We start from the raw sequence: 144179 nt of genomic DNA, 5'->3' as shown, positions 1-144179 counted from the left end.
GAGCCACGATCGCCCCATTAGCATTAGCACCGTGCAGCCCCTTGCACGGGGTGATCAGTGTTAACTTGCTAACGAAGATTTACCGCGTTAATGCAGTTATGCCGTTAATGTCATTTTGACGAGATTAACGCTGACAGCACTCATTTTTATGCAAATCAGAAACTGTCAAGCAGAAAACATTCAAAAAAAATTGCTGATTTAGCAGTAATGTCCTATAATGTTTAGAATATTTATGTTTTATTTTCTGTCTTTTTTGTGAAGCACTTTGGTATACCGTTGCTTTTTAAATGTGCTCTCTAAATAAAGTTGTATTGTACTGTAATGACCCAGAATCTTCTGAAATGCTCATGGTCACGGTTATGTTCTCTCTTTTAACTTAACTGGTAAGGTAACAACTCCTTTTTGTTGAAAGTAACTTACCTTATTAAACATTTTGTGGAAGGGCACAGGCATATCAATGCGCATATACACCACACTTGGTGTTCTCTTGCTTATTAGTGAAAGTAGTCCCACTAAACAATATATTGCTTTGGCTAAATACATAACAGTCACTATCTGTGTTCAGTTATACAAAGGAAGTTACATGTTGGTGACGTTGGCTCGTTTTTTTGGAACTTTGTTTTCAGCAAAACTGCTCACACTCTTCCACAGGGGCTCCTCTGGCCTGAAGTAGTAATAGCTGTCATAGAGGCACATAAACATTCAGTTTCGGTCTATGGAAACTTGTAAACACAACACATATGTCTTGGCTTCTTGTCCACAAAACTGTCACATCTGTCCTTTTGTTTTTTCACTTGCACAAAATGATGGCGATGAGTTTTCCCCCTGCGATTTCCAAACCATGCCCTCAAACATCAGCGGTGCATTTTTATTCCTTTCAAGTACAAGATGTAAGAATCTAATCTAAGCCACAAACGTATCACTCTGTCTGGCAGTCTGCATCAAAGTCCATCCTATTTCCCCTGCCAAGAGTGTCTAGTGGCTCCCATGAGCATTTATTCCCGAAACTGCCTCGGCTGTTATTAAAGCAAACGTAGCAGAGTATGCCGACTCGTTTTTTGGGAGGATTGGGTCATTGAATTTTAAATGTGAGTTTGAGAGGAGCTTTTATTGCAGGTCACAGTTCAAAAACTCTAAAATCTCAAATAACGTATCCAGTTGGATTCTTGCAGGTCAGTTGTTTTTATCCTACAGGCTGAAGTACAGTAGAAGCACACTGACATTTGAAGGCTAAACTGAGGCGAGGTGATGACTCACTTCATATTTATTAGCCTTTTCAGTCAATTCCCATTAAGAATTGTGTTCTCGATATGTCAGAGCAGATAGTTTGTTGCATATGTTACACAGCAAGCCTGTTTGAGAGCTTGGAGAATAAGGAACATGTTTTTCTGACAAAAAGGATGAAATATTTCTATTGAGCTTTGACACGATTATTCATCTAAAGCAGTTACCTCATAAGGTACCTCACTACTTCTTAGTGATTGTTAGTGATCTGTTCTGTTGTTACTACAGAGCTTTTTCTCACAAGTTCTCTGTGATTATTAATTTCTTGATCAGCAGAACCAACCAGTAAAACGACCGTGCACAAGTGAAATGAGCAAAAACTGATTACAAGACAGTAAATTATGACAAGAAAAGTCATTTGAGTATTTAGAACTAAATAAAACACATACTTTAAGACTAAAAGCACATTGGTTTAAAGACAAACGTGGGCAGTTTGTTAATTAAAACAAAAGCTGTCTACATGTTTATTACAATAAGACAAGCCAGGCAAGATATATGTAAATGAATGAAAGGTGGCGGGTCAAAGGTTTACATCCATAAAGATGCAACTTTTAGATAAAATATTAATAATGCCAAGAGCAGAAAGATAATGTGTAAAACTGCATTGATTTTAGCCTCTAACCAAGTAAATCAATGCGAGCAGTTTACTGTAGCCTTTCTAAATTCACAGATCATTTTTATTTATTGTAATGTTCTTTATCCATTTAGATTAATGAAAATTAAATTACCTACACCCACCCGACACTTTATTTGCTAAACCTTGCTTGTGCTGTGTTATCCTTGCAGAAATGGAGACTCATCAGACCAGCCAACATTTTTACAATCTTCTCTTGTCCAGTTTTGGTGAGCCCGTGGAATTGTAGCCTCAGTTTCCTGTTCTTAGCTAATAGAGTGATGCTTCATGCTGAAGATGCTCTTCTGGCTGTTTAGATGTTTGCATTGATGAACAAGTGAACAGGTGTGCCTAACAAAGTGTCCAATGAGTATACGTGCACAGTGTGAACAACACTGTAAAGCAGCTGGTACAGAAATATTTTTTTAATACAAAGTAAAACTGGATTTTTTTTTTGTATTTTACATTATGTTCACATATAAAGAATAACAATTAAAAGCTCATTTAAGCATTTGTTGCCTTCCCAGTAAACAATAACTGATAACAAATAAATCTTGAACTTTTACATTTTGAAAACTTTAAATGAGGAATAAGTAAACCTGCTGTAAACGTGTTTGAGTGAACAGTGATTCTCAAGAATTAGCTCGATTATTTGCCAGGAAGCCAAGTAAGGGAAGTTGAAATGAACATTTTTAATGAATAGTGCACAGTGCCATTATTGTTGTTTATTTTGTTTGTTTTTTAATATCTCTTTTTTTCACTTATCTTGACAGCCCTTCACCCAAGTCTTTTCAAATTTGCATATGCTTGATTTCTGGCTTAAATAATGTTTTCGTTATCTGGTTTAGAAAGTCACCCTATAATAACCACGACACTGGACACATGCAGTAGTATTATGGCCACTATGAGAGCTGACTCTCTTTGTGTGTGGTGCAGATCTGGCTCATTAGTGGTGTTGCGGTTCCTCCAACCTAAGGCCGCGGCAGGCTAAACATGAGGACACAGATGACGCGCAACAATAAACGCATAAAATACACTTCTGTACCATTTGCTCCTTTTATTCCACATGCAACTGTCCAATATATAAATCAGCACATGGGATTAACTATTAAACACATGCACAGATTGCACAAACAAATAACTGCAACTCACCAATAACTGCACTAATTACAATGCCAACTTACAATTTGGCCTATGGCATCAGTTAGTGCACAAATATACAAAAACCATCAAGTTACAGTCAAAATACATCAAAATCATTCAAGCTGCGGTCAACAGAAAGTTTTGCCTCATGCTCACCCTACCTTTCTGCTCATCAACATCAGGTGCCGTGAACAGGTGAGTGCAACCACATTTATCATCTACCACACCCATGAGACACGCCCCACACCCGTGCACCAATACAGTGAGTCCATTTAAACCAACCCACTTAGTCAAAAAAGGAACAACTCATATGGCTCCTACAAGTGGAGTTTCATTATAAGTCCCAGCACCAAGAGCTGTTTCTCTGGGTTAGATGCACGTTATGAGTTGATGATTTGGTTTTTTTTAAAAGGTGAATCTTCTTTTCTGCTTTTTAAAATAAAGAACTACAAGTTTTTCCTACCAAATTAGGCTTTGTAGTTGTTGTCTGATCCTGCAGCTTAAGGATTTTGTTTTGGCTCCAGAAGAAACATTTCTTCACATTTTTGTCTCTTCCTCTTTGCTCTTTTTCATTTCTTTACGTTTCTTCTTTAACTTTATGAGCAAACTGACATTTATAAAAAAGTGATTTTTCAGAAGGACAGAACAGGACCATGTTTTACATGTTTGCTTGGATATTAGATCAGAGACATTAATCTTTGGTTTCATCAACTCCTTTCACTACATAATAAGTGCATGAAAAGTGCATAAATATTCACCAGAAGTCAGGAAAATCAAACAAAACTTAAGCACATGTAAAGTAGAATTTAAAGGAGTGTGTGACAGAGAGGTTGGGCTTTGTCTTCTTCAGCTGTGGGATGTAGATTCAGATTCATGTGGCTAATTTAAATTTCTCAGCTGCGTTGTGACTTCTCTAGTTAATGAACAGTGTAACTGAACCATGCATCACACGGGTGCTTCCTGCTGCATTTCTGTCATGCAGAGTTTTTTTTCATTCAGCTGGAGGCCCCAGCTGATAAATGAGAATAATTACAAGAAAATAATCTTGCATTTGCACTACTGTAACTTACATTTAAATAATCATCGATGCTCAGTAAATGTATTAAAATGCAGAAAAAAAGCTGAAGACTTTCTTGAAGCTCCACAGGAAGGAAGTCTGAACTTCTGTCTGAGTGACAGTTGAGGCAATGATGCAAAGAATCTTACAGTATCATGAAAGGTGCAGCCATACACAGCCTACAAGAGCAAAGCACCTTTCTGTTGTTGTGCATTGTAGATCCTTCTTACACTTTCCGATATTTCTTGGAGAAATATCGGAGATTTCTTGGAGGTTCCAATTCATCATTGTTTGGCAGAAGTTGCACAGTTTCAGTTAATGTAATGATTAAGTGAGCATCTTAATTTCCTTTTCATTCAGCGAGCAGGTGCAGCGCCGTGATAAGAGAGAAAAAACACATCTTATCAAAATGTTATTGCATCACACAGTTTTTAGCAGCAATACACTTTGTGTGTCTCTTTGGGATACAAAAGAGTTTGAAAAAATAATAAATCAAGGAGAGGAAAAACTTTACAGGGCTGCCTTTGCAAGACAAAAGAGGCTCTTGCAGTAACTGTTCATGCTGTTTTTTCCTCTAATTCACCAGTGATTTACCTTCCTGCTTCTGTTTAGAGGGGAGTAAGTGAAACATGGATTCAAGTACAGTAAGATCCACCTTTGGCCCTTTTAAAGGGATATACTGTAAATAATTTCCAGTCCTTATCCATTTTATTGTTATTTATTTAGTCAGGGGCATGCACACTATATATATCCAGGACATCTAGCTCAAGGTTATAAAAGGCAGGCATCTGCTGCTTAGTATAGAGGGCATTTTGGTGTTGCTGCTGAGTGGAGTTTTAACCTGCTCTGTGTTTTCTGTGGCTTCTCTGACGCGGAATGTAAGCTCATTTGTGTTTAGTATGTCTCATCAACCTAATATGTTTACTTCTGATGCACCAGATTCAGTTCAGTTTCACTTTCACTGATGCAACTCAAACACACAACAGCTTAAAAGTATTTGTCCTGAATGATGAACAAGAATCAGTTTCCCCTTATTTGGTCCAAGTTCAATAATCAAAAAGAAAAGTCCTTCCACAGCCAATCAGCACCTGCTGTAATGTCTGTGGGTTATTATTAGAATAGAAGACTCACACCTCCAACGTCTTTAAATCTGAATGTTGTAAAACCATTATTGAATGTGTGTGTGAGTGTGTGGCTGCTCTGGTCCTTTCCTGGGTAATCATGAGTCTTCGGATCCATTAGCAAGATGTTGCAGTGAAATAGATGAGAAAGCATTTTCAGTCTGCAATAACTCTGAGGATGATGGACCCAAATGGCACAGAGCCATGGCCACTGCCACAGTCTCCTCGGAGCCCTCCTGTTCCTCAAAACCATCTGGATCTGCCATAATTATCTCTGTGGAAAGTACTAATTTGTCAGAGTGGGATGGAGATAATAGTGAAATATTGGTTAGTTGCAGTCTAGTACAATTCAAGCCATGATGCTTCTGATTCCTGTGAAACATCAAGAGTTCGGTTCTTTGAAGCTTCGAGCGTAGTTTGTGACTCTTACCCTTTTTTCGGTGTTATTCCTCTATGCATGTATCCACCATTTCCATCTGCTAATGTAATTGGTTTCTTAATTGTATCATATTCTGTTTCGTGTCTGGGACTACTATAGCTGAACTGAATAGTTATTATGAGCCATAACTTTAGAAGTGATAAATCATGCAGCTATTTTAGGGGCTGTGGCTTCTAAAGCTTAAAAATTGCTTAGGGCTGGAAAAAGTTTGTGCTCTACCAAGAGCATTTTTTTAATGCTCCACTTTTTCATGTCTGATAGACTATAAAAGGAAATCTCCTTTGCTTCAATGTGCAGCAGGGACTCCTTTAATCCCTCCAGGAATGTCTCACTCCGGAGCAGGTGAGACACTGACGGAGAAACGAGGTAGAAAAGCCTCTGTTGCTGTCCGCCCGTGTTATGAGGTCAATGGCCCTTTGTGAAATTCAGGCAGCAGAAGTGACCTGCAGCTTATTATCCCTTCATGTGTGTGCCGGTTGTCACGGAGTGAAGTAAAAGAGCCAAGAAGCCGTCAGCAAGGGTTAGCAGTGACACAAACCAGACCCATATGTCATCTCTGTGGTTCAATTTAGTGGCAGCTTTATAAGCCAAAACGGGATACCAGCGTGACGCAGCGTGTAGACATGTGCTGCTTTATATAAGCAAAAAAAAGAAACTGAAGAAAAACCTACATACTTAAGTTTGGGTCGTTGTTCAAGATAAAATTATGGGGGACATAATGTGCTGAGTGCATGTGTAAATCAACCGTGAAGTCCTTGTGGAAGCTCCTACTATAGCCACTAATATCAGTGCAATCAATTTAGTAATTTTGTTTCATAGACTGTGTGTGTGAGTGTGTGTGTGTGTGTGTGTGTGTGTGTGTGTGTATGTGTATGTGTGCGTGTCTTAAGTGAACATCTTAACTAAATTTCTGTCCTGTCCTTATTATGATCTGTGAAGATTATCTGTATCTAATGTGTCTAATCTGTCTCTCTTCCACAGCATGTCTTTATCCTGTCTTCCTTCTCTCACCCCAACCAATCACAGCAGATGGTCCCGCCCCTCCCTGAGCCTGGTTGTGCCGGAGGTTTCTTCCTGTTAGTTTTTCCTTCCCACTGTCACCAAAGTGTTTGCTCATAGGGGGTCATATGATTGTTGGGTTTTTCTCTGTATCTATTATTGTACGATCTGCTGTCCAATATAAAGCACCCTGAGGCGACTGCTGTTGTGATTTGGTGCTATATAAATAAAATTCAATTGAATTGAATTAATGACATTTAGTAATGTACATACAAACATATACATATTACATTCACAGACAGCCAGTCTACGCATACACTGACCATTATTTGATTAAACATTTCCACCTGCTGTTGCTGTTACTGAGTAATTGAACCAGGGTCAGTACCTTGGACAGCTCCATGGTAGATAGCAATAAAACGAGAGTTAACACAATGACACAGCACAAGCAAATACAAAACAGCGTTGTATATATTTTGTATTTCCTACACAGCTTTATAATATGAAACCTTTATACATGAAATGTCTCCAGTTGTAATAATGATCCTCTGAAAGCTTTTACAGTTTTTCAGAAACCTGCTCTTGCTCCTAGAGCCTTTTCATTTTCATTGTTTCACTATGTTATTTCTTATTTTCTACCGTTCACACTACACCCTGCTTCATAGCAAATGCAGTCAACGTATATGTCGTCAGATTTATAACTGAAAAATACCAACATTTACTCATAAAATTAAAATATCTAATAAATGGAGGAATTTTGGTTGGGGGTTGTTTTGTTTTTTCTAAGAAACCATTAATAAGACACACAGAAGCTTGAAAATGTGAACATAACTAACTTTTCAAAATATTTAACTATAGTTGTTACAATTGTCGTCATCTGGCAGAAAATGTAAGTGAAAAGTATGTTTGGACAGCTCAGTATGACTCTGAGTGAATTCTTTCTCAGGGAGCTCACCTGAAAAGGGCAGAATTTGCCAGCATGGGTCTCAAACTCTGCAGGGTGTGGTGGTTCTATAGTAGCTGTGTCCATTGTGTTCTCCAGCTCCACTGTGACCCTGAACTGGATCAGATGCAAGAAGAAAATGAGATGGATGCTCATCTAGCTGAAGCAGTGCTAAACTGCTTTCCTGCCTCTGAGCTGTCATGGAAGAATGCTGGCAATTGTTCAAACAATGGGTTATTACTGTGCACAGTGTGTCCTCTCCTGACAACCCTGTGAAGCTTGAAATGTGGAAAAAAGAAGAAAAAACGTAAATGCAATGTTCTCTGAACCAGCAGCTGAGAACAACGGCACTCAGGAAGAAGAACACGGAGAAACACTGACTGAAATGTTGCATGGTAACCACGATGTTCATGACAAACAACCGGTTATTTAAAAACATTAGGGCTTCCTTCCTGGATTACACTGTTCACTATTCAAATAGCCCCCATCATGCATAACAAAATTTGTAATTTCAAGTCTTTCCTGAATTACTAATGATTTAGTAAATTAGGTACCATCATTAAATTGATACATTAAATGTGTGGTGTGTAATGAGGACTGACACATTCAGACAGGGCACAGAAGTTGGGCTGAGTTATTTGTCAGGCAGTTTTTTCATATAAGTCACAGTCTTTGGTTTTTCACTCCTCTGTTGTGAGTAACAACCAGTGATATTAATCGACATAGTATATATAATAATGTGCTGCCCATATGTTATAACCTGAGGCTCCTCACTATTAAGCTGTTAAATTACTTATTCCAAGCATCCTCTTAAAGCAGCCACCAGCTGCTTCGTCACAGTGTAGCTTTGCTTTGCTAAGTCTCATTCTTGGCAAGCTGGCATGCTAGAATTTATTTTAACATGGTGCTCTTGAATGATCGCCTTAGGAAAATGCATTTTCTGCATTTAAACCATCCCCTTGGAGCACGGAGGGACCCGCTCCAGCCACAGGCCAGTCCCTTGATAAAAGGCACAGTGACAGGAGAATTAATCTGGCAGTGTCTGCTTTTGATGATGGGAGAAACTAGAGTTCCCAGACATGCAAACTCCAGACAGAAAGTCCCTGCTCTTTCTGTGAGGTGACAGTGCTAACCACTTAGTAACCATGCTTCAAAAGCTCTGCTGAAAAAGGGCCAGAATTTTTGCAGATGAATCCTTTTTAGCTCTTTACTCCATAAAGATTACATTTCATGACCTCCCCTCTACCTGTAATGATGAGCTTTGACACCTCAGTACGTATCAATAAAGACCTTCTTTGACAACCATTATAATAGTTTCCAGGTTTTTCCGTGAGTAGCTGCATAGGTAACTTGTGGAGCAGAGGGTCATTTTGTCCCATAAGCAGGCCTGAAATATGACAGAAACCATTCAGTTTAGAAAAGAGCTTAAAAAGTTAGTTGTAGCAGGCGTTCCAGGGGTAACGTCTACTCTCATGAGCAGCAGCTTAGAGGGAATGAAGATATTTTACATGTTGATATTTTCAGCATTTTCTAATAACAGGAAGTCAGTTGAACTCATATTTCTTTGTCAGTGTGCATGATTGTATCCTTACACATGTATGAATGTGTCATGGCTGCGGCAACACACGTGTGGAATTATGAGAGAAGGACCCAAAATGCAGGCACGGCTGTGATGCGAGTGAGCTTTAATAACAAGGCAAGGATACAAACAGAAACGGAGAAGGCATGGACGGAAACTAAGGAAAACCTACACTGGGAAAACTAAGAAACAAGGAACCAGAAGTAACAAACCTAAAGAGCGAGGGGACTTAGAGCAGAGGGTAACACGGGGAACAACAAGGAGGGAGAAACACACCGAGGAAACTCAGACGGACCCGTGACGAGCACAAGAGGACACACACTATAAATACACACAGGGAACCGAGGATACTGCACATAGAAGGGAGACATGGCTGAACCTAATTAACATGACGAGACAGGGAAGACGCAAACTGAATACACCGACACCAGCCGCGGACCTTCAAAGTAAAACAGGAAATATACACTAACAGAACTCAGAGACATGATACTGACAGAGAACAGAGGGAACACACGGGCAGGGATGACTAGATACTAAACCGAGGAAGCACAGAAACCAAAACCAAAGAACTAGAAAGTCTTAACCAGAATACAAAATAATAATAAACGCAAAAGCGTCAAATGACCCAGGACAATGACATCGATACTGCAACTGTGAATGATCTGATTGGCCAACCTAATAGCGTCCATTTTGACGTAAATTTTTGTTGCATAACCTTGTGTTTTTGAGATGTGTGTTGTACGGTGTACATTTTAGGACAGCCTCAGGTCTCAGGAGAAAAAGTCATCAGGGCTGATATTTTTTCAAAAAAATATCAGGTCTCAGGACCTGATGTGTCAGGTCTCAAGTCTGAGTTTGAGACCTGACAGCTTTTTGTCTGAGATCTGAGGATATCCTAAAATGTACACCTGCTGTTATTTTTTAAGCATTTGTTTGACTGAGTGTGATGTCAGGTACATTATATTATATATATTACAATATTTTTTACCCACTCCAATTAGATATGATATTGCCAAGCAAACATTAGCTTTATTGGCCTGTCCCATTACACAGTGTGTAATGTGTGTAATTTAACTGGTGAAAGTGTCAGTCGGTACAGGCTAATAACTGCTCCCTGAATGTTTAGTACTTGCTCTTATTACAGTGACTGGCTCTGATTAGAGTGTCATTGCCAATGTCTGAATATTCACATGTTCACTTTAAAGCTAGCACACTGTGTTAAAACAAAAGAGTAAAACAGACGGATGGGAATAATAGCAATCCATTACAATGTACCCCGTCCAACCTCAACACCTCTTGTTATCCCTGGTTTCTGTGGTATAGACGAATTTCCATTTAAGAGTTAATCTGCGTGACACAAATTGTGTTACTGGATTAGATTGCAAACACGCATTAGCCTCAACCTGGATCTAAGACTTGAGAAAATAAGATTCACTGTCATGGCTCATCTGATAAATGGGAGAACACCTGGAAACCTTTTGTGTTACATATTGAAAACAAGCTTTAATAACTATTTCCCACCATTCGTGCATACACACAAGCACTCATAATTTCTAATGTTCAAATTGATTAAATAACACCTATTGATTTTGATCTTTTTCCATGTTTTAGAAACTACAATATTTTCATTTCAGTCTGATAAAATGGTTCATTTTTCTTTTTGTCTTGTGTGTTTTCTTTTCTACATTAAAAGAAAAAAACACAACACAGAAATCCTGAAACTATCATGACTGTCCGAGCAGGGAAACCACAAGATTTTCTGGTCTAGCATCAAGAAAAGATCATATAATCCTTATTTTTCCATGAGACCCAGTGTGCTGGCCTTTAGTTTCTCAGAAAAGCAGCATTTAATATTTAAACAGCAACACACCAGCCAGAGCTGCTCAGAACAAGCAGCCTGACTCGGGGAAATTCAGCCTCAGTTGTTTTGCAGCAAGGAAGTGTAACTCATTCACTTTCATAGCAAGCATGAGTGACATCATGAGGGGTCTTGTAGCTAGAAGAAGCTAATATCATTAGGCATACAAGTGGAAAGAGAACAGTCAAATCTGCACATTTCGTACTCAGACACTGGAATCTGTGAAGTCTCTGTGCAGGTGGTTCAATAAAGTAATCAAATAGTTTTATAGAGCATGAGCTTCTGGTTGGACGTGTGTCAGTAATGCACTCATGTCACAATGTGATTGGCTGATGTCTATTTGCTCCACATGAAGGAAAGTCATGGCCCATTGTCAGCAGGATCCTGACTCAAGCTCAGTTCTTGTACTTGTTGTGCTCTTGTTTCTATGGAAATCAGAGGATGACTTTCTTGAACGCCATGGGTGTTTCTGATAGATCAGCTGTGGCTTTGGATTATATGTTTTGAGCCTCACTGTGGTGTGAAAGAGCCACTGTGAGAAGGGCTCACTAATGTCCGAATTAAAACCACAGGCCCTTTTTCTCTTTCAGCTGTTATGACGGGAGAAAAAATCAGAATATGTAATCAGTAAAATTTAATCCATTCACTGCAGGAAAAACAAGCACTATCGCTGTATCATCCAAAGCGTTTCAGAACGTGGCCTGAATACAAGGAGGTATATGCACTTTCCTGGACGGAAGCCCTGCATAGCAACTCTGTTTGCCCTGGTAACAATTGTTATGAGGACACAGTTCAGCCTTTGAGACACTCAGCATGTTACATCTTACCCAAGCACATGGACATGTGAGCCGGCTTTAAGGTGGAATTGGAATTTAATGGAGCGGCTACAGCGATAAATCAGTAAAGGTCAGATTAGAAACTGTGCTCACAGTTTCTAATAAAAAAGGCACAACGGTCAGTGCTGGAGACCATTGTGCTAAACAGAGGGCAGGGCTTTCGATTACAGAGTGTTAGGCATATGAGTCTTAGTGACGTACCTTTCAATAAATTATGAACCTATTACCTTGAAATGGATGGCTGACTTCGTGCATGGAGGCCATTGACTTTGGTTATTGTGTTACCATTAGTGGTAGACCACTGCTGCTCAAGCAATCTCATTAGAGCCTGTCACTGTAGTTGTATGAAAGCTAAAAATCAATACCAAGCAAGTCCACATTTCATAAATAAATAAACAAAACAGAAAATGAGTGAGTGACACAACAATAATCACACTTGGTATGATATATTTTATATAACTGGGATTTAGTGGCACTTAGGAATAAAGATTTCAGTTTAGTTTTGATTCACAGAGCACATTCTTTCCATAAACCTTGATATTTCATTTCACTTGTTTCTGTCTGTGTTTACGGTTTTTCAGTAAAGGGTCCCTTCCTAAATGAATTACACTGGGCCTACACAGGACCAAATGGATGCTAATTGCTTCAGCTTGCACATGTCAGATGCTCTGGTGTGTGATAAAAGCACGTTTTGATTAGTGAATCTGATTTTCTAGTCTGTGAGCGGATGGTCATGCTGAAAGCTGCAAGTTACAATCAATATATTTTTGTAGTTCTGCAGAGTTTGTGAGAACCAGGACAATATAACACATTTTCTGCTAAAGATAAATAAATAAATAAATAAATAACAGTTTTGAGGTACCATTGTGTCTTGCTTACTTAAATACATTTGACTTTAGTATTTCTTGGACACAAAACAACTTGTCTCTTCAACTGCTATTTCTATATTTGGTTAGAAAATATTCTTTCATGCCCAGTTTTTTGTATATAAAAACTGAGAGTTGAGAGTTTTTCCACATGTGGTCTGAATACAAAAAACAAAACAAAACAAAACAAAAAAAACAAGCATTTTTCCATATTTTCCTTATTGAAACATGTACAAGCATTTGTGGAAATCAAGTATATGAGGAAAAACATACAATATTTGGTATGACGATCATTATTCTTCAACACAGCCTGAACTCTCTTATATCAGGTTCCTTCTGTTTTCTTTAAGCAGTCTTAGGAATAGTTCTCCAGGCTTCTTGAACAGCAATCAAAGATCTTCTTTGGATGTTGACTTCCTTTTGCAGATTGCTCTGTAAAGATGATAAGGTATGTTGGGAAGCCGATCCATGGCTGATAGTTCTCCACTGTCTGCTATTTGGTCTAGGTATGGTTTTTTTACTGCACTAGGTGTGAGTTTGGGATCAGTTTCATGCTGAAAAATGAATCTTTTACCATTCAAATGCTTTCCAGATGGTATTGCACATTGAATACATTTTGTTTTTGGCACTTTTCTGACAATTTTTCATCTAATAGCTCTTTTTGAATCATTGCATTGGTGCCAAAATACAATTTTATGCCTGTCAAACTATATTATCTTTGGCATTTTTTAAAAGTTAAAATAAAGAAACAGGAACAAATTATGTGTTTTATGACAGGCTGTTAGCAGCAAAGTGCCAAAAGATACAATTTAAAATTAAATCGATTCCTTGCTAAGTTCTGTGAGTCACAACAGTGGTTCATCCCTTGAGTTAAGTCAACTATAAAAACCTGAAAAATGAGTGAAAGGCAGCCAATATCCTGGGAAAAACTGTAAATAAACAAAAAAAAATAAACCTGTTCAAACAGAGAGTGTATCTGTGGTTCAACTGTCAGAAATCCAGACAATAAAAAAACAGATATCCTGAATTTGTCACATATTTTGTGTAACTGAACCAAAATAAAAATAAAAAACTAAATCAGCATGTCTCCCACTATATGCTGTACATACACCCACCCCCATGTTGTGTAGTAACTGCTCAGTTAAAGTCACGCTGCACAGGGACACGTGCTCCAGACCTATAATCAGTTTTGACTCTAACAACAGTGAATGGTGTGGTGATTAGTGCCTTTGCCCCTAGACAAAACCTGCCTCGACAACAGATGGTGATAGTTCCTAAGGGAGCCCGAGCTCCTGTTTAAACAAATTAGCCAAAAGGAAAACCTTGAATATTTGACTGTTGGCTGCAGAGACGTGTTCATAAAATCATCCATATCAATGTTCCTGTGCCTGACCTGGTCTGTATTTTCTACCATATGGCTGCAGTCAGGTAGGGCAGGACCTGATGAATGGGATCTATTAGCTTAACTAATGGCTGTTGTTGCTTACTGAAAGGGCCATGTTTATATTGTACTTATTAAAGCTATAAAACAAAGATTTCTATAAACTTTAAAATTGTAAGCAAACCGATTACATGTGCATGGATATATACACTGCCACTTCACAACAACAGTTACGTCTCTGTGCTTTATATTTCACATATAAGTATCAAAATGACATGCGATAGTCTACAAACTCTCAGCTCCCACCATTCCTGAAGAATCTTTGCAGTTTGTTTGTCAGGTCACTGTTATTGAAAGGAAACATCATTTCCATGAAAGTGCATATGTGCAGTGTGTTAGGGTGGTATGTCCCAAAGGTCCCAAGACTTCTTAGCTGAACATTGCCCAGAGCAGCACACAGTCCATTTGCCTTCTTCCCACTGTGCATGCTGATGCCCACTTCTCCCCAACTAAACAATAAACAAACATGAAATAAAAGAAACCACAGTTCATCACATCAGACCATTTTCTTCCATTGCTTAAGTTTTGATGTGGATTGTAGGTTATGGTTGGTGGTGAATGGATGTTTGCAAAGGCTGCTTCAGCAATTTGGGCTTTAGTAGGTGACCTGTGGGGACAGACCACAATAGCTAGTTCATCAAGCTTTTAGGACTGATGACAATATTGCCACTTTTTGTACAACTTTTGGTAAATACTAACCACTTCATACAAGGAACAAACAACAAGACTTTTAGACCCCGTCACAGTCCCTCCTCACATTTGCCCAAATTTAGGCTATCATGACAGTTTAATGGTCTAAACACCTGCTAACCACCACTATGTGTGAATAATTGAGTAAATAAGAAGTAAATCTAAGAGAGTAATTATTAAATATCTGTATAACAAATAGGCCTTTTAAATAAAAACACACATTAATATAAAAAATGATAGATTAAAAACAAACAAATAGCCAGATGATAACAGCTGATGAGTTCAAATTTTGAAAGAGGATATATATATATATATATGGTTACTCCATTATCTTCACATCTGTTGTTAAAGTGCACCAAGCCGTTTAAAACTTCAGGCTTTCACCGAGAGCCTTAGATAATAGGTTATAATTAACATTAAAGGTCATGAGATGCTGCTGTGTTTCTCTTTTATAGTGGATATCATGATACCGTTACCATGGACGAGCTGGGAAAATTATGTAAATCGTACAGAATACACAGCAATAAAGCCCATGTAACAACAATAAAGTAAAGACCAAGATGATAAGCTTGGGATGCAGCTTTTTTTTTTTTTTTTTTTTCATCATGGCCTTGCCATATTGGTCCATTTGATTGACCTTTATTATAATTATGAATTTATTTTATTTTCGGTTGCTACAAACGGGACAGACATGACTGGGGGATAGGACAGGGAGAAAGAATGAAAGAAAGAGAGGGAGAGAAAGAAAACCAAAGGGGAGAAGAGACGGTGAGAAGGGGGGGAAGAAAGGAAAAAACAAACAAACAAACAAACAAAACACCTGGATCACCTGTATGGAGAAAAAAAACAGAAGAGAAAGCAAACAACAAAGAGCAACATAATAAAAACAGCACCATCACAATAAACTAGCTATCAGTAGATAACAGTAGATACTAAATAATAAACGATATTGTGCAGCATGCAAGATAGACAGCGCACAATGTGCTTTGAGGCAGCAGCCAAGAAAGGTGTAGTCCGCGTCTGTGAACACCCGTGTGTACACCTGTGTGCACACCTGTGTGGATCAGCATGCTTGTATTCCAAAGGTTTCTCCATGTAACGATCTGCTAGGGAGTGTGGGGAGCCATAGCCCCGTCCACCAGGGTATGAAGCAGGTATGGAGGAGATCCAGGCCCCAGACATCCAGAGGCCCCAGAGTACAAGGACCCGAGGAGGACCACCAAAGGGGGGGGAACCGTGCCACCCTCCTGGGAAGAGCTGGGATGCAGCTTTGAAGCAGGTTGAGAGCAGGTGTTCAGGAAATAGACGGGATGTGATCTAGCTGCTGTTGTTTTATATTTTAAATCCAAAGAATATTTGCTTTGCATACGACATCTGCAGCCGGATGACTTTATGACTCAATACATAACGTAGTGTTGACACTAGCATGTATCAATATAGTGACTGATGGTGGTGGTGCCTACAATGGCCTCTTGTGGCGTCTGAGTTATTGTTTTGATAGTGACGGCTGACTGGGTCCGTGTTACTTGCAAGAAGAGAAATTATGGAAAAGGTCAAAGCTGATGGAGAGGCATCGCAGGTAATTGAATGCCTTCATCCATCGCAGCAAATGGATTTCTGCACCTTTGCTTGCTTTCAGCAGACTGTCTCAGAATAGGGGATTTTTTGCATGTTTGTTTTTTCAAGGGAAACTTTACAAGCAACAAAGAATGTGAAAAGTATGTATAGTTAAAATAGCACGAAGGATACATTTAAACAAGGTATTTAAACTCCAAACAATACAGGAATTTAAGTACACCCCTGGACAGTATAAGTGTACCAAAAAAATAAGCATTGTAAGTTCAAGGTACTGAACATGTGTGTCTCAACATTACACACATCCTCTTTTCTATGATTCTATTGTTGGCTTGTAGAAGACTTTGTATTAGTCAGTAATTAATTATTAGGAATAAAGGTGCTATATGAGTCTGCTCTGGAAGTGGAAACATTCTTTATCTGATGGGGTGGGATGCAGTTTTTCTTTCAGAAATGCTCACTGATTGATCTAAATGAGTCTCTGCAGTAGCATAAACCAGCGTCCCTCACCTACTCACTACAGCTCGTTGCAGGTTGATGCAGTCACTGCACAGGCTGCACAGGCACTGTTAAAACGTATTCTACATAAAGAGTTTCATCTTCTCAGAAACCTGTGTCAGCAGGAGTCAGACGATGGTCGCTATTTACGACGCCCGAGTCAGATTAAAACTTCTGCGAAGTCATAAACTAAATTCTCCTGAATCACTGAACACAAAGAACAGTGGTCTATAAAATTCTGTTTATTTTCAGCTCAGCTTGAATCAAATGAAGCTGGCATGGAAAATAAGGACACGGTGAGAGCCTGTGTGCGATATACAGCTGTTTGTGCATCATATTTTCATTTTTGTTAATGAGTAACACTGATTTGGCATTACTCATTAACATCACTTTTATTATCATTTTCATTCAAAAGTTAAATAAACTTTAGTAAAGTAGAATAGAGTCACATCCATATAATGAATAAAAACAAACCTATTTTTCTTCGTCCTCAACAGAATCCTTTTTTTTTCATATGATCATGGGAACCTCACACATGTGGATGGATGCATCTGGATGCTGGTAGCATATTCATCATCCTCAGGAGGAGAAACTGTGCTGCAGTTTCTGGGAGCTGAAAGAGCATGCTGATTAGTCAGTGACACCTGGGGGAGGACGACTGAGGAGTGATCCTTGAGCTACTTCAGATGGTGGTGGAGGTTCTACCTGCTGTCAAGAGGCTGCAGGAGGGACTTGTCTTTTCAAGTGACTTACAACAGAAGGAAACAGAAAAATATGAAAGGAGTGTCCTAATGAGGTGAAAGATAATGGAGGAGAGTTAAACACGTTTTAATCTGATATCAAGAGCAGTTGTGTTTAATAATAAAAGCTCCCCTCTCTTATCTTCACCTGAGTTTCAGTTTGGTATCAGTCAAGATTAATGTCAAGAATCACTTAAGCAATTAATTTCTAATTCAAATAGTGCCTGTGAGTCTCTATGTTGGTTCGTGCTGTTAAAAAATACATAATAATATTTATTTGTTTAATTTGATTAACTTTTAATGGAATAAAGTTTCTCATGTCTTCATCAGCTGCACTTAAAGATCTTAGTTGAATGTTAATATCTATGTGCGAACGTATTTGAGGGAATTTTCTCAGATGTTTTATCATCAGCAGTTACAGCGCTGTGAAAAACTATTTGCCCTCTATCTGATTTTATTTTTGCATACTTTTGTGTTTGTGCCAACTGACAATAGATAGTGACTTAATATATTTAAATGAACATCTTTGAATTTTCCATAATGCTAATTTTTATTTATGTTGTGACAAAGTATTTTACAAAATTTATTACAGTTCACCCTAAGGGAAAGATCCAGCGCAAATTCACGTGACAGTAATTGTGAAGCTGGCATTGAAACAGCTGATCGTTTTCTGTGAATTAATTACTCACAAACTAATTTTTTTAATTAGTCATGAGATCTAGTGTTCATAAAAAAATATTGTCATAAACAACATGAAAGCATGGATCCACCCTGCCTCGTTCACACTGTGGGATATTTTCTTGGCACACGTTGGGCCCTTTAGTAGCAACTGAGCATTTAAGCACTGCATCCTCCCTGAGCATTGCTGCTGTCCATCCCTTTATGACTCTAATGTACCCATCTTCTGATGGCTGCTTCCAGCATAATAACACACTATGTGAAAAAGTCATCTCTAACTGATTTCTTGAGCATGACGGTGAGTTCCCTGTTCTGAAATGGACTCCAGAGTCACCAGATATTAAAGCCGCAACTTTGTGATGTGCTTCACATCTTGTATCTATTTTGTATCATTTTGTATCTTCACATTTTGTATCTGCAACCAACAAATCTGCAGCAACTACGTGACGCAGTACCAAGTCAGTACTAACACAGCGTGCCTAATAAAGTGACCATGAGTGTATAGCTGTGGTATTGTGGGAAAACTCAACAGGTCATTAAAACCCTGTGGCTTAGCAGACATCCACATTTAACAGACAGTTTAAAGATTCATTTGTTTATCTGTAAATATGAGAATTATTTAGCAGCACAAAAAACATTAATGTGCATAAAAGCTTAACAACATGTTAGGCCCCAGGATAAAGTCAGACTTTATTCAAATACCCACACAGGAAATCCTTTAAACAGAAGTTGTAAACTCAAAGAGGTCTGGTGTGTTTACAACACTCTAGAAGCTGCACATCATAGTGATTTTATTCAGGATTCGTAAGGTATAAATGTGACTGGAAGTCCAAACCAAACACTGCAGCTCTTAAACCAGACTCATGACATCTTTTAAGTGTCATTACGTTGCCACTCTTCAAATGATGAAGGAGCCTGACAGGAGTAATGCTCATCTGTGAAACGCAATGTAAAAAGAGCCGTTGAATGGGACATAGCAGGTCATTTTGTTCTTCTCAGATGTTTGCAGCAGTAATTGGAGACCATGAATTTCTCACATGTTCAGAATGACCGCAGGCCAGGGATGAAAATTGGAAAAACAGTAACCATGAAGTTACAAGATTAGAGGCAGAAATATTACTCTGAACAAGAATATTTTCTGATATCCTGTTTTTTGCGAGAGGTTTTACTGTTTGTTTAAGTTTAAGCTTTTTGTCCTGGTTGAACTGTTGTAGTAGTTACTGCTGGTATAATAAAGTTTAACACGACTGGTCACAGAATTAATGTTCATTCCCTGCAATGTTCATTAAGGCCCATATGTTTTCGGACAGTGACACACTTTTGTAGTTTATCACGCTGGATTTTAACTCAATTGTTCAAGATTTGACTGAAGTTCATTAAAAGTATGTATAAAGTATCAAGTAAAAGTCGTGGACATCATGTTTGTTCGCTTGGATGCTCTGTCAGGGCTTCACTGCAGTCAGCTTCAGCTGCTGCATGTTTGTGGGTCTCTCTATTTGATAACTAAAAAGCTTGCTGTATTAGACTGTGATCAGGTGATTGAGGTGGCCATTGAAGAATATTGCAGTTCTTTCTCTTAAGAAAGAACTGCAATATTCTGCAAGCTTACTCGTTTTGCAGTAAGCTCTGGGCCATTAGCGATTCCCGCTGTGACAGGCTGAGCAGAGAGCATATTGCTTCATAATTGATCCTGCTATTTCTATCAGCAGTCACATCATCAATAAACAGTAGTAGCCCAGTTCCACTGAGCCATACATGCCCATGTCATAAGGTAGCCTGCTTCATGTTTAAAATATGTTGTAATACACTTGAGTTCATGAGGTGTGCCTTTCATTTTGGATCACTCTCATCGTTCTTTCAAGTTAATCTTGTTTTAATCTGTCTGAAAATATTATTTGATACATTCTTTTCTTTTTCAGACGACTCTTTCAGATGTTTTTATGTCAAAATCTAATCTGGCCTTCTTGTTCTTGAGGGTAACCAGTGGTCTGAACTTTGCTTTTAAACCCTCTGCATTTACACTCAGGAAGACGTCTCTTGCAATCCATAAATCCTCGAGAGTGTTCTTGACTTGGTTAGAAGTTGTTTTTCCTAACCATGGAAATAATACCGTCGTCATCCACTTCCACCATAATAAAAAGTGAAAGTCTGCTCTTAAATCATATCATGATTGTTTGACTTGAAATCCACTACAGGTGGTATCCAAGTGTCATTGTACAATAACTTACGGACCTAACTGTTTACTTTGAGTGTTACATTCACTGACAACATTATTGTCTGTGACTTCTTAAACCCTTTTAATGTAAAGCTGTAGCAGCAGAAAATGCTTGGTTTGCATTGACAAGTGCATCATTTTTATTACTACTTTCATCACTGGGTTAGAGTCTCAGTCTATGTTATGCTGTCTGACAGCAGATTGTGTCTTTATTTATTTATATAAATATCTTTGAATTTTCCACTATAATGCATATTTGTGTTTCATGGATGTGAAATATCTGCAGCTTACAGCAAAGCCCCTGTCAGTCTGAGATGCAGCAGGCATTTGCTTTGTTTTTGCGTCAAACATCCATCTGTCCTTTTCCCAGCTACATGTTTTAGATCATCAAATAAAATTTATTATTAGACAAAAAAACAGAGTAAATACAAAATTCACTTTCTAAATGATGCTTTTGTTATCTTTGTCTACATCTCAGCTTTATCACACCATTTATCATGTCATCACTGGTCTGGTCCAATCACCTTCTCCCGGCCTTCTCCAGGCCAATCAGCATTCATGACACATACTTTTAATCTCACTGTGCATCTGTCATTCTCTATGCAGACGCCTGCGTGCAACCCACCTCCTCCCCATCACTGCTTCTCTTCACTAAGGCTCCATTCAAACCACCTTCGTCTCTGGGGGGGTCCTGCTATAATGCCTTTCACAGCTGGGGTTCTGTTCCACTGAGACGGTCCTAACAGCCAAAAACCTATATCAAAATTCTGTTCATCAATAAATCATGTTCATTCTTTCCAATGATCTCTGCTTTTGTCTAATGGTCTAAAACATCTATGACCTCAGTATTCATTTTCCTAATGACTTTATGATTTTATTTGCTAATTGCAAGTCTCATTTAATACAAAATAGTGTTCATTTTGTTAATGATGGTCCTAATTTATGTAAATAGGTAATTAAACAAAGTATGATGAGTCTTTTCTTCTCCTCACGTCAGGTTTTGCAAACCAAAATGGTGATGAGTGTCCCCAGCCCTCTCATGACTTCCAATACAATTTCAAGTTCTGTCATATTCGCAGAAATATTCACATTAATCAGCCGTAGTTGTATGCATCGTGGTAAATGAGGAATACAGGGTAGCGGTGAGTAACTTTGTGCAGTGGTGTGGGAGGAACCATCTGCAGCTGAATATATTAAAAACCAAAGAGATGGTGCTAGATTTCCCACGAAAGGCCTCTTTCTCAGCCAGTCTTCTCGAGGGGGTTGGGACTCACGTCCTCTAAGTACCTATGGCTCCTACTCGACCACAAACTGAACACCAATCTTCACTACTGGAAGTGGCCAGGCTTTGCCTGCTATGGAGACTAGCATTTTTCTGTCTGCACAAAGCTGCTACAGAGTTCGGTTGGTGGTTGCTAGCAGGATTCTCTCTGCAGTGGTACCAGCAAGAAGAACATATACTGGCTGAATAGAATAATCAGGTTGTTGGGCTGAAGATGGACCCGGTGGAGGTCAGAGCGAGAGCAGAGAGCACGGTTCAGGTTTAAGTCAGTCATAGGGGTTACTTTCCACCCCCGGCACTCTGACTTCACAGAGAGAGAGTATATACAGCAACAGCCTGCTGTCTCAGAGCTGCTGCACAGATAGACTAAGAAAGTCTTTTGCCCCCAGGTGATTAGACTGCATGGAAACTCTGGAGGAGAGGATGGAAGGAGGGGGCGGAGGAAGTGAATGACCCGATGGACTTTAAGGATGGGATGGACAGTAATGAGTTTGTGAGCAGCTGACCACCACTGATAAATTTTCACTGATGGATATTATAAAGTTTTATTAAATGAGTTGCTCTGTCCGTCTTTTACACACTATGTAATGTGCACCTGTAATTTTTTGTCAATTTTAACGTGGCCAAACACATTAAAATTATTTTATCTACAAAAGTGAAAACAAAAAGGGAGACCAAGTGGCTTAAGAGACAAATATAAATCTTAGTGGTCCATATTTGGACTCTGAAGCGTTAGAATGCTTTAATGCAATGAGAAGTCTGGCTTAATGCACCCTGTGTTTTATGATCTACGGCACAAAAATGTTTATTTTGTCCCCTAACAAAGTAAATCGAAAAGCAGAACATGGTGGTAATTTATCTTACCCATATAGTGTAATGGAAAAAGCTGTGGTAAGCTCTCCTCTCTGCTCCACTTCTGTATGGTCTAGGAGTCTAAGCGGCACTGTCACAGGCAGTAAATTGGTGCTGTCAAAGACTATGAAGAATGCAAATTCAGCATTAATGGTCTGTGTCTTCCATCTTTGTAAAACAGCCCTTTTTCAACATTATGCCCTCAGAGCAAAGAGGTCCTTGCAGTACAGAAATTAATCAAGATCTTAAGCGTCACGAGGTTAATGTGGAAAAGACATCACATAAAACATTTGTCACGCAAGTCTTCATCCTCTAAACTGCGTTGCTTTGTATGTAGACACCGACGATGTGACAACATATCGGCTTTCATACTCACTTAGCAATTTTTGATCCTATTTCGAGCAAGTTTATCAAACCATGATGTGGAGCTTTTACTAAATAACAACCTGAAACTACATCAGTCCAGCCATTAAAGTCATTATCAGCCACAACAGCAGTGTGTCTGTGTGTCTGTGTGTGAATATGTGTGTCATGGAAATCACCTCTAATGTCTGTATCAGGACCAGTCGACCAACATAGCCACAAAACTGTACAGTTGTGTAATAACAGTCAAAATGAAGATCAAGATGCAGGCTGTAGAAGAGTTTCGTTTCTACTGATTTCAAGCTGGGCCGGGGCCAGTACGTGGGAGTGGACCCAAATGCAGACACAAGTCGGACAGTTTTTAACAAACAGTTATGCAAGATAACAAGACCTGGGAACGTAGCAGGAGCTCTGACATGAAGGCATGAAGGCACTGAAACAGAGTGAGATTAGATGCTGAGTGGGCAGAGCAATTACTGTGGAAAAGGTGAATACTGAGGAGAGTGTGGGGCTGTCGAGAGGGTAGGAGGGTGAGCATCCGAGAGGAGTGTGATCGAGTGAGGTTGCAACCTTATGTTTCCAGGAATCCAAGAGTGACAGGCAGGTGAGAGCAGTGAGAAGCTTAGTTTCCGAGAGGCAGGTTGTGGAGCAACGCAGTGAATTTTGCTCAAGTGACCAGTGTTCAGAGTCTTGAGCTGCAGGTGAGTAAACGGCGTCGTGACTAAAACTGGAAGCACAAGGAAATCAAGGCAAGTACAGAGCATAGACATAAGGCCTGGTTAGCACCAGAGGTAGCTGACGAACTGACGGAGAGTGATTTACTGCGTCGGCCTTGAGTACTGCCTCACTCATTGCTGTCAATGGATGGTAGGTGAGCAGAAAAGGTGAGGAACTAAGGCTCCGCCCACAAGGTGGACATACAGGATGACAGTGGAAAAACACCAGACTCCAGATGATGCCAGTTGATGGCTTCTGTGACCTTTGTGACTAAAACATGTCATGGTTTCTCTTTCCCTCATAATGACGACCTCTACCTTTAATAATGAGTTTTGACACCTTAGTATATATCAATAAAGATGTGGTTTGATGACCATTGGAATACTTTCCAGGCTTTTCAAGGGTAGATGTATAGGCAGAGACCACTCTCACTAACTTCTGATTCAAACCCATTCACTTTGTTCCATAAGCAGGGCTGAAATGTGACAGAAACCACTCAGTTCAGAAAAGAGCATCAAGGGTCATTTCTAGTACGCTTTCATGGGGTAAAGAGTTCTCAGGCATCAAACTGAACAGCACTGCAGCTCTGTCTGTTTGGTAAAGCACCCTATAACTGAAATTTGCCCTGTAGGTCCAAGTGCTCGACATTATGTTCCTGACTCTTCACACCTGCTTCCTTTCTCCAACTCTCTGCTTGAAGTTGGGATTTAAGATTTGGGTTGCAAGCTGTGAAAAGGAAGGTTTCATAGTAGAACAACCAGGTACAGCACAACATCAGCACACCTTTCATTGCTTTTTTTGCACTATTTATTAGTGACAACTAATGGCAAAAACTTTATTGCTATATTTTATGTTCATATTTTATGCAAATCATTGTGTAGATTATTGGAAACGTGTTTTCTGCATGAAAGTCAGGAACTCTCATTTGTGTTCATTAAACTTCAAAATTACCATAAATTACGACGTCACCAGAGGCTGCAGTTTAATTTGTTCTTATTTTGCTAAAACTCTATGAGTTTGGCAGTATTTGCTTTAGTATCAACACCCACAGTGACACCATACCCACCTCCACCTGTTCCACTGCAAAACGCAGTTGGTGAATTAATAATTTCTCCTCCATTATTGGTTTTTCATTCAGGCTATTAACTCTTTTTTTTTTTTTGCACTTGTACAGTTTAATCAAATGTTTGAGGCTGGAAGATGCTCCACATTTTGTCAAAGCCTTTTTTTTCTTGTTTTTATTTTTTCTAGCATTTGATTCAGTTTTATTCTCTTTGATGTTTTTGGTTTTTGACCCTTGCCCACTCCAACATCAAGCGTTTCAGCTCTCTTGAACATAAATCGTGTTGATGTCTTTCGTTTATGCACGCACATTTTTATGGACCAATAACCCATCAAAGGAGAGTTTGGAGGACATGAGGCCACAATAAATCTGCATCAGCCAGTGGAAGTGTGACAGGCCTGAGTGTGCGACAGCTGCTTTGTGTCTGGTCTTATCTTGTACTGCACTCATCTGCAAACACATGTTTAATTTCAGTACCAAAGCAGATTGCATCTTTTAATGCAAATGTTACTCAGATCCATTTTGTGTTAAAGTGCGACTAATTTTGAAAATCACCAGTGAAGAAAATCAACTCACTCGACTAAACGTCGGGTTTCAGACTAAAATGTGTTGGGTGTTTAGCAGAGCAACAAGTAATGCCATTCAAAAGGTGCATCTTACTGCTGTGTTGCATCACACCTTCTAAAAACAGGAGGAGACTCTTGTTTTGAAAGCCAATCATTCCTTTCATGATTTAGGATTTTGGATGCTCAGAATAAGCGCTTCTCAAAAAGGGGGATTATATATATAATAATAGCAGTAATTCCTAAACAGCTGGTGCATAAATACTCAAATTAAAGCTGTTCTTTCAAAAAAAAAAAAAAGTGTCATTGTCCAAAATGACCCATCCATCAATCCCAGCTACCACACGGCATGAGGGAGGGTACACCCTGGACAGGTTGTAGCATCCAAAATGACGCATATATGCAAAAATAAACAGGGTTTATCTTTTGGACTATGTTGCTTGTTGATGAAATTGTGATCTGTAGTGAAAACAGGAAGCAGGTGGGAAAAAAAAACTGGAAAAGTGAAAGAAGTGCTGCAGGGGGAGAAGAATGAAGTCAGTAAAAAGCAACAGGGAATACATGTGTGAATGAGAGAGTTACAGGTGTAACAGTGAAGCTGTAAGGAGAAGGTGTGTTGAAGCTAGATAAGTTTAAATACCTGGGGTCAACCAAAGCAACAGACAAAGCACAAGAAGAGTGTGCAGACAGGGTCGAGTCTCAGGGATGATCTGTGACAACATCCCTCTCAAGTCAGTTCTTTTATAAATGATCAGCACACTGTTCCTGAAATATGACTGGTTATTTTAGATTGCATTTATATTGACTTTTTGTGTTTATTTACAGAATGATTTATTTGATGTTTGTGTTTGTTTGGTGTTCTGTGTCTCATGTGACGCTCTCCAATCTCTTTTAATTGCCCTCTTGGAGATAAATACAGTGTTGTTGTTTTTTATTTAAATATTCATTGTCTTGTCTCTAGGTTTTCAAATCATTAAATTTCATGTGGGGTCCCAGCTGTTTTGGAAACAGTTTTGTATCTGTTTGTAAATGTGTAACATTTACTGTAATCTTCAATATTCAGTCTACTGTCTACTGCATCAGATGTTTCAAAGCAGTCATCTTGACTTGTCACAGCAGAAGAATCACAGTTGTTCCTTTAAACATTAACAACTACAGCAATTAAAGTCATTTTTGTCATAGTGCTTCATCTACTGTGACAAGACAACGTGTCTGCTGTGAGAAAGGTCTGTGGCTGCTGCTAAATTTTAAAAATGTCTGTTCTGTGTTTGCAGAAAAGTCCACATCAGCGAAATGTCACGAAAGAACGATGCTATTAGACCTGCCCTTTTCATCCTGAAGGCTTGAATGTCAATGTGGGCTTTGGCCTAGCCTAAAATTTTAATACACATATATTTTTAAAATCACGAAGCAGAAAAAAATCAATCTTCAACTTTCCTGTGAGCTGACAGTCTGCCTCAGTAGTGCACACTGACACGAGTGCAAGTTTGTATTTGCAGATTTAAATGTGGTATGGTACACGGGGGTTAAGAATGGGTACCAAGATACAATAAAAATCTGCATAAATATGTATATTTCTCTTTGGTGCACTCCACTGCAGAGAAGAAAGCTATTATTTCAAACAATATTCCTCCATTAAGTGCTTTGAATTTCCCACTTGTTCACTTGTAGAGTGACTGAAGGACATAGTCTATGATTAACATATTTTTCCTACTCAAAAAGCCATCCCCTGGCCTTTAGAACTCTTTATAGACCCACTTTACTGCATTTACCATATTTATCCAAGATTTTTCCAGGAACACTGAACTGCAGTAATAACATGTTTATTGATGGATTTTCCAAAGGTCATGGCAAATGTGAGGCTGCTGTTTATAAATAATAATATCATACAGAAACAACTGGATTAGCATATGCGTTCCTATGATAATGAGTGTATTATTATCCAACTGTTAACATCTGGAGGTTTGACAGGTTTTTAAATTTTACCATCCTTTATGACATTTTTCATATAATAATGAAAGTCTTCAGCATCAAGATACTGACCACCAAACCGCTGTTAATACGGTTGGTGGAAAAGAAGACCAGAGAACCTACAGGTAGTGCTGGAAATGGTGCTGAGGTTTGGATAATCTGACAATGCTGCACATACTGTGTAAGTGAAAACATGGATCTAATGCACTGACCTACACTTCCTTGCTGGCTGACCAGAACATTATGTCATGACGCAAAAACAGAAAATCTACAATAAAGTGTACAAAAAAGTAATGTGCAAAAGTCTTGAACCCTCTCTTATATCTTTTATAATTTGTTTCCACGGAGCCCAATGCCAGGAAACATTTTTAAAGTGCTTTTGAGCAATAGCTCTTCAGGCTTTCTGGAGTTGTTTGTTCCTTTGTTTGTTTGTTAAGCCACTTAACCCTGACCTATGAATAATTCAAGCATAAAAAAGACCAGGAACTCAAGCAATAAACTAATGTTCCTTCTACACATAAGTACTTTGTTGTTAGCAGCCTGTCACAAAAACATATAATGTGGTTCACATTTTTTTAAAAAACTAAATCTATGAAAAATGCCAAATATGACACATTTTGACAGGCATAAAACAATATTTTTACTCCAAGTGCCATCAGCCAAGAACATTGGCATAGAAAGCTGACAAATTGCTTATAAAATTGGAGGAAACTGGATAAGTGGATAGAAGAAGTTGCAGGCCTAAGAAAACAAAACTACCTACAGCAAGTGAACAATATCTGAGAAACAGGAAGAAAAAAACAGTGAAGAGCTGACACAGGACCTGATCAATGCACCTGGTGCAAGTGTAAGTAAAGCAAAGCAAATAAGTAACTTTTTTTAAGTGCTTCTCACAGACAAACAGTCACAAAGTGCTGCACACACACACACACACACACGCACACACACATGCACACATGCACACACACACACACACACACACATACACATACACAGAAAGAGTGAAATAAATAAGAACATTAAGGGCCACAACAGCCTATTAAAAAGACACAGTAAGACATATAAAAACTAAAATACGTTTAGTTTAAAAAATAAATAAATAATACAGTTGTGCTGTATATGTCTGTACCCCCCCCCCCCCCCCCCCAACCCCGTTTTAAATCAATAAAATGTTGATCACAAAAAAATAAATAAATAAATAATTCAATAAAAATTCTCATCAGAAACCCAGTTGGGACCAAAATGTTTTAACTGCTTTTTAAAGAATCCACAGAGTCAACTAAACACAGTGGACTATCCCACAGTCTCGGTGACTCATACTGAAGTTCAGTATACTTCAGTATGAGTCACAGCTCATATGTATCACTTTTATTTTATAATGTGCTTCATAATTTGGTCATATACCTAATTATACCTAATTTGTCATTTTTAGAAAAGTCTCAAGAGCATTTTCATAATTTGGTTAGACTTGGACTCACAAATCATTCTGACGGTATTATCAATCAATATTGGCACAGCCACCGATAAATCAGTATTTCTAAACCCTGGTATTGCCATCGACTCCCAGACTCCCTCATAGGTCAGGCTTGAGATTTCGGTGCGTATGCTGTATGAGCTAGTGACAAACAAACCTCTGAATCTGTTTTGTGTCCTTAACTTATCGACGCTTCACCAAAAGAGTGGAACAGTTCCTTAAGTTCAGACTGAAAAGAGAGTCTGCCACTGTTTGGCATCATCAGTGTTGATTGCTTCGGGTCACTGGGAGAATTTATTTTGTGCGCACTCTGTGACTTAAACTGCCTGAGGTTACATCTTCAGGTGCTCCATTATTAAAACACTGTCACAAAAGGTCGATGATAACAAACAGACTGAGATAAATGACAAAATCTTAGGTAACCAGCAGGTAACAACACACATGCAGAGATCGCATCCCCTGCAAGCCTTTCATCTGCAGCTCCAGATGCTATAATGGGCTCCCTCAGGAAGATATCCACCACTTTGCTTGTGGCAAAAAGTGGTACAAATCACGTCTTTAGGGATTTCATTATTTGTACATTAAAGCTCAGCATCAGGAACCTTTTCCTCTTCACAACACCATCACCCAAGGACTGAATGTTCCCCTTGAGTGCCTGAGTGTACAAGAGAAAAATCCTTTCATGATCGGGAACATCGTGTGTACAAGCCTCATCCCAAGACAAGTGGAAATGAAGCCACACGTGGCTCTGATGGCTCTGACAGGCATCTGACAGCTGCTCTTTGGTAACATTAGTAGTAATAAGTAAATCAGGAAGTCTTGTGTACAGTGAATAATTAAACAACACAATGGTTTATTTTGTTCTGTTCCATTCAATTCAATCCAGTTTTATTTATGTAGTAGCAGTTCACACTTACTGTGATTTAATTTTTTTTGTAAGGTAAAGAAAACGCCAACAATCAGAAGATCCCCAACTGGGACGCAGTGAGAGTAGAAAGAAAGAACTCCTTTTAAACTGGAAGAAGGCAAAGAAAGCTAAGGTTCATGCCACAACTGCCTGCAATCCAGTGACCACATGAAGAGGAAAAATCACCACAGCCCCAGAAACTAAAAAACTTGGTACAACTTAGAAAAGTAGTAAAAAAGATGTCTTATTTTTTGCCTGTCCCGTTTGGTTCTTTAGCCATCAGAACTGTCTGAAGGTGGATCATCACGTCCTTGCCGTATTCGTCCATTTGATTGACCTTTGTTATTATTATTTATTTATTATATTTTATTTTCAGTTGTTACAGACAGGAAAAAAAAATCTCCTGGATCACCTGTTGAGAGAAGAAAAAATAAAAAAAGAGACAACGAGCAAAAGAGAGAGCAACATAATAAACACAGCACCATTGCAATAATCTGTAACTAACAGTAAATACTAAATATTGAATGATATTGTGTAGCACGCAAGAATGACAGCACACAATGTGCTTTGAGGTAACAGCCAAGAAAGGTGTAGTTTGTGTCTGTGTGCACACCTGTGTGGATGAGCTCACTTGTATTAAAAAGGTTTCTCCACGTAACAATCTGCTAGAGGGAGTAAAAATTCTTAAGCCTATACTAAGACTATGTAATTTATGAGGTATTGGACAAAGTACATTGGAAATAAAGTCATGACTGTCCAACAATATACGGAAAAACATTAAAGAGAGATGGGAGACTGATAAGAGGAAGAAGGACTGTTTTCTTGGCAAGCTTTGGAGAAAGCAGCAAACTCCCTTTGTATTGATCTTGTAGATGAATCCATGTGGGCAGCCAAGCAGAGAGCGATGATGAGTGAGTGATTCTGCATTTCAGGGTGACTGTCACCCAAAACACCTGAACTGGTGGACATGAAGGTAACTGTCTCTGAGGCCTACAGCATAATGAGAGCAAACGTCTGTGTCAACTAATCCTATTTGACCTTTGTTGTTTTAAGGGATTTTGCATTTACTGTCATGTAAATGTGTTTTTTTAAAGGCATCCATCTACAAATCAGATGTGTTAGAGGCAGAAATGTCCTGGCTAAATCTGATTTTAAGGAAATATACAGTCGGTGTTATTTGTTATGTAAGTTTTGCTGTCGGTGCCCATTTCTGTATGTCTGAGCCAAGCAAACCTTGAATAACATATGTTTTTATGGAAGGTATCGAGATGAGCAACGCTTTGCTGTCCCCATGAACTGTGGTAAACACAAAGGTGCTGGCTGGAACCAAAAATAGTTGTTGGGAGTGATTCTGTCGAAAGATTTTCTTTCAACAAAGAAACTTTTGGCTAAAGTTCAAGGTAGAAAGAACGAATTAAATAAAAAAAATATTAAAAGAAATTTTTCAGCATCTTACAATATAAAGCGCCTTGGGGCAACTGTTGTTGTGATTTGGTGCTATATAAATGAAACTGAATCAAATTGTTTAAGCTGTCCATGAGTTACTTTGCTGAATCTGCTTCACTAAATAAAGGATATTTGGTGCTTCTAATCCAGCTTTATCTGCTTTGCCTCTTTTTTTTTTAAAGCTGTCTAATATCTAATATTAAAATTTGTTTAATGATCTAAAAAATGTAAGCGTGACAGCAAAACAACAAAATAAGAAATTAGGAAGGGGATGAATACTTTTTCGTGGCTCATTTAAAGCTGTAGTGAAGTGAGAATAAATCTGACAGGCAGGAGAAATAAGTGAGGTAAGACTCGTCTTTGAGGAGAGAGACGGGTGCACTTTACTCAAACTACTTTTTCTTTTTTACAAGATGATGAATTTCTAGCAGCACAGGCAAGGACTTCTGGGAAACAAATATAACATCACATTGAACCAGATCCAGAGAAATAAGCTGTTCTGTTCACTCAAAAACAGAACACAACACACCGCTGAGCGTGAATAATTGATAGGATACCTCCCCATGACAAGGTCAGGAGAGGGGAGAACAACTCCCTCCATCTCAGCCCACCAATGCAACCGTCTCCTCCATGTTAACACTGACAACTTATTTCCTTGCTCGGGAATGACTCTATAGGAGTAACTATTCCGTGACGTGATGTGCTCCTGCTGAACCAGGTTCTCTTTGGAGAGACAACACAAACATCAATAAATTGACGGCTCCTTATGAAAACATATAAAGTCTCAATAACCAGCAGATGGAGGGTAATTATAAAAAACGAGGCAATTTTCTGCTTGATCTATTGCCGTGTAGATGACAAGTAGTCATGCTATGCTGGTATAGATTTTAGCCTCAAGTGATGTAACCCCACTCACTGACCTTGCAAGGGTAACGCATCAGTACCAAACCACAATGTAGTAGTTTATACAAACACCTTTAGTAGCAATAACTTTAAGTAGTTATTTTCAGCATAACTTGTCATCTCTCAAGTTAATGTGGAGAAAGTTTGGCCCAGGCTCCTTTATAGCTTTGCTTCAGTTCATTGAAATTTATGGATATTCATTTATGCATCAGTCTCACTCTCAAGGTCCAGAGGGCCTTAAGAGGGCCAGCTCTGCTCTAGGATGCCCTCTGGATGCAGTGGATGTGGTGAGTGACAGGAGAATGGTAGCTAAGCTGTCATCCCTGTTGGACAACATCTCCACCCCATGCGGGAGACTCTGACAGCACTGAGCAGTCAGACTCCACAACAAAGACTTCACAACTGACCAAACACACACATCCACACATGTGCAATAGCAATAACACTAAGTGCAATACTCTTTTTCTGACAACGTTGTATTTTACTCAGTTGTATATAGTATTTGTATTCTATTTTATTCTATTGTATATAGTATTTTATTCTATTCTATTCTATTGTGTACAGTTGTGTACAGTATCTTATTCTTATCCTATTCCAGTGTTTTTCTAATTTTTGCTATGTAACTTTGCACTGTCCACTTTCTGCTGTAACAAAACAAATTTCCCATGTGTGGGACTAATAAAAGTTATCTTATCTTATCTACCAGAGCATTTGAGTCAGACTGAGGTTTGTAACATTTTGAGTCTTCTCTTTTTCAGCCATTCTCTTGCAGATTTGCTCCTGCTTGTTATCCTGCTGCATGACCCAGTTTGACTTCAGCAGAGGCCTTCACAGTCAGCTGCAAGAAGCCCAGGTCCTGTGATTGTAAAACAAGCCCAAATCATCAGCCCTCCACCACCATGCTTACAGTTGGTATGAGGTGTTTACACCGGTCTGCTCTTTCAGGTTTTCACCAAACATGGAGCTGTGCATTGTAGCCAAATGTCTCCACTTTGGTCCTGTCTGTTCAAAGAACATTGCAAAGCTGTTTATGACATGGACTTCTAAAATTCACAGTCCCCCGACTGTTGGGCAGTAGAATAATTTCTTCCCCTACATCCTTCTAACCTTTAGCTGAAGAGGTTATCCTCCTACCTTTTGCAAACTGATAAGCTGACATTTGCATTCTATTTACACAGAAAGTGGGCAGTTGTTGCAAAGGGGAAGAAACCACAGTGTGAACTTGTAGCTTAACTATGATATATTTCTATTTCTGCAATTTGAGCAACTGAATGCAGTGCTATTAATACCTTCCAGAAATGACTGTATTTACTGATAAAGGTCATCACATCTCGCTGCTCAATGATGGCTCAATTTTTACTCCGGTTTTATGTCTGGCCTTTCAGCTGTGACATAAATGGAAGAGTCTTGTTCAGACGAAAAATGAAATTGCTTTCATGTTTTATTAATAAAATGGCTACTTGAGATTGCCTCTCAAAGTGAAACATTTCCTACAAACCAAAATGTTGTATAAAAAATTTATAAAATGTATTTTATACAACTTCACAGAGAAAATAAATATGTTCATAGACTTGAGACCCAGCAGGGCAATGATCCCATAAACAATTTAAGCTTGGTTTTTCAAATGAAGCAAGCTAATATTAAGCATCAAGAATGACCTTCACCCCAACCTCAACCTATTGAAAATTTCTGCACTGTGCTTAAATCCAGGTCTATGCCAGGAAATTAACCAATTTAGATATAACTCTACCTATTCTGACAAGAGTGGTCAAATATCCAGACAGACAGAAGCTTGGCTACCAAAAAGGTCTCGCTGAGTGGCAGTTTGCTAAGGGACATTATATTAGGGATATATTTATACATTTAACTAAAATGCCAAATAAATACAAACTTATGCTCTCAGTTCTTCTTTTTTAAAGATGCATGTTTCCCAATTATTCCACGTGGAGTTCAAAGAAATCAAAAAATCCCAAACTCACTATGACATCCATGCCTATGATTGAGTGCATGTAAACTTCTGACCACAACTGCAAAATCCATTCACTGATAAAATGAATTAGACTATGCATGCAATCTCAGCACATGCAAACAAAACTGCTCCTGATGAAAGAACAGTTCTTGTGTTTTTCTGCACTGCATCCCTACATGTTCATGTTGAGCAGCTATCTGTATTTAGATAAAGGTTTGGGCTTTTGTGTAACAGCTATGCTTACATGTTTGTTAGTTTGTGTCTGTGTATTTTTAAAAAAGAAACAAAATGTATTTACTTTTTAATAAAACGATCAATAATATTGAAGTTGGTTGTTCCTATTTAGCTTTTACAATCCGCATGAGTGAGAAATGAAGAAAATCAGTTTCTTTTAAAAAAAGAAGGCAATATACTTTAATCTGTCTGCTGCCGGCTTCTGAAATTGTCTGAGCATAACTTTATGAAGTCTGTGAACAACAACAGACAGAAGTTTCAGCCAAATGACGCATGCATCAGCACTATTCTGTTGACTTCCTGCCAGAATAATTTCTGCCTGTTTTTACTCAGACTGACCCGACTGTACTGCTGGTTGATTGATCCACATTGTTTTTTTATTGTCTTTTTATTTATTCTTCCTTAGATCTTGGCTGCAGTTCCGTTGTTGGCATAACACACAACAACAACAACAGCAGTTGCTGCAGCTTCTGGTTTTGCCACAACAGCAACGTCATTGACATTATTTAAAATCAATACAGGAGTAATTATATTCTTTGTCTGCCAAACATAGAGGCTGAGAAATAAATGGCGACAACAAACCCTTCAGACATGTAATTATTCCTTTTCAAAGACACTGTCAATATCGCTTCAGTTTATTCTTTTAGTTGCGTTAGAACTAAAAATAAATGTAACTAAAGTCATTGTTTGTGCTATTTAAAAATGGGGATATTTAAGCTTTCCCAGAATCTATGCAAAGTCACTGCAAACAATCATTCTTGTTTTCAGTACTGAAGACTGTGTGGAAATTATTCCAATGTCCTACCCAGCTTTACTTGCCTAGAATTTGTCTTGTGTGAGACTGTTTACAGTTTCTCAGTGTGAAAAATGCCAGAGCTGACTGCAGTTGTTCTCCACTAGAGCTCTTGGCTGACATTGGAAACAGATGGAGCTTTAATCAACCACAAAGCAGTTTTTACCAGCAAGCTCATTTACGCAGAGTAATTCAAATGGGCAGCACGGCAGCACGGCAGCACGGTACATGCATCATACAAACAAACTGGTTCAGTTCAGATTTACAGTATATCTTAATGTTAGACCAGACAGAGACCAAACAGACTGGATTCTGGTTGGCCATGTGGTCTAGAAAGTTTTTAAAGTGCATGCCAAGTGAGCCTCATCATCATTATGCACACATTAATAGGGCGATAGGCAGGTCAAAAGGCATCTGGACGTCTGGCTTAAAGCTACTACTGTGTTTTGTCTCAGCAGCAGCCTGAGCAGAACAGTGACTTGGTTGCTTTAAACCCTTCTCTAACAGCATTTTAATGACCGTGCTAACGTGTAATTAAATTCTGCTTTTCAGTCAAATAAAGTCAAATTTGAAACCAGATGCTTTTTGACTAAACACATCAGACTTATTTTGGGCATGCTAGACATAAAATTTGTTAATGTGAAATTTGAACAAAGGGTCTTTCTGTAAGGCTGGAGAGGTGGCAGGTTATATTTATGTTTCGTGCAGAGTTAGACGAGCTACAGTAAGAAGAATCTAACAACAGTTGGACTCTAAATGAGACATAGCCAAGATTTCTACAAAAGATGCTATGTTTTTTGTAATGTTTGCGTGCATGCATGTCATTCTTTCTGTCTGTAAACACGATAGCTTGAAGGTTTTGAACAAATTCTGATAAAATCTTGTATGAGTGTAAAACGGGATCATTTTAACAGTCCATTAAAATTTGGCTTTCAATGAAGAAAACAAATTGAATATATACAAAATATGACAATATTCCCTTACCGCTCAGAGAGTGAGCTGCCCTGGCGAAGGTTTGTGCTCTTGGAGTGCTTCTTCTTCTATCATAAGTTTGATGTTCCAGCGCCTCTAAAGCTCATGACAGCACATCTTGTTTGTAACAATTCCAAAGTGTAAGACTAACCGTTTCCATTTATATGAAGGGTTTGTGTTGGTTTGTTTCCTGGCTAACAGTAGCATGTTCCTGACATCACTTTTGACTGACAAGACACTGAAGATCACTAATCTCCATGCTGCTGTTCATTTAATGGGACATGCCAGGTTAAACGAGTTCTGTGAGGCTTCTGTGTGAGGATGATGGTTAAGTTAAAGATTTCAGCAAATTTTAAATACTTTGGCAAATGGTTGCTGCAGAATATTCTCATACTCAAAACAAACCCTTACAGTGTGTAAAGCTTCACCACTAGATGTCTGTAGATTAGTCAACTAAGTTCCGTTTTCTTGTCCCTCTCAATTCAAGTTCATAATCATAGTTAAAGCTGCTATGGCACTAACGTGTTTTTGTTAGCCGAAAGAGATCAAAAACAGTAAATATACACATTGTTCCCCATAATGGCCGAGGCTGCTCAGCATGTTTCTGCTACTTTAGACTGAAGCTAGACAGACCCCACAGTTTATCCCTGTCTGTGGGCTGTTAGTCCACCGCTTACCTCAGCTGTCAATGATAGTGAGAAGCATCCACATTTATTTAGTCTGGTATAAAACTAAGGTAAACGACTTCTCCTCTGAACAATGACAGCAATACTGCAGTGAGTTGTTGAGGATATGCTGAACTTTGCCTGTCAGTAAGGCCGCTGTTTGTGTTGCTGTTAGTGAAACAGTTACTCTGACAGTGAATCAACTCTCATATGATGTGAGAACAATCAACTGTTAATCAGAGGGAAAGTGTTAGCTGGCAACATTAGCTAGAATAATGTTCGTTTAGACCAGCGGCCATGGACCGTTTGGTACCGGGCCGCGAGAGTTGAGGCTCGGGTGTGAAATTCATGGTTTTCAGGCTTTTTATCGATTTTTAGTGTTATTTATTTATTTTTATCGTTAACTCTGTTTCCCTGGGTTTTCTCCTGTGTGTTATGAATAATTCTTCTTCTTTTTTTGGTACCGGTACTGATTTATTATGTTGTATTTATCCACGACACCTTAAAGGCAGGCCTGTAAAAATATTGTCGCACATAAACACGGTCCGTGGCGCAAAAAAGGTTGGGGACCGCAGGTTTAGACAGCTCTTGTGAGCTACCCAAAGACGGAAGAGTCGTGTGTCTTACCTGCTGATAATAATTAGCTGTGACTATATTGACAAGAAATAAGCATGTTTATTTTATGCAAACTCTTTTTCACGCGTTAGAGCCCTGACTTCAGTTCAGGAGATGACTCTTGAGGTGAGGAGGAAGAGCGTGGCATTTTATTAAGAGGCAGCATTACTTTCTTCACATTTTTGTTTCTGTGGTGAGGGGGACTTAATCGCTGACGATAAAACACAGGTACGATGCTTCATATCTCAAGTCTGAAGGTGCAGGCATGAAGTGAAATGTCCCTCCACCGCAGGCGGCTGCCTACGTATGTGGCCAGTCTGTAGCCACATACGTAAAACACAGTTGGAGAGGAGAGGTGCTTCCACCCACTGCTTTCAAATATGGTGGTTTCCACGAACTACTTCCCTATTCCTGTGTATTTTTAATGGATACATTATAGGTTCATCAGAAAGCAACGGTTTGTTGGAAGATATAATCACACACACTAATCTTTGTATCCTGATGAACACGATACATTTTTCTCCATTTAATAATTACATAAAATTAGTGACTGCACGTGTGGGTACTGATCAGTCTTCTGCAGAAGATCTGACACCTTAAGTTGGGAATTGCATTAATAGTTTGTTTTTTTAAGATACCAACTACCTCACCCACCCCATGCCCCACCGTGCACCCCCACCCCACTGCTGATGCTGAACTCACAACAAGACTTGTGCTTGTACAGCAGGATGGTTGAGAGGAAGTGAGACGGGCACAGATTTGCACTTGGACTGATTTTAATGGATTTTTTCGATTACAGTAAATGATGAGCTGTGATGTGGGAGTACAGTGGGTTGCACAAATGGCGTGTGTGTTGTCACACAGATAAAACCCAAAGGAGTTCTGACATGTCTCAACCTCTTGTTTAAAAACATACAAAGCTCTTTATCAAGCATAATTCTCAGAGATGTTCCTGTAAAAACATTCAGCCGTTTCTACACAGACCTCAACTGGAGTCACTGCTGGGAACGTCTTCACTTGTGCATTCCAAACCCTCCCACGTTTACTAGCAAATATCTGGAGCTCCTCCTATCTTAGTGACAGTTCATTTATATCAAAGTTTTGGCCAAACAAAAAGGACATGCGGAATTTTTGTTCACCTTTTAGTTTGAGTAAAACAATTGTTCTGCATGGGAAAAAGAAATCTCTGTCCAAAACTGTCAGAGCCACTATCACTTCTAACATTTGGTCAATAGGTGGCAGCTGAGCCTCAGATTGCAGATGATCGTGTGGAGTCTTTACCTTGCCACCTAAAGCGCCCTGAGGTAGATGACTTACGTTGTGAATTGGAAGTGCATATAAAGTAATCTAAAAATCTGCACATTGATACCATGAATCAACCTGAAGACACAGTTTCATATACAGGTTATTCAGAAAAATGTCTGTTTGACATTGTTCCAGCAGTAACTCGTGCTTCATCAATTTTAACTGAGCAGGACTTTGCCTGAAGCCTTCGAAAAATCCTAATTATAACAAAGCACAGAACAAACATGAAAACAAAGTAAAACCAGCCTAAAAGTCAGCCTCCCCAAGAACAAGCTTCCCTGACAGGCGAATGTCACTGAGCTGAGGTCCCAAGTGTTGGAAACTCAGGTCTTTCATCCCAAATTTGACTCCTCCACCCTCAAGGATGCCATCTGAAGACATTTCACTTCTTTGGATGCTATTAAAGAGAACAGAAGATAGAGGGGGGAATTAAAATAATTTAATAAATAAAATGTACAATCCACATCCAGCTTCTCTTTTTTTTCCCTAAGAATAAAAAGGTCACTCTCTGATGAGCTTAGACGGGATGACAAAATGACTGCAATAAAGACAAGCCCAAATTAGATTAATATAGGCCAAAGACAAAACCAGTCACTAATCCACACCCAGGATCTTACAGAAATATCATCATAAACTACATCACTAATTGACCAACTGATGTCCACAGCCAACTTTTTCCTGATAAAACTCAACTGGAAATGTACCCGTCTGCCCCCATCTGACCTGCCATCCTATCCAATTAAATGTTTCACAAATCAGAGGTGCCTTTTCCTGGGACCACAGACAGTCATTAGAGAGATTTGTCTCCATTTAATATCCATTTTCTTCAGATGGGCAGCAGAAGGACGCAGCAGCATTATCTGAATGCTGAGGACAGGAGGTACAGATTGCCATGTAGGGTACAGCTAAACGAGGTTGTAACAAGATTTTAGGAAATTCAAATGCACTGCTGATGACAGCGTAGTTAGAGGATGGGAAGTAGCGGTGAATCATCCCGAACCAGCGCGCTAGAGCTCGGAGTTTTAACGCAGCAGAATCATGGCCAATTTGGGTGAACGTAAATCAGAACGAGTTGTTGGTGTTTAGTTTTGCATCGATTCATGAAATACACCAGAACTCACATCCTTAAACTATCCACGCCAACCAGAACAACGATGAATCAGAGAAAAGCACATTTAATAAACTCTCAGCCACCGTGCCAGGCCAGAGACAGTCAGAGAGGTGGACGAAAACGTCAGACGTCGACACCAGCCGCCAGAGGACGAGATGCGATAAAGATGCAGATGTCTGGACACAGCCTGCCAAGTCTGAGAGCGATGCACTACAGTGCTGCACTGCAGTGAGACAGCTTAAAACTGAGTAATGAACTTGAAAATGAATTCTGGGAACACGGCAATGTTTCTGCTGAACCAACGAAGAAGTTAAAAATAACATTTGCACTGTATATACTGAGAAACGGCAAATATCCATTTGAGGAGAGGGTATCCAAAAGAGGTTTTTGGTAGAAAAAAGTGAATATTTTATTCATTAAAGCACTAGCTTGACTACCCACATATTCTGAGACAGGAAAAACCCTGATAAGTAAACCCATAGTTATGCTTCTGAATGTCCACCCTCAAATAATCTACATAAAAGGTACAAGTGCAGCCACAAAACAGAGGATGGAAACTTGACATTTTCAGTTGGTTTATATTTCCACTGGATTTGTTTCGGAAAAAGAAACAAAGAAAAAGGGCAGAAGACATATCTAAATAAACTTACATGTTGTTGTGCTCTAGTTTATTCTGTCCAAGCCATAATTTAATAAACTCCCTGAAAATGTTTAAACTGGTTAGTGCCCAACAGGTAAAGTTAACCTTCTCAGGAAGTCAACTCAAGTCTCCCGTAAACTTGATGCCACCACAACACAGAAAGAAAACAAAAACTTAATGTCTGATACTTACAGCAGCAGCCAGTGCCTGATCCAGGTCTTCGATGATGTTGGCTTCGTCTTCCAGGCCAACAGAGAGCCGGATCAGGGTGTCGCTGATGCCCAGCACATTCCTCTCATTTTCTGGCACTGATGCATGGGTCATAATCGCCCTGAACAGCATGATAGAGAAGGATTACATATGAGCTGTGTGCAGAAAAACATGCTGAGATTCTAATGGAGAGCATAGACAGTGACTTTATAATGGACATAAAGTGTTGCAATTAGTTTGAGGGAGTCTGATAGGGCTCATCTATTGGTCTCTGCTGCCCCCTTGTGGTGGTCTGTGTTAAACTGCAGCATAGCTTACAGTAAACCATTTACAGAAGAGTGTACTTTTAACACTACCAAGAATAAAAACACTACAGTGACACTTACGGGTGTTCTGCCAAACTTTCGTATCCACCGAGGCTTTCTGCAATCGCAAACATCTGAAATAAGACCACAAAGGACATGAAGATGAAGTGAAGCACGGCGCGTAATGTGTACAGGTGAGCACAAAAGTTTCAAGGGAATTACAAAAAATGAAAAAGACCATTAGTAACCCACAACGGAAACAAGCCAAAGCAGCACTCTTCGCTGTTATTTGTGGTCTGGATCATTTTCAGACATTAACAGCGAGCTTACATAGGCCTTTCATACACACAGTGAAATCCACAATCTGTTCTTCTTGGATCATGCTGCTTCACAATGGTCCACTTGTAACAAATACTATAATAAAACTGGTCAAATTAACATGAAACCAATGTTTTTCCAGTGTGAAAAAAAGGTGATGAATTTGGCAGCAAGTATAAACTAATGTCACATGTTAATTATGGCTATTATAATGTAGTGAAATATTATCAACTTGGAAAGTTTGTAATGTGTCTTGTAGAAAAACAACGTTTGAAAATGTCACTGTGTCTGTGTGCGTGTGTGTCCGGTCAGTGAAGGCATCTGATCCTGATACAGACTCTATGCAGTCCTATGAAAAACTAAGTCCACCCCATGACTCAGTAGTTATAGAACCTCTAGAAGCAACAACTTGAAGTAATCGTTTTCCAAATGGCTTCTTTACATTGAGGTCTGCAGGCATTCATTCATGCACCACAGTATTTCAGTCGGGTTGAGGTCTGGACTTTGGACCACTGCGACACCTTGTTTCTTCTCTTTGGTCTGTTGTAGATCTGCTGCTGTGCTTGGGATCATTGACCTGTTGCATGACCCAGTTTGGCCGTGTGACAGATAGCCTCACATTAGACTCCATAATACTTTGGTATACATAGGAGTTCATGGTCGACCTGGTGCGTGCAAGATGCTCAGACCAAATCATCAGCCATGCACCACCGTGCCCGACAGTTGTTGTGATAAACATTTTCATCTTGTGCAAAATAATAGTTTGCACACAAAATTGCAGTTGGATTTATGAAACAGTCGCACTGGCCTATTTTGTTCTTACCACAGTGCGTATGTTCATCGTTCATGACCAACAGTCTTGTTTAATCTTCATACAATTTGCAACCTATCTGCACACTACCCCGTCCACATTTCTCTATATAAGGAAGTAGGTTTACCTCTAGGTCAGGGCTCTAGACTAACTTTTTGCCATGGGCGTACCGGTACGCCTAACTTTAAAAAGTTAGGCGTACCGGCACAAAAGTTAGGCGCACACAAATTTTATAATAATTTATATAATATAATGTGTTTTTCTGGATACACTGTGCTTTTTCAACATTCAAAGATTGATGACACCGTGTCAGAGCACTGGCTATGAATTTCAGAAGGATCAGGCCTTAACTTAACAGAAAAGTTAGCAATAGTTCTTTTCCTATTACAGCTACATCCACTTCTGTCGTGCCTAGGCTGCTCACTAGGGCTGGGTATCATCACTGATTTCTATAATCCATTCGATTCCGGTTTTCAAAGTCCCAATTCGATTCAACTTAGCCTCAGACAGTCAGAAATATTATAATTCTGATCATTTATCAGTACTGACTTCATCAGAATTGTGAACATCACAGCAGATGCCTTTGTGTGAAAGTAACTGAGAATAAAACACAGAAAAACATGAAGGAGATTTTCCTGGTCTGGCTTTTTATAGCAGATAACCTTAAAAATATTCTACAATGTTCTGCATATAAAGTTTAAATTTCTTCAGTATTGAACAACAGAAAAAAATAGGCTTTCTTGTCCGAGGTCATTTAAGTGAAAAAAAGAAAAGAAAAAGACAGCAGCCGACAGCGCTGTAAACAACGGTAGACTGGTGGGTAATAAGCGAATAGATAATACAGAAAACAGGGATTGGAGACGGGAAACTGTTCTTGAAGTACAGAGAGCGATAGAGAGAGCTAGCTGTGCATGGAGTGTGATTTTAATAGTCGTGGAAGCAAAACAGCAAAATTCATGACGACATTGATCAAATGTGAAGCGCAGTTTGCTGCTTCTTTTGCTGCTGGCTCGGTGAATTTTGGTTGGAGAGAGACAAAACCTGCAGCTCAGAATCAGCGCAAAAAGACGTAATCACAGAGCGGACCCGACGCAGAATCGCCGAGCTCCGACAGCGTGTCCGTCTGCGGGCCGTCGGGTGAGAAAGCCGAGAAAGACAAAGCTGATTCTGATGCGTCGGGTCCGCTCTGTGTTTACGTCTTTGTGTGGAATCCGTTAATGAATTGATATCGCTTTATTCAAGCTACTCACCTCTCTCTTCCACCTGCACTTTCAACTGGACCACGGCCAATCAGAGAGGTCCCGCCCCTTACTATCTCTGATTGGTTTAGTCCACGATAGGGGCAAAATGTGTGTCTGTTGTTGACCACAGGGAAGGTTGCAGATTTTTTTTTTTTTTTTTTTGCTACCTGAACAGTTGGTCGCACAGGTGCAACCAAATATTTTTTTTTAGTCGCACCACTGAAAAATTTGGTCCATTTGCGACCAAATTGGTCGCACTCTAGAGCCCTGCTCTAGGTGCAGCTGAGAAAGCTGTGAAAGGCAAGAAATAAGAAGAAAGTGAAATTATAGTGTCTGAGGTCCAAACAGGAAGCCAGAAGAGATAGTAGCTCGACTAAACCATTTCTTTGTAATCCCTACAAACACAGTAAGGGTGCATTTAGTTTTTCACAGCACTACATCTCACATAGTTTTCCTAAAGCCCAGCAACCTGCTTATTAAATGCAAAATCAAACAGGCCAGAATAAATAAAAACTTTGAGCCAAATTACTTTGAGGGTATTGAGGAAGGTAGTAGCATGCTCAAGTTTCCCTTTAATGTTGAAGGCAATCATCCCTGGACACCCAGTACACTGTCTCTTCATCACTTCGTACTGGGGGTGAGACGGCAGGCCTGTGTCAAAAGAGGGAAGACATATTTCAAAATTTCAAATTTAATTTTAAAGAAAAAGTTGGTAACGTACGGCTTAATTTAAATAAGAAAACTGGCTAAATTATATTTTATAGGCAAAAGCTGTAAATAATTGGCAAAAACAGCACAACAAGATGAAAGTTAGTTATTTACCCATGAACACCAAAGTAAGTTGGAGGGAAAATGCTGATTAATCAGTTTGCATAGTTAAAAATTAGCACAGAGGAGGGACAAAAAATTTATGGATGAGACACATTCAGTTGGCTACTTTCAATAGAAAATTATGTATTTATTAGAGATGGCACGATACCACTTTTTTATGTCCGATACCGATATCATAAATTTGGATATCTGCCGATACCGATATGAATCCGATATAGTGTGTTTTTTAATCAATAAAACAGTTTTTTTTAATATCTTGCTGCTTTTTGTATAAGTTCATACTCAAGTTTAAATAAACAACAACACTAAAGCTATTCTGTTATACCTGTATGCAAAAAATACACTGCATCCAAAATATTTCATATTTCAGCAATACTGATCAATCTAATGAACTTAAACCTACTCCATCCTCCCTATTCTGGTATTTTAAAGAGTACTTAGCAGAAATATTAAGCAACCTAACTAACAGGGCTCTAAAACTCCCAGCAAAAAAAATAAATAAATAAAAAAATAGGGAACCAACCACCCTCCACCTCATGATGCTTAATTGACGTAATCAACTTTAATTTGATGCAGTGTGAAAAAAAAATGCACAGAAATAAATTATTTTTCAAGAATAATTAAATAGATTCAACATCTTTCTTCAACAGAACTGCAGACTGCACAGATGGTATCTTCCCAAAGGAAAAAGTAGTATAGCTTACTAGGGTATATTAGACTTAATAGTTACTATATACAGTAATAGACTTCTATACATTTTACATCAGATTAAAACTTTGGGTGTAAGATTCGGATAATTATTTATTAAAAGCTCGACATTTTAAATGAGAATAAGAAAGAAAAGTATGTCTTTGTGCCCCCTTTTCCCTGTTCATGCCCTATCGGCCCCCCTGGCTAAACTTTGCTAGATCCGCCCCTGCACAGTTACCAGCCGTCAGCTGCGTAGAAAAAGATCCTGGTGTAGAAAGTAATATTAAATAAATTCTAACAACAGATTATCAAGGTTAAACGTGCTGCTGTTGTTCAGCCGCTGGTTTCCTCTTTCTGGCGCGAAGCGGGCCAAAGACAAAGAAGAGAGAAAAGCCGATCAGCTGATCATTGATCAGTTTCATGATTGAAGTAGCAGCAGGAGAGGGAGAGAGAGAGGCAGTCGCTCCATATATCGGTTGTTAAGCTTAACGCTGGAATGCTTTACAAACATTCAGAGATGAACTTACACACTTGCTTTACCTCTCTCTGGGATCACTTCCTCGGAGATGAAATGCTGGGAGGCTACAAATACACACAGCCGCTCTATCACCTGACCACACTGCTGCGACGTGCTACGGTTATGAGCCGAGTTACGCCATGTCGCAAGTTTTGTGAGGTGCTTTTTTGATATTTAATGGATCGGATGACATTTTTTATTTCTCTCCGATATCCGATCCAGTAATTTACGTCAGTATCGGACCGATACCGATACGTAATATCAGATCGGTCCATCTCTAGTATTTATTTATTTACTTATTATGTAGAAATAGAGGGCAACACATTACCAAGGCAGGGACTGCGTTTTGCTAGAAAACCAAAAAAAAAAGCGTGCGACGGGTCACCGCTCAGCAACGTGAACTCAAGTGACCGACAGTGACAATGGTTTAAAGAACAATGGTTCTTTGGATCAATGTTGTTGTGTCAGTGAAAACAACAATAAAGGAAACCTCCCACAAATGGAGGTTTTTAAAAATATATAAATAAAAAATAGATTGATCTACTAAATAACTGGCAAACAAAGCATAAAGAGATGAAACCAGGAAAGGTCAGACTTTTACAGTTTAACTGTATGACCACCAGAGTTGTGAAAAAAAGACAGTGTTTCAATGGGGAAGGTCACCATTGGTCAGTGTGAACTCAAATGACCTAAAAAGACAATGTACAACAAACTGTGCAACTTGGGTTTTGCAGGCTCCTCCCAAAAAGCTTAAAGCTAAATCAGCAAGAGTTTCCTTGTAAAGATTGAGATTGGAGATAATGACGGGCATGTTTTGACAAGTCTGTGGTATGTGTGATTTTAAAATGTTTACAGCAAATCACCTGGGTAGAGGACGCGCTCCACCCTCGGATCAGCCTCCAGAAACTTGGCAACAGCCAGGGTGTTCTTAAAGTGCCGCTCCATCCTCAGGTGAAGGGTCTTCAATCCACGGTTACACAGGAAACAGTCAAAAGGAGACGGCACACTACCCAGTGCTGACGCAGAGGCGGGATCACATGAAGAAAAGGAAAATCCAAAGAGGTTACAAACAAAGCCTCCCAAAATCCAGATCAACAAATACTTTCCTACTGAAGAGAATTTAAACTGGTCAGAACTTGAGCCTCCAAATACAGTGTGTGGCATGGAGGCATATAAAGAGGTTTATTGTATATTTCCATTAAAAAAAACAACAACAACAACAACAAAAAAAAAAAAAAACACTTGATGCACTCTTTGTATTTAATCACCATTTTGCAGGAACTTCAGTCGCTCGTACAGATCCTCCCTGTTCATGGAGACGAGTCCCATCACCACATCGCTGTGGCCTGCCAAACAGATTATACAACAATAAAGAGAAGTCCAAAACACAGAGAGTTTATACTGGAGTTGACTTTGTTGCTCTTTTGTGTTTGAGCTTGTGCGTCTTTGCTATGTGATGATGGTGGGGCAAAACTAACTGGGTGAGCATCAAATTCAAACACCTTGACAAAAGTTCTAATTTCACTGGTGATCCCTGCATGTGTTGCTCTGTTTTAATCGTAGAGATAGGCAACGTGAGCATTTTAGCAATGCTTTACAATTATTATTCATTTAAGCTTAAGATCTTATTTCACCCATTTCAGACTTACTTTGGTACATTTTGGAGACATTTTAGGACTAAAGTAATTAATCCCTTCTAGCATGCAACAGATCACGTGACTAAGATCACAAAATGTTTGCATCGACTTCTAATGCAAATGTTAGGTTAGTAAAATCGAACCTACCATTCATGTATTTGGTGGCTGAGTACATGCAGATATCAGCTCCCAAAGCCAAGGGGCGCTAAAGGTGCACAAGAGAAACAAGAGTAAATCATTTCCTGAATTATTCCAGGATGAACTGGAATTTGATTGCAGGAGGTTATCGAACTGTTATTACACAATCAACAGCGCACAAAATGCACCGTGGGTCAAGTTTCACCTGGAAATAGGCCGACATGAAGGTGTTGTCCACGACCACCACTATGTCTTTGTTGTGCTCGTGGACCAAGTCGGAGCAGGCCTTGATGTCCACCACCTTCATCATGGGATTGGTGGGTGTTTCAATCCACACCAGCTACATGAGCAAAGAGATGATGTATAAGTCAAACCAAACATGGGGGCGGAGGGAGGGGTGGGGGTAACTTCCAGAAGAAAAAGAGAAATCATCCAATCACTCGAACTGCTGATTCACAATGACGGTTTCAGTTAGCTTAAAGACACGCCCTATTATGCAACATACTAGTTAAACCAGACACTGGTACAACAGCATGTGTTTATTTTGCAGATAAAGTGGAAACGTCTATTAAAAGGTGCACCCAAACAAAAACAAACAAACAACATGTTCTGAAATCTTCTGAAATGTAATTTTTGCTTTGACATACCTTAGTATTTGGCTTCAAGGCAGCCTTGAGCAATTGTGGTTTTGTGCAGTCAGCAAAAGACACATCCAGGCCGACTTCAGCTGCGATTCTTTGAAAGTAGCGGTTTGTGCCTTGTGATTAAAAAAAAAAGAAAATCTCTGTTAGTATCACTAAACCACATCACGCATACATAAACTCTGTGAGCTATGAGAAGTTATCTTGTTTCCTAGATTGTTTTACACATTTGGCCAAGTTGCAAAGTGGTTTCTCACCTCCGTACACGTCATCCATGCTGACGATTCCATCGCCTGCCTTGAGCATGTGAGTGATCGTCACTGTGGCCGCCAGTCCTGAAGCAAGAGCAAGGCCTGCAGAGGAAAAGGTGTGAGAAGTTGTCCAGAGCAGGAATTATTTTCATCATCGTGTCAGAGAAGCCTAAAATTGGAAGGCTCTGTCATTTTTGAAACGTTAAACATTTAGTAAAATGATGACATGCTGTTTAAATTCACCGCTGTGAAATACGGTTGGCTGACGTACAGTACTTTGCTCCATCCAGTGCAGCTACGGCTTTTTCAAGGCAGTTCCTGGTAGGGTTTCCACTCCGGCTGTACTCGAACCCCTACATCAACACAAGATTTTTACATTTCATCACCACGGTCAGCATTTATAATACTTGCTTGCACCTGTTCAGACAGTAAGGGGATGCAGTTATTTAGTGATCAGTGATGACTTGGTATGTGGCACTTTTGTTAAGTTTAAGTATTAAAAAAAAAAACCCACAGAAGCAGATATTTATTATTATTAATGTTTTTATAAAATACTTTGTGTTGGATTATATATATGGTGCAGGTACATACAAGCTGTTGCTTCTGCCTACACCCTTTTTGTCTAAAACATAGTCGGGTTTTTCCTTCTTTTTCCTTGATTTTGAAAAATACTGCTTGCTTTGAAAAGATCAGAAAGCTGTAAATGAAATGAAAAAATACGTTTTTAATTTTTGGAGAAAAAAAAAATTACCACTTCTAATGGAGGTGATGTGGGGCTAATTAAGAAAACCAAAGTCTTGTAATGATGATTATGATGATTTTAAAATCATAGAAGCTGTGTCTTTGTGCTTTGTGATTTCCAAAACACATAATTAAAAGGACGTGATCGGATAATTAATTCCCTGTGAAATCAAACGAATGCTTTAAACAAAGTGTTTAAGTGGTTTGTGTGAAGAAAGCTGACCTGAGTGCAAAAACTCTATAAAAAAAAATTAACAAAAATTAAAAAAAAAGTTTAACTGGTAATGCATTACATATGAGGAGTCTTACAACTGTGAAACATTAAGCAATGAAAACTGAAACTAGTGAACTCTGCCCTCAAGAATTTATTTCCTGTGTAATGTCCTGCCTCTTTTTGTCAGTGTAGTGCTAGAAATCTGTCATCTGTAAGCCAATCAATGCCAGAAGCAATGAGAAGGGAAAAAAACGACTTTAACAATCTGAAACAAGGAGAAATAATGATGTTAAAGCGGAAACAAAACAATATTTATCTAACACAGGCGGATTCTAGTCTAGACTCCCAGTAATGGATGGCCATGAGCTGGTTATCACATGCAGAAAGGAATTACAATACAAGTCAAGCTTCATCTTTCGACTGAGGGTACTTTCTTATTTAACAGAGTGCGCAGTCAGTCACATGCAGTGGGTTAAAAACACTTGAATTCACAGATTTTACGTTAACTTTACTTACCTAAAGAGACATTCTTATACATGCTAAAATAATACAAGACACGCCTCCATACAGAGCTAAAACGTAATAATAGTATAAGAATAAGAATAACCTAAAAATATACAAACACTTAGAAACCATCGGGCTTCATATCGTCCATAACACTGGAACGAGTCTGATCCTAACCTGGCCTAAAGTAACGGGGTACTTACAGCGTGCTTTCCTGGAGAGTACTGCTTGAACGTGGTAGAAAGGGAAATCGGCGGCACTACAGCCATAGATTTCCATTGCTCCGGCTCCTGACCGACGTGTATGGCATCTGTTGCAAAGGATTTATAAGCCGTGCGGAAACCGGCGAATAAATCGCTTTGTTCTTCTTTTTTGTCCGTGTTACTCATGTCGGTGCGCTCCAAAAATGACCGCAGCGGGCTGAAGATGAGTAGGCTTTACCCGTGCCCGTTAATGGTAAAAGACATTTAATGGAGCCGTGCGCTGCGCTTGTCGCTCGGAGCCAATCAGCGCTCGACACAAACCGCGATGTGGCGCTGATTTGCTGGGGGTTAGTGGGCGTCCAGCCCACGTGGCCATGCACGTTGTTTACGCTGTTCGTCGTGATGCAATGTTTCCTGCTTTTTAAGTTAGGGTTCGCGTCTCTTTTTTCCAACACGGTGCCTACTTTTTAACACGAATGTGCTACTGCACGTTGTTTCCTTCTGGGTTTATGATTCGGATATTTACCCGAAGACAGTGATTTATGTTGTTTTGTAAAGCAACAGAGTCAGTTTACAATAACACTGATTTGGGGGGAATACTCGATTTTTCAGCAACCGCAATAAAAGTTCTTGTGTTGGTGGCACAATTCACAGAATCTGGTGCATTTTTTTTATCCAATCATATTATTATTATCGCTATTTTGTTTTCTTCTTTAAAAACATTTTTGTATCTGAAGTTGTGTTTCCAGGGGTGAACCACAGGGGGAGGAAGTGCTCTGTAATGACTTCTGAACGAGAACAGTCCGCTTTGCTTTATTGTGTGCAGTTTTCTTTAGTTTGTTGAGCAAATTCACACAAGCGCGTGGAGTTAGTGTGGTCTCAAAGTGAAAACAACATCAAATAAATATAGGAACATTTCTGGCTATTTGTTTTTTCTGTCATGAAAACAACAAATTTAATCTTTCTATCAGAACTACATTATCTTTTTTGGTGTAGTCACAACATTTTGGTGTCAGTGAGACAGTGGTAACACGATAGAGGTGTTTTTGATGCAGATTTAAGTATTTGTTGTTGTTTTTCATGAATACTTTTATGTATAGTAATGATTTAGCACTTAGACAGTGGGTGTGCTCTGGTATGGAACGATCTGTGGAAAAACAGGACTCTGTGCAGTCCTGTGATTTAGTAGCTTAAAGGAGAACCTTTTGCAGCAGTAACTTGAAGTAATCGTTTTCCGTGTGACTTTATCAGTCGTCTCTCACATTGTTGTGGAGGAATTTTGTTCCACTCCTCTTTACAGCGTTGCTTCACTTCATTGAGTTCTGTGTGCACTTGTTTGTGTACAGTTTTCTTAAGTTTGTTATACAGTATTTAGTCAGCTGAGGTCTGGACTTTGGGCCCTTGAACCACCTTGATTCTTTTTTTTCCCTGCTATTCGGCTGTAGATTTTCTGCTGTGCTTGGGATCGTGAGGGACTCATATTTGACTCTAGAATACTTTGGTTTACAGAGAAGTTCATGGTCGATGCAATGAATGCAAAGTACCCATGAAGGTGATGTCCAGGTGAAAATAAGTCAAATTCATCAGCCCTCTGCCACTGTTGATATGAGGTGTTTGTCCTGATATGCTTGTGTGTGCATTATTAAATTATAACATCTCCACTTTGGTGTGGTGTGTCAAAAGGACATTGTTCAAAAAGTTTTGTGGTTTCTTTAAATGCCTAAGCTGTGCTGCCCTGACCTTTTTACAGAGAAGAGGTTTTCTCCTGGCAGCCCTTGCAAATAAGAACACCAACAGGCTCAACTGCAACAACCCCCCCCCCCCCCCCCCCCCCAAAAAAAAATAAAAATAAAAAATTAATGGGAGCTGTGTGATTCAGACAGTGTTAATGGAGCGTGTTGTTTTGTACATGTTTCAATGATTTAGGTCTGTGGGTGGAGTGCACAGCCAGTGTTGCATGCTCACAAACTATTAATTGTTACCACCTGTGCCTATTAGGGATTAGGGGATTAGGTAGGGTTTTGTGGATGGCTGCGCCCACATGTGCATTAGAACTGCTGAGGAAAGCCTTGTGCTAAAATGCATTTGTATTTTTCTTATTATCTAGTAATATTAAAGATTTTATACATGAAATTGTGAGCGCTGAATTTCTTATTCATAAGTTAATACTTCCAAACAACTTATATTTGTTCAGTCTTCTTCTAACTGTACTGTCATGAACTTAAACGTTGAATTTGTTAACCGAAGTCTGCAGAATCTGAAGAGTAGATCTTGGGCTTTTGGCAGTTTCTCTGAGCATTGCACTGTCTGAACTGGAAATCCACTCTTGGAAAGACTGTTGCATTGTTTTAACACAAACTGTGAAAACTTCTGCTTTTACACTTCCAGATAATCAGTAAATCAAGTCCATTTGATTAGTATCTGGCTGCTACTTACTCGCATAATTCCTGTGGAAGCAGAAAGGGTGTATTTAGTTTGAATGCACAGTCACATGAAACCTTCACATGATTGTGACTACTGTAAACAAGATCTCACCTTTGTTTTAGGAAACTGTGGACATTTCATGGTTTTGCAGGTATCCAAACAAATCAAGCTGCTGCTGCTATGGCCTTTTTTTTTGGCAAAGTACTCACTACAGTTTGAACAGAAATTCTGTAAATAAGGGCTTAGAGACCGTCCTGTTTTGTTTTGCTTTTGTCTAAGTATGTTTATGACTATTTATGAAACGGAATCTGTCATATTTCTTGTATTTTAAATACCTTTCTTTTTTCCTGAAGCACTGAGTCCATCATTGTCAGAAAGAATTAATGTTCATTGTTCACTCAGGCTTTTGGTCATACACTTCATTTTAAATGATAACATGAAATAGATTATAAACTAATTACTAATTAGTGGTGATAAAGAAATGCATTCACTGAGGTATCTGGGTGCAATTTTAAATACATGTTTATTTCTGTTCTTCTTAGTATAGATCTTCCACTATAGATTCATTTGAGAGTTAATATTCCTGGTTATTTATTCGAGCTATTCAATGCAGATGATCCACAGAGAGTATGATACACATAAGATTTCCATCTCCAGCACTAAACTTTTAAAGTTTTAAAGCTGAGGTCTGTGGCTGAAATTAACACTTCCATATAAAAACATTCAGCTGATGTACTATGTGGTCATTAAAATGTAGAACTTTTATTGTCATCGATGTACATTGATGTATTTTGTAGTATGACCTTTAAAAAAATTAAAGTACCTTAACATTTTACTGAATAAAATATATTTTATGTTGAATTTATTATTCAGTATATATTGCAGATCACATGGGCAGATTACACACTGGTAAAAGACCTTAATAAAATGCAGAAGACACAGTAATACAGTATAAAAATTTAAAATCCAATAATGAGTGCAATAGGCTCCTTTTTTATGAATAACAAGCATGCTTGTAACTCTTGTAACTCTACAAACAAACAGTGCAGTGTTAAATAAAAATAACAGTTCCACAGTGTTAAATTATTACTTTACAAAATGTTGTTCTTCATCCAAGTTTTTGTTTTCTGCAAAAACAAAAGAGAACAATATTTTAGAATGATTTAGCATAAAGAGGTGGTAAGTACACTGTACTGTACACACAGCTTTTATGAAAATAAAAGACAAGCCCCTATGAGCAGACAGTTTTTGTTGCATACATAAAAAATATATATAATTATTGTTGGGATAAACGAGAATAGACTGTGTTAGCTGCAGGGGGGTTGCTGGCTGTTTCCCATGTGTCATGTAAGTTTTAAAAAATCATAGGAAGTGTAACTCCCTTGTTGATATATTTTTGAATGCAGTGCTTTCATGCACAGTACATAATAAAAATAAAATCTGTTTAGATTTTAAGTAAGTTGCGACCTCCAGTTCGGCAGAATTAACAGCCTGGAAAAAGAAAAATTAAATTAAAAATCATTTAAAAAAATTAAAGAGGAGCGAGGAAAGACTTTTCACGAGAGAATTAATTGTAGTTTTTGGGGGATTTTTTTTTTCTTTTTTTGAGGAATTTGGTTACTCGCGAGCAATCTGAACGCTTTCAGTTACAAGGCCAAAGCTGATGGGTAGTTGATGTGTGTGGGAGTTGGATTTCGGTGTTCGTGTAGCTATATTAGAGGTCATTTTAGATTAAAAATGTAAAATATCAAATCAAATCATATCACTTTTATTGTCACATCACATGTGCAGGTACACTGGTACAGTACATGTGAGTGAAATTCTTGTGTGCGAGCTTCACAAGCAACAGAGGTGTGCAAAGTACAATAACATAAGAACAAGCAAATATAAGAATGGCTAAATCTGAGAATTATATGAATAAATATATGTACAATATAAGAGTGTATGCATATTACTGAATGTGTATACTAAATATGTATGTCTACGTGTGTGTATATATGTGTGTGTGTGTATATATATGTGTGTGTGTGTGTGTGTGTATACATATTTTACAAATTAAATAGAGTAAAAATAAAATAAATATATAAAATATACAGAGGTTGGCTCTTATATGGCTCATAAATTTGGACTCAACTCAAATACGTGAGTAAAATAATAGAAAACCTGTTTATTTTACACTACTGTAGGCTGTGTTTTGATAAAATAGGAGCGGCTTCAGTGAGTGGCCGGTAATAACCTTTCCCAACTCTCGCGATAATACGAGCCGGAAGATATCAGCCGAAGCGTTCGTACTAGTCAACTGGAGCCGCTTATGTTGTACTGCAGCCGTCGACAGTTTGGGGCGGTAGGAGGAGAGTGGACTGTTTGTTTTCATAAGAGACCGGCACGAGGGGGGTGCTACTTGTTCGTCCTCGAGCAAACTGTGGTTTTTGTGTGTCCGTGGGAGAAGTAAGTGTTTTCATGTTGTGCAGTTTCCAGTGTTTGCGCGAAGACTTCCAACTGGCGAATCGCATCAGTTCGCCCGGAGGGTCATCGTCAGCGTCGACCGTTTAGAAAATGACCGGAGAGAAGGTCCGCTCCCTGCGCAAGGACCACAGGCCGAGCAAAGACGAGGACTTACTGGAGCCCGACGAAGAGGCTGCGACCGGGACGTTTACAGCCTCCAGGACGAACAACAAGAGCAGAGCGAGTAAAATCTTCAGCAACCACAAGTTAATCAAGTCTTCATCCACACAACAACAACAGCAGCAGCAGCAGAACCAACAGTCGCAGATTAATGCTAACACCAACACACTGTCAACATCCGATGTTATCGATGACAACAACAAAAACCCCATTATCCGAACTGGGCAGGACTTTCCGGTGCACGAATGTGTATTTAAGGGAGATGTCCGACGACTGTCTTCGCTCATACGGACGCAGAATATCGCCCAGAAAGACGTCCATGGTGAGTTTAACAACTGCTCATCTCAGCTGCCTTTAAAAAGCCCACAATGAACTGCCAATTTCAAGGTCCAGTGAAGCTTAGTTTTAGCTAATAGGCCATCATTCTCCGGCAGCATTAGATGTAGGCGAGGTTTCTTCTTGCCAAGGCCCAGATAACTGATGTCCAAATTGAGGAGCAGTTTAATGTCAATACCCTGTAATTTCTTCAAATTCACTTCTTTCAAGCCTGCATAAGGAAAGGTCCCAGCGGCCTTTCAGTCCACATTTCAAATTTATCACATATTCCTTGTGACATGAGTCATCTTTAAACACTGGATGATAAGTTGGTTCAGGGTCCTATGGCTAACGCATCAAGGCGTGTTGTGCGAAACTTTGGGATTCCCAGACTTGACTGCAACTCATCTGCAAGGCAAAGTCTGTTCAGATAACGCCACATTTTCCAAATCAACGCATTCTTAACTGACAGATCTACAGCGACGGGTTGTTCCGGTTCGCATGTAAAGAAAAGAGGATGGGCTGTGCTTACTGACAGATCTGGAATGTGTTCTGTCCTCAAAACACTGACATGCTGTAATGAAACAACGTAGCAGAAGTGGAGGGCATTTACTCTGGTGATGCTGAAGAATCTGAACTTGTTAAGCCTTTTTGCCTTCTCGGTTGATGGTTACCTGGGCTCAGTATCTTGAATTCGTGGCTTTATTCCCATAAATTTTTAGCTTCTAGTGGATATAAGTTGAAGCTGGACCATCAAATCACTGAAGTAAGGCAGGCTTTGTTTGATATGTATATTAACACTATTATATTTCATCCATTCACTTTGCTGTTTTGTTATGATTTTTTTTTTCCAGAAAACTTGTTGCTTAAAGAAATACCTTTTAAACAATTGTTTTCCACTTGCTTGTGGGAGGGAGGAAATAGTCCCAGTGAATCCAGACAATAATTTCGTAACACTGCATTATTGACGAGTTAAAATGCAGCTTGTTTACAGATTAAACTTCATTTACGTCAGCTGACTTTGGATTGGTGCTTTAAAAATATCAGTGGTTTATTTGAAACTGTCTACATGGAAAGGTGCCACCAGTGGTGGCTGCAAGTGAACTCAGACCTCACATCCTCATACACACAGAAAACAAATCTTTCTGCTGTTCATCACAGTGTCCCTTGTGATTTTTAGCTGAACCCCAGCTTTGGCACATTTCCCCATATTTGCCCCACGTTGTTTTTGGATGCGTGCCTACCTCTGTCTTCCTCTGTAAGAGAAAGCCTGAAGGAGCTGGTCCTACAGTTTGGCAAGATAGTAGGTAGAGGCTTTTGCACACCTGCCACAAATATCATTTCTCTCTTGAATGATTACCATGTAACACATTGTGTCTGTTAGCAGGCCATGTGCCTGCCTCTGAAATGTAGCTTGCTTTGTGGTGCAGTTGGGTAGTAATCAGTGGTATTGCCATCATGGTAGGAGAAGGCACAGTGAGCACAGACTTACCATATCATTTGGAGTTTAGCAAAGGCTGCCTCCCAGATTAAACATCTAATTCACTCCAGCTGTGACAGCCCTAAAGGCAAAATGCTCTTCGAAGTCTCTCGCTTGTTTTTGTTATTCTTAAATGCAGTACACAAATTCTGTTTTTTTCCCCCCTTTCTTCAGGAAACACACCGCTGCATCTTGCTGTTATGATGGGACATAAAGGTGAGTAGTGTTGAAACATTCACCTCCACGTGCTTTATTTTGGTTTCTCTCCTTGTCTCCGTGGCTTTTTAAACACGCCTCTCTGTAGGCCCGTACATCTTTTGTTTGTGTGTGTGTTTCAGTTTATTTCCCTCCCTTTGTGTGTGCATTTGCCAGGCTAAGCACCACCAGACATTTGTCACAGATCACCACATAGATCCCAGAAGGCAAGATGCTCATGCATGAATAAAGAGGTTGTGTTAATGGATTTTCTCCTGGTCAAAATCACGATGGAACAAGAGACCTTTCCTTCTTTATCTGTTAAGAGCGAGTTTTCTTTTCTCCCCAACTTTATAGATTCACAAAGGATTATCAGATCATATTTAATCAGTGAGTACTGGATAATGATGATAGTGCAAGAATTAGGCCCTTCTCAGTAGTTAAAGTCTCATTCTGATTGATGTAACACTGCTGGCTCGAAAGACTTTAACTTTGAAGCTGGCACAGGAGGTAATTAGTTGAGAAAAGCGATGTAATTTTCAGTGCCTATAATATTTGCTTAGTCTGTTATTTTTAGTTACCTGCCAGTGTCTCTCGCACCAAAGAGGTTACTTTGGTTTTCTGATTGGTTCGAATTAGCTTGTGAAAAAGAGGTGAACGTGTTTCAGAGGCTACAACAATGTGTATTTTCTCAGAATGTTGAACATATAACAAATTGCACATTAGTGAGATCTGGGCGTCTTAGAATAACTGTGAGTTAAGAGTATATAATGAATATGTCATGATGTATCAAGGCAATGTAGGAATCTTACATGAGTTTGTTTTTAGAATGAATTGCTCTGGCTGGACTGAAAGCATCCACATAAAACATTAAAACGCTGTCCCTTCGAGACTCAGTGCCTGCATTTTAATATGACAAGGAAACATCAGAACATGCTTCTGAAAAATTAATTTAGCCTTTTTTGCAGTCAGCTCCTGATCAACCATTCAGGCATAGGGTTACCCGTGCTGCACATTGTCATTTGTGGTGTTTGTCACTGAAGCACCGGTTTCGATTGATTTCACATTCGCACAGCTCAATTTCTGTCAGTGTGATGGCTCTGCCACTACCTACTGGTAATTCAGATAGCAGAGTACCGAAGTGTTGTCGTGGACGGGACGCCATGGAATTGATTTTGCTAATGAGGTTGCCTGTCTCTTGCCTGAGCTGCTGCCTGGTCCTCTAGGGATGCTCAGGCCAGACGGGCTGAAGGCTACAGCATGAGATCACAGCCTGGGTGTGGCTGGCCTGTTGGGATGCAGAGGACAAGGCTCTCTTTGTTTCTGGCTTTTCTGCATATATGTCCACCATTGTGGTAATGACAGTTGTGCATATCAGCAGTCTACTGTCTGATCGTTTGCATGACCGGAATAGTTGCACAGGTGGAATATCTAACGTAAAAGACGAAGAAAATCCAAAGCAGAGCATAATGCAGTCCTGAAAGCTGACATCATTGTCAGAGGAGTAAGACAGTTTGTCTGGATTCTGCTTCCTGTCATGTGCCTGGAAAGAAACCTCTTTGTTTCTTTTTTCTTTCTTTCTTTTTTCTTTTTTGTTTCATTTGTCCAATGGGTGTGAATGAAAGATAAAATGGTGAGATTCTAAAAATGGCTTTGAAAGATACAGTTCCAGTGAGTGTTTGACATTAGTGGGCCACCCTGGCTGGAAAAAAATACTCTAAAGTGGCACACACATGCACATTTTAAGATTTTGATTAAAATAGTGCATTTGAGTCAAACAGGAAAAGAAAAAATTTCCTGTTTGACTCAAATCCACTATTGCAAATGTTGCTGAGTATGTAAATAATGGTTAAAAAAAAAAAGCGCCAGATCAACATTTAAAATGTACTCAGACTTAATCAAAACTGTAGGGTGAAGGTAGGGAGCTTTAACAGCAATCAGATACTGTCAACAGAAGCCCCATCTGTAGCCAGTGCACAGCAAGTAGCATTAGATAAGTGCTTTACATCACCATCCTGCTCCCTCACTAATGAGTTGAATGCGACTCAAGCAGGACGTCTGTGCAGCAGATGCACGTGCAATCAGCCCAGCAGCCCACAGGGAGTTTTCCTTTATCAGTGCTCACACAAGTGCATATTAGATCGAACAAGACAGCAAACGGTGGCTAATAACAAGCAGCCTAAATGTCATTTTATCCAGTTAGCTAACTTTGTTTATATTTAAAACACTAAATACACACACAGCAGTACATTATAGCCATTTTGTATAGAAGCTATGCTGCCCAAATTGGGATAAGTGATCCCAAATTTGTCATGATTTGATCATGGTTATATAAAATTCAATTTTATTTATATAGCGCCAAATTACCACAGCAGTCACCTCAAGATGCTCTTATATTCCAAGGTAGAGACTGTAATACACAGAAAACAACCTCTTTTGATCAAGTACTTGGCAACAGTGGGAAGAAGAAACGGGAAGAACCCTCCAGCAGAACCAGTAGGTTGGGAGTGATGGAGGAAGGCAGGACAAAAACACACTGTGGAAGAGATCCAGTGGAAGAGATTCACAATAACTAAGGATGAAATGCAAAATGGTGTGTGTAAGCTCATAGTGAGTGAAGAAGAAACAGCCATCATGGAAAGCCCACAGCACCCTAGGCCTATTGCAGCATAACTAAGGGAGGATTCAGGGTCAACTGATCCAGTCCTAACTCTATGCTTTATCAAAAAAGGAAAGTTTTAAGCCTAATCTTAAAAGTAGAGAAAGTTTCTGTCTTTAATCCAAACTGGGAGATGCTTCCACAGGAGAGGCTGTAGCTTAGGGGAGATAGCAGGTCATCTGCTAATCAGAAGGTTGGTGGTTTGATCCTTGGCTGCATACCAAATATCCTTGGACAAGATACTAACTCCGATGCATTAATCAGAGTATGAATATTTGTGAATGTTAGAAAGCACTTACATAGAAAAAGCATAGAAAAAAAGTGCTTGTATGAGTGGGTGAATGAGGTAAGTTGTATAAAGCTCTTTATGTGCTCAGAGTTTACCATTTGAGAGGGGCCTGCTTTTAAATATCCTAGGAACCACCAACCAAATAAACTAGCAGTCTTTGAGCAAAGTGCATGATTGGGTGGGTATGGTGCTGTGAGGTTTTTAAGATAGGATGGGGCCTGATTATTCAAGACCTTGTATCTTGTGAGAAGGATTTTAAATTTGATTCTGGATTTAAGAGGGAGCCTATGAAGAGAAGCCGTATGGGTCAAATATCCTCTCTCTTTCTAGTCTGCTGCAGCATTTTGGATCAACTGCAGGCTTTTCGGAGAGTTTTTGGACACTCTGATAAAAATGAATTCGGAAGTGAAAATTCTTGAATGATGGACAGAAAACACTAAAATAAATCAGTTATGCTTTAATTTAGTTAAACTACTTCTGATAACTAAATACTAATCAAAACATTATTGTATTAAAATTTAATTTGTTAGGAATCTCGTGGAAAAATCTGATGTTCAGGTCACAGAATTATCAGGTAAGATACTTTTGGAGAGAGCCAAAGGAAATAAAAAAGGTGTGTGGGTGTGTATGTCTGTCTGTGTCCTTGACTCTGTAGTGACCAGTGAAAGATAAAACAGTATCTGTTTGTCTCCACCTGAGCACCATGTCCATGACAATGTGTAAATCGACTAAAAAGGTCCTGCATGTTACTTTGTTACGATAAGAAAACGGAACTCTCGGCTGTTTTAAAAGTTTGACTTGTTACTCATTCCTGAGAGAAATGCAAGTCTTTGATATCTCTGAAAGTGCCTCTGTGGATGTAGCTGCCATGTTGCTGTGTGTGTCTTTCTGAGAAAATGTTTGATGGTTGATTATGAAACTGTCCTTGAAACCAAATGGTGGCCTGCCACACACAGGCACATGCCACCTTCATCCGGACCTGCTTTTAAACCGATCCTCATTTGCTGCTGTTTGAAGCCATTTCATCTACAGCCATGGCTCAATATCATAGCTCAGTCTTTACTTAACTGTTGGTAACAACTTGAATGCGTCACAAATGCTATTATTCCACCAATAAGAGCAAACAGGAGACAAGTGCTTGAACCTGGAATTACAAATGTTTGCCTGGATGTTCAAGTTTAAACAAACACTTTAGTCAGTGGAATAGCCACGTGTCTTTGCTGTTAGTGTTGTATCCCATCACATTTGATACAAAAAGCCTTCATTATCTCAACATGATGTAGCTACAATTGTGCTGTGATGTCCCGCTTACCTCACAGGTAATGGAAATGTATCAGTCGATCCTCAAAAAGCAACTGTTTGTAATTTTTATCTTAAAGTGCGAGGCGATTAACTTAGTTTCTGCATTTAATTCACATCATAAACAACTGACATAGAACTCAAGTGTTGTGTGTCTTTAAAACAAAAGTGTATCCATGATGCTGCACTATACACTGCTTATTGCATCTGAAGCACAAAACTCAGACCAGAAGCTTGAAGGTGTGGGGCTCAGGACACACGGCCTGGCTGTTCTCCTCGTGGTTATATAATGCATGTCTGCTAAATGTTGTCGTTATCATTACACAATCGTTGGATTTAGCAGAGGGATATATAGGTCAAAGCCTTGAGGAAATGCAAAGCTTACATCAGAAAGCATGCTCTTGTCCGTTTGTTTGCCTGTGTTGCCTCCATATCAACTTCTGTTATCAGCGACTGAGTCCCGGAGCTGAGTGACAGTTTGAACTAACATGTAAAGACTGGGGTTTGCTGTAATGTTGCATTATTCATTCACTTTTCAGCTGTCTTCCTGTTACCAATGCAGCTATTTTAATTAATTCAAGCATGCGATATGAACAGTATTAGTCAATCTTTTTGAAGTGGTCAGCTTTTGGACAGCATTCGGCATCAAGCAGAAATTTACCAAGAAAATCCATTAAAGCCAGTAATGAGCCAAGTCTTTGAAACTCTGCATCACTGGTGTGACCATAATGACTTCCCAGCGCTGCATCTCTGTTCATCTCGATTTTCTTTGCCATGCTCCCATCTTGATGTCTGCTGTACTATACACAACTGGTGTTGCTGTTAATTGCTTATGAGGAGAATGTAGCGTAACTGTTTGAACTGGTTGATGTCACATCTTGCCCTTTTTATTTCTGTAACTACACTCCTGGGAGAGACGTGCTTCTCTTTGTTGTGTGGTTAATGCGTCTAATAAGGAAGAGTTTCAGATTGTATTGCCCTCGTCATTAAGACTTTGTGTTACCCTGGCCTCTTTCTCATTAATGAAACATGGGGAGTATGTATATGGTGCATGTGTTTTGTGATGTATTTGATAGCTGTTATTATCTATGCAGAAAAACAAGTCAGGAGGATTTGAATGAGTTCACGTGATACACCCATGACTAAAAAGACCGGTCGAGCAAATATAACTTCCGGCTCCAACAAGCAAAGGCCCCACATATGCACTCAGCAGCGGACCGTTAGCACTTAGCCCCTGCTTAGCATTTGTAGGACTGTGACTTTTCGGGCCAGTGCTGGGACAGAGCTGTACAGATGCCAACATTATAATGAGTGATGTCACAACAAAACTGACAGCTGAGCCAGAACAACAGGCTTCAGTTTTGGCTGGCTGTAGTTTGTTGACACGCTGCCCGGAGAGCGGAGGGATTTTGTGCTGCACTTACTGCTGATCTCACCATAGAAAAGAGACGAAGCTCTTTGGCTGTTTTCCAGGTGTTAGAATTCAAGCACAGCTCGGAGGGTGACTACATAGTACCAAGGGATGTCTTTTCCTATTGCTCAAAATTTAGTTTCTAAGAATCCTTCGTTAATTTAAAGCAATGCAGGATAAAAAAAAAAAGAAGGAAAGATTCCAAGTCTTGCATAATTGTAGGTCCCATATGGCTTTTTGGTTAAAGTTCTATACACAAACTAGCCCTCTGGACACCCTGGATACATTGTGAGAAATGTGCTCTATGTAACAGATGACACCTGTACAGCAGAGTAGTCAGTTTGAAGTAAACACATCAGATAAAACTTGCAGAACAGGAGAAGTAAAGCTGTTTAACTTTGCATCTCATTTTTGTTTGGTTCCTCTGTGGTTTGAAAATCGAACACATAATTAGAGCTGGACGCAGGGTTTTTCTTCTGTGTATTAAGCAGTCACCATAAAAAATATCAATGTAGTTTTTTTTTTAAAGTTTTTATTGTTTTTATTTATTGTTATTTGTTTCAGCATATATTGTATTATGTGTTTGCTTCATATTAATCGGATGTCAAATGAAGACACATAAAAAAACAAAACATACCCCAAAGCACCTTTTACTTCTGTGTATTTTTATCATAAGTTACTAGAACATTAATTTCCTAATATCTATGACTATGAAGTTTGGGTGCTGTCACATTTTCAGACTATTTCTGGTCAGGAAATCATCCTTCAGGCCGTTGTCAAGTCAAGATGCCAAACTGAAAACTATTAGGTCTGTGGTACTGCTAGTGAGTCGTGTGTTAGGCACATTCCTTATGGCTTTTTGGGTTTTCAGTTTGTCCTTCTGTTTGTCTTTTGGTGTTTAGTGATTAACTGTCCTCCTTGCAGAGTGTGCCCATCTGCTGCTGGCCCACAATGCACCAGTGAAGGTGAAGAACGCTCAGGGATGGAGCCCCCTCGCCGAGGCCATTAGCTACGGAGACCGACAGATGAGTAAGTATCTCTGAGTAGCTGGCATTGCTCGATAAAACACTCACGCAGAGGTTTGAAACTGATGTTGGTCAGTGAACTCGTTTACTAAAGCGAGGCATCAGGCTTGCACCAGTGGGAGAAGGCGAGAGAGAAGTTTTCATCAACAGATACAAATCAACAAACGGCTCTGCACATTCTTCCACGCGGCCGCCTCGCAGTGAGGCCACCACACCGGCCTGGCTCTTTTGTCCCTCAGAGAGGGGGGCATTCCTCAAGGCCCTCTGGCTTTTGTATTCCAGTGAAAAGCAATTCATTAGATATTTCCCTCAGTCCTGATAGGCTGATTATGCTCAAGCCCATATCACACGTGTTTTTGTCCCACGTTTCATAATGGCCCAAAAGTTTGTTTTGAAACAGTGAGAATGTTTTGTATTATTTCACTGTCACGAGTACCTGTGGCACTGTACAAAAAGTCACGTTAGATTTTTTGTAATGACTGATTGAGAATGGATTGAACGACAGCTGTTACAGTTTTGCTAGTAGTGCTCTGCTAGTGAGAATTTCACCTGCAGTCTATTTAGAGCTTTTGATGCCAGAAACAGGAAGGCTTGAGGTTTGTTCACTGTGGTGGGGTCTGTAGCTGTGGTGAATGCATTAAAACTATTTTACAACCCTTCACTACTGCTACAGAACTACCAGGTTAGGTGCTGATAGGTCCACTTCATTCTCAGCTATTGGAACATCTCAAGTACAGCATTCGGATTTTACATATAAGTTAATAAGTTCCAGTTAAAAAATGACTTTGCTAACCTAGTACATGTTGATACATGAATGAAAGAGCTTGCTCTTTCATTCATGTATCCACACAGCCACTTTGCACCAATGTTACGTCATAAACGGAAGCAGCTTTAAGTTCCTCCATCGACTGCTTCCTCTAATGAACTGACTCAAAGTATGTGTGTTGACTGAAACCTCTAATGAACTCTAATGATATTTCATCTTACAGCTGGCAGGTTTCTTGTGCAGGTGACCATGCAGGTACATGTTGCAGTAAGGTTTTAAAGAAAGGTGTAGCTCTCTATTCTCTGCTCCCTTTTTTTTCCCTGCTGGTGCAGTTAACATTCATTTCCCCTGTACACGTGCAGCGAGGCTTTAGTCCAACTCTCTATAGAACAGCACTCAGGGAAACACAAAACTCGGCAGGATTTTAAACTCCTGGGTCAGGTCAGCGTGCTGATCACCTGAATCAACTGACAGGCTCGGAGAGCCGAGAGAGACTTCAGCTTCTTTCACACTGAATCAAAAATATGTAGGCACAGAGGACTGTTTAACTCTGCCTGCCTGAGGTCTTTTAATGCTAATCCAAGAGTGCAGGGCATTGGCCACTGCTGTGACAGCTACAAAAAGCTGACTCCACACACAATAAAAAATATATATTTAAAAAAAAAATTCTCACTTGGAATGTGATATCTAAAACTTTACTTGGCTGTCATGATGATATAGAGGAGAAAGGTGCTGAAGGGAACTTATAATTTTTTTTTCTCTGTATAGTGCAATAAATGTTTTTCACAGGCTTAGCAAAGCTCTGTTCAGTGTGAGCTGACTCAGCGTTTGTCACGACTTTGAGAAGGAAGTGGAGACCTGGGAACTTTTGTTTGTTTTGCAGTGAGGCAAACATCAAGGTCTGGATAGTGCTGAGAACAGGATAACATTTTGTTTCTGAAATCTGGTTTTTAGTAGTTTTTCACAAGTTGTATTACATAAATTCTTTCTTTTCTAAGGAAACATTTGGTTGAATGTGATTAATTGTTATTTTTAGTTGAAGAAGTGACAAATTACTATTGATGTCTGTTGTGCGGTTGTTGCGACACAGTGCGTTTGTTACCCGGGTGTGTGGCTTTCCGTTTGAACGAGGAGACAAAATGTGGCTCAGAAATAGTTTTTGTCATGTGTTTGGTTCAGAAAGAGCTATTTCAGTCCTCGCTCGCCTCTCTGCCACACAGCTGTGTTGTCAGCTTCAGGGACTTGTTCAAAGAAAGTTTCAGTCATATTACTGTATGTTAGGCAGGGAGCTGCTTTTTCATGTGGGTGTCAGGCAGTAATGGTCTCACTAGCCTGAATAAACAACCAGACTTGGCAAGAAAAGTTTAAGTTGAAGAAGTTTGGCTTAAGAAGATCCTTTTCTCTTTCTGTGTCTTTGTAATAAGCTTGAGTTTAGATTTTTCTCACTTGGTTTCTTCCTGTATTCAAAATTTATAGAGCTATTAGGAGTCATTTATAAATATCCATGATTAAGGCATTAGAATAGATTAGAATTAGAATAACTCATGGTTCATCAAGTCATACATACACAAGATCACTTCATAATAGAAATAGTGCCAACAATCAGCAGCATTCATACATACAGAATAGAAATACATCACAGCGTCTTATTTTTCTGTATACGAATTGCTTTTGGCTGAAATAATCCCTGACTATTAAATCACCCTGAGGGCATAAGTTCAACATCAGAATAAAATCAACAGTGACCGGGTTTTCCTTAAGACGGAAGAGCTTATCTCATTAGATTTGTTCTCAACCAATGATTTTTTTATTTATTTTTTGATTCTCCCATTGCTCTGACGTCCATTTGTTTTTTTTCTCTTTCCACAGTCAGGTTACCATACCAGACTGATATATTGAACATTATGAAATCTTTCCAGAATGTTTTGGCTAAATACAAAGGCTCCTCCCTTCTTTCTAACAAATAATCACTAACTGGCTGTCTTGTAGATAGAATCATCATTATCCATAAAATTCATCTTCTTATCAGTATATGTTGCAGTATATGCTGCAGTATATGCTATTAACAATTTCCACAGACTGACCTGAAAGACCTGTTATAGTGCATGTGTAAATCAAAACAAGGCAGCATTCAGTAACAAAGGAGGAGATTTATATTACTCCTCCAACCTGTGCAGAAGAGTCAGGGTTAGAATTCCTGTAAAAGTAAAGACACCAACAGCAACACTATCACCAGCATATCTGAACATTTTCAATTGGATAGATTTTTATTTCTGAATATTATTATCTTGACTGACTGACTGAATGATATTTTACATTTTGCTTTTTCGGGTGATATGTGTGGCATTACAAGGAAGAAAAGGTTTTTTTTTTTTTTTTTAAATTAAGGCCATAGCAAAGCACACAAATTCTTAAATTTCATTGTCTTATTTATTAATTAAAAGCTGCCATGGTTTGATTTTAGCTTGTAACTTATTTGCAAACAAAGGTTTGTTTATAGCCTCACTATAACCTCACTGACAAATTAATGTAGAGCAAAATTATTGTGCATATAAAATATGACAGCACAGGCTGCAGTGATAAAGAACAACGGAGTTCTGTTTCAGCTTGTAATTATTTGTTATGTCTAAAAATTACATTTTCCTGATATGATTCAGAGCGTTTAAATGAAACTAAATTGAATCAAGCTCCCTACATGTGATATGTCATCTTCAGTTAACTCGGCCGTTTGAGTTAGCTTGCAAAATTTGTCAACCTCAGCATCCATTTAATATTCTGGCTTGTGTCATTTTGAACTTTTCCCACATTCTTGGAGACCTGCCAGCAGCAGCCGTCCACAGCATATCTTGTTAAATAGTTGCCCTTTGTGGTAATGTAAAAGCAAGTTTTTGTCTTGACTCTGTCTCTTTTTATTAGTGTGGAGGTGAAACTGCTGGCACTAATTAGTCGAGTGATCTCAGCAAAGTGCCCCGATCAGTATCTCGGTGAATTAGTGCCAGCGTGGAGAGTCAGTTGGGTTTAGTGTTGAAACGGCCCGCATTGGTTTCTCAGTCTGTGTTGGCTGGGTGGTCTGTGACCAGATGGTGAGATTTTACTCCCTTCCTTGTCCTGCTGCGAGGCGGTGAGGATCAAGAGGAGCCCCATCCAGAGCTTGTCTACACTCATTAGGCAGCCAGGCCACAAAGACACCCTCATCCTGTAGTTGTGTCTGTGCCGGCTGGCGCATGTGCGTTCCTGTGCTCTCATTTGGCCTAGTTTTACCGTTGAGTCCTCTGCCCCTCTGTGCTGCTGCATGGGGAGCACCAGTTAGACAATATGAACAACATGTTTGTGTATGTTGACTCGCCACGTGGACATGGAGGGGGGCACAGGAGATGGTCAGGCTGATGACTATGCCATATGGGCACTGCTGCTTTTAGTCCTATTAAAATGTAGGACGGGCGGGTTCTCAGTGGCCAAAGATATCCCCCCCCCCCTTTTTTTTTTCATAACTGCTTCCATGACTTAATCACTGGAATAGTTGTTGTCATTTATTCCCTTCATGGCTTCGTCAAAAGCACCACAGTTATGTTAGTGAGCAACTGATGCGCCCACTCCCTAATAAGCATCACATAACATCTAAATAGTTGTTGTAAATTTGTGTGGAACCGTTTTCTTTTGCACAAGTCTCCTGCAGCCAGTGCTGCAGAACTCTTGTTAATGTGACCCATCATGGCTAAAAGCCCCCTGTGAGCGTTCCTCTCCCCCAGTTCGTTAAGGAGGTTAAAGGAGTTGCTCATTAACAGGCAGCTCTGTATCTGCCATTGCTGCTCCCTTTGAACTTCCTGGAACGGTTTGATCCCTGCAGGCTATGCATCAGGGTTGGTTGGATGATGCTGGGAGTGCCCCATTTGGCTCCAGGAAGCTGGTAAATCTCAGTAAAAATTGCTGTAGCCTGTAGCACTTTTTTTTTCATTGTTGACATGATTCGCTTAGAGAAACCGTTAAGCACACAGTATTTCCTGTATGTTAAAAACGTCTTGCCCTAAACTTTAACCTTACCAATATTGCAGGTCTGCCCTTTGCTGTGCAGCATAAAAACAGATGATATGATATTTTAGCCTGACTTTAGCTTTGGGGCATGAAAGAAGCACAGTATCTGTCAGTCTCATCACCACCTGTAATTTCAAATAAAACTGACGATGTTCTGCAAGGCACTCAGATTGTCTTGAAAGATGCTCATATGGAAGTGAAGCCCAGCACCCTTAATTTTAGAAATGTTCAAGTAATCATGATTAAGGACAGCCTGTCTTTCAGGGCGTGTGGAGAAAATGGTCAAATTTGCCAAAACATGGTTGTTAAACTTTTTTTTTTTTTTTTTTTTTTAAACATGGTTGATCAACTCACAGTAGAATATTTATTAAGTTTAGCAGTGGGATCAGATCCAGTAAAACAGAGGGTTATAAAAAATATTCATGGCAAAAAATAATGTGCCATCCAATAACCTTAAATTAAACTTTGATATGTTTTTGTATAGAAAAAGCTGGTGTGTCACTTTTTTTCTCTTCTGTTTTTCTGCTCATCTTTCTGTGCGCTCTCAGTCACAGCGCTGCTGAGGAAGCTGAAGCAACAGTCCAGGGAGAGCGTGGAGGACAAGAGGCCCAAACTGCTGAAAGCCCTCAAAGAGGTAACGTAGTCCTAAAGTCCTGCTAGAAGCCAGTTTTGCCACTCTGCACCCAGCTTTGGCAGGTTTTTTTTGTTTTGTTTTGTTTTTTGTTTTTTGGCCGCTATTTTGAAGCCTCTTCCCTGAACAAACTGAGTTGGAGCCGTAACTTTATTTTAAATGCTCAATGGACTATTAAAAAAATACATTTGCTCAAATTAAGTTTTAAAAAGTCTTTTTACCTTCAAGTTATACTTCTACAGCTTCATAGTGGCTAATTCCAGAGTGCTGACGCCATCGATGACTCTCACCGGAGCACTAATGTCATGCTAATTAATTCAGTAAACCAATAAAACCAGCCCATTTTTTTTTATTGTAACAAGTAGATATGCCTGCCACTACACAGATGAAATTGCAGTGAGTCTCTGCTTTGCATCTGTGTCCGTTAAACCACAGGATTTTTCGAGTACCATTTCTCTTTTATAATGTCTCTGATAGTCCTTGCTGCTCCTGACCCTTTGATGGGATATCTTGTTTTATGGTCATCAGATCTTTTCACCTCTCAGAGTGCTCTCATTCAATTCTGTCCTGTTTTTTTTCCCTTTCACTGGGATCTATTCTGCAAGCACAGCCTCAGCACACCTCATTCAGGTTTGTCATTCACAAATTACTGTCATTGCAATGCAGAGCCAGGAAGGACGCATACATGCAAATTATCAGATGGTGCGAGTGGAAGATCTTGATGCTCTTGTGACCGCGTGGTATGACATCATGTGTACAAACTGTAAACATGTAACTAGTCACAGACATGTTGATCAGGGTGAAATGATCCCTTTAGCTTTGTTGGTCTCTTGTGCCTTTTTTATTTCACTTTTAAATACATTCTGTAAATGTTTAGACATAGACAGACTGGCATACATGTTTATCAGAGTAAGAACCTTTTTCAATGTTGTTGTGGTGTTATTGCTAAACATGAAGTTATGTAGCCAAACTGTAGGCGTTAATCATTTTGATTTTGGTCAGCTGTGCAGTAATGCTGAGGAAATCAAGAACAGGACACGAGCAAATAAAACTCTGCGTTTTATCGTGTTTAAAAAAGTTTTAAAGTCTCGAGTACTTGACAGACCTCGAAGGCTGTATTTTCCCTGAAATGATGAGACCGGCGATTTTCTTGTGTCACCATCTCTCTGAGATTATAAAGCTCTGGGAAGTGAAGATCCTCGGCCAGCCTGACATCATTACTGACGTGTGGATTGAGACCACTGATCGTAGCGGTGATCCAAGCCTTACAAGATAATTAGACTGTACTGAGGTGGGATTTGCTATGTAAAGAAGCAGAGGCTCAGTTATACTTTCATGTAAAGTGAAACGCTGGCGTGCTACTTTTATAATCTTATTAAATAAAACCAAATATGGTGTCCAAGTCTGTGGTTTAATTAATTTTTCTGTTGCATAGAGCTCGCTATGTCACTATTGTTACAGTGGGTGAATTGTTCTGTCATTACTAAAACCATCGTCCTCGTGGTGTAACTCAGTAGGAGTACTATTTATTTTTGAGTATTTTTAATTATTTATTTATTTATTTTCAATCTGGTGGCTGTGAGGCACAGAGAGGGTAGGGAAGTTGGAGAGTGTTGAGAGACAGATTCCGACATTGTGGGTTTTCGGCCTTTTCATCAGATCTGTGGAATAATAATCAGCAGTAGAAACACGTAGCCTTACTCCTTATTGATTTTTCTTTATCTGTGTTCACAGCTCGGAGACTTTTACTTGGAGCTTCACTGGGACTTCCAAAGTTGGGGTGAGTCAAGTTTCTCTGTCTGCTCTCCTTTGACAGTTTCTCAGATTTGATCCACTGTGGAAATGAATCACATGTCATCAAAGATTCATCAGGTAAAACATCATAACAGCGGACCTCACAGATGGAGCACAGTGTGTGGCGATAGACGAAATGCCTTCACTAGAGCTCAAGCATCAGCATTTGCTTAGCTTGCAGACCAAACCCAGGACTGTAGGCCTGGGCTGATTTCTGTGTACTCAGTGTATCTTTGTGAATTATTGACAAGGTGAATAGGGTTATGTAATACACACGTGATGGTAACAAAATGTAAAATAGTTACATAAGGATATATTTTTGCCAGTTGAGATGGTGTAATAGTGAAAGTTAATGTGAAAATTATATTTTTAAGGTTTGTGTGCTCAGAGAACAACACAGACTTGTATCAGATGCACATCTTGCTTATTGACTGGTCTTTATTTTCTGTTGTTGGTTTTTTTAATGCGCAACTATTCTTCTGTACTTTGGAGCAGCAAGTAGAGTATCATGCCTTCAGTTACTTAATACGATAGGGACTGAGTTATTAAATATTTAGCTGTTGAACTACTTCTGGTATGTGGCACTCTAGTTTCCAGGTTTATATGCCACCAAAGCTTTGAAATCTGCAGTTTTTTTTCCTCAAATGTGCTTTCTAAATTTAGACGTTTTACACACCCTTACTGTATCTTTTCATGTTGCAGTGCCTTTGCTCTCCAGAATCCTGCCTTCAGATGCCTGCAAGATCTACAAACAAGGCATCAACATCAGGCAAGTCCTGTCAACAAATGTTCATTGAAATAGCATTCTGACATTTCAAAACTAAGAGTCACTTCTCAAGCTGCCTGTTAAAGTAAACCAGAAGATGCAAGCCCTGCCATATTAAACATTTCCCAGAGAAAGCCTGCTCTTCGTGCACTTTGTTGTTTTTAAGGCTTGTTGATTTATTTGTAACTGCTGCTGTACACAGCATCCTCTCGTCTTTCTTTTCTCTACTTCCAGTTTCTCAGTTTTGTTAACTAGAGTGTGAAATCAGCGCCTGCAGTATGAGCAGTACGAGGAAGCCGAACAGCGATCCCTCTGTGCGCAGAGGTGTTCTGTGTTTCGCTTTAAATCACAGTCTCATAGATGAAGCTACTGTACAGTCTACTGTGCTGAGTAGCTCACTTACAAAGAGCATCAGCAGAAATTCATCACACCCTGACACATGCTGACACAGTCTCAACAGTGAATCTACAGTAGGAATATATGCCGCTGTGCTCCAGCGCCTTTCAGGCAAAAATCTAACGCTATGCAGGCTTCCACATTTACAGCATATGCACATAGATTTTCATACATATATGACAAATCCTGCCACCCCTTTGTCACGCACGTAAACCTATGCCTCTACATTTGGGTTTATATCAGCACAGTCTATTTGAGGATTGAATTGAGTTTGTAAAAGTGTGTGTGTGTGTGCGTGTGTGTGTGCGTGCGTCTTCACTCTTCCTTATGAGGTAACCTTGATGTGGAGCTTGTCATTATTCTGTGAAACCGCTCCTGGCTGTCTAATTTGGTATTCAAAATGCCCTCTTATTATGCCAAAGTTGTAGGGAGAAAAAGGAAGAGCGAGAGACGGAGCGGGTGAAAGGAAAAAAACTGTCACAGCAAGTTCATTTACATACCAGCTCCACGGTGTGTCAGGCCTATCATACCTACCCGTAGCACCTACCGCTTTGTGCGCATTCTTCACAAGCAGAGCACTTATTCTCTTTGCCGTCACGCTTTATTTCAGGACTACCCACTCTGACAACACAAAGAAAATTTTGAAAAGTGCTGTTGGACTCCCGTGGCAGTGATTACCATACACATTGTCTCCAACCTTTCAAAAGTGTAACATCGAGCACAGTTTTGTCTTCGCTCACAGTTTTGACACTGTTGTGCTGCTGGCCTGAAAAGTTAACTTGAGCTCACAATAATTCTGACTTTTGTCTCCTCTGTGTATGTTCACGATGTGTTTATGCAGACTGGATACAACCCTGATAGACTTCACTGACATGAAATGCCAGCGGGGTGACCTCAGTTTCATCTTTAATGGCAATGCTATTCCCTCAGAGTCTTTTGTTGTGCTGGATAATGAACAGAAAGTCTACCAGCGGATACACCATGAGGTGTGTGAAACCCTAGTGGCCCTTTAATTTGTGATGTCTGTTAAGAACAAAGCAGCATATTTAAAGTTTTGTCATTGACTTGAAAAATGCAACGTTTGTGATTCTACAGTGAAGACAACTAAATCTAAAGTTGTTTAGTTGTGTTTAAGTAAATTATATAACAGTGTCCCTACATATTTTGGTATATCTTATGTCTAGCAGGAATATTTGACTTGATGACAGCACTAGACCAAAGGTCAGGGCATCTAAATGTTAACAGATGTAACCCTCTGGGAAACTACAACAGTTCAACATCTTGTGCAATCTGCAGAAAGAGTTGGAGGAACTGACTGACATCATTGTTTCCAACACTAGGATGTGGCTGTTCAGTGTTCACTATGCATGATGCATAATGATGTGCTATATTTATTTATTGTACACTTTAAGGAGTCAGAGATGGAAACAGAAGAAGAAGTGGATATTCTGATGAGCAGCGACGTGTACTCCGCCACACTGTCCACCAAATCCATCACGTTCTCTAGGGCGCAGACTGGTTGGCTGTTCAGGGAAGACAAGACGGTGGGTGTCATTTGTCAGCTTTTAGAAACTCTGCTCTGATTGAGAAGGTACCTGATTGTGGACCTTCAGGGATTTTTAAAAGTTTAAGACATAACGACTGTAGTCAATTTTTGAACCCAGTTCTTGTACTTTATAACTCAGTTGACTGGGATGAATGGGAAAGCTGATGAAATTAAACTTTACTTATGGTTTCACAGATATATCAGTGTGTAACGTGACATTGATTGCAAGATCTCATTTTTAGGTTGTTGTGTTTTTTTGTTTTGTGTTTTTGACTGTTTTCTTTAAAAAAAAAAAACAGACCTGAAAAGAACATCAGCAGCCTTTAAAAGGACTGATCTGAAGCCTGATCGATATGAGATTTTAAGACCGATACCATGTATTTGATGATCATCAGATATATGGACGGATACCAAAACCTTTTTTTTTCTTTCAGACACATGAAACATAAACAGATTTTGCTAATGTTGTTAAGTGTGTGTATTTATGAGTCCTTATTAAATAATAAATAAATAAATAAATAATAAGACGATGGCCTTGTTTTGCCGACGGGGAAATTTGAGCAGTGTTCGGTGGAAAACTATTCAGTGTTAATTCATAACAAAGCTGTTTTTCTTCTTTAGCTTCATCGTTTTTATTTATTGGCAATTTCAAATTCCAGTGCCAACATGTCATATTTCCTGTTGTAACCCCCACACCAGGAAGGAAAGGCGGTGAATAAATCAGAGAGGCAGTGATGACCCCAGGAACTTATCTAACTGTTTATTAATCTCCAGGAGCGCGTGGGGAACTTTCTGGCCGATTTCTACTCTGTGAACGGCCTGGTGCTCGAGTCCAGGAAGAGGAGAGAGCATCTGAGCGAGGAGGACATCTTGAGGAACAAAGCCATCATGGAGAGTCTGAGCAAAGGAGGGAACCTCATAGAGCAGAACTTTGAGGTGAGCATCACTGACATGAATAAAGAGTTATGTGTCTTTGTTTGATAACTTCACAAACCAAAAAAACAAAAACCGTCTTCCTGTGGCTATGCCTATTTTATGTGCAGTTGAAGTCCTGTTTTGAAGCTTTAACTTTAGCATTATAGCATCACCATGTCGATTCTTTAGAGCCAACCTTCAGCATATTTAGACGAGAGGTTGGATTGATAAGTTATGAGCTATGGCCAAAAAGCTGCTTAGCTATCTGCATCCATATTATTAGGCACAGAGTTATGGAGTGCTATGCAACATTCCAGTTCAATTTTATTTATATTGCAGCAGCACACAATAACAGTCATCAAATGAACTAGTATCCTGCTAGAGTCCAGCAGACTTCTTGGACAGACTGTAAAGTTAACCGCACATCAAGCCAAAATACACAAGCACTACAATCATAGTCGGGAGGTCCAGTTCAGTGACTTGAATTTGGAGACATGAAGTCTAGCAGACAGCTACCAGCTACAGCTGCCTGTAACGGCATCCAGGCGTCCTTCAAAGTGGTCGTGCTGCCAATAATTCAAACTTTAGGTCCTGATAAGATTTAAATAGGTGAGTTAAGTACATTTTAACAAAGACCTCTTGGTTATGAAAAGGGAAGTGGAGACCAAAGGTTTGTGGTAGTAAACTGAAGTTAGGTGCTTAACATCTGAATCTGTGAAGGGTGACTCGGTTTGGGCCAGGAAATGCAGTTTTTATCACTAAACGTTTGTCACCATACTTCTTTTAACCATTTTTATTTCTACAGGGAGATACAGTGCTGCAGGTTTGATAGGCACTGAAATGTACTTAATTTACATTTCTCCTCTAGTTCATTTTCCCACAGGTTCTCATTCAGCAGTGAAGTTAAAGTCGTTAAATTTGTGTTACAGTTTTTTTCTTTAACTTGGGTCAGTTTGTTCTAACATGAATCCTTGTCTTTGGGAAAGGTTTGGTAGTTTTCTCTGGGACCAATAGAGCAGTGTATCGAGTGCACCTGTGTATCGAGTGCACCTGTACACCTCCAGCACTTTGTCGATAAACATTGTCTTTACTTATACCTGCAGCGTAACCACCAGTCCAATCCTGAAACTGTCCTGTCCCGCTGGAACATTGGGGTAGGACACGAGCCTCGCAGACAAAATAAACCTCACAGTGCTCCTCACCCCCGTATCCATACAAAGATAAATCCTACAGACCCTGTCGAGCCACTTTGTATGGTTTATTGAAAAATTCCTGACTGGATCCCCACTGATGTTCCTTTGATGTTTTTATTTGTTTGAAGACAGAATGAACAAATGCCCCCTGAGCCACTCTGCATGGATTCAAATTCTACCACTGCCCCCCAGTGGTGAAAGCTACTAAGCTGTTCATCGCTCACCCACCATCCCCTCACTATAGTATGTTCGAGAGGAAGCCGTAAACACAACCACTCTGTGAACATAAAGCCTCTCGACACACAATGGACGCTCACGGCTTTTTGTTTTGTTTTTGACCGTCCTGTGTTCTGTGTTGGGCTTTGTTTCATCAAAGTGTTCTCTGTTGTCTGTCAGAACTTTGTGCTGATGTGAATTGGTGCCTGCTCTTGTTTAAAGTGGGGGAAAACAGTTTGAAGGGATATAATTTTTTGTTTTAGTTTTGATGTGAAAAGTCTCGCTTCCACACCTGTGGAAAATGATACATGGGAAGTGGATGAGATAAGCAGCTGCTGTGACGCAACGGTGTTTACTACAGCAGGAGAGAACAAGTCAGTCTGTGGACACAGGCAGAGCGTGGGAGGCTTTGGAACAGAGCTGGACACTATTGATCGCACGGATGAAAGCTACCCCCCCCCCCGGTGCCGTGGAATGATGGGGGTGCAGGTCCGGCATGCCAGCAGATCAAGGTCTCCACAGCCTGTGTGTACTCTGTCCTCATCACAACAATGTGCCAGGCCTGGTACACAGTGTGAGAGAGCACATAATAAGGCTGCACACCTTATGTCAGCCATCTCTTGGCACAGAGGTGTCTCATCATCCAGAACCTGTTTTCAGATTCTTCTGCCCTAGTTGTCGTACTCAACCACAGCTTACAAAAGAGAGATCGGCTGGTTTAATAGTGATTTAAAAAAATCTGAACTCTGGCAGGAGCTAATATTTAGGAATAGCAGACTGTCAAAGCACCTCGTAGTTCAGAGTCATCCAGAACAGATCGTCCAATCTTAATATGAACTGACACCGAAGAAGAACATTAAATCAAGAAGGCCAAGCGCCAAACGTTTTCCAATTTTTCATTTTTAAAAAAAAATCTTTCCTTTGAAGAAAGTTCTCTTTGATCCTTCGTTGCTCGTGGGAAGAGTCACTCACTTCAGCTGATAAAAATGATCTGGTGAATGAATCTGATACGGCAGCATTACAGCTGAATTTCAACAAAGCTTAACATTTGAAGGCTGTTTACTGTGCAGCTCCCGTTTATTCAGTTAAGATCACTGGTTCACACAGTTGTTATCAACCATGAACAATAACATGGGATCTAATTTCAAGGCCGGCACAACAGCATCAACAACTCTCCTTCTTCTTCTTCTTCTCTGTGACCGTTTGTGACGCTCACCCGCTGAATTAACTAAAGATTTAACATTTTCATCACTGAATTAGGACTTTCTAGATTAAGTTTGGTTGATTCCCGCTTTTAGTAATTACTGATTACTGATTTAGCTTATTATATAAAGTTACTTTGCTGTTGTTGGATGGCTGTTAATTATGTCAGCATAAAAGTATACTGCTTAGTGATGCGCTGGGGCCCTCTAGTGGCATGTGCCGTGTATGTCATTGCTCTGCAGGGAAAAATTAAAGATGTGTATGTAAACACTAATGTTGATATAAAAGTAATGACAAAAACCATCTGTATGTCATAACTTAGATCAGTTTTAACATTTTTTTTTGTTAGTTTCACTCACTGTTTTTAAGTGTGACCTTTCAGTATTTTACACTTTAGCCTAACCATGACCTTTTTTAATCTCTTTTCTGACTTTTAGCCAGCAAGAAGGCAATCTCTAACCCCCCCGTCACCCAACACTATATCCTGGGAAGAATACATCACGGCTGACAATGGAAAGTAGGTGTCTGAAGTGTTTGGGAATAAATAAAGCAGGAATCTCTACGTGTGCCAAATGCAATATTCACATAGGTTGACATGTTTTAGTTACTGGAAGAACACTGGTAGTTTTCCATGTCTGCATTAATGAGCTGTGAGCTCTTCCTGACTGAACTGCCTTCATCGTGGGATAAAATTTTCTGTCTCAGAGCTCCTCATCTAGGAAGAGAGCTGGTGTGCAAGGAGAGCAAGAAAAACTTCAAAGCCACAATAGCCATGAGTCAAGACTTCCCTCTGAGCATCGAATCGTAAGTCTTCATTTAAGCTGCCCTCCAGATGGTTATTAAAAAGCAGGCAGCATCATTTTCTATTGGTATTTTCAGGCTTGTTTAGTGGGGATAAAGGGGGAAATTATTCATTCATTGAGACCTAAATGCTTTCGTAAAATAGACTTTGTTTTTGTTTGTTGATTTGGGTTCTCGTGTCCCTCAGGTTACTGAATGTTCTGGAAGTGATTGCACCCTTCAAGCACTTTAATAAACTCAGGGAGTTTGTTCAGATGAAGCTCCCCCCTGGCTTTCCCGTCAAGCTCGGTAAGCAGAGTTTTATATGGTGTTGCAAACAGTAGTCTGCTGATTGATGTTCATGACTTTTTCGTGTGATGTGTTCTTCATGTCATTCATATAATTGTGCTCTCGGCTCCCCGCAGACATCCCCGTGTTTCCTACGATCACGGCCACGGTGACGTTTCAGGAGTTTCGCTACGATGAGTTTGATGAATCCATTTTTAGCATTCCCAATGATTATAAAGAAGACCCTAGCCGCTTCCCCGACCTTTAACCTCACACACTGGACACTGAACCGCAAACAAGCAACGAGGCAACATTATGCTACAGAGGGTACTTTTTGAATTTAAGAAACAAAACAAAAAACACGAGGAATAAAAACTGTGTTTTGCGACTACCCCTCGCCCGCCCCGACTCTGAATACAGACGGTGACCAGACAGCCTAACACACCTAAATTTAAATCAGAGGTAGCGGGTTGTTCGACATCTCCTCGTGTCGCAGGTTTGAACTTTACCTTTTAGATTTGATTCGATGCAGCGTCCGAGGCAGGAAGCGCAGGTGACTGTGAGAATCTCATCAGTGAAGGGGCATTGGAGTTAATATGAGAAACAACACAGCAGGTGAATCTTCTGTATATTCAGTACGAGTACGAAAAACAGCAGCTCAGCTGATGCTTTGTATTTAAGTATGTAAGTAATGTTCATAAAGGGACTGTTTTAAACTGATGTGTAGTTAAAGCACTGAGTGACTGTGAGAGACGCTGGAGAGGAATTCCACTTGAAATTGATTTTGAGATCAATTTTTCACTTTTCAAAACACTCATGAAAAATCATCAGCCTTTTTTTTTATTTTATGATCTTACATTTATTAAATTACATATAATAATTTATGTCCTAATCTATGTTACAGGCCTGTGTAAGAACTCTATTAAAGAACACACTAGACTATTCCTATTTAATGATTAAGGATGAAATGTAAATGTCCAAAGGGGTCGAATTATTACTAAAAAAGTGTTACTTAAAAAAAGAAAAAGGAAAAAAAAAAACAAAAAAAACATATATATACATACACACACATACATACACAATGGATTATAACGGCCATGTTAAGTAAACAAGAAAGTGAAAGGTCTGTTATTTTAATTTGGATGTAAGTTTGAAATGCCAAGAATAAGCTTGACATTTGACTCAACGATATTCTTGGGATGTGAGGTTAATTTAATTAGTTTTTTCTTAATGTGGCCTTTATAATCCTTTGAGAAGTTTGTTTTGTATGAGGCTGAGTACTTTTTGTAGATAAAAAAATCCTTAAAAAATCAGTTTTCCATAGAATTCCACTTTAACTGTGCACATTTTTAACGTGTGTGTGTGTGTGTGTGTGTGTGTGTGTGTGTGTGTGTGTGTGTGTGAGCGAGTGATGATTTTTACTGGCACAGAGTCAGTGAATATTTGAGGCACTATTTGGATCCACTACACCTACTCGCCTTCCAGCTGACTTCTTAGACTCATGTTGTGAAGCTGAATCTTTAAACCTGCATTTGAAATATTAACTTTTAATGGCGGCAGTGGTAGCGATGCTGCAGATTTTAATGGTACTGCGAAGTCTCTGAGTGACAGGGCAGTGTAAGTTAGGCTAACCCAGCCTTTTGTTTTTTACTTCATCAGATTGTTTTGTTTTGTTCTTTTTTTTAACTGTGTAACCAACTGCACAGTTCTGCTAAAAGAGGAACTCTGGGGATTGTACAGTGAGCAGGTGTCTGGGAATCAGTAAGTACAGCATTCATGCCCCTTTTTTTTTCTTACACTTAACAAAAGTCAGGCATTTCCACCGCACACTATATAAATACATGTTCAGTTATTGATTTGTCTTTTACTTTTTTTTTATTCCTACGTGTTTATGGGTTTCAGACATCCTCTGCAAAAAGAAGAGTTGTGTAATTTTTTTTTATTTTTATGCATCATGTGACATAATTTGAGACTGTTGGTTTGTAAATGGTGGGAGTTGCTTTTTTTGTACATACTTATGTTGCTTTAAGAAGAAAAAAAAGAATCTCTTAATTGTTTTGTTGGATTTTTTTCTTTCTACTCCCTGGAGATGTGTGGAACCAATAACCTGTCAGCTGTGTGAAAAAGCTCAAAATCAGTCTGTAGGAAGGAAGGAAGGAAGGAAGGGTTTAACTCTAAGGAGTCTTCGTAGGTGCTGCTATGGTTCATGAGCTCTTAATGTTGATACAGACAGCTTTCTGTGGGATGTTGCTATTGTACTGGTGGCTCAGAGTTGTTCAGCATCCTAATTATTGAAACACCGTGCTTACATATGCATATTTAGTATGATAACCAAATGCAGTTTGACTTTTCACATTCCATAGTACAGGCAGGCGCAGCTAGTGGAAGTGTGCCTCTTCACTGACATAATGCTTTACATTTATTTGATGCTCCTTCCCGAATTCAGCTGATTGGATTTGACATGTTTTCTGTAGGAAATGATTCATCCATGTCTAAATGTCGGTTGTACAGCAAAAACTGTTGTATAAGTCTGCGACACTATTTTCATATAAAATGTACCGAAATAAAAAGCCACATATCTAATAATGTTTGCACTCTTGTGTTTTTTCTAACTTGGTCATATTAAAACATGCATGGCACGGATACGACACCTCATCTGGGTATCCTTTTATTCTGAGCTCATTCTGGGGCATCCTACACTTCCCCCTTTTTTTTTTTTTTTTTTTTTTTTTTAAAACTTTTGTGGGTTTATAAGTCTTTATTTTGCGCTTTACTGGACAGTGGGACCAAGACATGGTTGTCAAAGAGTCAATATTTCAGTTTTTGTTCAACTAAAACGGAGCTGCGATAGGAAGTTTGGTCTTTAGCTTGACTGGGCAGAAAAGAGAATCCGCAGCAGCCTTTCAGAATATTTTTGTTCAAAGCAGAAAAAGTTGACATAAAAAGTAAAACATGACGACCTGTCCTGTACCCTTAATGGTGAGTGTTGACACCTCAGTACATATCAATAAAGATGTGGTTTGATGACCATTGGAACAGTTACCAGGTTTTTCCAAGGGTAGCTGCATAGGCAGAGACCATCCTCACTAATTTCTGATGCACATTCAGTTATTTTGTTCTATACGCAGCCTAAAACAGACACCCACCAGTTCAGGGGGAAAACGCTTCAAGGGTTACTCTTTGTTTCAAGAGTTTAAGAATTAAATTACTTTTGACAAACAAGCACTTGCGCCTGAGGTGGGAGGGGCTTATAAAGAATAGGTGCAGGAGGAAGGCTTTATCTACAAATATGAATTGTGGCACCCCCACCCTCTGTACAGTTCTAACTACTGCAAAGTAAGTGGTTGAGATAAAATAAATATATATATATTTATTTATTACTGGCTGGCTCATGACTTCTCCACACCACTGCATGCATGCCTCTAATTTAGTACTTTTCTTTCATTAAATAAGGATGCGTCTCTGCAAACCTATTCACACACAATGCGCTGAGCTGTTTAATTCTCAGGCAAAGTCACTGTACATGGCAACAGTAAGCATGTATAGTTTGTCCCTCAGGTTTCAGTGGAAACAAACTCCATGAATGTAGAGATTAGGACTGAACCATAACGTGACAACACCTGAGTGAAGGTTAACAGTTGCCAGGCACCCAGAACATAACCACAGAATAAATCCCATCATAGCAATTATTTTTCAAAGTAAGGACCCTTGTAGCGCAAGTTGACAGTTTACCCCAATTTTATTTGTGTCCTTTGGAAATTCTATTGCAGACAACATATTTCATTGTCACAACACATTTCAATCTACAATGTACAATAATAAAGGGTTGTAAATAGGTCAGTAGAGATGAAACACAGCTGGGTGTGTTACACAGTTAAAGCAAAACGGTTCGTTTGGAAAAAATAAAACGGTGAGTGGCAAACAACGAGCAGTGTGAATGAGGTCCTGACCAGTAAAATATTTACAGATGCTGCGTTTTTAGAGGAAAACGCTGCGAATTCTACTGTCAGAAAGACAAACAAACTCCAATAACAAAATCTTTAAAAAGTACAGCAATGACAATTTAAAACCAGGTTTCATGTTCTTCATATTTTAGTAATTGTTTCTTATATCTTTACAAAAGTTCTGCCTCCCCCTCCCCTCCGTACACCCCACTGCCTGCCCTCCTTTGCAGTGTTTCTACAGTTAAGACAAAATCTGTTTAACTTTGAGCGATCAGGCACAGACATATCGTGGCCTTTATTAAAAATATAAAAAGGACAGTGAAAAGACGATGCTATCTGGTTTGGACGTTTTTAGTCGCTCATCTCCATGTCTTCCTGGTGGTGATCATCTCCATTCAGTTTGGACTTTTTGGGGATTTGGCCCTCAGATCTCTCCATCTCCTCCTGGCTTTTCGGGGACGAGATGGAGTCAGAGTCGCTCTTCCTCTCGTCCTCCTCCTCCTCTCCTTTTTCGCTGTCATAACCCTGCTCCTCCTCATCGTAGTCCCGAGTCACCTGTGCCGCATTTAATCACGTTAATGACGAGCAGAGTAATGCATCCAGCCACCTGTCTCTAAACAGTGCCTGCTCTACATACCTTAACATCTCCTTTCTCGCTGTCGGACTTGCGGTCCCGATCTCGTTCTTTGTCTTTGCTCTTTTTTTTCTTACTGTTGGAGCGTTCGCGTTCGTCTCTGCTGCGGTCCCTGTCCTCCCTTCTGTCTCGGTCCCTTTCCTTCTCACGGTCCTTGTCCTTCTTTTTTTCTTTCTTGTGGCTGTAAAGATAACAAAAATATTTTTAAACTGTGGCACTCAAAATTAAATAAACTTCATTGTACATCAGATGGAGAAAGCTCACCGTCTGGGGGACGGAGACCTGGAGACCCTTCTCTTAGGGGAGCGAGAAGCACTGCGACTTCGCCTGTGTCTCCTGAGACACACAAAGGAGTAAAATAAGTAACATTCATAAAAACATCCTCATCATTTATTCAGGACTTTCTTGATTTTCTGCTGTCTACAGAAGAGTTAGAGCTTCTGGTCTTTCACACTGTAAATAGGCTCACCTGCATTTCATCATATTATCACACCGTATTCAAGACTACTCACCGACTAATGCTCCGAGACCTCCTGGCGCTGCTGTAGCTTTTGGGGGGAGTCTTGGATCTTTTCTTGGATTTCTCCTCCTTCCTCCTGTCTCTGTACGAGGTGAAAGCAAACAAAAACATTACCAAACATTTTCATGCCTGAAAAGTCTCAAAACCTGGAGCTGCCCACTGCCAACATTAAAAAAAACAAAGCTCAAAAATATTTTCGACAAATTTTGAAATGATCAACCTCTGGTCTCCAAGCACACTTTGAATGAAATGAAACACAGGAGCCATTTTGCTCCTCAGGATAACAGCGGTGCGGCTGACCTAGATCTACTGCGACGGCTTCGATCCCGGGAGTAGGACCTCCTCCTCCGTGGGCTCTTGGACCTCCTCCTGCTCCTTGAATGAGACCTACGCCGAGATCTGCTCTTCGAACGTCTGCTCAAAATTAGCAGCAGCACATTCACAAACAATTAATATTCAAAAATATACTAATTATGAAGCTAAAAAGGCTTCACCCCACATTGCCATAGACGCATCTTTACCTGTGTCTTGAACGAGATCTGGTTCGTCTGCGCCGTGAACGCGAACGGGAGCGGGAATGTTTGCGCTTGTCATCTTTCTTACCTGCAACAGTAAAGACAAAGTTATACATGTATTATACATTTACTTACTGCTCTCTAAACATCAATAAACAGGTAAACTGAGAAGTAATTTCCGATAACACGTAATCTATATGAAGCAAGTATTTCTGGTACAGTTATATTTGAAGCATGCTTTGAAACCGCGCTCACTTCCTGGTTCAATAGCTGCAGAAATAAGAGACTGGGCCTCTCGGACTCTCTTCATGGCCTCTTCAATCTCCTTATTCGATGCATCAGCCTTCAGCCCTGGACTCAAGTTCAATCCAGCTGCAAGGTTCAGTCTGCAAATGGCATCAATTATTTAGACACTGCTCAAATAAATATGTATGCTGACTGGACTGCACAACCCGTCTGTGTCTGCACTTTTCTTACTTGGGATCCATGGATTGCATGAGCTTCAGGAAATCTGCGGAAAGAGCCTGGAAAGAAAGGAAGACAAGGATATTACTATTATTTTAAGAACTAAGAACTTTTTGCTTGAACTTAAACGGCGCTATGAAGGTAACTGATCCTCACCTGGGGGTTCATGTTCGGTCCGGGCATTCCCATAGCAGCCATCTGCTCAATGCTAGGAGCTCCAAGACCGCCAAATGGTGTCGCTCCCATCTGAAATGTTGAGCATAGACACTAGAATATATTGTAGAGGTAAAAAGCATAGCACGCTTTATTTATGTAATGTTTTGGAGGGTTTTTTTTTTTAATAGGATACTTTCAGATGTACTGTTTTTATTATTTTCAGAGAACTGTGCTTTAGAAAGAAGAGGGGTGCTTGCAAATGGGCCTAAGGCTTTGTGATGGATCAGAGAAAAGTGTGTTCAGCAGGCTCCAAGCTCCTGCTAGTCAAAATCGGTGGTCCAGTAGCTAAATCTGATCAATTAGTAGCATTGCTAACTCTGAACCACCAGCAGCTTGTTTAGTTTGAATGAATTACTGTGCTTTTAGACATAAATGTTACCAAATATCCCCACCAAGAAGAAAAAAGCCTGCTGTGTGTTTGTTTATTGCAATAAGGGAGATTCATGCCCATTTCCAAGTTAAATTTTGATTGATGGCTGCAGAGAAGGTAGGAGCAGTTTTAGAAAATCATCAACATCTAAAATATCTCTTTTTCCCCCTGATCAAATAACAGTTAAATATTATTGTATGATATGTTATGTGAAAATGTAAAAACTCACAGATGCCAGAGGATTCGGCGTCGGAAGAAGGCCTCCACCGGGCATCATTCCTGCCACAGCATTGGCTGGAGCCAACAGCGACATAGCTTTAGATTCATCGGGAATGACTCCTGGAGGAAAAACCAAGAACATCTCAGTACATCTTCAAAGACGACGTCGACAACACTCAGACAAGACTTGCAGACAAGCCACCTCAGTCTAACTACACTGTAGTAAAAGAATGAAAAACAAAAATCCACTTTTTTGTCTTGTCTGTAAATCTTGATCCCTGACTTTTGTTGTTGTTGTTGCTGTTTTGCTTTGTTGTGAATATGATTGTAGGATTAGCAGCTATAAGTTTCAAAGTCACAATACACACTGTGGTCAACACTGCCAAGATTTTATCACCTGTACTTGTTTTTTAAGTCATGAACCAAACGTAAGCAAGCACAGCCAGTTGTCCCGTGGGATGTGCTCTCAACTTTCATTAGATGTTTTATGAACAAGCGACTCGCGCCGGCTGCTTCGCTATAAAGCACACAAAAACATTGAGATACAGAAAACAAAGTTCATGATTTGGGTGTAGACACAAGGGTACATTTCAACATCACTTACCATTACCAATACAAAAAACAGAAAAGGCTTACTCATTTGACCTTTTCTAGCCTTTTTCTGGTGGGTTCTCTCTCTTTTTGTTTTTTTTGTACAACCCCACCACAAAAAACACTTAACAACCAGGTAAAGTACTGCTAATCAAATACAGTACTGACAGGTTTTAGCCAACAGTATGTCACAAAAAATATAGTAAATAAACAATAATCTACACTGAACAATTACAGGCTACTGGCAGCAAAGGTAGTGATAAGAAAAATATTCCCAAAGCTGAAGAGAACCAAACGGTAAAAATGACAGAAAAAAAAAATCTCATGAGATGATCATCCATGGCTGTGCAATCTGAAAACAGGCTATTTTTTAATCTGACATGTTTCTTTACATTATGAAGGGAGGAGAGAGGGAGGGAGGGAGAGAGGGAGAGAGAGAGAGAGAGAGAGAGAGAGAGAGGGGGGAGACATGCACCCACGCACACCCACGCACACAACAGAAAGGACACTTGAGAAACAGGATAAGGCTGCAGAAGACAAAACTGTTGGTGGCATTTTCAGCGGGGCCTGGTAAATAGGGCTGGCTGAACCAGGAAAAAGAACTGTAAAACACAACAACAAAAGAAACACCACTGTTAAACGTGAGATTCACTCAACTCGTTCAGAGTCATGTTTGGAGAGGGTCAATTTAAAAAATTAAGTTAATAAAAATGCATTTTTACGGCAACATCAAGAGGCTTAAAACCATAATTATCTCTTGTGTTAGTGAAAGTTTTGGAATGCAAATTTACAGTATAATAATAATAATAATATAGTAATAACAGTAATACAAGGCTTTGGGAAATAAAGCAAGTAAATGCCGAGGGCAGTTTCTGTGCTTATTATGACCAAAAGCCAAATCAGAATTAACTGCCACAACACCCGCTGGCCAAAACTCAGATGATGGCAAACACCTTCAAAAATCTAGTCTAGCATGCACAGCTGATTAGTTCTTCTATTTGGCATGCTTTGTGCTGGTGTAGGGATGTCCCGAACATTTTCTCTTCTTTTATTGGTTTAAAGTCTGATTAGTGTTAACAAAAGGAAACAGACCCAAATCTTGATCCAGTATTCATATTTTCCCTCTAATGTAGCTGTGTGATAAATTTCCAGCTAAAGAAATTTACATTAAAAAAAAAGAAAAAGTCAGTTCAGTTTGGAGACTTGTGTGTGTGTGTTTGAAGGGGATGGATTCAACATCCACACAGGTGTTTTCTCTTATTAGGCTGATCAGACCAGTTTTCAGGAGCTTCATCCTAACTCTTTTCCTGGTTTTCTTGCACCTACTGGCCTAGAGTTTGCGATCCAAACATCACAGCCCAACCCAAGCCGATCCTAAAAACATGATCAAATCGACCAATAACCGAAACACCTATGTGTACGTGCAGAGCATTTACTGCTATGTCACTGTGGATCTGATGGCTTTCACAGTATCTCAGACAACCTTAAAACACATTGCTGCCGAATTTCAATTCGCAGAAGGTTAAAATATAAACAGAGGATCAGAAATGGTTCAGATATGTTTGGATTGCCTTGACACTATTCTACTTGCTCGGGGTATCCCTTATTTGGTGAATGCCTACTACATGACACACATTGTATCTGAGAATATAAAAAATCCTTTCAACATGTGAGGACATTAGATTTCCCTGCACCCTCCCAAATCCCCTAATTTGATTAAGCAGTTGTGATGCTATTTTTTTTTTTTTTTTTTTTCAAAAAAAGATGCCTTGAACAGAGAGAAAAAAAAGTTAATATTTTACTGCAGAACAAGAGAGAGAAGGGGCTTGCGAGCCTGGTGCCATTATTTTTTCTAATCTCCTGATGGCATCAGAGGACCACTTTCAGCCAGCAAGGAAGGGGCTCTCTGCAAATGACTTGTCCACTATGAAAACCACAACACAAATAACAGAGAGAGAAGTTTACAGCTAGATTGTAAGACACAGACACAAATGTACATTTCCCTTTTACATACCTAGAAATGCCAAGCACTGAAAAGCTTAGCTGCTTTCTCATGGCAGTAGGAAAAACAGAAACCTCAATGTCTCTAGTGTTTGCAAGTCTAACAAATACACCTACGCATTATGACGTACGTTCAGAGATGACCACAGCCAAAGGAATAAAACAGACACCCACCTTCAGCGAAAGGGACCACGATCAAAGCTCTGTCCACGAAGACTGTGTTCGTCAGGTGTTGGGAAACTCCCACGGACTCAGCCTCAAGGAATTTTACAAAACAGACACGTGAAGTCACAGGCAAGGGAGAGTCACTGGAAGAAAATACAGATAGGTTGTGCAAAGAATACAAACAAGGGGAGACAACATGCCTTCTTCATACTCAGTCTGTGTCCACAGGGACAAGAAAGCACAGGAGTGACTCTTGTTCCCTGCATCCTCTGCATAGTACAACACAGTATCATCCAGAGGTGACACACAACCTTTTTCTTCAGCCATTTCTGATCCTGTTGCACTCCTTAGCACCACAGTATGAGGATAAAACTCAATACTGGTATAAAACTGGTGGCGATCAAACTTTCAAACAGTTACTAAATTGTTACAACTACATCTACCCGGAAAATCACCTTCTTGATTATTTCATACCTGTCCAGTAGCCACGTGTAATTCAACAGAGAAAACACAACACAGAGAGAATTAAGGTAAGAAAACACTGTGCAGTGTGTACTGTAGCTCATTATTGTCCACTGTGGATCTAAACAAAGCATGCACCTAAGGAAATATTCCAATTTAGCGCAACCAGGCGTGTAACCAAATGTCCCACTGCTCATTAAGAGTCATAATTAGTTGTTCTTTTGCACTGTCGCTGGTTTAGGATGCTAATCAACAGCTCATTTTATACGAAAAGCTGCCACATAAGTCCCACTTGAAATCAAAATAATTAGGAGCAACTCTGGTGATTATTAAAATTAAGCCATTCATGCTTATTTCTTCCGTGTATATTTTTATGACTTTGTTTTCTGACGGAGAGATTACAGATAACTCGATAAACAGGATGTATAGCTGCCTACCGTGTATGTGTTAGATAACCGACTTACACAAACGATTACCAATTTTTTGATTGCTTAATCGACAAATGTGATAATCAGCAGATGCGTATGGATGAAGAATTGAAGTATTGTTAAATACATGCATATCTAATTTGAGAGAAGCAAGCGTTGCCACGTTCACTAAAGACGCGGGAGCATTAGCATTAGCACTACCGTGCAGCGAGGCCTGCTCGATGCTGTAGGCCTCAGCAAGAGCCCCGCGTGAGCCGCCATAGATTGTGGAGGAGAGGATAATTTACCAGTTCATAATTCACAATACTCACTCGGGCGGGAACAGTTTGAGCTCCTCTATGGTTCCGAGGAATCCAAACAGAGTCCTCATTTGTTCGGACGTCGTACTCGGTGAAACGTTTGTCACCTGGATTACGTGCGTGTTGGAATTCATTTTTGCGAGTGCGATAGTCGAGCTAGCTATATGCTAGCAGCGTCCCCGAATCTTAAACAGAAAAGACAAAAACTGTAAACGTTCACAACTACAAAAACATCAGGCGACCACAAAAGCTAGCATCTTCCCCAAAGATAGATGGTGGCTGGTTTTTTTGTTTTGTTTAGTTTTTTTTTTTCCTCCGGACAGCCCTACAACAGTGAGCACAGAACAACAATGCCACTGCCCAAACTGTCGTGAGGTTGCTTTGGATACTTCAGGTACTGTTTGTAGAATCGTACTTAAGAATTTTTCCTCCATATACAGTCGTCACAGGGTCAAAAATATATGCCGTACGTTTGATCTTTTCAAGAGATGGAGTAAAATTATATTGATCATAGTGGACTGCACTGTGTTACTAATAAAATTCTGGCACTTTGGTTTTGAAGGTGGAATCTAAGGTAGTGCACACAAATGTATTGATGCCTATCTCGAAATTAAACATTTTGAGGTAATTCTCAAAGTCTGTTGTGCTTTAATGTGATATATAAATAAACTTGACTAATGTTCTGTAAAATAAACGAAATAGTGTTTCATAAAGCTGAAACAAGAGAAATGCGCTAGAGAGTAAATAGCTCTATTTTTTCCTACACCACGTAAAGGCAACACGAGTCGGAATACGGCTGAAACCAGGTGGGTGTGTTTAAGGTTGTGTCACATGATTCTGTTGCTAGGCTGTTAGCTGGTGGCTTCTCCATCTGATGTTAGTGCATTCTCTTACCTCCTTACCCTAAACTATGCTATTATACACAAGTCGTTTTCAGGCGACAGCGATTTGCGCATATACAGCGAAAATTTTAACAAGCAAACCCTGATTAACTCTCTTGATGTGTGTGCTGAATAATCATCGCTGTAGGGGCTGCTCAACGACCCACATCTAGGCACGTTGCTGGCTAGCTTAGCACCCGTTTTAGGCGGGATGTCAACAGGTTTCCGTAGTGTTAGTCTTAGTTTTATCTTTCAAAACGTGAGGAGGCAATTTAGTAAATGAGACAGAAGCTGCCACTTAAACCGAGGAGATCTCAGGACAGCTTACTCCCTGGATAAGCTGATATGGTTGAACCATAGAGATCAAGAACATGAGACAGGCAAGTGGATGCACTTCTGTGTTTTATTTTATATCATTGGGGTTAGTGTTGGTGTTTACATTGAATATAATCACTGTTTGCCCAACAACAATATTTAATTTGATTTATTTTCTTTATGTAATGCACTGATCCAAAGAATAACATGTTAAAATCCAGACACTCGCATAGATGAGCACAGAATTATTAGCCCCTATATGAAAGATTTTGCCTTTTTAAGTATTTTCCTAAGTGCTGTTAAACAGGACAAGGAATTTTTAGCAAGCATCCTAGTTTTATTTGGGATGTCTACATGATCTTACTTTAACAAACAACTACCGGGGTCAAAATTAATAGCTCCTTTGATGATAATAGTCTTTTTTTGGTGGTAATAGTGTGTTGTAGTTTTCAGCAATCCCAGCCTATTCTTCTCTTTGGTGAGTCTCTAGATTTTGATGGTCTTTTGGCATGGACTTTGGTCTTCAGTTCAACCCACAGGCTTTGTGCAGACCAGCCTGTAATGTTTACTTCGGTGCTCTAGTTTCTTCTCATCTGACACGCTTCTACTATGCATAATCTGTCTTCGGGTTATTCTTAGTACACTTCAGTCTGTCTTAAGGATATCTGTTCATCCGAAGTCAAGTTTTTCTTAATCTTCAACCTTGCAGTCCAATTCCTTTGCAGGATTTTCTTCTTTGAGAATACAATTCCCAACTTGGCTAAGTCATTCACTCGTGCCTTGGCAGTTGTTCTGGGGTCTTTAGACACATCTCTCACTTGTTTTCTTTCCAGAGTCTTTGAAACCTTTCACAGGCTGCCAGGCTTGTTCTGTACTCTGTGACTCTCTTTGAATTTTTTGATGCAACTTCTCACTTTTCTGTTTCTTCACAGTTGAAAACACTGTGATAACTTTGTGTATCCATCTCCTGCTTTGTGGGCATAAACAATTCTTTTTCTAAATTATAAACTGATTTTGTTTGTTTTTGGTGTGATGCTTTCTCAACTGACAGCACTGTTGTGTCACATTGAAAGACAAGCCTCAGTTTGAGCATTACAAAGTTAAAGCACAACAGTGGTTTGTGGTATGGTCAGTTTTTCAGGGGGCTAATATTATTGAAATATAATAATGCCGCCCAACACACAGCCAAAGCAAACGCCTCTAGCCACTGGACTCTACTCCGGATCTTGCTGCGTATCCCAGGATTGGAATAGCAGTGCTCAAGCGCCTTGAGGCGACTGTTGTTGTGATTTGGTGCTATATAATTAAAATTGAATTAAATTAAAAGGAAAAACATTCAAAGATGAACTTATAAGGCCATGGAAATAAGATCTTTTAATGGCTTAGCCAGAATAGATCATCAATCATAATGCTTCACTTAGATTTGGCTGATAGGTGATATTTAGTTTCATGGTACACGCCAAAGCTTAAAACTAAAGCAGATGTTTGTTTTTGTTACTCTTGCAGGAGAATGTGGAAAATCTATGAAATCAAAGATCATGAAATGGTGAAAATCTTCCCACTCACGCTCCCGTTCTCATGACGCCAGCAGGCAGGTATGGGCTTCTTAAGGGTAGTAGCCAGAATCATGGGTAGGATCAGTACATTCAGGTCCTATCAGCTGGTGCTTCTCCTGGCTGCTGCACTCGCTGTTGTAGCTTTTTACTACTTTGGCTCAGAGAGGCAGAATTTCTCCAGCACCACAAAGAGGATCAAGCAGACCCAGGCCAGTCACAACACCAACAGAAACGATGCAGACCTCACCGTGGACACCAGGCTATCGCACCCGGACGAGCCAAAGGAGCAAGGATGGGAAGAGCGAGGTGTAGAAGAAGACGGCGATGCTTTGACGTCCAGGAAAGCAGACAGTGAGGCTGGTTACCAACATTACCACGTGCTAATGATGTTCACCAAAGTGGACAAGAGCCGGAGCTTGCAGGATAAATTCCGAGTGGCCATGCTGTCCATGGTGAAACACGGACACTTCTTGGAAGGAGAGGTGTTGGTTCTCCACTTTGTGAGTGACCAGGCCAGCCAAGAACTGGGCAAGAGGATGCTGCTGGAGCTTTTCCTTGACACAACGTTTAAATACGAGGTATTTCTCGACACTCACTCCAGTAAATGGCGTTAACTTATTTATTAGTGTTTCTGACCAAGAATCTATTTATTTTGACATATTAGTTTGTTAATAACAAAACAAAGGAGTAAGTGATTTATGCAGTTAAACACTTGACAGACAAACTGTGTTCAGCTTGGTTTATATTTCTAAGATATCTCTATTTCTAATAGGGAGGGAAAAATATGTTTATGTAAATTCTTCTTGTGGGTAACAGATCCTATTTTTAGAGCCCAAAATGCTCATGATCCACACACACTTTCTGGGAAGGTATTTATATTTTTGCACTGAATGAGTGAGAAGGATTTATTTATTTATTTTTTTTTTTTTAAAAGGGAGCTTCTGATAGAAATGTCTAACTTTTGTAACACCTTGACTAATCACTGAATAGAGCTGGTGCGCTTCCTGTGAAGCTACTTGACCTTTTAATCAAAAATCCTTCCGTTTAAGAAACACATTGGCTGTACTTGCTATTTACAGTTGAAACACAGGGGGGCAGTGTTTTCCTGCCAAGCTGATGCCTCACACATGGGAATATCCCTCCCTTATTGTGTTCTTCCTGCCAAAAAACAGGATTATTTCCCCCCTCTTGTGCTCTTTCTGTTACATGCATATTTTACCCACTTTCTCCTGTTTTGTATTTCTCACAGAGCACACCATCATAAACTGGCTTACAAACTACAATCTCCCTTTTCAGATCTTCCTCGACAGGCAGGGCCTCCTTTCTCAGGAATGTCTCATCTTATAAAACCTCTGCTGTGGATGTTCCACTGCTCTTTTATCTTAGGCTGATCGCATTCCTGCTGGGGTTGGTCAGGGATCTGCTCGGATTGGGATCTTGGCAGTTTAGTGGCTGCAGGTTGGATCGGATCCCGTTCAGATGATTCTTTTGCAATCAGACCGTACTCAGACTTTTCTAGTGGACAAGTTTTACTATGCAGAGCTAAGTCCTCAGAGGACTGCTGCATGAATATTAGAAAAATGTTGTGTCAAAAACACATTTTTGGTTCTATTTGCTTAAAGCATTAGCAGGGACTTGGTCAGACAAGAGATCCTCTGTGTTGGTGCGGAAATGCTAAACCTGACTTGTGGGTATTTTCTTTTCCTTTTGCATTTACTATTTCTGTCACAATTCTATGTCCTTCTTACTGTAGAGATCCAGTTCTGTGCAAAAGTCTTGAGCCACCACTCATATCTTTATATTTGGCTAGGAAAATGGGTGCATGGATTCATTGAAACGTGTGCAAACACACATGGAAGTACAGCATAGAAGGGAAAAACAATTCCAATGAGCTTCAAAGTTGGTATTTGTTCGATTTTCAAAGCAGCCTGAACTCACTTGGGTGAGTTTTCTTCCCATTTCTGTAAGTAGACTTCAGGAATAGTTCTCCAGGCTTCTTAAAGGACATTCAGAGTTCGTCTTTGTTCTGTTCCCTGTCAAGATGACCCCACACTGCTTCAATAATGTTAAGGTCTGTGCTCTGCGGAGGCCAATCAATGACTGACGTGTTTTTCTCTCCATGTTTGCTTTTATTACATTAGCAGTGTGTTGGGGATCGTTGTCATGCTGAAAACTGAAGTTGCCAATCTGAGACTTCACAGATGATTTTGAATGGTGGAGCAAAGTCTGACTGCACTTTTCTGCATTCACGATTCCATCACTTTTTGACAAGATCCCCAAAACCTTCGCTTGAAATGCAGCTCCACTGTTGTACCTCTCCTGACCTCCTGGTTTTCAGTCCAGTTCTTGTGTAATTTGACGTATTCCAGCCTTTTCCTCCTGTTCCTTAAATTACAAACGGCTTCTTGACAGCCACCCTTCCACTGAGACTGTTTGTGATCAGGCTTTAGTAAACAGTAGATGGATCGACTAAGCACCAGATCCATCTCTCAGGTCCTGTTTCAGGTCTTTTCTGCTTTGTTTTTTCCCCTTTTAGACATGACTTTCAGATACTGTTCATCTGCTGTGCAGCTTTTCAGGCCAGCCACCTCTTCCTCAAATCTGTAATTATCTCAAACATCTCTGGCTTGCCACGTATTCTTCATGCTCCTCTCTCCCCTGGTTTCCTCTCAGTATGCTCTCACATGAAGACGTTTCTGTACCTTCTGTACTGCAGTACCCCTTCACCTTTAGTCTGATGTAAACACATCTTGACAGTGCTTTATGTTGTTGTTGTTTTTTTTTTAAATCTAAGTTACACGCTCCATACATTCAAAGTCGTTTTGTTTTTTTCCATCAGTCTCATAATATCATTCCAGACCAGCGATTTAAAAAACAAACAAAAAAAACATGTTTCTAGATCATGAATCATAAAACGGCCTTCTGCCGTCACCGCCGCGAGTACAGCCGCTGTCTCTCCTGCTTAGAGACAGCGGCAGAAACGTATACCAGCAGTTTAGACGGGACAGAGACTCCTCGGGGTCTGACAAGGGCAGTGTTGACATCCTTGTCTGCTCATCTTGAGGCTCATTCCTGTTAATGATTTAACTTTAAGGAGCACGAGGATTAGATGAGTATGTATTTTAGGCTACATTGCTTCCCAGCAGCAGCACATTAAATGACCCACTTGACATTTGCAGCAGAGAGACTGCAGAGTCACGCTGCCTAGAGGTTACGCACTTTACTCCCTAACATATTTCATGGAACTCACTTGAGCAGTGTCTCATGCAGTGCTAACAGCTCACAGGAATTAAGCAGTGTTGTGATATTAATATATGTTAATATCTGCGTCCTAATGGCAGTGTTTTTGTGTCGGAGCCATTGTACAATATGTTAGTATTCTGCAGCTGATAAGAGGACATAAAAGGCAATAACAAGTCGCTCAGGAGGATCTAGGAAACACAAGATCAACTCATAACATGGATTTAATAAAACTCAAGAAGGCTTTTTGAGGTCACTGATTTCTATTTATCCTGTAAAGTTCAGGTTCAAGGACGAGGTTAATGTCTCATATTCCTGAAGTTAATGTCATACTGACAGAGACTTTTGTGTCCACATTATTAAATCCAGTTTGTAAGCATCCATCCTCCATGTTTATGTTACATATGTTCATCATTTCTCTAGCTTTTCATTCAAAAACATGTTATTGCTCATTAAGTAAGCGCAAAGTCCGAATCTTTTCAAGCTCTGTGCTCTCTGAAGGGAGCGCTGCTCAAGTCAGGCCACAGAAGTCAAAAAAGGAACTTTTGCTCAGTCCTGGCACGCCTTCAAAAGCAACACGGCGGCTGCCAAACATGTCCAGCCTTTCAAGTCCACTGCTAATATTACTCGATCAACTGATATTTTAAAACATCAGAGCTCGAATGATGTGCTCGAGTTTCTCTGCTTGGTTTTTGTCGGTCAAACAAAAGTGAAAACTCTTTGGCTTTCCATTTATGTGCCACAGGTAAGATTTTATGAGTCCGAGTGTCAGAATAAACATGCACAACAGTGTGAAGTTTTGGGGCTTTGAAAGTTGGAACTGGGTGTGTTGCAAAAATAACTACTGTTCATTAAACCAGGACACAGTATTTCAGTACTTTCACATAAGCCTGCACTGGGAATTGATAAGGTTTCCCTGTACCAATATAGATTACCTGGGACGTTTTATGACCCTTTTCTTTCCTTTTCTTCACAAATCCACCTGAACAATACATTTAACCCCTTAACTCTTTACCTCCTGAAAGCCTCTCGGCCTTCTAAGGCTACGTCCACACTAGCCCGGATAGATTTGAAAACGCTCCGCGTCCACACTATTGTTTTCAGTCGTTTTCAGAGCTGTGCGTTCACATTGAAACAGCCAAAGACGCTTACGTTCCAGTCCTGCGCATGTGAAACGCAAGAAGATTCGACCTGCCTCATTTCTGTCTGCCGCTTATTTACTTTCCGGCTCTTTGAAACGTCGCGTCAGAATGTCGCGGAAAAGCACAGAGTTTTTAAAATGGACTAACAATGAGGTGGAGTTGTTGCTGCGACTAACACGAAAGTACAAAGTTGCAAAAGCGAGTGAGAATTAAAGAATTTGAAGAAAAGCTATCTGGAGTATGTACAGACTGATATTAATCTTTAATAGGGCTAAGCAACACCTGTATAACGCCCTCTGCTATCTTAGTTTAATTGGTCACATGACTGCATCATGTTTTAGAAAGTCTGCGTTTTTGCTGTCCACACTGACACGCGAAAGCACCGTTTCCAAATGTATGCATTTTCAAGAGCGTTTTCAAAACGCTGCGTTTCCATCAGCCAAAACGCCGTCTCAGTGTGGACGGGAGGCCAAAACGGAGAGAAAACCCAGAAACTATACTAATGGACTAAAACTACGTCTTTGATGTATGCTGTGGTGTCAGAGCTCGTCTTTAAGGGTACAGGGGAGGTCCTCAAATATCGTCTGTATGTTGAAAACAGTTAAACCTTTAATTCCTTTAGTGGGAAAAACACCATACAGCTCCTTTAATCTGTGACCTCAGTGAATGCTGATAGATTTAAGGTCTCAGTCAATGCTTTCATGTTGTATTCAATGTAATTGTAACTGTAAATTATGATGGGGGAGGCTTTAGGGCAGGGCTACCTTAGGATGTATTATTTATTTGCTCAGTCCTATCCTTGTTTTGCTCTGTTCAGCTTTAAAACGGCAAGTTATCGACAGATGAAATGTTCTGCCTGAAGCTTTAAGATTTCAGTTTTATTTATATCGTCACAACAACAGTCGCCTCAAGGCTTTTTATATTGTAGGTGAAGAGCCTACAATATTAGAGAGAATAGAAAACCCCAACAATCAGGGGAGACTCTGAGCAAGCAATTGGCAACAATAGGAAGGAAAAACTCCCTTTTAACAGGAAGAAACCTCTAATGGGACATCATGAGAGAGAGCCAAAATGCTAATTGAATCATTTAATCATTAATCATGATAAAATGCAAAAGTATAAACACAAAGAGAGAGAAAAGAGGTGAGTAAAGAAGCACTTGGTAGCTCGTTGGAAGTCCCCTAGCTTCCTAAGCCTGTTGCAGTATAACTAAGGGATGGTTCAGGGTCACCTGATGCAGTCTTAACTATATCCGTTATCAAAGAGGATCATTTTAAGTCTAATCTTGTAAGAGAGTGTTGTTTCCTAAATCCAAACTGGGAGCCCATTTCATTTTGTTTTTTAAAGAGAGGAAAAAAAGGACCTGATATCTGAAGGCTCTGCTTACTATTCTACTTTAAAAACCTCTATGCATGTCGTCTAACCCTGCAGTAATCAATGCACAAGTCCCGGTAATTGCAACGGGTTAAGACTTCTTTTCGCCACACTGACACGTGTCTGGCCTTAACAGAAAGTAGCCCAGCCCAAATCGACTTACTTATTTTTCCTCCTGCAAGAACACTTTAATGATAATCACTACTTAGTGTATTTTTTTTAAATCCTCTTGCCCTAATCTGTAGAGATATCTACTGTACAAGATGTTGTGGGATTTGAAGCTTGCAGAGGCAGCATGAAGGGAAACTTGGACATAAGAAGGCAGCACTTAATGGAATTTGGGTCGTGGACTGGTGCAGCTGTTTTCAGCCATCGTCTGAACTGAAATCACCAAAACGGAAAGATTTCAGCAGAACTTGTGAGCCTTGAGTTTACAGAGAATTTCCATAGTGGAGTCAGCGTTACTTCATTGGGTCATGCTAATAGGCAGGTTCTTCATTACTTTACTTCACATTAGCTCAAGTCCAGATCTTCTGCTTAGAAAATATCCCGTGCACCCCTGATCCGTATCACAGTGCGTAGCTCAGCATTGCTCACTGCTTCAAGTATTTGTCATAATTTAGTCCAAATAGCTTGGTGTGCTGTAAATGGATTTCAGTATGACATAAACATTTGAGTAGACAGTTCCCGACATGGTAAGCGGGGGAAGTTAAAGGTGATGAGCTCACTAAACCTGTCCAATGCAGACAGTGGCCTCAAGCTGCACCAGTTGTTGAAAACAATATTATTTTCCCAGCTTTCTTTCACGACTCAATTTTGTTCATATTTTCCTGCAGGTGGTGTTTCATGACGTCGTGGCTCTGACTCAGAAGCTCTTCCCTATTGTGGAAGCCATGCAGAAGCATTTCAGCGCTGGCTCCGGAGCCTATTACAGCGACGCCATCTTCTTTCTGTCCGTAGCTATGCATCACATCATGCCTGAAAGTAAGACGTGGAACATTTTATCCCATTTAGTCCCTTTAGTTCTTATCCTATCTGACAGCAACCGTCGCCTCAGTTACTACTTTGTTCCTTTGCTTGAGGAGAGAAATGTACATAACAGATCATGTTTCACATATAGAGCTGCAAGCTGTTGTTGACGGGTGACGATATGTCAGAAAAGTCTGCGTTAGTTCTCTGGCATACCAAGCTTTAAATAAACTCGGTCACTCACTTCTTTAATTTGTTGGTGCGCAGCTGGAAAAAAGCGGGTTGGGCAGGTATCTAACATGCACGTGGCATGCTGCAGAGGCCCTGGGGAGTGAGGAAGGAAGGATGTGCTCTGTCATTACTGTCCATACCGGTGCCTCCTGTGTGGGTGCTGACTGTGGGCAGAGATCTCTTCTGTTGTGCACTGTTGTGGATCACTTCAATGGATGTGCAGCATGGGGCATGCAGTAGAGATCAACAATAGAGAACAGCTTACATTTTTCAAATGTTTTCAACGTTTCCAGTTTAAATTTACCCTAACATGAACAAGAGGGATGAAGCTGAAGCGTGTTCAGCTTGATGGTTGGTGATGGCAGTTGTTCAGGTGAAAGCTTGAAGACATGAGCCGAGATGAGCCTTTAAGTAATTTTAAGAGATGTTGTTCGTCCAACTGTCTAATTTTTAGACTGCTCAAACTTTAAAGCGAATAATTCAAATAACAAATAAAATCTCGCTGGAGATCGAGTCCTTAAAGCGCTTATTGATCAACCATGTGTTGCACGTCTGCTCTGTGTGCCCACATGGTCACACATTTCTATTTAAAGAATGCTTTTATCTAGAAAGGGCATAATGTGGTAGTTTTGGGACAGGTGGGGGTGAGAGTATGTGATGCACAAAGCTACAGCAGGGTTGTTTTCTAGGCACCAGTCTTTGATGTAACTGTTTCTCTCATCACTGGGCGAGATAAGCAGCAGACAAAGAAGCTTCTGATTAGTGGCACAAGTGTGAAGGATGGACGTTTTGTCAGATTTGTTGCTGTTTTCAAAAGAGAATTCATGGAGGAAATTGTCAGCACTATTACGCTTTCCTGTAAACAGTCTGAATATGAAAATGTTTCATCAGCGCATATGAGAAATGCAAAATGTTTTTGAGGTCCTTATGTTAATTCTTATTAATTTAGGTACAGGTTACGCCACACTGATGCTACAGTAGAGTAGCATAACATAAAGAATTCATGAGGACATCAAAACCATGTTGCATGTTCTCCTTGTAAGTGTAGCATGCAGGTCATTAAATGTCTTGAAAACAGATCTATGTATTCTCTGTCCTTTGAGAATAGGCGAGAAATAAAATTGCACAATGGAAAGCTGTTAATTAATGACAAGGTTCCTAAACACTTGTTGTGTTTAGGGGAAAGGTGTTACGTGCTTTTGTGTCCCCTCGAGAGGTAAACGTGCTGCTACTTGAGTCTCTGCTGCGACCTCGTCTTTTGTTTTCCACACAGGGTTAAAGTGACACTGTTAATGTGCGAACCGCTTTGAAAAAGTGACAAAGATGATAACTGAATCCCAGGAAGAAGTAGCGGTTTTGTTGAAAACCGCGATTTTGAGCCACCTCTCATTTGCTTATATTTTGCTTCCAAGATGCCAGATGTCATTTTTTTCAAGTGGTCTTGAGAGATGGTTTTCCAGTTTTTCTTTGTTTTAGGCAGCAGCCTATTGCAAGAACACATCTTTTCCTCCCCATTTCTTTAGTTGAATCTATAACAATTGAAAACGATAACACAGTTTGACAGGCTTAAACTGATATTTTTGCACCAACAAGGTAACTCCCAACGAGCTCTCAGGCAAAAACCTGGCACATCTCAGCATGTTGTACAATGTGTCCTTAAAAAATTAGAGGAAACTGGACAAGGGGAGAATAAAAGAAGCGGCAATGATCTACACCAGATTAACAGTATCTGAAAGTCATGTCATTAAGAAACGGGAAAAAATCTAGCAAAGACCTGACACAGGGTCACACATATCAATGACAGTTTTAGTAGGGTTAAGGTAGGGTTAAGGTTTTGTCTGTATACCTACCTGCCAGTGAAATCACACATTTTAATGTGTGCAGGTTTTCTGATTTGTAATAATGCTGCTCAGTTTCAGTGAAGTGTTTGGTGTCTTGAAGGCGTCTTAATTGAACCCAGGTGGAGCCTAGCTGGTTGTATTATCACACTGAACAACACCAGAAACTCTGTTTGTGTTCACGTAACTGACTTGAGTATCCTCAGCACGGGTTAAGGTTTGAGTTCATCAATCTAGCTAACATGTTAACCTTATTAGCATCATACTGGCAGAGAGTAACATTCAGGAATTTGTTTCAAGTCTACAGTTTTGCCGTTTGCAAGCCTAAAATACTGTCACTTAGACTTAATGAAGTTTGTGAACGCAGTACAGCTGCTTTCTGTTGTTCTGTTTTGCCATTTTATTTTTACTGTTTGTGACTGTAGGACCTCGTTGTTTGGAGTAAACTGTTTATATTGAATCAGGAAACGTACTTTTGGTGGCATTTTCTAGTGAATCTTGGTAAAAGCAGAAAACAGCGTCTCATACGAATAGACTCACATCAAGGCTATTATTACAGCTTAATGAGGTTGAACCACTTTCTTACTTTTAAAAATAAATAAATATATATCGTGTTAGGTAACAGTGTCTCTGTTGTTTTGTTGCTGTGCCTGAGTTTGACCAGATCTGACTAGAGCCTCAGGCAGGCTCTAAGCCACACTAATGACATTATTCCTGCAGTAAATAAGTAAAAGCAGCACCCACACACCTGGCCCAGATTGACCTCAACTCACATATTTTCCACATAACAATATTTTTTTGTTTACCTGTTTGGGGAAAAAAAGAGTTTTGTATTATGATCACACAGGGATGGATTCTTTTCAAAAGATTATTTATGTAGAGAAAATTAAATTGAAATAAACAAACAATGTAGAAGTTTCCTACTCTTTCTATATGAGTGCGTTTAATTTCTATGTTTCATATCTTAGATATAAAGATACCGTTAAAGATGCCTTCAGTCTGCTTGGAGATTAGTACTTACAAGTTTAAGAAATTAATTAATTTAATAATTAAGAGAGGTTTTCAACAAAAATTGAAACAAATCTCATCCTCATCTTTAAATCAAACTAAGGAAATGCACATAAAAGTTTCATTGAAGTTTTGACTTATGTGTACACTGACCGCTTTCAAACTTGAAGTACCCTATTTTTGGGGCTGTAAGGCACACTTAAAATCCTGTAATTTTCTCCAAAATCGACAGTGTGCCTTATGTATGAATTCTGGTTGTGCTTACTGACCTCGAACCGATTTTATGTGGTACACGTTGTTAAAAAAATCTGTCAAAAATGTTTTGGTACGACTTTGGTAAGCTATGAAGTCGCACTGCTGATGGATTGTCGGAGGATTACGGCTACAGTAGTCAGGAGCCTCGCGGAGTCATCTGGGCCTTAAACTCCGTCTTCTTCAGGTCCCAAAGTCAAACGAACACTGTGGCATCACTGAGAGTTAAAAACTGTCTAAATTCTTTCATCTTTAATAAAATGATCAGCGTTGCTGCTTTACCAGGTGTAACAATTAAGTTTAACATCCAGGCATCCATGAAAACAGAATTTATTAAATGTAACGGCGTTAGAAGTTAGCAGGAAGTTAGCTCGCTAGTTTCCACCTAAACATGATATAGCATGTTCTGACTGAGAGATTTCTGAAACAGTTCAAACGTACAGCTCTGCTATCACTTCCAACATAAATGAAGACAGAAAACTAAACAGCAGTGACGTTTGTAGGATTACCGAAGTTGGGTTAGCTGGTATATAATGATGTGCTCCTCATACATGCCAACTCTCCTGATTTTTCTGGGAGAATCCCAAATTTCAGTGCACCTCACGAAAATTTCCCGGAGCCACCATTCTCCCAAAATTTCTCCTGATTTTCCACCCGCACAACAAAAATGAAAAACCATATCCCAGTATTCATAGCGCGGCCCAGCCAAGTCCAGTCTCCAACAATGGCGGCAGCTGCTTATTTTTAATATTACTCTTATTTCTCTTTCTGGGTCGCAAAAAAACTTTTAACATATTTTCAGGTGAGAATGTAGCTGTGTAAACTTCAAATATCTGAGCATTAATGAATCAATGGTACGGAAGTGGAGGAAGCAAGAAGAATGAGATGAGTAAAGTTTGATCTGTTTCTTTATTTCCCAAGAGCTGCCATTGGGACCAACATGGACTTAATCCATGTTGGTCGGATAAACCATACATTTAGGTTTAGATGTAGGGGGGGAAAAAAAGACGTCATGTCAAGTTTATTTGTGTAGCACATTTAAACACAACAGATGTTGACCTAAGTGAGGACAACAATCACTACGACAATTAGGGGAGGAAAAAAAGGAATTACAAATCAGCACAAGAACATAGTTTGTTTAATTAAAAGCAGGATGGAAGCATAATTATAAATAATTAAAGATAATAACAGGGCTGGGCCATATCATACCGTTCACGGTAATACCGGTATAATGTTGGGTAATGATAAGAAAATGAAATATCGCGATAGAATATGGGTAAAACGCACATGCGCAGTGCCTTTGTTTTCATACGCACATGGCGGAAAAAGCATGGCGGCGACGGAGAATGTGGAGGGCGAAAGTAGATCGTTGAATGAAACGGATGAACCAGAACTGGTTTGTAAAAATGCTGCAACTTCAGTGGTGTGGAACTGGTTTAGCTTTCGTCCGTCAGATACACAACAAAGCACTATTTTTGCTAGAGCATGCTAGCGGGCCGTCGTTATTACCGTGTTGTTTGGAAAATACGGCACACTTAAAATCAACCCTTTGATTTTTCTGAAAGTCGACAGTGCCCCTTATAATCCCGTGTGCCTTATGTATGAATTCTGGTTGTGTTTACTGACCTCAAAACGATTGTATGTACACGGAGCTGGAAAATCTGTCAATGTTTCAGTACGACTTTGCTAAGCTACGAAGCCGCACCGCTTGATGGATTGTCGGAGCATTACGGCTATCGTAGGCAGGAGCCTCGCGGAGTGATACGTACTGTGCTTCAACATAATATTACCGTATTGTGAGGGTATAACCTCTTAAGTTTTGTGGATATTATACATGGTTATGCTGAGGATATGTCGGCCAGTTTCCACTGGAAATGCCTTTTGGTTAAACTGTCAGCAAGGAATTTGCATTTGCACTGTTAAATTTTTATATAACTTTAATGCACTTAAAAACAGCTGCTTGTTTAAGTGAAAATACATTGATGTTTTTTTTGGGGGGGGGTTGCACTAATAAAGTTGTGGAGTTGTAAAGTATTTTGTCTAGTGTCAATTATGTCGTCAGTCATATCGTTATCGCAAATTTTCAAATGTATATCGTGATAAATATTTTTGGTCATATCGCCCTGCTCTAGATAATAATATAAGATAATACTATAAAGACGTATAGCAATGTAGGAGCTGCAACAGGGTTCTTTGTGTTATCATTATAAAATGTAAAAAGATAAATGTTGATTTGAAAACATGCAGCTCCGCTTTCACCTTCAGAGGACTTTGTGTTGAGTTATTGGTCCAACATCAAACCCACCACATTACAATGTTGTAGGAACTGAAGACCCTCTTCCTGTTACACTCACGCTCGTTAAGCCATGTTAATACAAACAAACAGCGCTGACCACGCAGAGATTACGCTTCCTAGCCCCTCTGTGTTGCCACAGCACATTCGGGCATTGTGATGTGCAGCTTCCTTGTTTGGAGAGCACAGAAAACAGGTTGCTGCCGCACTGCTGAGCCATCGTCTTTTCACGTCACTTGTTTTAACAGACAGAAGCACTTAAATATGTTTATGTGTGACCTAGCTGAGTTTTTCTAGTGACTTAGGCAACATTAAATAAATAAGGTCACTGTCTTTCATTGTACGACTGCATTAGTAAGACTGAGGAGCAATCACCAGACATTTAAAAACGAGAAGAAAGTATGTTCTGAAGTCCTGGATCTCAGAAAGTCGCCACATCTTTTCAGTCCATCGGCTTTAGATGTTGTTAACTCGACAGCCTGTAGGTGTTCATCGTTGACTTTACATCCGAAGTTGACAAAAGTTTTCATCAGTTCATAATAATGTTGTGAGCACAGTGCCTCATTCCTGAGCATTTCCCATCCTTTCATCACTATGCCAACCAGAATAATATAGGAAGCTGAAACAATGAACTGATGAGGGCTCGAATATCCTGGTTACTGTTATTACAGGTTCTTTCCCAGACCACAAGGTGCAGTGTTAAGCATTTACTCTGCATGCTACGCCACTGTGTTCACGTTTCGTCATATTCCTCTCCACATTTTCTTCTCGTGCACGTTTCTCATTTCTAGGTCAGTGCTAACATTGCACAGAGAGAGGCCAAACGAGCCACCTCGGAGCAAAACCTCTGTCAGTGTCTGCTCTTATTTCCTCTAACTCGGTATTCCTGGAAGGGCCAGTTCTCTCACTAAATGTTGTTATCCAAGCTGAATGATGTGCTAGTGGTCACGGAAATGGATCCTTCAGTGAGATTTTACTCAGAAGTACATTTTCTTGGGATCATTTTTAAAATAGACAATTTATTTCCATTATCTGTTCAACTTAGTCTCTGCATTTGTCCTCTGTGTTTCCATTTCAGGTCTGACGCGCATAGTGCAGCTTGACTTGGACCTGAAGTACAGGACCAACATCAGGGACCTTTTTCAGGAGTTTCACCGGTTTCCTCCAGGAGCAGTTATAGGGATCACCAGAGAGATGCAGCCAGTATACAGGTAAGCAGTGCAGACCTACAGAGCACCTACTAGGGAAATCTGAACCTGCCAGTCGTTGGAAGCTTCAGACTGACACCAGGCTACTGCATCTTGACATGCACATGAATAAAAGTGAGGCTCTCTGCTTTTAACTTCGGCGCTCTTGCTTTCAAGTGTTCGCTCAATACGTCAGTATAATTTCCGGCTCAGGCTAGATCAAAGGCTACCATCTGTCATGAGGAAAGACTCGACTGCTGGGCTTTGACTTTTGGCGAGAAAGCATCCTCACTTTGTTTTTAAATTGTGCCAAAGTAAAATTCAGGTGTCAGTCTGACAAAAAAAAAAAAAATTACACTCTCTTTCAATTCAAAGGTTTTATATGTCTGGATGTAATAAAGAAATTCATCTGTTCCTGGCAGGTCTAAAGATGTGATAACTACAACCTCAGATTAACAGTGGCACACAACATATACTATATTGTGTCAATATGTATTTAACAAAGAGCATATAAGAAGGTCATAAACGGCTAAGTGCACTTGATTAATTGAGAAGTTTTGTCAGTTTTCTGGTCTGGAGCGTTCAGGTGTGTCTTTAACACAGTGCCAGTGAGGAAAGACGTCAGCAGTGATGTTAGAGAAGCAATTGTTGCTGCTCATCAATCTGGGAAGGGTCATAAGGCCAGTTCCAAACAATTCGTCCATTATTCTACAGCGAGAATGACTATTCTCAAGTGCAAAGCATTTAACACTCCTTCCCAGGAGTGGACGTGCCAGCAAATTCACCCCGAGGTGAGACCACACAATGCTCATGATACTGCAAAAATCCCAGAGCTGCATCTCAGACTCTACAGGCCTCATTCAACATGTTAGATGATGCTTTATGTTCATGACAGTACAAATAGAAAAAAAAAGTGTGGCTTGTTTGGATGGGTTGCAAAAAGAAAGCTTCTTCTTGCTAAAAACAACACGGCAGCACGGCGTAGGTTTGCAAAGCTGCATCTAAATGGACCACAAGACATCTGGAATAATTCGTTTGGATAGATGAGACTGTGAGAGGTCCCAGGTTCAAATCACGGGCGAAACAAATGCAGGTAAACCTCAATGAACTGAAATGGCACGTCAAGAGGAGTGGACCATAACTCTTCAACAACAATGTGAGACACTGATAAAGTCATACAGAAAGCAACCCCAAACATCCTCAGTTGTCGGAGGTGGTACAGGCGCTGCCTAGCCTGAATGTGGGCAGACCATGTCAGATCTGAGGAGATGTGGACACATATGGATACATATCAATGTCTGTTTTATATGTGTTTTGGTCACCAGTACCACTTTCGACCGATAGTGTGACATTAACATGATTTAATCCACTGGCCTGACAAAAAGTAAGGGAAAGGGAGAGAAATAGAAAGCAGAGAGAGAAGACAGGAAGCAGGAAGTTCATCTTCATCTGCTAATTCTTCTGTCAAATGAAGTATAAAGTCCCTGAAGGTGACAAGCAACCCTTGAGTTGATTGGGATCGTGCATACATACGTTTGTAAGTGGTGTAAGTGTACATACCACATTTTTAATGAAATATTAATAACAGGTTGAAACGCTGTACAAATCTCAGTCGCTCTTGTTGACCCCAGATGGATTTCAGCCTTTTTGCGCCTCACATGCATGCTCACAGTTAGTGTCTCTCACAGTTGCTAAGTGAGAAGGAACATCAGAGGTCTGGTGTCCAGACTGATTCACAGGAACCTAAACGCTGTGTGTCTTTCTCAGATACAAGCAGAAATGAAAAAGTTGCAATGCAGCCTGTAACAGGAAATTAAGCAGCCTTTCTGATTGTAGTTTCAGGATTTTCATGCGAAATGAAACGCTGGGATTGTGAAATATCGACACGAGGCGAAATTCCTGCAGAATCTGAAATTAATTTGAATTTGATTTATGAAACTGCATCCTTTTCAGGGTTTTGGAAAAAAGACATCTCTGTTATGTGTTTGGCAGCTATGGAAGAAATTAACTTCATTTACTGGAGACAAACACAGTTTAAGGGGAAATGCTTTGAGGGGAAATGAGGCTCTCATATCTGCAGAGATTCATATTTCACCTCTGTCGTGCCAGCATCATCCTAATGCGCTTAACTTATTTGCATCGTTTCCAAGTAGTGTTGCTAGTTTATTATTTTCATATTGTCATCTGGACTTGAAACCTCGAGCACTTGTTGCATATCTGGTATTTATTAAGGGTGTATTGGACTTTACCTCAGCTGAACCAATCAGACCGGCTACCCAGGTCTTAACTATACCTCGAGTTAAAGGTTCACGTTAATAGATTTGTTTCTAGAAGCATGTTTTGCCATTCAGCAAGGCTTGGTACTAATCTGTCATTTATCTTTTCTCCAACTATGAAGAAAAGACAAATTCACCAACACTGAAATCTGAAAGCTAAACCCACTGATTGACAGTCCAATGAGATACACAAGAAACAGCAGGTGAACTGAAAATAAATAACACAGTTCATAAATAATTGTTGTCACTTCACAGCGAAGATTCAGAAAACGATTTAAAAAACAAATACAAGAAAAAAAAAAATCTTTGTGGAGAAGGAAAAAGAAGCGTTTTTCACTGGGAATAAAACAATCAGTCAAACCAGCAGGGGTCCTTTTGAAAGCACCAGTATACAGAAATTCAAGTTTTTGGAGAGTTTTTACAGTGGAAAGGGCTCCACATGTGGTAACAGGCCTTTACTACGTTAGTCCAATGGTTTAGAAGTCTGGCGGACTGTCCCTAAATACTCTGTCCGATCTAAAATCTGGTTTGTTGTAAAGTTTATGAGATGATGTCAGTGTTACAAGCTGTGTTGTCAAACCTGCTGATAGAGGAATGTCCTAGATTGTGACTTTACACTTGCTCCGATTTATAAGTCAGATTTATAACTGGCTTAAAATGAGATTCTGCAAGTGGCATAACTATGAGGTCAGACTTAGAAGGCCAAGTTATGACAACTATGGTGAAAATGTTATTTTGAGTCTCTCATGCCAGAATAATAATTGAGGATTTGGCAGGAACCACGATGAGTCACCTGTTAAGAAGTGCTCTCGTCCTGCAATTTATATTTATCTCCTGTCTCTCTGTCAGAACTGCCAGGAGTAAACAAACTGTTCATCACTCACACTCAGAATCCAGCAACACGCCAGTTTGATTCATACAGTACAAAACTCTGAGTGCCCTCGTTAGGCAGTGGAAATTTATTAAATCCTCTTGGACGTGGATCCAGCGCTCCGATGTGGCGCTCCAGATTGAATCTCTTTCCTCCCGTCCTCCTCGGCTCTGCAAACATGTTTTTAAAACACTGCCTTAAATGCTCATTATATTTTATTAACATACAAAGGCGTTAAAATGAGCAGATGTGGTAATAGATGTCTGGTCAGGTTCTCAGTCTTTTCAGCATTCCTTTATTGGCTTTCTTACCGTTGCATTTCTGAACTTTATGAATGAAAGGCTCATAGGTGCATCTATTCGAAACCTTGCATGAGTTTGAATCTCAGTGACCTCGACCTCAAGGTCAGAGTAAGTTTTCTGAAACTGTTGTGAATGCAATAACTTGAGAACAAACCAACATAGTAAGTGTGTCTGCTAGGAGGGTGATGGGTAGCTGCATTGCCATACTTATGAGGGGTTGCCAGTATTTAACGTACTCACTGGTGCCTGCACCCACAGAAGTGAAACTGAGCTGCACGCTAATAAATCTTAAAAAAATGGTTACTTTTAGTGGAACATATGAAGGAGAGAAGACTTCAGTGTATACACAGTGATAGTGACAGTGATAGGAAAACCTGACAAATGCATGGATACATTGACGAAATACTAGCTGTTGCATAGCATAATGAGCAAGCAAGCCTATAATTACTTTGTTTCAGAAAGGTACAAGCCTTGTGCTAATCACTGCTGCACTACTGCATATTACTATCAAACTGACCAATCACAGTTGTTGAGGTCTGTGTTTCTGCAAAGGGTAATTGTATTTCTGTGAAGATTCACATCAAGCTCTGTACACTGATTTAGTCATTTAGTCAGTGCTTTGTGTGTGTGTGTGTGTGTGTGTGTGTGTGTGTGTGTGTGTGTGTGAGTGAATACACAGGTAAACAAGGGCCCCGCTTTTCAGGCTCTTTGTTCCTCAGCTGATTTTTTTCCAGTTTTCTCCAAGATAATAAAACAAACACGCCAGGTCCGTTTAGACTACTTCACTGTTTTCCACCCCGGCGCAGCATCAAAACAGGACGTCACTGTGTGTGTGCTTGTGTGTCGATGTCTGTGTGTGTGAGATAGTGAGACTCAATGAGCCAAGTCCAGGTGGGAAGTTTCATGCAGGAGCAGCTGCTATACTGGTACAAACACGGGCAGGTGGTTTCCTGTGGGCTCTTGAAGACTGTGTGCTAATAAAACAATTAATCGGAAAGTGTTTAATTTTAGAAAGAAGCCAAATAAGGATAACAAGTCACAGGTTTGCTTTCTTTGCACTATTTTTAAACCCTTCACTAGGGTGGCTGTAGACAGGAGGTAGAGCAGGTCACCTACTGATCGGAAGGTCGGTGGTTCGGTTCCTGGCTCCTCCAGTCTGCATGTCAAGTATCCTTGGGCAAGATACTAACCCCAACTTGCTCTCCGATGCATCCATCGGAGTATGAATGTGTATGAATGTTGTTAGAAAGCACTAAGTGTAGATAAAGTGCTTGTGAGAATGGGTGTGATTTGGTGAATGAGGCATGTTGTATAGAGCGCTTTGAGTGCTCCGTGAGAGTAGAAAAGCGCTATATAAGAATCAGTCCATTTACCATTTACCAATTTTTTCCAGCAATTTCTCAGGCTTTTCTTTAGACATAGCTTACACGTCGTACACAGAGTGCTTGTGTATGATAAAGTACAGGAAATCTTGTCAACGTGAAGTTCTAGATTAAGATTTCAAGTGCACGTGATATTGAAGGTGACAAGTGTGATATTAATGTCGTCTTCTCTGCAATGCCTGTGCATTAGTCTTACCACTAACCCCTAATAACTCAAGCCAACCAAAGTTAAATTCCTCTGTAGCAAATGCGTTTCTACAGCCACATTTATATGCTGTTTGTAATGCTTTGTTTGCTCTCGGGATTTGATAGATGCTTGCTTGTCATGTGTGGTGGAGAAGTGCCATCAGTGGAAAAGCAGTGTTTGTGTGTGCATGCTAATCAGTAAATCTGGTGTCTCTGTTCTTCCCAGTGGTTTACCAACACTGGGAATCCCCACTAATGTCCTCCTGTGGGCCTGGACAGGCTTATTCAGCAGCAGAATATCAAGAAATCGTATATCAACTTAAGTTTTTCCACATTAAGCTCAGTGTCTGTCTCTGCACTGACATGTGACTCACTCACTCCTGCAGTTTGTGGGGGTTAAAAGCACATTCCCCGAGCTGCAATTGATTTTTCTCCTCTTTCCTTTTTAAAGGAAATTTGAACGTGTTGACAGCGGTTAGCTTTTGCGTCACTGAAATTCTGGAGGATATTGCTGTAGCCACTGGCTGAGATCAATAGAAAATACAGAGACTCAAGTTTTTATTGTTTTTCTTTCTCTTTTTTTGTTTTGAGGATTTGTTTTTGTTCCAATTGCTGCGACAGGTCATGACCAGTGTAATGTCAGGATGCATGATCCAAATTAAATAAGTAGCACTGACTGCACCCCAAAAGAAAGAAGCCTTTCATTTAATTACATTTAACCCAGACTGAGTGAACATTGGAGAAGCCTATCCGTTATCTGTTTGTTGTCTCTGCATGCTGCCCTGTTAATTGGCCTCTAGCTAATGGACTTGATAATATTTAAATTTTTGAGACTTGCTATTAGCGAGGCAGAGTGCATGTCCTCTTTTCCTGTGCCGAGCAGAGAGAGGGCTCTCAGCTCACACTGCGTTTTGGTGCTAATGGACCGAGCATTATGCAGGAGAATACATCCTCCCACCAGCCACACTGAGAGCACATCCTGCCCCTGAAAAGTTCATTATTGGAAGAAATGCCCCATGTCTCTTCCCTTGCAGCTGTCTTTGTAATGTTTTAAAACCCCGGAGACATGCTTACATAAGTGTCACAGCCACGGGCGCACACAATGAGCAGCGAGGAAATTGCTCTCTTTAAGCTTTGTGTTTTGAGGCTCCATTGTGTGATGCATCCCACATGTTTCCCCTTTTTGCCGTAAGATGATACCGAATGCTTAATATGAAATAATGACTAATGTAGCACGGACACTGACACACTTTGTCATTGATCTTAATAAAATTTGATTTTGCATCTGGCGGTCAGCATCATCATCAAGAACAGCGAGTCTACCATGATGCCTTCATTCAGTCAACAGAATTGCCAAACCTTGTTTAATGTGACGGTGTTAAATGACTTTAATCATGCTTTTTAATGACTCTATTCTAAATTTAAGCTCTTTATCATCTCTTCTATTAAAGCGTCTCTTTTGCATCCATCCTGGAATTTTAATGTGTTTTTGTGTATCCGAACTACAGACGAAAAGGGCCGGACTTTTCATTTGCACAGCCCAGACTCCCTTCTGTCGGTTAGCACATTTTTTGCAGTTATCAGACACCAGGCTGTTTCATATTCTGAAGAAGCAGAAGCATGCATTTTTAGGGGATGGCAGCACAGACTGCCCTTGTCACCAGCTACTGCTTTTCATTCTTTCACAAGTGAGAGAGACACTTGATTTGAAAGGTTGGCAGTGAAAATTCAAGGCAGGAGAGGACGGAGGTGTGAACTGAGTATGAGCCCTAATCTGAGCTAGTGAGCTTATTTGCTCACTTTGAGTGAATGTGGTGTGAGTGTGCTGGTACAAAGCCAGAGAAAGTCTTTGTGTCACAGCATGGAGAGCCATTCTCTATTATTTGCTCAGTTTTCTAACCTTCTCCAAACGTAGAGCGGAACGTTTCATTAAAGTTTAAAGGGCTTTTCTTGGGAATATGCCTTGCCAGTGCCCGGTTAGACTCATTCCGTGGCATAGATTCTACAAGGTGCCTAAAAATATTCCTCAGATTTTTTTTTTCTCCCACGTTGACATGATTGTATCGCACAGTTGCTGCAGATTGGTTGGCTACACGTCCATGATGTGAATTTCCTGTTCCACCACATCCCAAAGGTACCCTGCTGGACTGAGATCTGGTGACTGTAGAGGTCATTTGAGTAGGGATGGGTATCGTTTAGGTTTTATCCGATACCAGTACCAAACCGGTACTTTTGAAATGGCGCCGGTGCTTAAACGGTGCTCGAACCGGTGCTTAAAGAATGGGCGCTCATGCATGTACCGGCTCACTCCTGGTGGCCGATTGGCGGGGCCGGGCGCCTGTGGCCCGGCTGGGCTCCTTCCGGGGGGTGGGATGCCCTCAGGCCTCTGGCCTCTGGCCCTGAAGCTCGGTCCTCTCTGGCACAGCTGGCTGCCGGCGGAGCCCGCGGGCACGCCACTGCAACCCCCTCTGGCCTCTGCTCCGTAGCTGCGGGGTGACCTCTCGTTTGGGGCTCTATTCAGCTCTTCCCAGGAGGGTGGCACGGTTCCCCCCCCTTTGGTGGTCCTCCTCGGGTCCTTGTACTCTGGGGCCTCTGGATATCTGGGGCCTGGATCTCCTCCATACCTGCTTCATACCCTGGTGGACGGGGCTATGGCTCCCCACACTCCCTAGCAGATCGTTACATGGAGAAACCTTTGGAATACAAGCATGCTGATCCACACAGGTGTGCACACAGGTGTACACACGGGTGTTCACAGACGCGGACTACACCTTTCTTGGCTGCTGCCTCAAAGCACATTGTGCGCTGTCTATCTTGCGTGCTGCACAATATCATTTATTATTTAGTATCTACTGTTATCTACTGCTAGCTAGTTTATTGTGATGGTGCTGTTTTTATTATGTTGCTCTTTGTTGTTTGCTTTCTCTTCTGTTTTTTTTCTCCATACAGGTGATCCAGGTGTTTTGTTTGTTTTCTTTCTTTCTTCCCCCCTTTCTCACCGTCTCTTCTCCCCTTTGGTTTTCTTTCTCTCCCTCTTTCTTTCATTCTTTCTCCCTGTCCTATCCCCCAGTCACGTCTGTCCCGTTTGTAGCAACCGAAAATAAAATAAATACATAATTATAATAAAGGTCAATCAAATGGACCAATATGGCAAGGCCATGATGATCCACTTGGTAAAATAAATCCGCTTGGCATCTTTCTTGGCCTTAAGACAACAATTCTGACGGCTAAAGATCCAAACGGGACACAAAAAAAAAAGAAAAAAAAAAAAAAGAATGGAGAACACAAAATTGGTCCAAAAACCTCTCATGTTCAGCTGTTTTTTGTAAAAAAGATAACAATGTTAGCCTTTTTTGCAGCTATAGGGGATTTATGGCATCACTCTTGGCTGGAAGCAGTGCTTAAACAATGGAAAAAAACACAAACTTTGTCCAAAAACCTCTCATGTTTAACTGTTTTCCACTTTTTCTTTGGTCATTTTAGCCTTTTTGGCCAGGGTGAAGGGAGTATCTGCCATCAAACAAGAAGACAGCCGCATGTAACTACGACGGTGTTTGCTAGTTCACCTTACATGCATTAATGTAATAATGTGGTTAGCCTACTCAACGTAAATTACACACGAACAACATTAAGCTACTCACGCAGAGAAGAACGGCTGCTGCTGCCATCATCATCCTCATCATTTCTGCTACACTGGCAGGGCTAGGGGCCAGGACTCTCCTCTTCGGGTTTTTGGGGGATGTTGCTAACTCCGGGTCCGATAACAGGCACCACACCCGCAGTAGATGTGCACGGTGTGAGGTCTCGCAGCAAGCTATCAAATACGGCGCATTTCTCGGCTTTAACAAAATGCTATACGTCGCCAGGTGTTTCATCAGATTCGAGGTGTTACCTCCTTTGCACAGTATCACTTTAAAGCACTTGTTGCAGGCTGCTGAGTTTGCATCTTTTGCTGTGAAGTACAGCCAGACTTTTGGCCGCTTTGCCTTGGGCATTTTTAATCTGTAGCTCTGCTCTAAAAGAACGTACGTACCTGGGCCCGCCTACTACGCTTGCAAAGGTAAAATGACTGGCTGGAATCCAAAGTGTGTGACATCTCAGGAAAAAAAAGCACCGAAATGTGCGCTGCTTTTCGGTCTGGTATGGCACCGGATACCGGTACCCATCCCTACATTTGAGTGCAGTGAACTCACTGTCACGTTCAAGAAACCAGTTTGAGATGTTTTGTGACATGTGGCACGTTATTCTGCTGGAAGCAGCCATCAAAAGATGCGTACGCCGCCACCACCGAATCGTTAACACAACGCAGAATGGATCTATGCTTTCATGGTGTTTTCCAGCTTCTGACCCTGCTGTCTACCCTCAGTTTCTTGTTCTTCGCTGACAGCGAAGAACAGGGAAATTTTGATTAATATTAGCTTCACATAAACTCTGGAATGCATTTTTGTCCAAAAAAAGGACTGTGTTCTGTTGCCTTATTTGTCATGTCTGTAACTAGTATGATAGAAGCCATACATTACTGGCCATCATGATGCTGAAGAAAATGCAATTTATTGTTCTTAATGTATTTTACTCAGTGCATGCTTACTTACTTACTTACTCAGAGCAGCAAAACAGAAAAGTAAATGTTCCCTGACTTCACCATGTTTACTCTGGATGCATCGTGCACGTACATCGTGCAGTGCACGTACACACACTGAATGTCTTTAAAATGATAAATACTCCACAGGGGCCCCAAGTCCCCAGTCACAAACCACCGCACTCTATAAAACTGTGAGGATAAGCTACAGCTACCAAATATAGGTCAGTAATAATACGAAAGTGTGACTCAGAATCTCCTGCTCCCACAAGATTTGATCAAACTGCACACACACAGAGAAAGACAAATGCATACTGTGTGTGATTTTTATTTATTCTTTTTCATTTTTTTGCCGCCCACATGTATTTATTTATCCAAAAAGTCAGCAGAGCAGAAATTAAACGAGTGGTTAATTTTGTTTTCTGTTTCTGCGTTACTATTTCATCTACTGTAGCTTTCCTCCTCTGTGGCCCAAACTAAGAATAAGCTGTATCTGTGTGTACGTGTGCACAAGCAAGCAAGTAAGAGCACATTTCCATTCATCCTCGTCTTCAGTTGGCACGAAACATCTTTGCACCAGCTGTCAGTACACAGAAGGAGCATTTTGTACTTTCTTGAAGCAAACACTTCATCCCCACCCCCACTCCCTAAAAATAAAAATGGTACAAGCAGCAGCATAAAAATCCTGATCTCCCTAAATTTGATAGGGACGCATAAACCACAGCAATAGTTTTCCTGACAAATGCATGAGGGAAAGAAACAAAAGGTCATGACTACTTATGTTTCTTCTTCAAATGAAGTCATCGGTTTATTCATCAGGCTGAAAAAAGGCAACTTTCCCTTACCTCCAACCCTTCATATTCAACCTACTCTGTTTTTAAGTGTTTTGACTGTTACGCACATTTTGCCCAAATGCACTTCGACATGCAGACCGATCCTTATTCTGGCGCCTCTTCTTTTTTCCTCAGGCACACTTTCTGGCAGTACCGGAAGGAAAACCCTCAGACCAGAGTTGGGGAACCTCCTCCTGACGGCCTCTCGGGCTTCAACAGCGGTGTGATGTTGTTGGACCTAGGTGCTATGAGGTCCTCGGCTCTTTACAATAAGCTGCTGGAGCCCAGCAATGTGGCCAAACTAGCAGACCAGTATCGCTTTAGAGGCCACCTGGGTGACCAAGACTTCTTTACCATGATCGGAATGGAGCATCCTGAACTGTTTTACTCCTTGGCGTGTGGCTGGAACCGGCAGCTGTGCACCTGGTGGAGGGATCACGGATACGGAGACATATTTCAGTTGTATTATCGCTGCGATGGACCTGTCTATATCTATCATGGGAACTGTAACACCCCTATACCAGACGACTGAGATTTACACTGGCTTGATACTACAACTGTTTTCATTTTATGGCAGTTCCCTTTTGTGACCGCAGTCAGATATCTTGCCCCCTGCTGGCCAAGGGGACCCCACCCTCCAACAAGATGTGGTGTTTGTGGAAGTTGTTTTAGCACAGGTCGCCATTATGAGTGAAAACAGCTCTGCATTACAGTCGTACAGAGTAGTGTATTAACAGGAGGTTGTTTTTTCAGGTACTAAACACATGACATTATGATGTAATGTATACAGGTCCATGTGGGATTTGAGCCCGTCACTGCAGAAGGATTTTACCGCTCTTTCATGTTCCGCAAACGCATAAAATTGTTTGCTAGTTTGGATTTGACTTAGACCCCAGCCACACAGGCGTACAGACTGGTGTGTGGCAACCAGCGGTCGTGAGGGAGCTGTGAAGGAGTTGTGAGTGGTTGCTTGAAAAATAATTGCTAAAGCACGAGTCACACAGGCTGGGAACCTTTGGGAAAACTGTATTCCTCTCCTGGTTGGCAAAAACCTTGTAATTGCTTTGGCTGCTTGCATATTGGCCGCCTGTAGTTCGTGTGGAACTGACGGATTTGTCTACAAACAGCAGCTAGCTACTCTGAGCTGCAGTGACAACATGAAAGGTGCGCCACACTTTTCCAGATTTTACTGCAGCTCTGCTAGTAGTTAGCGAGTGTTTGCAGACAGCATCATGTAAGTACGGGCAACTGTGGAAATCAAAGCAATCACTGTGAGGTTTTTGGTGTATTTCCTTCTATGAAACAGAGTTCACACAGCAAGAGCCAGCAACTTCCAGGAGTCAGCTGCCAACTCGTTGGGGAATATATGTTTCCCTAGCAACTGCATCCAATGTGGCTCTTGAGCAGTGCAATAATGATGTTACATGAGAAGCATCTTTTATTTCTGTGGAGAGAAAAAATTGCAGTGTTGATGTTTGATTTAGGTTTATTGTTTATATATTTGCAGTTTCAGTTTGTGTTTAACAAACTTAAAAACAAGAGAATCGAGTACACCAAGTAGTGTACAGTATTTAACGCAGTAACTCCCAAATCACTAACTGATGTTGAAATATTAATGCAGTGAAGCAAATGCGTAGACCGACCTCGGCTCGCTTCATTCTCCAACACGTCGAGTTTTCAGTGTCCCAAGTTCAGCCTACATCACACCGTAGCAGGTGAGGGCTAATCTCTGTCAATTACGTGTGTTTTTTTCTTTCTTGCAACCAGAGGGATCGCTCTTCGTGGACTTTGTGGGTCAGCCACAGCTCTTTTCAAACACGTCTTTACAGGTAGAAAAGCAGAAGTGAGTGGGTGGGGGGAGACAGCAGAGAGCTGGCCACAGGGATTGGAGAGATAACGATTAACAATGACGACACTGAAGGCTGTTGTTTGTGCCCCGTGTTTGCAGTGTAGCCGAGGCCAAACAGACCCACTTCATTCAGACACACGTTTCTGAAGGAGCGTTGCGGCCAAAAGCGTGACTGCGGACGCTGACCCACTTTTCAGTTTTCTTGCTGTGCTCAATGAAGTCCAGCTCAGATTCAAAGAAATGTCAACGCTCGATATTAATCAGAAACTTAATCGCTTTATGTAGCACTGAAGCACGCTGCTGAGGAGAAAACGAACAGTGGAATAAGACTATAAAAAGAATGTCTTCAGTTCTCAACACCTTATAGCTTTTTCTGTTTTACTACTAACAGAGCCAGTGGCTTTACTGGTTACATGTTGATTACATTAGTTTTACTGGGATTGCTGTTATGCCACTATCAGTGTACATCACTATCAGTTTCAGTGCATTACAGTGTTTAAAATGACATAAAATGGTTGATATTGATAATCTATCAGAAAGCATGTACAATTTTTTAAAGTACAGTCATGTACCAGAAAGGATAGATTATTAAAGGGAAGGATGAAACTATACGTTCCAGCTTGGTCTTATGGACCCCTGCCAACAGCTGTACTGTAAGTGTCATACAATATATCCATGTGATGGTTTGTGTGTGATCTGTTTTGATCTGTGTTGTTCAGCACTTTGGTCTGCCTGGTGTGTTCTTAAAGTGCTATACAAATAAACGATGATGATGATGATGATGATGATAAAAACTTGTATATCAGTTTCTTGTTGGTACTCTGCTAACACATACAAACCTATTTGTGTCATCATCTAAAAAAATGTTATATGTGTATCGTCTAGAGATTCACTCACTGCAATTTTTGATTCCAGGTTGTTTTTGTTTGTTTGTTGCCAATTCTGATTTTCTTTCTAAGAACTACACCTGACAGATTATAGAAAAATTAAGTTTTCTTTAATGCACCAATTACAGTTTGGAGTTACAGGACCTTCTGTTACTGAACCAATGGAAAATAAAATGCTTTATTGATATAAACAGAACTAATGTCAGTTTCTTAGATCATTTTGCATATAAATTTACCAAATAACAGAACAGTGATCTTTTTTTATTTTTCACTCAACTCCACAACTTTCCTGTAACTGCTTTGGTCCTTTGCTCATACCGAGGCTCACACCAAGCTTGTGGCTGGCTCTGAGCTCTGGCTAGCTTTAGCTTTAGCCACGTTCCCTTCTTTTAAATGGTGATGTGAACGCTTTCATGGTTCTCCCCCTACCTATTTGCTTTAGTGTCTTTACTCACAGTGGAGAGCCTCCACAGTAACGACAAATTAACGCGTGTCTGCGAGTGTGCAAGCGACTGTTTGTCTGCACTGCTGTCCATGTGCTGAATATGCATGAAACAGACGGGGTCACTGGTCAGTCGATCGGTATTGTCGAGTGCTTATTCCTGTGTTACGTGCATCCGCTGCCATGTCAGTTGTTTCTGTTGTGTCCTTCAAACACTCAGACTTTGTATAAAGCGTTTTAGCTCATTTGGCTAAATGACCAATGCACTTATGCAATTGTGAGGCATCCATCATCTGTCTGTCCCTATTTGTGAGCCTCCTTGACTTCTCGTTGGCTTTTAATTAGTCATTAGTTTGTGCAGATGCAGTCAAGCAGTGACAACAAAACTTAGACAGACAAGCAACTACACCCTGGTTAATCTGACTGAGATCTTGGAGAGTGTTAATAATCTGGTGTGTATGGCATTGATGTACTAACACTATACTTACCAAAGTAACAGCTGTCTGTATTTTTCACTTTAATAACCCCTCAGCAGATGATGCTAATGTCTAAAGAACAAATTTGTCTTGACGGGACCAAATGAGAACGCTTTACATGCCCTTTTCATTTAAAGTCTTCCTGTGACAGCAGCAGAGTTATCAAATCTTTAAAATGTTGTTACATTGTGTGTGTTTCTCCTTCTTAAATAAAATGTCTTGCTGTTAAAATTCTTTGTCCTTATTGTTTGTGTGCGCGTGGGAGGTAAAGCTGCCAACACTTCAGTAAAAGAGGATGCGTTTACTTACGTAAAGTATAAAAATGCATATGTGAACAGATCAACCTCGCTTATGTTATAACACCAGTCCATGTCTGTGCTCTTGTTTATCTGCTGCAAGCCAGGCCTGACCCATTTCTCTCACTCAAATTTGCCATCACACCCAGTTAAAGCTCCATAGGCAGAATATTTGCAAGAATGTAATGATGTTATCTTTGTCATCAGTGACAGCCTTCATTCACTTGTTCTTGTAAACATCTGCAATCGTTTGAATGGTGTTTTCTTGTACAGCAGGGTGCAGCGTATTGTGGCCTGTTCCTGTTGTGTTAATGTGACAATCAGCGAGGAGATGACAGGCTCGTTTCTTTTCTGCTTTTCATAGAGTTTAATCATGACAGCAGAGATCGCAGCGACAAACAAAAACACACTGACGGGCAAATTCAAAACCTACATTTAATTGAAAAAAGTAGAAAGATAATACACCTCTGTTTCACCTTTTCTGGGATGGTAACAAGATAGATCTTCTCATTTTGATTAAAACCACAGGACCAGTTTTCCTTGACACCTGTGTCCAGCTCGAGCACAAAGAAGGACGCGGTGTTTGTGGACCTTCAGTGTTTCTTATCTGTTGTTTTTAATCTGCACTTGATTTTTTTCCCTAAGCCTGCCGCTCACCTCTCGTCAGATGGCCGACAGCCGTCCCCCTTGAGCACTCATTTCGCCTCTTCTTCAGTCAATGTTCCACCAGCACTTGATAGGCATAATTAAAAATTCAGGCAAACGCACGTGTGTAATTAAAATTGAACACTTAAACTGCTGGCTTATGGTGACAGCTGCTGTGGTAGAAAGAGAAAAGTAATTGAAATTCAGCAGACTTTGCTGACAGTCTGTCCAATTTGAACATTCAGACCATATCGAATCAAAGATATATTGCCTTTGCTGCTTCTGAAACACATTCAGCTGACAGAAGCTCCACGTAACCCGTGTGCAAATATGTGTGCGTGGAGTGTTTTCACTTTAACCTGTGTGTGATTGTTTGTGTGTATGAGAGTGTAGACAGCACAACACACCAATTGGAAAAACAAATGTAGGCCAGTACCTTCCTGAGAGCTCCTCCACCTTGTCTCTCCCTCAGCTATTTTCTCTCTAGTATCTCTCCCACCCATAGACCGGGCAGGCTGCCCACTAAAAAGTTGAATAAGTGGCCTTCATCCATCTGTACGGTTTGTTCTGCACTCATTGTTGCTTTACTCAGACTCCATAAATGTCTTTAGAACTCAATATGCACAATAAAAAAATTATTTTTAGTTTTTATTCTTTTACCCGAAACTAAAGGGAAAACACACCAGCCAGCCTGGAAGAGCATTGTATTGAAATAGATACAAAGTTGCATTATGTACATGCTGTGTATGTGTGCAATATTTAATTATTGGGGACTTTAGCACAACATTTAAAACCATCCTTGCTGCAAACTGATGAGCAAACTGACAGACCTGGGACTGCCTCACTCCATCTGCCTCTGTATAAAAACCGTCTGATCACTCCCAGAGGGTGAGAGACGGCCACTACATCTCCTCACCTCTCAGTCTCAGCTCTGACTCCCCCACAGGGCTCTGTGATGATCCCCCTACTCTTCACCCTCCCTACTTCCCATTGCATACTCGCCCAGTCCAGCAGCAGCATCGTCAAACTTGTGGATTACACCACCGTATTGGGGCTCATCTCTGGGGTGGATGAGTAACTGTCTGGTTGGTGTAAAAGGATTACAACTTGATCCTTAACACCACCAACACCAATGAGCTGATGATTAACAGGAGGAAGGAAATTGGAATTCGGTCCATTTTCATCAGTGGGGAATGTGTGGAAAGGGTGTCAAGCTTCTGGATCTGCGATGTGCACATCAAAGGGGACCTGACCTGGAGCACAGACAGAAAGCAGGCACAGCAGAGGCTTCACTTCCTGAGGATCTCCAGGAAGAACCAACACATCCAAAAACTGCTTGTGTCCTTTTACCATAGAGAGCATATTGACATACTGAAACAGTGTGTGGTTTAGCAGCTGCACAGTGGCAGAGTGGAAAATGCTGCAGATAGTCATCACCACTTCCCAGAAGACCATCAGATGCCCTCTCTCCTCTCTGCAGGAACTTTGCAGTCCCCGCTGCCTCAAAACAGCCCAGAGCATCCAACCCCAGACACCTTCTGTTTGAACAGCTGCCCTCAGGCAAGGACAAAGAGATTAAAAAAAGACTTTATCCAAAAGAAATAACTTCATTTACACTGCTCGAGCTGTGCAACTTTTTAACACAATGAATTATTTTATTGTTTCAGCTTAAATGTCTTTTATGTGTGATATGATGTGACACTTACATGTATATTTTTATGGCCTTTTTTTTTAAATACATTTACTTTCAATGGGGTTGGATGAATCAGACGTTTGCACTGAGAGGGTTAAATCTGATTTCACTGTACATGTGAAATGACAATAAAGATGTAATTATGACACTTAACCTGTCAAATGTTCTGCTATGTCTAAAAACCAAGTTAAAATTCACTGCAAGCCAACAAGTCCAGATTATAAGACAATGTAGTGATGTTAAAAAAAGGTTTTTTTCAATAGCATCTATCGCTTCATATTCAAAGCACAATCATGGTGAATACCTGTGTTCTAATTCATTTCACGTGTGGTTCAACAGCAGTTTGATGCACTGATGCTGTGTACGAGTTCCCACAACAGCACGTGTCTAACCTTGACATAGTCAATATGCATTAAAGTGTTTCATTCAGAGGACAGAGAAAAACAATTCAACAATTTCTAACAATAGTCAGTCCAAAGGTGAGTGTAATCAATGAAAAACATTAAACTTTATCCAATTTGTCACCAAACACAGGCTTACTATTTTACACTGAACTAAGCCTAAAAGGCTTTAATACCAGTGACCTAATTTGTCAGCTTTAAACAAAGTAACCTAAATCAGCATCAACATTAAATGTGTTCATCTGGATATGTTTTATAAAGTTTAGGGCAGGTAGGTATTCCATAATCTTGCTGACAAACACACCAACAGTCAAATACCACCAGCTGGAAAATAAAAATATTGGGTGGAGTATCAGGAAACAGATTAAAGCTTCAGACAAGAACAATAGTGATAAAGGACAATGATCTGTATGCAAATGTTCAGGTCTTCTTTCCTGTCCTCCTTTCCCTCTCTATCCATTACTATTTTTCATCAGGCTCCGATCTTGGCACCCAAGTTTTTGCATATGCATAGCAGTACACAAATTAACATGCACTCACACACGGCACCGCCATCTGTGGCTTTTGGAGATTGCCCTGTTTTCAGCCTCTCAGTGTCACAACAGCTGTAACTTCTAAACAAGAGGGAAGATTATGATGACAGCAGAGGATCATTTCATGAATCACAAGCGATGAAACATCAGTGCAAATGGCACGACCTGAAATTGGGCCACGGACTGTCAGCGCTGTTGACTGAGGCTGATTAGATTAGCCAAGCAACAGGTTTGAACTGTGCAGTTTTATAAAGTTTTATGCAGTAAGGTGATGAGCTATTATTCTATGTGACACTCACTGATGGAATACATTTCCCAGGGGGAAAAAAGAAGGAGATAACGCCACACAGAGACAGAGAAAGATGTGAGACAGGAGTTATTTCAAAACTTGTTAGACTGGAAATTTTAAGCATTCCTGTAATGCCCTTGTTAATTTTTTCCCCTTTTGTTTCATCATCCTTTATTTACCCAGGTGAAAAGTCTCATTTACAGGATGTGTTGCTGTTTTTTTATATTGTGAAACATCCTGCAAAACAACTTCAAGTATACTACATTTCTGGTATTCAAAGGTTGCATGAAAATACCAGGTAGTTTTAGTGCAGGCCACACTGGTTTAATAAGTTTACAGTGATTAACTGGTGCAGAGGGACTGTGTTGTTCATGATCCGGGTTGAGTTGGGTGGTGGTGTTGCTTAGATTCACTCACTGAATTCTCACATGCATGATAGCTTGTGTAGCATTAGCTTACATCACGTTGGATTCAGTTGGATAAATCCACAAATGGTGAATCCAGAGCAGCAGCAGCACACAAAATCTACTGGTGCTCACAACAGAAATTATTCTAACTTATTTTTAATTGATTCTTTTCCCCACAGAGTGCCACTAGAACTGATCTTAGGGCTGAATCTCACTAGCTGAGGACATTCATTAGAATTAGAAATTTGAAATAAAGTTTGTATTCAATTGTATTAACAATAATTCAATACTATCTTCAAATGGCAGGTTATATTTGTACAGAAATACCTGGTAGAAGACACTATTTTTATACTATGAGTGTGTCTGTGAAGGTTCTCAGTCATCCAGGTCATTGTAGTCAAAGGAGCTTGCAAAGAAAAGCATCTGGACTTCTTTAAGTTGCTTGAAGACGTTTCACCTCTCATTCGAGAAGCTTCTTCAGTTCTAAGGTCAAATGGTGGGGAGTCCCAGTTTTAAACCTAGTGGGAGTATCCCCCCACAGAGGGACAAAAGGACCCCCTGAGGATCCTCTAATCGCCTGAGCCAAGGTGTGAAACTGGGTGTGGGTCCCAATCAGCCAGGGTTTCGGGTGAGCTCATTGTGAAACCTGGCCCCACCTTATCATGTGAATTCCTATACTATGAGTATGTTTCAGAGGCTGTATTTAATTCACTTTCTGCTGGAGATCTGTTCCTGTTAAAAGTGAGTTCCTTCTTCCTGCTGTCACCATTGGGCCACTTGTAGGGGATTATCTGTTTGTTGCAGTTTTCTCTCTAACATTGTTCATTCTTTACCTCACAAAATAAAGTTCTTTGAAGTAACTGTTGAACTGAATACTGAGGAGAACAGCAAACACACACAAATGTGTGTGTGTGTGTATGTGTGTGTTTATATACACTGTATTGGCAAAAGCATTAACTGAATTCAGGTGTTCCAATCACTTCCAAGGCTGCAGGTGTATAAAATCAAGCACCCAGTCATGCAGACTGCTTCTACAATCTTTTGTGAAAGAGTGGGTTGCTCTCGGGAGCTCAGTGAATTCCATTGTGGTACTGTGACATGATATCAAGTGGATTGTGCCAAGTGTAAAGTTTGGTGAAGGGGGGATTATGGTGTGGAGTTGAGTTTCAGGTGCTGGGCTCCCTTAATTCCAGTGAAAGGAACTCTTAATGCTTCAGCATACCAAGACACTTTGGATGATTTCATGTTCCCAACTCTGTGGGAACAGTTTTGGGATGGCCTCTTCCTGCTCCAACATGACTGCACACCAGCGCACAAAGCAAGGTCCATAAAGACATAGATGAGCGGGTTTGGTGTAGAAGAACTTGACTGGCCTGCACAGAGTTCTGATCTCAACCTGACAGAAAACCTTTGGCATGAATTTGAGTGGATGTTATAAGCCAGTGTCTGAAGAATGGTCCAAAATTCTCATAAACACTCCTAAACCTTGTGGAAAGCCTTCCCAGAAGAGTTGAAGCTGTTGGGCCAACATCATATTAAACGTAGTTCATATGCATGTGAAGGCAGACATGCAAACTTTGGCAATATATATTTATATAATAATAAAGTTTCTTTACTTTTCTTAGATATTTATGTTGAGTTTCATGTGAATGATTGAGTGGGAGTGGGACTGATTCATTGGAGAGGTGCGTCACCAACCACAGGGAATATGGCATCTCACAATGGGCAGACAGTGGGATACTTCAGCTGGCTGTCTCAAGAGCTACACCTAGACACATTACAGCCATTAATACACGAGATATGGACTCACAATGCCTTCTGGAAGGATACAAACTGTGAACACTGGCCGGGAGGCTGACCCATATAATATATGACTCTGTCTAGCTGAAATTAGGTCTCTGTGTCGCCCTACTTCTCCACAGGGAGACGTGTCCACACTGACTTCTAATCTTGTATTTAACTGCAGAATCTGATTTACAGTCTGAGGTGACTCACGGCTCTATCATGTTGAGGTCATAGAAACTGAACTTATCTTCAATGCACTGGATTCACTTAATGTCCAGTTTCTTGAACTAACTCAACAGACTGTTGGAATATTTTCTTATAAAGTCATCCTTTTTAAGCATTTCTGTCCAAACAAAAAGTTATTAGACACGAAGTGCGGCAGCACTACATTAAACCAGGTATGATTCTTTCATGGAAATGACTACATGGGTTCAGGAACACTCCAGAAATCACTGTGTATGAACACAGGTCATCAGGTCATCCACAAATGCAAGTTAAAATGCATGATTGAAAAGTAGGGGGCATCATCCAGGAACACTTTCAAAGTGGAAAACTATTCTGTGCTCGGTCGAATCAAAAATTTAATTCTTTTTGGAAAACATGGACAGTTCATCATCTGGACTACAGAGCAGAGGGACCATCTAGCTTGTTATCATCACACAGTTCAAAAGCCTCCTCTATCTTTGCTGGTATGGGAGTGCATTAGAGCTCCAGATGATTTCACCCAGAAAAACTGCATCAGAGACCACCTGCTGCTTAAAAAAACATTTGATTTATGATTCTGAAGTGCTGGCTAAATGCAGAATTTCCACAGACACAACCAGTTATTTATGTTAGCACCGTGAATGCATCGCACAGATGAAAATAAAGGGTCTATAGGAACCTTGGTGTATCATTATTTTCTTATTACTCTATGCCAGTGGAAAAGAATGACAGGCCGCAGCACACACACTAACTTTTGATGGTAATATTTATAATTTTACCCATCAGACTTAATTACTCATTGCTGAAGGTGACAGACACTGTTCTGGTGCATTTTAATCTATGCTGCATAGCTGTTTGTACAGACAGTCAGAGCTGTTTGACTGAAAAGGCATCAAAAGGTAAACTTGACCAATAAAGGATGGTACTGGGCAAGTTCCTTGAAAATGGTAAATATATTAATTTTGTAGTTACTCATTTACATGGTCGCCTAAGAAGATCTTTCAAAAGATCTTTTTTTTTTTTCTATCATGGCCTTGCCATATTGGTCTATCTGATTGACCTTTATTATAATTATGCATTTATTTTATTTTCGGTTGCTACAAACGGGACAGACATGACTGGGGGATAGGACAGGGAGAAAGAATGAAAGAAAGAGAGGGAGAGAAAGAAAACCAGAGGGGAGAAGAGACGGTGAGAAAGGGGGGAAGAAAGAAAGAAAAGAAACAAAACACCTGGATCACCTGTATGGAGAAAAAAAAACAGAAGAGAAAGCAAACAAAAAAAGAGCAACATAATAAAAACAGCACCATAACAATAAACTAGCTAGCAGTAGATAACAGTAGATACTAAATGTTAAACACTATTGTGCAGCACGCAAGATAGACAGCGCACAATGTGCTTTGAGGCAGCAGCCAAGAAAGGTGTAGTCCGCGTCTGTGAACACCCGTGTGTACACCTGTGTGCACACCTGTGTGGATCAGCATGCTTGTATTCCAAAGGTTTCTCCATGTAACGATCTGCTAGGGAGTGTGGGGAGCCATAGCCCCGTCCACCAGGGCATGAAGCAGGTATGGAGGAGATCCAGGCCCCAGACATCCAGCGGCCCCAGAGCACGAGGACCCGAGGAGGACCACCAAAAGGGGGGGAACCGCGCCACCCCCCTGGGAAGAGCCGAGTAGAGCCCCAAACGAGAGGTCACCCAGCAGCTACGGAGCAGAGGCCAGAGGGGGTTGCAGTGGCGTGCCCGCGGGCTCCGCTGGCAGCCAGCTGTGCCAGAGAGGACCGAGCTTCAGGCCCAGAGGCCAGAGGCCTGAGGGCATCCCATCCCCCGGAAGGGGCCCAGCCGGGCCACAGGCGCCAGGCCCCGCCAATCGGCCACCAGGAGTGAGCCGGTACATACATGAGCGCCCAGCCCCAGTCGACAAGAACCACCAACACACCAACGTCTGAGGGCATCAGCCACCGGCAGGGAGTGTGGTGAGGGGAGATAGGCCTCCGTACTTTGGAGGGCCTGAGATGTACCCAGAGAGGTTGAGTCTAAGACCCAACCTGACATATAGACACAGACGAACAGGCGCACGCGGACACAAACGTGCATTCCCACCCCATATACACAACCAAATACTCGGCACTCACCCAACGTGTAGACAGACACAAATAGACACTGCACAGACAGTCGCACTCCCCAAACATACTCCATATCCCAGGTCCAGGTACCCCCGCCCCCAGAGGGGCAAGCCGCACCTAGACCCAGGAGATGTAACCCTTCTCTCTGGGGTGGAGGCAAGCGGACCACCTCCTTATCTGCAGTAGCAGGGAGGCCCTGCATCCCAGACCCCAGTCTGACGGCCAGCACCTCCTCCCAGCCCCCCAGCCCTGACAGCTAACAGAACCGGAGTGAGTGAAGACCTCAAACCTCCCTACGCCCGCTCATATGTAGTGTTGCTGTGTGCTGTTCTAAAGTGCATTTAAAACACAGGAGAGCATGGTTCCTGCTTCCTATCAGAGAGCAGCACGGCTCCTCCGGGAATAGGGAGGCAGCTGAGGATGGGGAGGGAAGAAAGGGAGGGGCAAGCGGCCCCTCCCTGGGGCCAGCTCCCCCGCTGACCCCAGTAGGCACCCCCACACTCTGGAACCCACCAGGGCAAGGGGGCCCAGGCCCATCCGGACCGGGTGGGGGACTCCCTAGGGACTCCCCAGACGCCCTAAGGCCGTCCCTACCCTCAACCACAATAGCGAAGGCAGGACCAAACCATGACCCCCCACCCCCACTAGGTGATGAAGCCGATCAAAGGAGCCCAAAGGGATTAATCAAATGTGATGGCAGAGGCTGTATCAAGACTAATGTGATCTATTAGATGGTTTTTATATTGGTTAGAATTAAGATTATTTTTATTTTTCCAGTTAATGAGGACCATTTTCTTGGCAATGCATAGGGCCGTAAAAACAACGTGGGCTGTGTTTATTTCTGCAGTGACCTCATTCAAGTTGCCCAGCAAGCATACTAAAGGGGAGGCTGGAATGTTACATTTCAGACACTTTGATAAGTCTTCACATATCTCACGCCAAAACTTCTGAACTGGTGGACAGAACCAAAGAGCGAGGATGTAATTGTCCGGTGTATTTGCTGTGCAGTGTGAGCAGTTGTTGGAAGGCGTATAGCCCATCTTGAACATCCTATGACCAGTATAGTGCACTCTATGTAATATTTTATATTGTATTAATTGCAAACTGGGATTTCTGATCCAAAAGGTTAAGCATATCTGAGACCAAAGGTTTTGGTCTAAGCTGATCGATAAATCTGCTTCCCATTTTGCAATAGGAAGGGATATTGATTCATCTATTGTAGAAAGTGTTCTGTATATTTTAGACAATAATTTGGGGGGTTTTAGACTAAAAAATGGTACCACACTTGGTGGTGTTTGTAATTCAGCTTCACTGGGATTAAATTTCTTTTTTACTATGGATTTAATTTGTTGATGTTCCAAAAATCGTTTCTTGTTGATCCCATATTGTATAACTAGTCTGTCAAACGAAATAAAGTCTGTTCCTTCCAATATATGTTCCAAGTATTTAATTCCTTTGTAACTCCAATCTGGAAAGTTTATCATATTATTGTTTTGTAATATGTCCGGATTGTTCCAGATAGGTGTACGTTTGCATGGGATTAATGAAGACTCTGTCATTTTTAGAAACTCCCACCATGCTGTCAGAGAAGAGCTGATGTTGATGCTTTTAAAGCATTCATGTCGTTTGATGTTTGAGCTGATAAATGGTAGGTCTGAAATTTCTAGGTTATTACATAGTGCCTGTTCTACAGCTATCTAAGGTTCATCTAAGAGGGTGTGTTTAAACCGTTTAAACCATCTAGAGATGAACTGAAGCCTGTTGGCTAAAAAATAGTGATTAAAGTTAGGCAGATCTAATCCTCCTTTATCCTTGGTGTTTTGTAGTGTTTTTAAGCTGATACGTGGGGGTTTATCTTTCCAAAGGAATTTAGAAATATACGAGTCTAGAGATCTGAACCAATCTTGTGATGGCTTATTGGGGATCATTGAAAATAAATAGTTTATTTTTGGCAAGACCATCATTTTTATAGCGGCGACCCTTCCCATGAGTGATATGGGTAAAGATTTCCATCTAGCCAGGTCGCCTTCTACTGTCTTTAAAAGTGGGATGTGGTTTAATTTAGTTAATTCTGAAAGCTTAGGAGAGACATTAATACCTAAATATTTTATATTTCCAGATTGCAGTGGGGAAGGAGAAGAATTATGGAAGGAGCAATTAATCGGAAGAACTGTAGATTTTGACCAGTTAATTGAGTAATCTGAGACACTTGAGAAAGAATTTATCAATGCAATCACCCCAGAGATATTGGTTTGTGAATTTTGGAGAAAAAGTAACACATCATCCGCATAAAGGCTGATTTTATGTTCTATATTCTTACATTTTATGCCCTTAATTGTTGTAGCCTGTCTAATTGCTGCTGCTAGTGGCTCAATAAAAATTGGAAACAGTGAAGGGGAGAGTGGTGCCCCTCAGGAGAGAGAAGCTGGAGGATGTTTGGTCATTTGTTCTGACACAAGCTGTTGGGGAGTTATATAATATTTTTAACCAGTTTATGAAAGAGGATCCAAAACCAAATTTGTGTAAAGTTGCAAATAGAAATTTCCAGTTAACTCTGTCAAATGCTTTTTCCGCATCTAAAGAAAATATTATGGTTTCAATGTTTTTACTGCATGAGTAGTCTATTAAATTAAGTAATCTACATGTATTTGTTACCCCGGCACCACTCCATGGCTGTATTGACCGCACACCAGATAAGAATCCGCTACACTATTCTCTTCACTCACACTCTCTTGTATTAACTTTTGCTTAACTATGTAATATCAGTTTGCTAATTTAGTATAACGTCACCGTCACTCTCCGCCAATGCCTTAATTGGAATGTTTCCGTTTTTATTTCTTTTTCCCTCTCTCTCTCTTGTCGCTCACCTTGCTCTTTGGTTTCTTTGCTTCTCTTTTCTATCACTGCGTCGATCACCTGTTTCCCTATCCATCCACAAACAACACTGTCTATTTCTACATGCTCACTCTGCACGATCACGCACACACATGCGTTTAAAGGCAACACATTTACAACAGCCACACAGCGCACACAGATATAGGACACACGCACACATTTGCTCATTTTAGTTATTATGCACACACATAGTCAGACCTATGGAGCTTCTCGCCGCGCATTTTCTTCTCTTTATTTACAAAAGAAAATGATGTGTTTCCATTTTCCTCACCCGTCTAAGCGAGACACACAGCGTACATCATTAGCCACAAACACACAACTATGGGCATGCTAAGATTTGTCACATGGAATGTGCATGGAGCTGGCTCTAGGGAAAAAAGGTTAAAAATACTTAACCAACTTAAAAAATTACAGGCAGACGTTGTTTTATTACAAGAAACCCACATGCCTGTCACAGGTTTGAATAAACTTAAAACACCTGAGTTTCCTAATGTGTTCTCAGCCTGTTATAATTCTAGACAAAGAGGAGTAGCAATTCTAATACATAAAAATATTAATTTCACAGTACTCGATACAGTTATAGATCCAGAGGGCAGATTCCTAATCGTCAAACTATCTATACTTAACCAAAAGCTAGGTATTGTAAGTATATATGGTCCAAATGTTGATGACCCCTCATTCTTCCACGGTTTTTTTAGTACACTCTTCGAACACCTAGATTGCACAATTGTTCTTGGGGGAGACCTCAACCTGGGACTAAATGAAGAAATGGATAGGCTCAATACAGCAGGAACTCAGCGTAACTGGCAGTCCACAAATATAATCAAACAGTATATGAGCGACTTTGGTCTTTGCGATGCATGGTGCTCCCTTCACCCCAACAGTAAGGAATATTCAAAGGAATGTTTCACCTCTCATCCGAGAAGCTTCTTCAGAACTGAAGAAGCTTCTCGGATGAGAGGTGAAACGTCTTCAAGTAACTTAAAGAAGTCCAGACGCTTTTCTTTGCAAGCTCCTTTGACTACGATGACCTGGATGACTGAGAACCTTCACAGACAGTAAGGAATATTCTTTCTTCTCACATGTCCATCACTCCTACTCTCGTCTGGATTATTTTCTGGTCAGCAGCTCACTGCTGAGTAACATTACAGACACTGAGATTCATCCTATAGCTGTCAGCGATCATGCTCCTGTATCTTTAACACTAATACAGAAGAATAATACTACACCAAGTAAAAACTGGAGATTTAATACATCACTGCTCAAAGACGAAGAGTTTATAAAATACTTTAAAAAAGAATGGACTCTATATTTAGGCTTTAATGACATTCCTGGAACATCTGCTTCCGTTCTATGGGAAGCAGGGAAAGCCGTGATGAAAGGTAAAATAATCTCTTTCTCATCACATAAGAAGACAGAAGAAAACAAAAATATTCAGGAACTAGAAAAAAAACATCAAATTCTTAGAAAAAGCCTATGTGTCACACCAAGATCAAGAAATATTAAACAAAATACGCAAGACAAAACTAGAATTAAATGAAATTATTAATAAAAAGACTAAATTCTTAGTACAAAGACTTCGCCTGCAAAATTATGAACACGGTAACAAATCCGGACAATTTCTTGCTAACCAGTTAGAAATCAATAAAGAAAAAACAACTATATGTGCTGTTAAAGATTTATCTGGGAATACAATATATGATCTTAAAAAAAACAACAAATTTTTTAGGGATTTCTATGAAACTTTATATACACCACAAATAAACCCATCTAAAAACAAAATTGATCAATTTCTCGACAACATAACTCTTCCAAAATTATTAGACACCCAAGCAATGGCACTGGATTCGCCACTGACGCCAGGTGAACTCCAGGAAGCTCTGATAAGTATGCCCAATAATAAGGCTCCAGGTCCAGACGGTTTTCCAACAGATTTTTACAAAGAATTCTGGACGATTCTGGCACCAGTTTTTCACAGGATGTTGCAGGAAATCAAAGAAAATGGTAGACTACCACCAAATATGAGCTCTGCAAATATCAGTCTCTTACTAAAACCAGGCAAAGACCCTGTATTTCCTTCAAGCTATCGTCCAATATCCCTTATTAATGTAGACCTTAAAATAATCTGCAAAGCTCTCTCAAAAAGATTAGAGAAAATAACCCCCCTTTTAATTCATCCTGACCAAACTGGTTTCATAAAAGGTAGGCACTTTCAAAAGATCTCTGGTTTGGTCCCAGCAGGAGACACAAATCCCTTTGGAGTTGTGTCAGGAATGGCATCCAGCATAAAAAAATCTCCCAAAATCAAACACGCAGAGCAACCTGCTGTGGCAACCCCTTGTGAATAAGGGAACAGCCAAAAGTAGTTTTCTTTCTTTAGGAATTACTCACAGTTACTCACCTAACAAGGGAAAGATCTTTGGTTTTACTTCAAGAGGAGATCAAATCCCTTGGGGGTTGCATCAGCAAATGTGAAATCTGCCTCGGAGTGCTTTGAAATCACATGGAGTGAGCTGCTGCAGTAACACCTTGTGAATAAGTAGCACACATCTTGCGATTAACACACAAAACATAAAACAAGATACTATGATGGGCAGATCAGCAGTTTGCAATTAGTTCATGTGACTAAATGTCCAATTTTAAACCCTTATACATCTCATTATAAAATGTAATTTCATTACACTAATAAAATAATGTGTTGCTGCCTGACACTGATAATGAAGAATACAGTAAAGTCCTGTCCACACACATTCAGGCTTCGGCATCATGGCTCATTCATTGTGGCTAACAGCAGACTGGTTACATTTAATTACATGCAGTACAGCATGGCCAGTGTCACTAATGCTAATAACACACTCAGCGCCTTTACCACCCCACCCTTCAGCTTCTGTGCTGGGCTCTCATGTGCCTGATTTAACTAAGATTTAATGTTCCTAAGTGTGGTCATTTGTTTCTCAGGTTAACTGATTTCTCAGTCATGTTGAGATTCATCCCAAGCTTTTTTTTCTTTTAAATCACTTAAACTGGGCTTAACATTTGCTACTGCCCTCACCTCCGTGAACTGCAGTGATTCCCATTTTACTAGCTGTTGCAAGGTGTGGCTGCCTGATTCACTGTACTGTCAGAAAAAGCTTGTTTAAAATTAAAAATGATATTCTAATTGTATTGTTGGGAAAATAAACTAAATTCATGTTTTTATACCCAAATTTGAGTCAGCACACTAAACTTCTCTGGTGATAAAATAATATTCAACCACTAAAACAATTTTTTTCTGTTTGAGAATCCAAGTAAAAATAGTAACTTGGCATCAATAATAATAATAATGTAATATGATATCATTATATTTTAATTCAGTTAAATTCAATTTTATTTATATGGTGCCATTCGTCACCTTACAATGTGTCACATTGCCTACAGTAATAGAGAGAAAACCCCTGCAGCCCCTGTGAGCAAAGAGTAGGAAAAAAACTCCCTTTTAACAGGAAGAAACCTCCAGCAGAGCCAGGCTCTGTTAGTGTTCCTGGGTTATCGACCCAGTGTTTTGTGTTTTTTGGTTCTTTGATTTTGTTTTTTTCATTATGTTCTAGTTTTCTTTGTCTAAAGGGTTTAAGGTATATCATAAGTTTAGGTTCTCTAACTGGTTTATGTTAGGTTGTTTAATCCTTGCTGTTAATAATTATGTTTACCTCCCTCAGTGTCTAGCCTTGTCTTGTGTTTTGTGAATCTTCTCTCTGTTTTATTCTTAGTGTTAAGCTTGCGCATCTTGAGTTCAGGCTGTGTGTTTCCTGGTTCCTGTCTTATTTTGATAGTCCCAGTCCTGTGTGCAGTGTGTCTGGTTTTGTTTCTCTTGTCTTGTTACCTCTGATTTGTCCCAGCTGTGTTTCCCTCCTGTCTCCCATTCCCTGATTGCTCCCTCTGTGTATTTAAGCCCTGTGTTTTTCTTGGTCTGTGTTATGATCTTCCTCATTTCTCACTGTCTGCCTGCTTAGTTTGTTTGTATTTTTAGTTTAGCCAGTTTTCTGTTTTGCCATCCAGCAATGAAACTGTGTTTGAGTTCACCGTCTCACCTCCATGAATCTGCACTTTTGGATCCACCATTCCTGCCTGCACACAGTACTTGACAGGGAGGGGCAGTCATCTGCTGCTACTGGTTGTGGGGAAGAAGACAGGACACAGGAAGCATTTTAGCATTAACAATCTTGAGTTCTTGTATATACTGGTGGATTTTAGTGCTGTCAGCGTTAATCTCGTTATAATGACATTAAAATGACATTAACATTGGCACATTAACGCAGCAAATCTCTGTTAACGTTAACAGGTTGACGCCAACCAATCCCACGCACGGGGCGATCCACGTTAACTTGCTAACGGAGATTTGCCGCGTTAATGCAGTTATGGCGTTAACCCTCTCAGGCTCAAATTAAGTTTTTGTTGCTAATGCACAAAAGAATACCTGCAGTGGTACTTCTGAGTAAAAAAATCTCATAAAATATGTATGTGGGGTAATCAGGTTGTTAGCTTTTACTTGTTGCAAATCTGCAACGCCTGCCTTGAGAGGGTTAACGTCATTTTAACGAGATTAACTCTGACAGCACTCGTGGATTTACTGTTAAAAAATACATAAAACTTAGTTTATTAATGATCATTTCTCTTAATTTATGACTGCCATATCAGAAGTGTTGCACTGGGTGGTGATCTAATTTGTTAAGCACTGTACTTTAGTATACTGTCATTTTTTAAGAAACGATCAACTGGAGAATGTGAGAGATTTGTGATGATTAAAAAACATTTTCTCAGAAGACCCATTTCTTCTGTTTGTTCTGTCGTCATGATTACTCTGACTAAATAGAAAATGAATCTCCCATTAGTTTTACGATTCAAAACGCAATTACTTTAATTGTAAAATTTTAAAAAAGACCTTTTATGACCTTTTGGCTTCAGCAAGGCATCAGAATATGAATGACCCACATGTTGAAACACCTTAGAAAACTGACCAACAGGGGTGACGAAGCCTGAGAGAAGACCACAGAGAGCAAACATTGCATCCAGCTCTCTTTGAAAGAACAAGATAATTCTCTTATGGTTATATCTCAGGTTAATCCGCCTTGTGTGTGTGTACTGAGAACTGCCACCTCCATAGTTTGAGCACCTCAGGTAATTCAAAGCTTTATGTATTAGTTACACGACAGAAAATGTTGACCCCATTCTGCGACATACGTTGGTAACAGGCTTCTGGTGAGATCATAGGATGGAATTTCTGGGAGTATTTTGGGATAGCAGGGTAAAATTGGGCAGTCGGTCAGTCCTTAAAGACAGTCGCAGAACAACCTTGGTGTGCACGTAATGACTGAATAATACTGTGACTGCATAGCATTCTTAGTCACATATATAATGGAATCACTGAATTCATGCACGTACGCTCTGGCACACTTAATTACACAAGCTAGCTGAAAGGTCATGACCATGAAGCTCTTATATGTTGATGTCATTTGTCAGGCTTGATATAAAAGACAAAAAACATGCCTCACACTGTAAGTAGGTCAGTGTGCTACAGAACATGCAACAGGCTAGCAGTGGAGAAGCTCCAGCAGTGATTAACAGCCAATCACTGCTGGAGAAGCTCCAGCAGTGATTAACAGCCAATCACTGCATGTATTAGAAAACTGGTATTAGGTCATCATTAGAAGACCATCTGTGGGGAGTTCATCACAGATCTGCTGGGCTGTTTTAATTTTATTTAATCAATTCAAATCAAAGCTTAAAAATTCTTGAATGGGCTGAAGGTTGGCGCAATAAGCAGATGGATGCAGTGAGTCAGAAAATCAGCTGACCTCGCAGCGCAAGTGTTGTCATTCTTTGACCGCCACCGCTCCGTGCTGCGTGTAGCAGAGAAATCACATGGACAAAAGGAATTGTGAAATAAATATCTTTATGCTAACAGATCTGTGAAGGCTCTCCATCATCCAGGTCATGCAAACATAGCTATGCCCAAGCTTTTCTAAAATGCATTGCTGCCGTCTTAAAATGTTATATTTTCTCAGTTTAAACCTTTTGTATGTTTTCTATTTTCTATTGTGAATCAGTTTCTTCTATGGGTTCGTGAGATTTCCACATCATTATATTCTCTGTTGTTTACATTTTACACAGCTCCCCTCCTTTGACAGATTTAGGGTTGTACTTTAAGTAAAAGTCCATCTTCAAGTCTATGCACAAAATTCAACTCAATCCATCCAACAACTTTTTTCCCCTTGGTGCTGTTGCAATCATGACTACAGAGATTTTACACATGTACCCTAAAACTACACCATCTAGACCAGGGGCAGGCAACTCCAGGCTTCAAGTCCCGGTGTCCTGCAGGTTTTAGATGTGTCCTTGATCCAACACAGCTGATTTAAATGGCTAAATTACTGCCTCAACATGTCCTGAAGTTCTCCAGAGGCCTGGGAATGAACTAATCATTTGAATCAGGTGTGTTGACCCAGGGTGAGATCTAAAACCTGCAGGATACTGGCACTTGAGGCCTTTTTAACCTTTACATGTAGTTTAGTTTAAGATGGTAAACAAGGATGTTTTTGTGCATTTATCTTACTGCCTGTAAGGCTCTCCAGCACAAACCCAAGCCTAGCTCAGACACTCCTTTCTTCACACAGAGCTGCTCACAAACAGCATGAACATCAGAAATGCTGTGAACACCTTTTAATTGCCTGGCACAGTGGAGCACGTATAACTCATGACACCCAAGCCACACAGGTTGGCATGACTACATCTTGCAGCCTGTGCATGAGAACTCTTAAGGTCCCAGTATGCTACTGCGTAAGAAGCAAGCAGTGATTAGTCAACGTGCAGCAGCTGTGTTAATCAGCCCTCCCTGACACAGCTTCCCAAACCTTTCTGCCCCACCTGTTTTTCTGCGACTGAGCAGAAACAATCACCAGACACTGCTGTCATCGCTGTCATCGCCTCGCTTTAATGAGCTGTCTGGATCGTGTCCACGTTCAGTTAACAATCATCCTGGTAAAGACGTGATTATTAACAAACCAATAAATCAATTATTGCCTGAGCTAGACGGTTGATAGAAACACTCAACTTTGCTATGACAAACAGTTACGCTGTAACTTCCCTATAAGTGTGGTCTCTATTGTTTGGAACATCATTATAAGCCACCACAGGGCCATATGCTCAAAGGCTCTGCCCTGATTCCTTGGCCCAGATGGCTAGCGTCCACTGGCTCTGTCTCTGCCAAGGTAGTGTTGGTGACTCACTGGCATTTAGGGAGTCAAACCTTCTGAGGTGATAAACATGCTGTTGTTGGACTGACATCACTGACATGGAAGCATCTTAATCACAGGTTTCATATATGTGGAATGGTTCTGACACACTATCCAAAAATAACTCCAATAAGCAATGGCTTAAGTTTCACATATAAAACAGGGGCATGTACAAAATACATTAATCTTAGTTGGTGTTTTATATAAGCGAGCAGTGAGAGTATGTTGTAGGTCACAGCTTCATCTACCATAGAAATAGTAAATGTTAACGTATGGGCTGCTGAATGATCTCACATGTCAACAAATCATCTATTTTATATTCACAACCAAAACTCACATTCATCAACCATATGAAGTCATTCATTAATGCTAACAGCAGGACTCGGAAGCTTCGGGGTGAGAAATTTCTCAGAAATTTCTCAGCAGGCATCCTTTGAAGCCCATAGTCAATTGTTATTCATCACATAGAAAGTCAGCAGCTCTGAGCTTCTAAGAGCCAGGAGGGCAGTTGCTGGAGGCTTGGGTTAAGTGCAAACTTTAATCTAATGTCCACAAGTACAAATAAGGATCCTGCTTAGAATCATATATTAACGCTTAAGAACAATTGTTATAACATTGTTTGCAGACAACAGGGAGAATACGAGGAATAAATCTGTGTCTGCGAATCTATATTTATGCTGGCACGAAGAGCTCTTTGTTTACTGACATAGCCAAAGATTTATCAAAGGGGTTTCATGTAGGCTCAGTGAGAGGGGCTCTATAGCAGCTACAAATCTCTAAAACAGGTGGAGTTTTAGAGATTTGTAACATGAAGGATGTCCAGGGGACACACAGTGTTACAAGTATGAACAAATAACCCCAAAAGGAACTAGAAGCCTGATATTAAGTGATGAAGTGCAGGCGTGGCAGCCAGAGATCTCGCTGGTACCAGTGAATAGACACACCCCTGAGATTTCTATTCAAATGCAGAGAAACCTGTTCAAACCCACACATTTGGCAAGACAGGAAGAGAGAAGAAAAGAGAGAAGAAAAGAGAGAAGGCGGGGAGTTGGAATTGAAGATGTGGGGAACGTGACTAAATGTCAAATGAACATTTCTAAATGTCACAGTTAAAATGATAAAGATTAAAAATGTAAAACGTTTGTTTGGCTAAATGGATGGATGGATGTGACTTAAAAACCAAACCAGCAAGCTTGAAAAATCCTAAAATGCTCCATAGATTGGGAACTGGAGACCTTTGGATGTATTTTTCTTTGTCGTCTTCTCAGCTATTCTGTTTTTTCCTTGCTGCTTAATTTCTGTGACAGACTGATGAGTAAGTATTAGTTTCGTCTCCAGTAAACTTAATAATATGCCATTAGTATAGTAGTATAGTGGGCAGCAAAGGAAAACTCACTAGCAAATCAAGATGTTTCAGCACAATAAAATATATTGGCAAGCTCCTCCTGGCATGCTTCTGCAACCTTCTACATCAAATCTGTGCCTTCTGCATGAATTCAACATCCTGGAATCGGTTTCCACATTCATCTGCGCACAACAGCATTACACCTGCTGAGATGTTTCGATCAGTTATATCTGCCGGTTTACCCGCATTAATCGTGCTTTGCTTCTTTGCTCCTGTAGCGCCTCCCAGAGGGCAGGAGGGTGAAGAGTCCATGTGATGGGTGACTGGGGTCTTTGATGATTTTCCCAGCCCTTTTCAGACACCGCTTCCTGTAGATGTCCTTTATGGCAGGAAGTGGTGCTCTGGCGATGCGCTGGGCAGTTTTCACGACCCTCTGCAACGCCTTCCGGTCCGAGGCAGAGCAGTTCCCGTACCAGACTGTTATACAGTTGGTCAGGATGCTCTTGATGGTGCAGCGATAGAAGTTCACCAGGATGTCTGAGGACAGGTGGTTCTTCCTCAGAGTCCTCAAGAAGAAGAGGCGCTGGTGAGCCTTCTTGACCAGCTTGGAGCAGTTGGTCGTCCAGATGAGATCCTCTGAGATGTGGACTCCCAGGAACTTGAAGCTGCTCACACGCTCCACAGCCGTCCCCTTAATGTGGATGGGTGGATGTGGGTCAGCATTCCTCCTGTAGTCCACGATGAGCTCCTTGGTCTTCTCGGTGTTAAGCAGCAGGTTGTTTGTGTCGCACCACTCAGCCAGACGATCCACCTCCTCCCTGTAGGCGGCCTCATCATTGTCACTGATGAGGCAAATCACCGTGGTGTCATCTGCAAACTTAATGATGGTGTTGGAACCATCAGCAGGTCTGCAGTCGTGGGTGAAGAGGGAGTAGAGGAAAGGGCTCATCACACAGCCTTGTGGTACACCGGTGTTCATTGTGATTGTAGATGAGCAGCGGTTATCCAGCCGGACATGTTGGGGGCGGTTGGTCAGGAAGTCCAGTAACCATTTGCACATGAGGGAACTGATGCCCAGGTCTGTCAGTTTCCTGATGAGTTGTGAGGGGAGGATTGTATTGAATGCATGTATGAAGTCTATAAACAGCATTCTGGCGTAGGTGTTGTTGTTGTCCAGGTGTGAGAGGACAGAGTGCAGTGCGATGGAGACTGCATCCTCTGTGCTCCTGTTCTGACGGCATGCGAATTGGTGGGGGTCCAGGGTGGGGGGGAGACAGGATGTGAAGTGTGCTAGGACCAGGTGAGCACTTTATGATGATGGGGGTGAGTGCTACTGGGCGGTAGTCATTGAGGCTAGATGGGTTGGAGTTTTTGGGTATCGGGACGATGGAGGTGGATTTGAAGCAGGCCGGTACCACAGCGTGGGCCAAGGACAGGTTGAATATGTCTGTGAGCACTCCTGCAAGCTCCCCAGAACACGCTCTGAGAACACGCCCGGGGATGCCATCAGGACCTGCAGCCTTGTGGACATTGATCCTGCTCAGCACCGCTCCTACATCGGTGGGGGAGAGAGTCAGAGGTTGGTGGTCCGGCGTCACATCTGCTTTGGTTGTGGTTGTTGGGTTCCCTCGCTCAAAACGAGCATAAAAGTTGTTGAGCTCGTTGAGGAAGGAGACATCAGAGGATGCGGGGGAGGGTTTGGTGGTCCTGTAGTCTGTAATAGTCTGGAGTCCTTGCCACATGCGTCGGGGGTTGGAGTTGGAGAAGTGTTCTTCTACCTTCTTTTTGTAATGGTGTTTGGCTTTTTTGATGCCCCTCTTTAGATTAGCCCTGGCTGTACTGTAGGCGTGTGCATCTCCTGACCTAAAGGCGGTGTTGCGGGCCTTCAGGAGGTGACGGACATCCCGGTTCAGCCAAGGCTTCTGGTTGCGGTACATGGTGATCCGTTTCTGGGTGGTGACACTGTCTGTGGTTTTGGAGATGTAATCCAGTACAGATGAGGCATACTGGTCCAGGTCTGTGTGGGTGAACATATTCCAGTCTGTGTTTTTAAATCTGTCCTGGAGCACTGCGTCTGTCCCCTCTGGCCACACTTTAATTGTCCTCACAGCAGGTTTCACACGTTGGATGAGTGGTGAATACCGAGGTGTGAGGAACAGGGAGAAATGGTCCGATTGTCCAATGTGGGGGAGGGGTGTTGCTTTGTAGGCTCCAGCCAGGTTGGAATAAACATGGTCTAAAGTCTTGTCTCCTCTGGTGTGGCAGGAGACATGTTGGTGGAATCTTGGGAGGACTGTCTTAAAGTTGGTGTGATTGAAGTCGCCAGCAACAATAAAAGCAGCCTCGGGGTGTTTATTCTGGTGTTTGTTAATGGCTGCAGAAAGTTCTTTCATGGCCAACCTAGCATTAGTGTCAGGGGGGATATACACCGCAGTGAGTATGATAGAAGTGAGTTCTCTGTGGAGATAATAAGGTCTGCATTTGGTCTGCATTTGACCATTAAATGTCAAATGCAATTTTCATCTACATGCTACGTTTTGTCAGAGTGTGGTTACACAATAATGTAGGTCATGTTACTCACTTAAGATTTCTATTTTCTTAAGAGAGTATTTTTATTTTAAACACCCTTTCAATCTACGAGGAAAGAAAAATGGGATGAAAGACAAAGGCGAAGAGTGACATGAAAGCTGATGTAGACGGAGAGTTAAACAGTATGAAAAATAATAAAAAAAGACAAGTGAGGGTATAACTAGGTGAGCAGCTGACTGATTAAATCTCTCAGGCTGAAGATAAGAAGATGCCAAATGAAATGTCCGTTAGAGGAATACACTGACAGAACACACCAAGCTGTAAAAGCTACAGCGTAATCACTCCTGGCATGCAGGGCGGTGTCCTGTTGACGGTGAGAAGTGTTGCCTTCCACCAGTTTGACCCACATTCTGCATCCAGAAAACACACGGATGCTCTTTCTGTTGCAGACTACCTCCGCTCTTTGTCGTTTTAATTTCTTCTCTCAGAAACGAGCCTGATGTTTAAAAAGAGGATGCAAATGCAAATCACTTCCCATGCTTTGCACGGTGCTTTAGAAAGCAGCGATGTGACGTGGAAAATACCGACGCAGCTTCAGATGTGTCATCAGTGATGCGTTCAGAACATTTTGTTCCACATCAAAGTAAAAGCTCTGAAATTAGGAGGAAGACAATTTTTTTTTTTATTCATTGTAATTAACAAGGCTAACTGTTTGAGCTTAAGTAAGCCCAAAGCAGCTTTATTACAACTTGCTTGGACGCAGATGACCTTGGAAACGGTGCACATGCTGCCTGCAGTTTAAGGCAGCAATGTTCCCTTGTGTTTGTGTGTGTGTAAGAAACGTGTGCGTGCATTAGTCTCAAACCCCAGCATAAATGTAACCTGACATGCACGTGCTGCAGCACATTTTCCTTCACATTCCAGACACAGACTTGTTTTATACATAAAGTCATGTTCCAGCTGTGCTGTCCATCAACAGCTGTTACTTTCCTCCACAGATTTACTCCTAATGTGCGCTTCATGACGGCTCAGTAGCTCACTACTCTTAATTAATACCTGAGGTAAACTGTAGCAGAACAAGTTCCCAGAAGTTCCATTTTGCTCTTCATCACAGGGCAGAAACTTACTGTGATAAGCAGATTCATCCTTGCATCTTTTTCTGGTTTAAGACCCTGAAACACAATAATTTATTTAATTCAGTTTACTTGTCTGTCTGACTGCTTGTTAGCAGACTCGCGTCCACAGCTTTCAAGATATCATTTTCAAAATTTGTGTGATGGTAGATACCAATAACAGGTCCATCTGATTTCATTTTGGTGAAAATCAGGTCAAGGTCACTCCAAATGTGAAAATCAGTAAAAACTTTATATTACCCACAATTTCTTATGGATCGTTTTCACAACAATACCCCAGGCCCAAGAAACCTTATCAAGTAATATAGAATATGAAAGAACATGGAGAAAGCTGTAAAACACTCTTTTTATTTTTAGTATGATGATCTGCGACATCACAAAGAAGTCATAACAAGCTAGTGTCATAACATTTTGTTAAAAACAGGCTGACATCAGCATATTGTAAGTGTAGCCTTCGAAGGGAGTTGTCCTCTTTGAGTGATCTTGTTGTATGTTTAGCACGACTAACATAAAACCAGATATTTATTTTCCCATTCCCTTGTTTTTCTTTCCATCCTACCTTGTAGGTGCAAATGGGAAACAGGTTTAGTGATTTATTGAAATGTGGGAAACACCATCTTTATTCTTCAACACAGCCTGAACGCTCTTAGCTAAACGTGTTTTAAATTTCTTTAAACAGTCTACAGGAATGGTTCTCCAGACTTCTTGGAGGGTTTTTTTTTTTTGTAAACAGACAAGAAGTTTACAGTTTGCAAACCACATCTGTGTTGTGGGTTCAATAAAGGTTTATGATGCCACAGAGCTAATAAACATTGATGGTTTTATTTATTCATTTTAGACTTTTGGCATGGTTAACCTGTGAATGATCTGACAGTTTAATGTCCTATTGGTCGACACTGGAAATTTGCAGCTATAGTAGTGCTAATTGCCTTCACCAGCCAATGGTGACAGGCCATATTTAGAGTTTTTTCACTGGTGATATGAGGTGTGCTGGGCGAAAAGCTGTCCAACATTAACTGTCCTGCTGCAAATATGTTGATATCACGAGAAGTTAATACATTAGTAAGATGTTGTCTGTTGCTTTTGTAATAAAGACAATACCAGGTGTCAGTCACGCCTTTCTGAGTCTATTTTTATAGCCTGTGTTCAGTTCTAGGTTCATGCCGCTCTGTTTTTGTTCATCTGTCTTCTAAAGTCTTGCTTTTATCTGCGTGTATGGTGCTATTAGGGGATATCTTGTGATGAAAAAACATTCAGACTTTTTTGTTGTCTCTTTTTCACAGTGTGATGCTTCAAAACACTCAAACTATATTTCAGAGAGAGCAGTACAACCACCCGTGCCACCCCCATGGCAGTGCCACTTCCTCCGTCTGCCCCAGAGCAGCTGCCAGCTCAGCCCTGGCACAGTGCCCCATCCCAACACTCATCTCTGCTGTGACTTTGGCTCGAGTGACACCAGCCATGAAAACTCTGATTTACTATGCAGATATACACAAACAAATTTCCTTTGA

At 40.4% G+C, this 144179-nt stretch overlaps 4 protein-coding genes across 6 annotated transcripts; 2 read left to right on the top strand and 2 right to left on the bottom strand.

The window, feature by feature from the left end:
* Nucleotides 1-38122: 38122 nt before the first annotated feature.
* On the bottom strand, nucleotides 38123-49966 carry cth (cystathionase (cystathionine gamma-lyase)). The gene is made up of 12 exons (XM_084953636.1): nucleotides 49673-49966; nucleotides 48282-48363; nucleotides 48017-48112; nucleotides 47766-47875; nucleotides 47324-47458; nucleotides 47128-47185; nucleotides 46612-46689; nucleotides 46207-46359; nucleotides 43835-43956; nucleotides 41017-41069; nucleotides 40613-40751; nucleotides 38123-39066 (listed from the first exon to the last, which is right to left on the bottom strand). The coding sequence occupies exons 1-12, from the start codon at nucleotides 49856-49858 to the stop codon at nucleotides 39052-39054; spliced, it is 1227 nt and encodes a 408-aa protein (XP_084809762.1). The 5' UTR covers nucleotides 49859-49966; the 3' UTR covers nucleotides 38123-39051.
* A 4401-nt stretch (nucleotides 49967-54367) lies between these two features.
* On the top strand, nucleotides 54368-80506 carry LOC146372614 (ankyrin repeat domain-containing protein 13C). The gene is made up of 13 exons (XM_084954088.1): nucleotides 54368-55043; nucleotides 56691-56732; nucleotides 63294-63398; nucleotides 68741-68826; nucleotides 70558-70603; nucleotides 71320-71386; nucleotides 72621-72765; nucleotides 73192-73323; nucleotides 74100-74261; nucleotides 77290-77369; nucleotides 77558-77656; nucleotides 77841-77941; nucleotides 78058-80506. The coding sequence occupies exons 1-13, from the start codon at nucleotides 54653-54655 to the stop codon at nucleotides 78186-78188; spliced, it is 1587 nt and encodes a 528-aa protein (XP_084810214.1). The 5' UTR covers nucleotides 54368-54652; the 3' UTR covers nucleotides 78189-80506.
* A 1134-nt stretch (nucleotides 80507-81640) lies between these two features.
* Nucleotides 81641-89145, bottom strand: LOC146372613 (uncharacterized). 3 transcript variants are annotated; one of them, XM_084954089.1, is made up of 12 exons: nucleotides 88762-89145; nucleotides 87570-87703; nucleotides 84814-84923; nucleotides 84155-84244; nucleotides 84011-84057; nucleotides 83789-83919; nucleotides 83540-83621; nucleotides 83319-83432; nucleotides 83011-83100; nucleotides 82763-82834; nucleotides 82502-82679; nucleotides 81641-82419 (listed from the first exon to the last, which is right to left on the bottom strand). In XM_084954089.1, the coding sequence occupies exons 1-12, from the start codon at nucleotides 88881-88883 to the stop codon at nucleotides 82216-82218; spliced, it is 1374 nt and encodes a 457-aa protein (XP_084810215.1). In that variant the 5' UTR covers nucleotides 88884-89145; the 3' UTR covers nucleotides 81641-82215. The 3 variants fall into 3 exon arrangements, with proteins under 3 accessions (XP_084810215.1, XP_084810217.1, XP_084810216.1); XM_084954091.1 differs by having other exon boundaries at nucleotides 84814-85320; nucleotides 87570-88880; XM_084954090.1 differs by having other exon boundaries at nucleotides 84814-88034; nucleotides 88762-88871.
* A 402-nt stretch (nucleotides 89146-89547) lies between these two features.
* On the top strand, nucleotides 89548-119349 carry xxylt1 (xyloside xylosyltransferase 1). The gene is made up of 5 exons (XM_084954092.1): nucleotides 89548-90010; nucleotides 91452-92079; nucleotides 98094-98241; nucleotides 104927-105059; nucleotides 115600-119349. Exons 2-5 carry the CDS (start codon nucleotides 91543-91545, stop codon nucleotides 115994-115996), a joined length of 1215 nt encoding a protein of 404 aa, XP_084810218.1. The 5' UTR covers nucleotides 89548-90010; nucleotides 91452-91542; the 3' UTR covers nucleotides 115997-119349.
* Nucleotides 119350-144179: the final 24830 nt, after the last annotated feature.

Source organism: Perissodus microlepis, chromosome 15 (assembly GCF_051167445.1).
Source record: "Perissodus microlepis isolate ML-2025 ecotype Zambia chromosome 15, ASM5116744v1, whole genome shotgun sequence".
NCBI lineage: Eukaryota > Metazoa > Chordata > Actinopteri > Cichliformes > Cichlidae > Perissodus > Perissodus microlepis.
This window is presented reverse-complemented; position numbering and strand designations above follow the sequence as displayed.

Excerpts from the sequence above, each read along its gene's own strand:
- cth (XM_084953636.1), bottom strand. The coding sequence starts at position 49,858 with ATGAGTAACACGGACAAAAAAGAAGAACAAAGCGATTTATTCGCCGGT. Across the intron at positions 48,364-49,672 it reads ACTCTCCAGGAAAGCACGCT|GGGTTCGAGTACAGCCGGAG; the intron begins GTAAGTACCCCG and ends GTGTTGATGTAG. Across the intron at positions 43,957-46,206 it reads GGAGCGCGTCCTCTACCCAG|GCCTGCCGTCTCACCCCCAG; the intron begins GTGATTTGCTGT and ends CTTTTGACACAG.
- xxylt1 (XM_084954092.1), top strand. The coding sequence starts at position 91,543 with ATGGGCTTCTTAAGGGTAGTAGCCAGAATCATGGGTAGGATCAGTACA. Across the intron at positions 92,080-98,093 it reads ACACAACGTTTAAATACGAG|GTGGTGTTTCATGACGTCGT; the intron begins GTATTTCTCGAC and ends ATTTTCCTGCAG. Across the intron at positions 98,242-104,926 it reads GCATCACATCATGCCTGAAA|GTCTGACGCGCATAGTGCAG; the intron begins GTAAGACGTGGA and ends TTTCCATTTCAG.
- LOC146372614 (XM_084954088.1), top strand. The coding sequence starts at position 54,653 with ATGACCGGAGAGAAGGTCCGCTCCCTGCGCAAGGACCACAGGCCGAGC. Across the intron at positions 70,604-71,319 it reads CTGGGACTTCCAAAGTTGGG|TGCCTTTGCTCTCCAGAATC; the intron begins GTGAGTCAAGTT and ends TTCATGTTGCAG. Across the intron at positions 74,262-77,289 it reads TCATAGAGCAGAACTTTGAG|CCAGCAAGAAGGCAATCTCT; the intron begins GTGAGCATCACT and ends TCTGACTTTTAG.
- LOC146372613 (XM_084954089.1), bottom strand. The coding sequence starts at position 88,883 with ATGAATTCCAACACGCACGTAATCCAGGTGACAAACGTTTCACCGAGT. Across the intron at positions 84,924-87,569 it reads CGTGGTCCCTTTCGCTGAAG|GAGTCATTCCCGATGAATCT; the intron begins GTGGGTGTCTGT and ends TTTTTCCTCCAG. Across the intron at positions 83,101-83,318 it reads AGCCGTCGCAGTAGATCTAG|AGACAGGAGGAAGGAGGAGA; the intron begins GTCAGCCGCACC and ends CACCTCGTACAG.